Raw genomic sequence first — 120,144 nt, 5'->3', positions numbered from 1 at the left:
TGCATGGTAGCTTCCCTGGTTACGACTGAAAAACAATTCTGTAAAAGCTGAGGTCAGAATCTTTGTATTAGGTCTTTGTTGAATGTACATTATGTCATGTATGTATAGTAGAAATGTCAAGAAAATACGAGCCACATTTTCAGCATACAGCAGATATGGTGGATACATGCATTAGTACTATAAACTACCTGACTCATTTTGTTAATGTCAAGAACATCTATGCATGTAGCTGTTTGTAATTTTAAAAAGTATTGTATTCAGTACAAGCTACTATATATATATATATATATGTAAACTATATTTACGTCAGGCAAAAAAAAAAAAATGCCAGGCAAATTAGTTGACAGTGTGACTAGTTGTGCCAGTGCTTATAATTTGTAAATCGATAAGTGCCTGCAGGTTTGCAATTAGTCTGGCCACACTATAGACTATAGTGTTGCTCTTGGTTGGGATCAATGCATGGTTGAGGAATTTCAATTAAAAATAAACAAGATTTTTTTCTTTAGTTATAAGGAAGTGCTGACTGAAAGATATACATCTAACAATAATTATTATGATAATAATGATTGATTAGCTGTGAAATTATTTTGGTAGCACGTGTGCTTATTTTATTGTAATGCTGTACAGCTGCAATCCTAATCTGGCTTGTCATTATGACATTATACTACATGTATATCTGTGTACGCTCATGTACTAAATAAGTATATGGTGAGGCAGTTGTCCAGAGAGACTATGTAGGTTTAGAGTCGAGAAAACATACTAGTAGGTTTGCAATGTTCATCATCCCAATCTGGCTCTATGCATAAAGCATGCTCTGGTATACAAGTATAAACACCATAGTATGTGTGTGCCCAAGTAATACTGAGCACAATGTATAAATGTGACAGAATTTGGAAAATCAACCATATGGGCGCACATGAAATAATTAGAATTTTCACATTTAGTGAGTTGCTAATAAGACCATGGCACAGTTTTGAAAATATTTCTTGCAATTTAAGGTATTGAGAATGGTTACAAACATTAACAAGTGTATGTTCACTGTAAGATTTGTGATTTGATCATTAAATATTTTAGGTGTCAAATGTGCCCATATGGGTGATCTTCCAAAATTCGGTCACAAATGAAGTACACTGTAAATGACAAAAGTTTTGCATGATTTTAGTTTGGCGAATCAGTATGCAAAGCAGGTTGGCAGATAAAAATTTGGTGGCCAATTTATCACACAGCCAATAGTGAAAGCATAATAACTTCATTGGCAAATAGAATTTGGCAAATTTCCTTGATTTACCAAATTCACCAAACTTTAGTTCATGTAGAACAGTTGTCATTTATGGTTATTATAATATTGAAAAGCTTTCATTCCAGTACACATAATTACATGTTAACCTTCATAAATGCCATATACTGCTTGTAACACATATAATAAACATGCATCATTTAACTATATGCATAACAGATCGTGCTTGTATATTGATATAACTACATGTGTATCAGAAAACAAGACTAAATAAAGTTGCATGTCCATGCATTACAAAGTAAAGGGAACAGTAATGTTTGTCAGCTAAAGGATCAAATACTTTAATCACTGTTATCATCTGTCAGTGTGGCTGGCCCCTGGTTCTGTTGTTTATCATCTATCAAAAACCAAACTCTAAATGTTGTCACAACATAGTATACTAGTGTTTTACTAATTTTCTATTGCATATGACTGATGGGCACTTAAGTTAATAAAATCAACTCACATTGTGTATGGCAAAGCTGTTGGGTGATGTTTTGCTCCACCTGTTGGATAGCCATGACATCAGATTCATTTGTAAGGAATACTAGTGATGGAGAACTGGCAATTGCATTTAGCTCTTCAATTCTAATGTTTGTACCAATCCCCACAGCATAAACCTGGTAAATATTTTCTGCACGAAGTAGGTTAGCCTGTTTAATAGTTGCATCTCTATCAATGGATCTACCATCAGTCACAAATATAGCAATGTGAGGAAGTCCATCTCTCAGTCCCATCCTTCCATCTGTTGCACTTTGTCGTAGAAGTCTTATGGCGATATGTGTTCTAGTTGTCCCACGTCCTTGTGGAACAGTCTGAAGAGCTGGAATAAGTGTATCACTGCTTGTGTGCTCCAGTAGGTTAAATATGACCTCTGCATCCCTAGTGAATCTTATTAGTCCAACCAAACTTTGGTCCAAGCCAATATTAAGTGTTGAACTTATTCCAACAGTGAAGTTTCTTAATGCTGGCCACAAACCTTCACGTCTAATACTAAATGAACTATCCAGTAAGAAGACCAAATCTATTTCTCTGATTTCACATTCTGAAAATAAAGATGGTGCAACACTTACGTATATATGATGTATGTATGTATGTATGCACCGTACGTATGTATTATGTGGCTGGGCTTAATATTCTACAACAGACTGTTCACTGAACATGTTTGGTTGCTAGCTAGGACACAGTTTCACAAGCACCTCATGCAGAGATATCCACCACGATGTGTGCTTATGATTTCTACTTGATGAACCCCGCCATGACAATTAAGACAAATTGTAGCCTGTGGTATGATGTTTACTAGAATGAGATCTTCAGGCAGTGATGACTCCTACATGGCTAAAGCATAGCTAACTGATCAATGGTGACTGGTGAGGTGAATTAATAGTAAAACAACTCTAAACATAGCTAGCACACATACTAGCTAACAATGGAAACAATTTTGAATAGTTAGCTACTTGATGTAGATATGTAGCAGTACACTGATCACAGGTTACCAACACAGCTTGCAGCTAGCCACCTATCATAACCTGTTTTACAAGATTGAGTCAATCCATATTCCATGCATACTATAGTTAGGCTTGCTTGATGATGGAAGAATGGCAGAGCAGCCCTTATAGTTGTACTCCATGGAATTATGAGTCATGCAAGCTGCACTGAAATAGCATGATGCATGCAGTCAATAGCTGTAGTTGAAGTGCCAGGAACTAAACATTGGCTTCTATCCTTTCTCCAGTATCAAGTGTATATATATTGCTACATTCACTGCTCATGTTCTATTGCAAAGGCATGCAGTATTGTAATAAAGAGTAGTAATACACATGATTGCCTTGTAGCAGTTATCAGAGGAACCAGGTTTTTTCCTGTACAGTTAAAAAGGTTACCAGTTTTTCCACGGGCTGTCTTGGGGCTGAGAGTTTGGCTAGCTCTTGCTCTGTGTTTTTCTGATCCTTGTAATGATAGTTCAATGTAATACATGTTGGCAGTAATATAGCCAACTGCCTGTGGTAGCACAACCAAATAGTGATAAAGGGGAAGTACAATTGTACGTGTGTTGTATACATCAAGAGTCAAAGTAGTAGTATGGTGTGAGAGTTAGCATACTGTAGCATATCCCTTAATCTAGTTTGCAGGTAACTGCAAATATATAGGGAAGGAAAATTTTAGAAATAATATATATTTCATCCAGGATAGGACCATTGTTACAATGACTTTTCTCCTAAACTGATTTGGCTTCTTTTCTTGCTCTAGGATATACATCAGTATGGGCTCAGTGTATGCTACATATGGATTGCATAACTAATAAATAGCAGCTTGTTTTAGGGTTTCAACAAAGGAAGTACTTTTATGCCATTGTAAACCCTAGCCATTGGTTACACTGTTGTATTGAAATGTTAGCAACAGTATATAACTACAGGAATATTTAGAATCTCAGGGGCAGCGGAGAAGGGGGGGCAAAGGGGGCTGCAGCCCTTGTCCCCCCTAAAATTATCTGTAGCTGTGATGGAGAGCGCCTAGCTCAATAGCATCAATAATTCAAGATACTCTAATAGAGCAGTCACAGTATTCTTAGAGGAGCAGTGTAGCATGTAGTTATAAATAAAGGAGATACAGTCTAGTTGGTGAAGGGAAACTATTGCCAGCAGGTAGTGACCTATAAAGGTGTGTCCGCTGCCTCTGATCTAGATCATAGCTACTTGTATGTACTGCATTATCAGTAGACTACTATGGTATCTACTACTTCATGATGATCGGATTACAGTGGAATCTGTCTGAGCTGGTCACCTTCAGGCAGATTCATTTGAAGGTGGAGCCTTTCAGTCATCTGAAGATTCTGAACACCATGCAGGTGGACCAACGGTTATATTGTAGTGATTTATTAATTTTAGATCACACCTTGGCCACAAATAGTAGCATAAATAGTTCAATAATACACATATATAAAACTTGGCTATGCACAAAGTTGGACCTGTTACACACATACCTTCTGGACAACTGGTACAGTTTCCATTTGAAAAAATATATCCACTTGGACAGAAACATCCTTCAACACAACCACCAATACAGTCTACTGTCTCATCAATGTCACATCTCTGGGGACACACTTGTCCACATTGTTGATAAAGCATGCCTTCTGGACAACTAATGGCTGAATAAAAACATAATATCAATTATAGTGAACTTTAGCAAATTCTGTAAAAACTTACGACAGAAGAAATTCCTCCAGTTGGGAATAACAACTCCATTAGAAGCACATTCATCTGCATAGGTTGATAAGCTGTCACAGTAACATCCTTCTCTCTCTGTATCATTACAAGCACAATAATCAAACACACAAGCATCGATATAGCTTGTGGGGTCCACTACACTGTTGCACACACTGAATACACCTCTCATTAGTTCACTACATCGTGATTGTGCTGTAGACATGATGCTGTTGAGGCATCCTTCTGGTTCAGATGGTTCACAGGTTGATGTGTTATTGGAATAAAACCAGCTATCACCAAAGTTATTGATAGAAGTTGTTAAAGAACCATCTGGTAGTGTAAAGTCATCATTTCTATCATTGCTGTAGGTCCCACATAGTCCACACAACATTCCCTCCCATTCAGTGGATACTGTTATCCTAACTTTACGCCTACCATCCCAATGTACTGCTACTGGGTAAGGAAGTGTTAGTAAAACATAAGGATGTCCACCTGTCCTTAATACTTCAACACCACTTGATTGATATACTAGTCCATCACCATTGTTTAGCTGGACATCACCATTAATTGCAATTGTTCCACCACGTCTTCTTGTCAGATGAATTTCTAGTCCTTGACTTGGTACGATGATTCTCACTTCAGATGTCTCTGTTGCGTGTGCATTTGTGGGAACATTTGATCCAGTGATGATGAATTCACTGCTGTTGCATGGTTGTGTGAGGACATACTCACAGCCTCCTTGAAAGTCATATCTGAGATTGTCAAATGTATGGTAGTGAGGATCTCCATAAACACGACAGGTGGGACCATCAACAAAACACTTTTGTGATCTACAACTAAAACTATCCTCTAGACAAGTACAGACTGTAGAACAGTTGGGTTGTATCACATCTCCAACTTGATACCGAATTCCCTTGAAATCACAGGACAATCCTAATACAGTATAAAATGTATATGTGACTCTTCTTCATATATTATCTTCATATGCATGCACAGTGTACAGAACATTTGAGTGAAATGATTATCTCACTGTATACTGTATGCACATGTATAAGTGTTACTATAGCAATTCATAGTCTTGCCATAAATGACAAAAGTTTGGCATGACTTAAATTTGGTGAATCAGCACGTGAAACAGGTGGTTGATAATAGTTTGGCACATATACCACACAACCAATATAAAAAATATAAACTGGCTAATATTATTGGTCAACGAAGTTCATTAACTTACAGCAATTTATAAAGTTGATTACTTAATATTTTGCTTACCATCATTATCCACAATTACTAATCTGGATTGTGCAAGATTACCAGTATCAACACGAGTGGGTAATGAGCCGACATCAATTATTAGATTAAAATACTCTTCATTCTCTTCAGTGTCATCATCATTAATTGAAATATCAAAGGACACACTGGTCATTCCAGCAGGAAATGTAACAGCGTAAGCTCCAGAATTATAATCAACACCTGCTCCTGTAACAAGTTAGTGAATGTCATTACAAATTTACAATAGTACATCAAATGTCCCATTTACCAGTAGCTGATCCATTAGTGTTAATCACTTGTACAGTAATATCAGTTGATGATGGATTACTGAGAACTAGTACAGGTTGTGCTGGTCCATTGTTTTCATCAACACTGTACACTGACTGGTTGAAGCTTACTGTGACAACTATGGAAAGAACAAAAATACACAGTTGTACATACAACCTGAGAGACAACTCTAAAATGATAGATACACATATATTCCTTCATTCTATTCCCTGACTATGGAATAACTTCATTACTATAACACATGATCTCACTCTCATTATCAATGATAGTCACTACAGTTTGATCAGGATCCATAGCAGTTATACGATTTGGAAGAGATGATTGCTCAATAGTGAGATTAAACTTCTCTTCGCTCTCCAGGATGTTGTCATCATTTATCAGAACATCAAAGGACACAGTGGTCACTCCAGCAGGAAATGTGATATTGTATGGTCCAGAATCATAATCAACATCTCCTGTAGCATGTTTAATTTATCAATTACAAAAACAGTTACAAAACACTCACCGATAGCTGAGTTATCAGTGTTAAACACTTGTACAGTAATATCAGTTGATGATGGATTACTGAGAACTAGTACAGGTTGTGCTGGTCCATCATTCTCTTGAACACTGTATACTGACTGGTTGAAGCTTACTGTGACAACTATGGAAAGAAAACAAAAATAATACATATAGAGTTGGGGGTGACTAGTTACTTTGTACTAAGTTATGTAACTAGTTACTCTAAAAGTAACTAGCAATATAACTAGATACTTTGTAACTAGTAACTTGTAACTAGTTACAACTGCCCACTAAGTTACAATACTAAATAGTTACAATAGTTACATTGTAACTATATACGTTGTTACCTTTCAAAAGTAACTGTAACCAAGTTACATGGGATCAAAGTAACGAGTAACTAGTTACTTCTGAAGTAACTCTGATTTATACATATTATGTACAGTTGTACATATACAGCCTGAGAGACAACTCGTAAGTGATAGATACACACATATTCCTTCATTCTATTCCCTGACTATGGAATAACTTCATTACTATAACACATGATCTCACTCTCATTATCAATGATAGTCACTACAGTTTGATCGGGATCTGTAGCAGTTATACGATTTGGAAGAGAGGATTGTTCAATAGTGAGATTAAACTTCTCATCGCTCTCCAGGATGTTGTCATCATTTATCAGAATATCAAAGGACACAGTGGTCACTCCAGCAGGAAATGTGATATTGTATGGTCCAGAATCATAATCAACACCTCCTGTAACATGTTTAATTTATCAATTACATTGTTAAAACAGCTATAAAACACTCACCAATAGCCGAGTTATCAGTGTTAAATACTTGTACAGTAATATCAGTTGATGATGGATTACTGAGAACTAGTACAGGTTGTGCTGGTCCATCATTCTCTTGAATACTGTACACTGACTGGTTGAAGCTTACAAAAACTGAATCTATAATATGTACAAAAGCACATGCAGAAAATGGATTGCTTAAATATACATAATACTTATCATAATAGTAAAAATATTCTTACCCTTCAATGCCACCCAAAAAACAGCCTCAATTTTCCTTTAAAACAGCTTGACAGCATTAGTTAAGCATAACCACGCCCAAAAATGTCTTCAGCCAAACCTTTCCAACAATTTTTTTTGGAATATTTGAAAAGGCAATGGATACTGAACCAAAAGTTGGTTCAATAAGCCGTACCAGCTATTAAACTGTCAGTAAAACTTATACAAAAGGGGTTACTAAAATGAAAAAACACAAAACTCATCCAGGGCTCGAAATATGGACTACTGGTGTGGGTCGGTGTGCTAACCACTGTGCTACTGCTGCTAGCTACCCACCTCCCCTACTTTTCTATCTTATAAATGTGACTCAAGAAGTAGTCTAAGCTGTATAGTAAGAGGAAGTGTTACCTCAAGGTGAAGAAGAAACAAAAGTTGAACCCGACCCTAACCCTAATGCTAATACTATTTGTCACATGCCCTAAAGTTGAATACTTGGGGCAACTACTAGATGTGTGCCCTAAAGTTGAATACTTGGGGCTTACCAACCCTAACATACAATTAGTTGCTTGATACTTGTGTAGATGGGTAACCGTCAGTTATTTTGTGTTATCTGCAAAAAAAATAAAATAAAAAAATAATAATTATTATACAACCAAGTATAAGAATAATACGAAATGCGGTTAAAATTACGTCATTAATAATGAATGAATAAATAAATAAATAATAAATAATGTTTGAGAAAACTACGAGGCCTAGAGACATGAACTAAGCGGGGATAGATTCGCCTGTGAATGAAGGCACAACCGTATAATAAGTACGCCTGTTCGTGCTGATGACTTTACCGTACGTGTAATTCTATATAACGCCCGGCACCACGCCCTTGTTTAATTACAGATTGCTCGAACGAGAAGATTAGTAAACGTCCACGGAGAGGCCAGGCGCCACTTTACTGGTAAGCAACAACATTACAAGTATGTTTAAATTTTTGTAACTGTGTATTTTGTGTGCAGGATATGCGCTCCAGGCGTCATGCAGTGAACGACCAGCTGATCAGTGACCAGTTGGGATCGAGGTTGGGATACCAGCTGATGCGCTCATAAACAACCAGCTGGAACAGCAAGGTAATGAGTAATGTAATACTTGTACCGGTAGTTGTATTATAGGTCTACATCTTCATCCTTCATCTGGCTTGCTAGCGGCTGGAATTATTTTCATAATACCGGCACCTTCATCTGGCTTGCTGGCGGCTGGAATTATTTTCCACTCGGCTTAACTACTAGTCTACTGTGAGTCTGTAATAGCTAAACAAGAAGCCGATGCAGTGCTGCATATACTACTATGTGTAACTATCTCCTGTATGTTGTGCATGGCTGTATGCATAATATTATAGACTGTGATCACTGTGCCAATGCCACACCGCTGATATACAGGTACATCACCAGTGGCCTCTAGTTACAACAGAGTCTGTTGTGTCGTATTGGCTTGATTGGGATCAATTGCTAATTGTGCCTTCACCATATCCCTTATTCTGCCTCACTTCACTGCTGAGTCATCTTCAGAGACACGTCACACCTACAATATATAGTTACTTTCAATATAGCTAACTTAACTTGGTTTTTTGTGTAGGTTGTGTTTTAGTATTGTGGTTTTCTGATACCAGTTAAACTCCCTTGCCTGTGTACGTATGCATATGTATCATTTCCACAGGTACACGCACACTGCTCTGAGTGTTTCCTATGGCACTGTTTATACTTGCCCAATGGGTAGGTTGCAACGTTGGTGTATGTACTTGGTTGTATGTGACGCGGTCCTAGTAATAATAATAATAATAATAACTTTCAGTTCAGTAACTACTAGCTTTATAAAATTTCATATTTCTGCTACTTATGCCTTTAGCCAAGCATAACTTGACTATGGTTAATACTATGGGCTTGATTTCTTCACTGTAATTACTACATACAACATAATGTTGTGGTAGCATTATACATCTTACTTTTCAAAGTAACAGAAAAAAATAACAGCAAACTAATAATATAAATTTATAAAAACACAACTAGCTACTAAACCAACTTTCCAGTCATAACAATTCAATATATTTTAATGCATTCAGCTATAGTATGAAAATGTACTGTTTGTTATTAGAATTTAAAAAAAAAAATGAGTCTACAAAAGCCTGTTGATTTTAGCAACTTTTCTATGCTCACCTGTATAGTGCGTATATCATATAGGGGCGGGGAGGTGGGTGGGTGGGAGGGGCAGTGGGCCGCCCATGCACAAGAAGTGGTTGACAGTGAAAAAACAGTCTATAAGTATCATGCAACTGTTTAAATATATACGTTCTTTGATATTGTATATGCATTAGTTTGCCAGTAATAGTTATAAACAGTGAACAGAATGTAATGAATTGCCCACCCACGCACAATGTGCGCCTTCGTTAAAATGGCCTTGCTCAGAGACGATTAAATGTCTATGACATAGTTTTCTGTATAAATACTTTGGTTTGTTTATCATGCTGTAATATTGTGCTGCTGTGATATGCTATAATAATATTAATGCTTATATTATTTAATGATGTTTCTATTACTTTAGTGCACGGTGGGAGGTGGAAGCGTCCATGATGACGATTGGGCAATGTGCAAATAAGGTGAGTGTATGCTTTGTACAAAGAAGCCCACGTAGCTGTGCAGGGCTCATCTTCTGTACAGGCTCAGCTTCTGTATAGTCTTTTATTTATTTTTTCCCGAGGGGTAGCCAACGTCCACGCAAAACACCGAAATGGTGTACCAGAGCGGTTGCCAACGCCCACGCAAAGCACCCAAATGGTGTGTACAAGAGTCCCAATCTTTATGTATTTTAAAAGCATTTAGTGAGATTGCTAACTAGTAACTACCTGTACAGTTGTTGATCTACATCTTGTTCTAGCTATTCGTGATTGACCATTGTCTACTTTGTTAAACTCACTTTCTCCATTATTTTTATGTGATTTTGGATTTAGGATTTGGTTTCTAAAATATTTGTGTATTTCTGATTGGATTTCTCACATAGCGTACAAGAGTCCCAAGGCATTGGCTACCCCTTGCTTTTTACCAAAAGTCAGTTCATCTCTAGTTGACAAAAAAGTAGTCTGACCATCTGATTATGATATTAGGATCTAAATTAAATTCTTGATCACAGATACACATTTCCTTTGTTGCTATATGTGGTGGACCACAAAATTAACTAATGTAAACAACCCTTACCATACCTTGTAGTGTTTTATTTTTATGTGAATGTGTAATGTAGTGTAGTGTAGTGTAGTGTAGTGTAGTGTAGTGTAGTGTAGTGTAGTGTGTGTGTGTGTGTATGAGAGTGTGTGAGTGTGATTGTGTGCGTGTGTGTAGTGTGTGCATGATAAAGATTTTTTTAAATTCACCAATTAAAATGTGACCATTTTTTCCACAGGTTTACATGCTGGAGAACTGCAAGCAGCTAACTTGAAACTTTTATAATGACCATTTTTAAAAAATATTTATTTGATTACATGTACAAAATACAAAGTTGGATAACGTGATCAAAATAGTTTCACGTGTTATTAGCATGATGTACAAGGCCTATTGACCATTGAAAAGTTGATGAATTAAACATTCAAGAACAGAATGCTTCTCCATTGCAACTCGCCCACGCAATATAGCGCGCGCATCACTAATAATCAGTGCTCAGCCGGGATATGCGACTATTGGATTGAGATGGTGATTTTTATAAAATTATTTGTATCATGTAAAACGTTCGTCATGAACGGTATAACTAGCTGAAGTATTCAAGCAAGGAGCGATCTAGCCTTGTATAACTGGAATTTGTTTAAAAGTTCGCGCCTGGATTGTTGGGGTGAGCCAATATTTTCATTGCCAATGGTTTTATGTGTAATGTTAAACCCCCTACTTTGTACCATGAAAAAGGCCGTATTAAGCTGTTACATTTTACGTGAAAGTAGATTTTATGCTGGCTATTCCTGCTAGAACCGGGGAAAGGTTTAAAAGTTATCTGATGCTCCATGACAGAGCCTTCAAAACCTACTTCCAGTGTAGACGCTTGTATCTTGTGACTAAAAAAAATTTTTTTTAAAGTCGCTTAATTGTTGGATATGTAATAATGAGTAATTGATAGTCGGGGTGCATGTTAAATCTGACCGGTTCCGTTCTTTCCTTTGATGTGGTATACATGAGTGGTTCACCAGTAATTGCTATAAAATTGATGTACTGTTAATTTTTATTATTTTATGCATTCTTGGTTTTAGTGATCTTTTTTGTCTAAGTTTTACTGTCGGTTTAATAGCCAGTATGGTTTACTGAACCTACTTTTGGTTCAGTATCCATTGCCTTTTAAAAAATTCCATAGAAACTTGTTGGAAAGGTTTGGGGTCACTCTGAAGGCATTTTTGGGCTTGGTTATGCTTAACTAATGCTGCCAAGCTGTTTTAAAGGAAAATTGAAGCTGTATTTTGAGTGACATTGAACGGCAAGAAAACACATGACCCCTACTATACGCTACCCTCCATGATCTCTACTATACGGTACTACCATAAAATACATATATATTCTTAGCACATCACTCACTCTCATTATCAATGATGGTCACCACAGCTTGACTAGGATCACTAACAGTTACACGTCTTCGCAGAGATGATGGATCAATAGTGAGATTAAACACTTCGTCACTCTCTAATATATTATCATCTCTTATTGGAACGTCAAAGGACACATTAGTCACTCCAGCAGGAAATCTGACAATGTATGGTCCAGAAATATAATCAAAACCTCCTATGATACACAGTATATCTAGCAAAACACAAAATCTACACAATCATCTCTTACCAGTTGCTGATATTTGAGTGTCGATAATTTGAACAGTAATATCAGTTGATGACGGGTTACTGAGAACAAGTGTTGGCTGAGCCATTTCATCACCCTCTCCAACAGTGTACGTTGATAGATTGAAATGCACCGAAATGTCTACCAACAAAAAGCACACTGAAAGAAAACAGCTTTGTTATAAATATAGGTCCCCACAATATGTATAGTTCAGTTACATGTGTAGTGCACAAGTACAATAAGACATCCTTACCATCATTGTCTCTGATTATCACAGTAGTTCGAACAATATTCCCACGAGTAACATTCTTTGGTAATGAAGTGTGATTGATAACAAGATTAAACTTCTCCTTAATTTCTAGTACTCTGTCATCATTTATTGGAACATCAAATGGAACTCTAGTCACTCCAGCAGGAAACGTGACACTATAAGGTCCAGACGTGTAATCATCCCCTCCTATATTATTAGCATATAAGATCCTACTCTCGTATACTCCTGTAGAAGAGTGTATTGTGAAGTTATGATATAATGACATGCTTGCAACACTCGTATTTGCGAATGGTCTGGCAAGAAATTCCATGCATCTGCCGACACCCACAAATGCATGCTTGTTAGTTCGACTGCTAGCAACGTTACTACGCTTGCATTCAACTGCATATGTTCAACCATTAAGAGAAACAGGCGAATTCAGAAGTGTCACATCATAACTTCATGATATACCCTTCTACAGGTGTATATACTCTCCTCAGCATATATATTATGTAATAATTTATTGTGTGCATTACTCACCAATAGTGGATTTATCAACTGTAAATACTTCTATGGTAAAGTCAACAGATAATGGAGTATTAAGAACTAGTTTAGGCTGAACTGGACCATTGTCTTCATTAATTCTGTACGTTTGCCGGCTGAACTGGATAGTGATAACTACATAACAACAATTAGTAGGAATTATACATTAATTCCATTAGCTACATGATCAATTAGTGATGCCATGATATGTCGTATATCATGATAATCGGGATAGAAACATTTCATGATAATCATGATAGAGAAAAAAAGTATATCGTGATATAAAAACACAAACGATTTAGTGAATAGTGACTTGATATTCGCAAAATATGAGGATATTTCTCTGGCAACATGTGGTGACGCATAATAAACAGGGTCAACTTTTTCACATCATTGTTATAAGAATAATATATTGACTGAATAAACCTTGTCCTGTGAAAATATTAACATATTCAATTCATTTAATATATCGTAACTATATTGTGGATATTGTGATTATTGTGATATTAAACTTTTCATATCGTGGAACCACTATGACCAATGAGCACTTAATCTAATAATCAACTCACATTGTCTACGGCAAAGCTGTTGGATGATTTTTTGTTCAACCTGTTGGATAGCCGTGACATCAGATTCATTTGTAAAGAATACCAGTGATGGAGAACTGGCAATCGCATTTAGCTCTTTAATACTAATGTCTCTACCAATCCCTGCAGCATAAACTTGGTAAATATTCTCTCTATGAAGTAGTTTAGCCTGTTGAATAGTTGCATCTCTATCAATGGATCTACCATCAGTTACAAATATAGCAATGTGAGGGAGTCCATCTCTCAGTCCCATCCTTCCATCTGTTGCACTTTGTCGTAGAAGTCTTATGGCGATATGTGTTCTAGTTGTCCCACGTCCTTGTGGAATAGTCTGAAGAGCTGGAATAAGTGTATCACTGCTTGTGTGATCCTGTAGGTTGAATATGATTTCGGCATTCCTAGTGAATCTTATTAGTCCGACCAAGCTTTTCTCCAAGCCAATATTAAGTGTTGAACTTATTCCAACAGTAAAGTTTCTTAATGCTGGCCATAAACCTTCACGTCTAATACTAAATGAACTATCCAGTAAGAAAACCAAATCTATTTCTCTGATTTCACATTCTGAAGATAAAGATGGTGTGTGCAGTAACATGAAACACTTGTGCACACACATGAACGTACTTGGTACATACGTGCATAGTACGTATGTATGTATGTATGTATTTAGACCATAGTACGGCTCATTTACAGGTCTACTAAATCACTTAGTCACCTGACATGCTCACTTAGTCACCTGACATGCTCACTTAGTCACCTACACATGTTCACTTAGTCACCCGCTCTCAAGCAATTTTGTACATGATAAATAATTAAACACGAAAGGCACACTGCAGTACTTGATAGTACTGTATTACTATTCTTCTCCATGTTCTGCAAATAATTCTGGACAACTAGTAGACTAAGTGGCGTATCCACTGTAGTTCTAGTTGTTACTCTGGTTACCAGTCGAATAATTATTTTTGTGGGTGCTGTAAGGATATCAAGAAGAAATCATTCTGCTGTTCTGCATTGCTCTTTCACCCCAAACTCATGCTGTGGCTATAAAGGTACGTATTTTAAACCATAGTCTAAATAAGTTAGACACCGCAACCAATGGGAACTAAATATAACTAGCTAATTGGCGAATAAAGTTTAATGAAATTCCTTTATTAACCTAGCACTAGTCATGCCAACCTATCACATTCAACTTACCTTAAGTTATAAAGCAAAATCCTTAATAATTTTGCTTACCATCATTATCCAAAATTACTAATCTGGATTGTACAAGATTACCAGTATCAACACGAGTGGGTAATGAATTGACATCAATTATTAGATTAAAATACTCTTCATTCTCTTCAGTGTCATCATCATTAATTGAAATATCAAATGACACACTGGTCACTCCAGCAGGAAATGTGACATTGTAAGGTCCAGAATTATAATCAACACCTACTCCTGTAACATGTTAGTGAAATTTACAATAGTACATCAAATGTCCCATTTACCAGTAGCTGATCCATTAATGTTGAATACTTGTACAGTAATATCAGTTGATGATGGGTTACTGAGAACTAGTACAGGTTGTGCTGGTCCATCGTTTTCATCAACACTGTACACTGACTGGTTGAAACTTACTGTGACAACTATGGAAAGAACAAAAATACACAGTTGTACATACAACCAGAGAGACAACTCTAAAATGATAGATACACACATATTCCTTCATTCTATTCCCTGACTATGGAATAACTTCATTACTATAACACATGATCTCACTCTCATTATCTATGATAGTCACTACAGTTTGATCAGGATCCGTAACAGTTATACGATTTGGAAGAGAGGATTGTTCAATAGTGAGATTAAATCTCTCGTCACTCTCCAGAATGTTGTCATCATTTATCGGAACATCAAAGGACACAGTGGTCACTCCAGCAGGAAATGTGATATTGTATGGTCCAGAATCATAATCAACACCTCCTGTAGCATGTTTAATTTATCAATTACATTGTTACAACAGCTATAAAACACTCACCGATAGCCAAGTTATCAATGTTAAACACTTGTACAGTAATATCAGTTGATGATGGATTACTGAGAACTAGTATAGGTTGTGCTGGTCCATCATTCTCTTGAATACTGTACACTGACTGGTTGAAGCTTACAAAAACTGAATCTATAATAAAAGTTCATGCAGAAAATGCATTGTTTAAATTGTAATACTTATACATACGTACTACGTCCAAATTTTAATATACAAGTATAAGGAAAAATTAGAAATTTTATATTTGAGTAGGGATCATAAAGCAAGGAAGCAAGCAGCGTTGTAAGTGGGTCAGTACTGTTGACCCGTTTTACCCACTGACCTGAATAGTAATCCAGATGGGACCCGGATCTGACCTGCATGTGACCTGGTTTAATTAAAATAGAGGCATGCCCCAAGACTAGATTAAAAGTCCTCAAGTTCCACTAGTCAGCCCCATATTTCTTTAATACTATAGAAAGGATTGTCTGCAAGAAGTGAGTAGCTACGTATTCTCAAGTGGGTGTGGCTCCACATACGTATTATCAAGTGGGTGTGGCTCCATGTAAGTTTACATAACACAGATTTGGTGATGCCATGCATGCCCACAGAACACAGCTAATACAATTCCAAAAAGTGGGTGTGGCTCTACATACCACACACAGACAGCAAAACATATTCCTGAATGGTGGGTGTGGCTCCACGTAAGTTTCTTGAGTGTTTACAACTGCATTTCCACCAATACAATCGAGCTTGTTAACTTATCGTCACACGTGGTCTCATCCGGGTCAGACCCAGATATTCAGTGAAGTGGATAAGACCCACTTGACTCAGACAAAATGTGACCCAAATGACCCGGATAATCCGGATGACTCGTCCCACTTACAACATTGGAAACAAAGGAAGTCATCTATACCTGCAGTTACACTACAATGGCGGATCCAGGATGGGGCATTTGAAGCAAATGCCACCCCTTTGTGGAGTTGCTAGCCATGCACTTATACTTCCTTTGATTGAATACTAAACCTTATGTCGGGCCAAGATCTCATAAAAATATATGCCTATATTTATTGCAGACTCACCTGAAAGTAAAGTCAAAATGACCAACCAGAATCTTCATCCGCACTAAGCGCCTCTAAAACAATAATCATTTCCTGGTGTTTGAGACATCCTATAGCTTTTTAATCAGTTTTTAAGATTTCACAGCCATCTGCAAAGGCCAATCTGGCAAAATCATACTACTAAGAGGTGACTTCAAAAATACAGCAATTATCAAGAGAATCTATTCTCTTCCAGCAGCCTCCTACAACTTAGCCTGTTTGTGCCCCTCCCTTACCAGCTCCTGGATCCGCCCCTGCACTAGTGGACATTTAATTCCTACTTCAGTCCAAATATAGAGTAGCTATCGTATAGCCTAAATATTTCGAGGGCGGAAATTTTCACTGATTTTGCAGTTTTGGGGGTTATCAGTGAAAATTTTATCCTTGAAATATTTAGACCTCCATATAGTCTAATACATTTTGGGAAAATGCACAAAAAATTTATTTTTAGCAACATTGCTCAACGTCGAAATGTTTGCCCCTCGAAACATTTAGGGTATATGGTATAGCTGTAGGTCTAGATGACCTTCCTTGCTTTTCATTTCCATGATCCCTACTTAAATATAAAATTCTAATTTCTCCTTATATTTATATACATTTTTCTGTAACAATCATTGGTGATCCACACATACCGCATCAAATGAAAGAACAATATCAGTCAGACTTTCCCGACTATAAATTACTGGAAAATTAGTTGATAGCTAGTCGTTTCAAACGGTACGATTGTACCATTTAAGTAGGGATCGTGGTGAATTTTTTGCGCACCACCCAAAATTCCGCCTTTAAAAATCATCTTACAGACATTGTATGCGGTGAAAATCACCATTACGGAATAGTACTAGTCCATATAATACATAAAACAGCATTAAATACAACAAAACACTTACAGGTGGCCGGATATAAAATTAAAAAAAAATTTCCCAAACTCCAATTTTAGTATCACTGCCTCACTCACTGACCACAGTCGCAAACCTAGAGCCCAATGAAGCAGCGCACAGTCACCATTTTACGCTACAACAACAAACTCACCAGTGGGATGTGCCTTTTGGGAGTGTACGCCCTGTGTGCCTTGCCTTTTCTTTTATCTTCAATCAGGCTGCTTGTCTTCTTCTTCATCCAACGAAACCATATCGAGGCGTTAATCCTCTATATCAACACTTTCTTCAAGCAGCATAATAGATGCCACAAAATTATTTAAGGAGCTCAGAGTATGCTACTGTACGGAGGTACTGGTACTCCACGGTAGGTCACAAGATCACACCCATTCTTTATTCTACGTATATCGATCTATTGATCAAGACCACGCCCCTTTTATGCTAGCTGTATTTGTGACCACTCACCTTCAAGTTGGTAGGTTGATTTGAGATACTCTAGTCTAATAATCGATCGAAACCACAATTAGCACACCTTTTTGGGCAAGCACACATCTTTTGCAGGCTGACTCGAGATACTCTAATACAGCAGTCACCCTAATAGAACAGTCACATGTTTATAGCCAGCTGTATGTTTTAACAAAGAAACTAAACAACCTAGTATATTAAAAATTATGAATTTAAAAATGAAGTAGGGATCCAAGCGATAAAAAGTAGTGAAACAAGAGATGAACAATGGTAGTTATTACAACATAGCTCAGTGGGAAATCCCTACTTTGGCATGGTATAGCAATTATTTCGTGTTCAATGACAAAGTAGGGATTTCTCACTGAGCTATGCTGTAATAATTACCATTGTTCATCTCCTGTTTCACTACTTTTTATCACTTGGATCCTACTTCATTTTAAATTCATAATTTTTAATATACTAGTTGTATTCAGTTGTATTATTCACATGATTTGTTGTCATTTGTTGCCATTTCGTTTCATTTCCAACTTTGTTCCACCCCTTATACAGCATTACAAATGAAGAACAATGTAAAAAGCACCCCTGCAATTTGTGATTAAACACGCACCCTGCATGATTATCAATTGCCGGGATGGCTATTTTGCTTTTTCAGGTATGTTCTACCTGTTATACAGTGTTACAAATAAAGAACAGGTGTCTGCAATCAATCCACTCACTATGGAAAGCCACCATGTGTTACAACAAATCAACACCTTCAAGCAGTGGGGAAAGGAATAGGACACATAGGATGACAAAGGTAAGTCCATGATGTATGCACTGTAGCTGCTGCTGTGGTTAGCAAAAAGGCATGTCTTGGGCTGAAGCGGCGTCGAACAGTGAAGGCCACTGGCACTGGATGCCAGTAGACCTTCAGCATACACTAGATTTTAAGGACTACTAATGTTTATAATGCATGTATCTTGTTGTATGCTGTAAAGCAAATAATAAATAAATAAATCAAGCTCATGACATTTTCATACAGTACGATAGTACCGTATAACCTAAATATTTCGAGGGGCAAATATTTCAAGGTTGAGCAATGTTGCTAAAAGTAAAAATTCTGCGGATTTGCAAACACTCCCAAAATGTATTAGACTATGTGGAGGTCTAAATATTTCGAGGCTAAAATTTTTGCTGATAACACCCAAAACCGCGAAATCAGCGAAAATTTCCCCCCTCGAAATATTTAGCCTATACAGTAAGAAATCATATGGTTTAGTGGATTTTTGCACCTCAAAAAACAGCCTTGCAATAAGTTTTACCCAAAAAAACTACCTGGAATGCATTAGTACTGTTATACTGATGCTGTACCTTGGGTAAACGAAGCGAAAGTCAAATGTTTCGATGTACAGTGAGTTTTAAAAATTTCAAAATTCACCTACATTTCGTCTGCCAGCCTGCCTGCTGTAAGACCTGGTAGCGCTATAGTCTCGTGCCCAGACTGCTTTTTTTTCTTTTTGCGTGGGGGCGGAGAAAAAAAGAAAGAAAAAAAAAGAAGCTTTCTGGGCACGTGACTAGTAGCGCTAGGTGTACGGCTCCAATTTCAGACAGTCAAGGTAATGACGTCGGATTCATGAATCTGTTGTTCCGATTACATTCTGTCCACTGCACCATGCTGTTTGCTTTCATCATTCATCCGCTTCTTTGTTCTTCTCGAAGAATAATTAATAACTGCAGTGCTTAATCCAAACGCAGGGGCGTAGGGAGGGGGGGCTCCGGGGGGTTCAGGAACCCCCCCCTGTAAAATTTAGACTTCTGCAAGCAGGATCCTAACACACCATTTAGTGTGGCAGGACAAAATAAGTGAGCAATATAGTGTAATGGCACAGCACAACAATTGATAAAACTTACATTCATCTCTCAGGGAAGGATTTACAGAGGTAACATGAGCCCTCTTCAAAACTTGTTAAAAGACCGATATACTCTAATAGAGCAGTCAGGTATATACTCTAATAGAGCAGTCAGGTATACTCTAATAGAACATGCATGTAAATATCCATGTCCATATGAAGTTTTTCAGACATTCCAACATTAAATGCAAAACTTAGCATGACCTTATACTGCTATAGCTTTGGTATGCAGTGTTTAAAGATATAGAGCTCCAGTAATTTATCACTTGTGTTATGCGAAATGAATTCATGCTATGCATATTTGTATAGTTATATTGTTTTGATTGTCATTTGTATCAGTGGATTCATGGCCCCTATACCACAGTGAGATATAACCATCACTTACAGATTACTATATGTGTCTCTATGTGTTATGCTGTCTGTTTCCACTAGGTGACTTTATCTAGTACTACCTTCATCCCAGGGGCACTTAATGCATCATAATTAATGTACTTTTTGCATAAAATATAGCAATTTGCTGAGTTTTAATTTATTAAAATATTGAAAGTCTCTCAGCGGCTGGGGGCTGCGCCCCCAGACCCCTGCTTCTAGTAACTCAATGCTGGTGCTGGAACCCCCCTTCAAAAAATCCTGGCTACGCCCCTGAAACGTGATTTAACAAAGTGTAAATATGTGTGCGTAAGATGAGGGTGAACGGGTGTAGTACCCAAGGAGTAGTCTCTAGCATTTATTAACGCTGGATAGCCGTCTTTTTGTGAGGAAGCTAGCTAATAATGTCTTTGAGGGACGGATCTACTTCAGGATCCAGACTTCTAGAAGCAAGGGTTCCACTCTAAAATATTAAATGGTGGACTCTCCAGCCATGTTTTAGTGTAAAATCATCAACATTTAGGCCATTAGAAATGCAGCTGAAGCCTTAATGCACCAATCAATGTAATCCCCGACTACCACTAATACGGGCTGAGGTGGGGGAAGGTGGGGATTTGCAAAACTGAAAATTACAAGGACTCCCTAGGAGGGTATTTGTACGGCCATGTGGCGTTGGTCTAGTGATGAGTTAGTTCGAGCATAGATAGTGTATTCTCCGTACGGAGAATACACTATCTATGGTTCGAGTGGATTCTAGGATGAACGTAATAGCTAGTACCCGAGACACTCCTTCCTAAACTGAAAGTATTGTCTGAGTGAATTTCTTTAGTGAAGACAAATCCCCACTATGTCGGGGAAATTTAGCGATCAATTCCCCCACCATCCCCGACCTTTCCTCACCTTCAGCCTGTACCGTATAGCCTATATAAATATTTTGAGGGGGAAAATTTTTGCTGATTTCGCGGTTTTGGGTGTTATCAGCGAAAATTTTAGCTTCAAAATATTTAGACCTCCATATAGTCTAATACATTTTGGGAGTGTTTGCAAATCCGCGAAAAATTTATTTTTAGCAACATTGCCCAACCTCGAAATATTTGCCCCTCGAAATATTTAGGCTATTCGGTATTTTTAAAAGACAAGACGATAATTATTTTTAGAGGCGCTTATTGCATACAAAGGTAAAAAGATAGCTGCTTCAAGTGATATTTATACTATTAGGCAAAAAGAGTATAATATAGCTAGCTAGCTAGACAAAATAAAGTAAACAAACTAGTTATTTAAAAAATTAAAAATTTCAAAAGGAAGTAGGCGTTGACATACATGCTACAAAAAGTAAGGAGACAAGCTCAAAAGTGTTACAGCTGAAATGAGAAATTATCCAGCAGTAAAAAGTAAGGAAACAAGAGTAGATGACTACTTGCTAAAATGAGACATACTTTAATCCCTACTTTTGGCTAATTTGATGGTCTCATTTCAAGATGCTAGCCAAAAGTAGGCATTAAAGTGAGTCTCATTAATTTAGCAAGTAGTCGTCTACTCTTGTTTCCTTACTTTTTTACTGCTGGATCATTTCTCATTTCAGTCATAACACTTTTGAGCTTGTTTCCTTACTTTTTGTAGCATGTATATCAACCCCGGCCCTACTTCCTTTTGAAATTTTTAATTTTTTAAATAGCTATTATAGTTGAACTGAAGGAATCAGCTAGTCAGTTAGTAGAAAATTAAATCAAGAATTTAAAAAAATCCATAGAAACATGTTGGAAGGATTAGGAGTTGCTCTGAAGGCATTTTTGGAGCTTACTACTGCCAAACTGTTTAAAAAGGAAAAGTGAGGTTGCTTCTGGGCGATATTGAAGGGCAAGGAAACCTAAAACTCCATGATTCCTACTATAAGACACTACCGTATTGTATGATACATAATCTAAGTAATACATATCCTCAGCACACATCACTCACTCTCATTATCAATGATGGTCACCACAGCTTGACTAGGGTCAGTAACAGTTACATGTCTTGGCAGAGATGATGGATCAATAGTGAGATTAAATACTTCGTCACTTTCTAATATATTATCATCTCTTATCGGAACATCAAAGGACACATTAGTCACTCCAGCAGGAAATGTGACAATGTATGGTCCAGTATAATGAATACCTCCTATGATGTATGCTATACTTAGCACAACACAAAATCTACATAATCATCTCTCACCAGTTGCAGATATTTGGGTGTTGATAATTTGAACAGTAATATCAGTTGGTGATGGGTCACTGAGAACAAGTGTTGGCTGAGTCATTCCATCACCCTCTCCAACAGTGTATGTTGATAGATTGAAATGCACCGAAATGTCTACCAACAAAAAACACACTGAAAGAAAACAGCTTTGTTATAAATATAGGTCCCCACAATATGTGTAGTTCAGCTACATGTGTAGTGCACAAGTACAATAAGACATCTTTACCATCATTGTCTCTGATTATGACAGTAGTTTGATCAATCTTCCCACGAGTGACATTCCTTGGTAATGAAGTGAGATTGATAACAAGATTAAACTTCTCCTTAATTTCTAGTCCTCTGTCATCATTTATTGGAACATCAAATGAAACTGTAGTCACTCCAGCAGGAAACGTGACACTGTAAGGTCCAGATGTGTAATCATCCCCGCCTATATATGTTATTAGTATATAAGATCCTACTCTTGTATACTACTGTGAAAGGATGTATTGTGAAGTTATGATATAATGAAAAGATGTTCTGATTTGTGATGTATAAGAAGCCATTGAATTACAAGAACAGTTAGCACTTGCAACGCTCATATTCTCAAATGGCCTGGCAAGGAGTTGTTGACACCCACAAAGAAATGTTTGAGAAATGCTCAGTTTAACTGCTAGCAATGTTACTAGGCATGTGTTCAACTGATTAGAATGTTCAATCATTAAGAGAAACAGACGAACTCAAAAGCGTCACATCATAACTTTATGATACACCCTTCTACAGGGGTATATGAGTGCAGGATACTCTCCTCAGTATATGTATTATGAACTCTTGATAAGATGTATAATGCTACCACAGTAATATACTGTGTGTATTACTCACTAATAGCAGATTTATCAACTGTAAATACTTCTACGGTAAAGTCAACAGATAATGGAGTATTAAGAACTAGTGTAGGCTGAACTGGACCATTGTCTTCAATAATTCTGTATGTTGGCCGGCTGAACTGAATAGTGATAACTATATAACAACAATTAGTAAGAATTATGGATACATTCTATAATACATGACCAATGAGCACTTAATTTAATAATCAACTCACATTGTCTACGGCAAAGCTGTTGGGTGATTTTTTGTTCAACTTGTTGGATAGCCATGACATCAAATTCATTTGTAAAGAATACTAGTGATGGAGAACTGGCAATTGCATTTAGCTCTTTAATACTAATGTCTCTACCAATCCCTGCAGCATAAACTTGGTAAATATTCTCTCTATGAAGTAGTTTAGCCTGTTGAATAGTTGCATCTCTATCAATGGATCTACTATCAGTTACAAATATAGCAATGTGAGGGCGTCCTTCTCTCAGTCCCATCCTTCCATCTGTTGCACTTTGTCGTAGAAGTCTTAAGGCGACATTTGTTCTAATTATCCCATTCCCTTGTGGAACACTCTGAAGAGCTGGAATAAGGGTATCGTTACTTGTGTGCTCCTGTAGGTTAAATATGATTTCTGCCCTCCTTGTGAATCTTATTAGTCCAACCAAACTTTGGTCTAAGCCAATACGAAGTGTTGAACTTATTCTAACAGCAAAGTCTCTTAATGCTGGCCATAAACCTTCACTAAATGAACTATCCAGTAAGAAGACCAAGTCTACACCTTCAATTTTACATTCTGAAGATAAAGATGATGTGTGTAGTAATATGAAACACTTATATATACATGTACACACATCACATGTGTCTGTACGCATGTGTGTACATAGCTATGTACCTGTTGTGTATGTAGCTATAGGTATAACAAACCTGAACATTCCACAACAGTTGGACAAGGAGGTATTGTACATGTCACATTACTGGTCACTGAACATGTTTGGTTGCTAGCACATCCACCATTATCAACATCACAAGATGGATCACAGTTTGTTTCATTAGATGGTTCATGAAGTTTACATACTGATCCTCTTGGGCAGACAACTTCATGACATTCTGTGTGAAATAAATATACCACTGTTGTATTTTTCCTGTCATTGCAATCTAATTAGGCACGCGTACATTATGCTGGAATAATTTTTGGAATAATTGGTGGTAAAAAGAATCAGGAATAATTACAGAATAATAGGGTGATATTCAGGAATAATTAATTAGATTTCACACCACAGAAAAGTTCGTAAAGGAACATCCACAATCATTGCTAGCACAAAATCGAGCAAAAAGATCAACATACTCTAATAGAGCAGTCACTTACCCTAATAGAACAGTCAGATAAGTTAATTAGTTGTGACTGCTCTATTAGAGTATCTCGACCTTTGGTATAGTTTTTATGCTTGCAAGTGGTTATATTTTCAGCTGCAGAAGAATATCCATTTGACTTTTACAATTCCAGGAAGGGATATTTGGGAATAATTTTGGGAATAATAGGTGAACAAAAAAAGAATTCCCAGAAAGAATAATAGGTAATTTAAAAAGCATAATGTACTCAAGCCTAAATCTAATCCATACCCTATACCTAACAGATAACATACTAGTTGCCTAATCCCAGGGGCACTGTTCCTAACCCTGCAAGTGTGTTTCTTAACCATAGGGACAAATTCCTAATGTTTATATAACAAATGACCGGCTAATGCCGGTAAAGTATCCATTCTACTGTAGGTTGTAAACCAGTAGTCTGGAGCAATATCCACCTCAAAATAAATATTCAGTTGCACCATGACTGGTGATATTAACTTCGTAAATATACCATCATAGCTAATAGCTACCTGGTTGCATGCTTGCCACAGCAAACATCATCATTATAGATTTCTAAATAGTTACCTAAATGACTAGTGTAGCTATATTAGGCCATGAAAAATTAATTATATGTTTCTGGTTTCCTTCCTGATCACTTTTGCTGAATGAATCATGCAATCACCATACAAGTAATTTATAATTATTTTATCATCTGTTGAAAAGTTTTCATGTTTTGTAAACACTCTTTTCTTTAATATAAGATGCACTACAACTTAAGTTTATTTTCCCCTATAATTTCACTGTACTGCTACTGGTATGTCAAATGTAGTGTACCACATCAAAAAGTTGCAAAAAAATTCTTTTAGGGAGGAATTAGGACCAGATACATATAGCTACTTTGCATGGCCTTAACGCACCTTTCTAATTGGCAGGGTGCTTTATCAATTACAGTTTCGTATGTGCCTAATTTCAGTACCAAGAAAATGAAGCTGTCCTGAGTAGCCTTGAAGCATGATGTCTTCTGTGTAGTTTCGTCCTCAAAAACCCCATTAATGTTTTTGTTTATCAATTAGAGATTATAAGCCCCCTCTCGAAAAAAAGGGGCGCTTATAATTTCTTATCGATTAGCGCCACCCCTGGCGAGGACAATAGTCATGCTATGATATTTATCAGTGGTGTATCTAGACTTTCCCTATTGGTAGGGCACAGCTAGGGTACTGTATATATATCTAATCAAAAACAGCCAAGCTGTAAAAAAGGTGCGGCCCCCATAAAGGCCATGGTGAAAAAAGATGTGAAATCCAAGGTGGCGGCCACGAAATGGCTGTGATGGTAGGTTAATGATTACATTTTAATAACAACAATTCAGGTGAATTTGGTGCCAAGACCAAGCGGCACAAAATTCACCTGAATTGCCGTTATTAAAATGTAACCATTAACCTACCATCACAGCCATTTCTTGGCCGCCACCTTGGATTTCACATCTTTTTTCACCATGGCCTTTATGGGGGCCACACTTTTTTTTACAGCTTGGCTGTTTTTGATTAGATATCACTTTTTTTTGTATTTGTATACTGCAAAGCCGGCCTATGGCTGGCTTTGGGGCTTTTTTAACCCACGTGTTTTTTTTCTTTACCACAGGAAGAAGAAAAGAACTTAAAGAAGATTTGTAATACTTCAATTATTTTTGATTTTATTAGTAATTATACAAATTATATACATATATTTATTACATGCTCATTATTCCCCACAGGATTTTTTTTGCAGCTGATCTCTCTACTGGGTGACTTGAAACGTAGCTGAACTATATACAGGATGGTTTCTTTGTAGCTGAACTCTCTGTAACAGGTGATTTGTTTGCAGCTAAACTCTCTACATGGTGGTGTCTTTATAGCCGAACTCTCTACATGATGGTTTCTTTGTAGCTGAACTCTCTATAAGGTGACTTCGTCTAGCTGAACTCTCTACAGGGTGATTTCTTTGTAGCTGAACTCTCTGCAGGGTGATTTGTTTGCAGCTGAACTCTCTACATGATGGTTTCTTTGTAGCTGAACTCTCTACAAGGTGACTTCGTCCAGTTGATCTCTCTACGCGGTGATTTGTTTCTAGCTGAACTCTCTACAGGTGAATTGTTTGCAGCTAAACTCTCTACATGGTGGTTTCTTTGTAGCTGAACTCTCTACAAGGTAACTTCTTCTCTACAGGGTGATTTGTTGTAGTTGAATTCTCTACAAGGTGGTTTGTATGAGGCTGAACTCTCTACATGGCGGTTTCTTTGTAGCTGAACTCTCTACAGAGTGATTTGTTTGCAGCTGAACTCTCTACATGATGGTTTCTTTGTAACTGAACACTCTACAAGGTGACTTCTTCTAGCTAATCTTTCTACAGGGTGAATTGTTGTAGCTGAACTATCTACAAGGTAACTTCTTCTAGCTGATCTCTATACAGGGTGATTTGTTTGTAGTTGAATTCTGTACAGGTGGTTTCTTTGTAGCTGAACTCTGTACATGATGGTTTCTTTGTAGCTAAACTCTTTACAAGGTGACTTCTTCTAGCTGAACTCTCTACGGGGTAATTTCTTTGTAGCTGAACTCTCTATATGATGGTTTCTTTGTAAATGAACTCTCTACAAGGTGAATTCTTCTACCTGATCTCTCTACAGGGTGATTTGTTTGTAACTGAACTCTGTACAAGTGCGTTTTTGTGGGTGATCTCACTGCAGGTTGATTTGTTTGTAGCTGAACTCACTAAAGGGTGATTTTGCTTGTAGCTGAACTCCTTGCATTGTATCTAGTTTCTAGCTGATCTCTCTACAGGATGATTTGTTTGTAGCTGATCTCTCTACAAGTTGATTTGTGTGTAGCTGATCTCTCTGCAGGTTGATTAATTTGCAGCCGATCTCTCTACAAGGTAATTTGTTTGTAGCTGAACTGTCTATAAAGTGATTTATTTGTAGCTGATCTCTCTGCAGGTTGATTTGTTTTAGCTGAACTCTCTACAGGGTGATTTACTTGTAGCTGAACTCCTTACATTGTGACTAGTTTCTAGCTGATCTCTCTACAGGGTGATTTGTTTGTAGCTGATCTCTCTACAAGTTGATTTGTGTGTAGCTGATCTTTCTACTGGTTGATTTGTTTGTAGCCGATCTCTCTACAGGGTAATTTGTTTGTAGCTGAACTCTGTACAAGGTGCTTTTTTGTAGGTGATCTCGCTGCAGGTTGATTTGTTTGTAGCTGAACTCACTAAAGGGTGATTTGCTTGTAGCTGAACTCCTTACATTGTGTCCAGTTTTTAGCTGATCTCTCTACAGAGTGATTTGTTTGTAGCTGAACTCTCTATAAGGTGATTTATGTGTAGCTGAACTCCTTACATTGTGTGTAGTTTCTAGCTGATCTCTCTACAGGGTGATTTGTTTGTAATTGATCTCTCTACAAGTTGATTTGTGTGTAGCTGATCTCTCTGCAGGTTGATTTGTTTGTAGCCGATCTCTCTATAGGGTAATTTGTTTGTAGCTGAACTCTCTATAAGGTGATTTGTTTGTAGTTGATCTCTCTGCAGGTTGATTTGTTTTAGCTGAACTCTCTACAGGCTGATTTGTTTGTAGCCAATCTCTCTACAGGGTAATTTGTTTGTAGCTGAACTCTCTACAAGTTGATTTGTGTGTAGCTGATCTCTCTGCAGGTTGATTTGCTTGTAGCCGATCTCTCTACAGGGCAATTTGTTTGTAGCTGATCTCTCTACAGGGTGATTTTTTTTGTAGCTGACCTCTCTTCAGGGTGATTTGTTTCTAGCTGATCTCTCTACAGGGTGATTTTTTGTAGCTGACCTCTCTTCAGGGTGATTTGTTTCTACCTGATTGCTCTACAGGTTGGTTTGTTTGTAGATGAACTCTCTACAGGGTAATTTGCTTGTAGCTGAACTCCTTACTTTGTGTCTAGTTTGTAGCTGATCTCTCTACAGGGTGATTTGTTTGTAGCTGCTGAACTCCTTACATTGTGTGTAGTTTCTAGCTGATCTCTCTACAGGGTGATTTGTTTGTAGCTGATCTCTCTACAAGTTGATTTGTGTGTATATAGCTGATCTCTCTGCAGGTTGATTTGTTTGTAGCTGATCTCTCTACAGGTAATCTGTTTGTAGCTGAACTCTCTATAAGGTGATTTGTTTGTAGCTGATCTCTCTGCAGGTTGATTTGTTTTAGCTGAACTCTCTACAGGGTGATTGCTTGTAGCTGAACTCCTTACATTGTGTCTAGTTTCTAGCTGATGTCTCTACAGGGTGATTTTTTGTAGCTGAACTCTCTTCAGGGTGATTTGTTTCTAGCTGATCTCTCTACAGGTAGATTTGTGTTGATTTGTTCATTGCTGATCGCTCTAAAGGTAATTGATTTGTTGCAGTTGAACACCCTGCAAAGTGTTTTGTTTGTAGCTGATCACTCTAAAGGGTAATTTGTTTGTAGCTGAACTCTCTCCACAGTGACTTGTGTGTAGCTGAAGTCTGTGTAACTGAATTCTCTAGAGAGTGACTTAATTGTAGCTGAATTCTCTACACAGTGCATGACTTGTTTATAGCTGAACTTTCTTCAGTGTGACTTGTAATGTTCTGAATCTCTATAGTGGTGTATTTGCTTAACTCTCCACATAGTGACTGTCTTCTTGCTGAACTGTCTATAAGATTAACTGTTTGCAGCTGAACTCCCTACACAATAACTTGTGATGTAATAAAATTCTATAATGGAGTAAATAAATTAGCCGAATGCTCTATTAGGGTGACTGTTCTATTAGAGTATCTCGATCTCGCATTTGCTACACGGAGTTGGCTTTCGAATCATAACTCAGTGGTTTGTAATCCGATTCTTCTGTACTACTGCAAGGACTTTCTATGAAGATTATTCCAGCTATACACCGATTTTCAGCTCATTGCTCTAATCGGTTTGCCTAGTAGGCGTGAAAACTAATACTTTTTTATTCATAAAAATCGATCGCGTAATTGTGACACAGGTTGGGTTTTGTGTCATATCTCCGTGGTCTTTATCTCGATTCCTTTCAAACCACCAAAAGGCACTCCTACGATGGTTACTCCATCTACATAGCAATTTTCAACTCATTCCATGAAGCGGTTTACCCTGTAGGCGTGACAACAAATCGATCTTGTTTTACGCGAATAATCGGTCATAACTCCTGAACCATTCATCGGATTTGTACCAAATTTGATGCTAGGATTCACCTTTGGACTCCCTTTCTGTGTGCCAAATTTCAAGGCGATCGGAGTACGCGTTTGCTTGTTATAGCGATTTTTGCAAGTGTGTGAAAAGACGAAGAAGAAAAAACGAAGAAAAAAAACGAAATATTGGCAGCTCGTATCTCGGAAATGGCTGGAGCGATTTCCTTCAAATTTGGAATGTAGACTCCCTTGGCTGGCGGGAAACTGTGTAGCAAATTTGGTTCCAATCAGATAAGTGATCACCGAGATACAAAGGTGTGAAAATGACGTTTTCGTTCTTCCTGTCAATATACTCACGGTGTGGCGCGCCGGCTTCTTTGGCGAAAAAATTTGAATTTCATCTGCTACAAAACGGCATCTGAGGCCATTTCAGCTACAAAAAACATGATTTTAGATTTTTCATGAAGTAGATTTATAGCTATATTTCACCTGTTCAGATTGTACAGTAACACTAAAAACAAGACAACACTACACCTATACCTGATGAAATCTTACAAGGATCTATAGATGTGAACTACAAGAACACTAGGAAGACACGTCCTTATCAATATCACCAACAAGTGATTTAATCACGTGCTCAATCGATGGTAGAATCGTCGTAATTTATTGGCTTCGTGCATAGATTCTAGAGGCGCGTAACTAGAATCTATGCTTCATGACAGCTCGATACTAATTTGGTGAGTAATTTAGTATATAATAACTAATTTCACTTGTTATATAATGCAATGATCCATGAAAAGTTGGTGATTGTGGGTTTAGTAATATTCAGTTTGGCATAGCTAGGCCCTACAAAGCCCTGCCGTAGATATGTCACTGATATTAATAAGATCAGTACGAGATCCTTCGCCATTGGTCACTCCTACATGGCGCATTGCTATCGAAACTAGGTGACCAGTGTGTTATTTTTATTTTTTTTTTTATTTAATGCTTTATGGTGAAAAGTGACACCAAAGGTCTGATGTTTATTTTGTAGTTTTGCGGTAGATACTAGATCGGATAGTGTAACGACCTGACGATCAATTAATAAGTTATTGTGTCAGTACCTAGCTAGGTAACTGATTGATGCCATCCGTTGTATAATCACCAGCTTCCATTGTACATTATCAATTCTCTCGTCAATTCTGCAAACAGGGGCGTATCCAGGATTTTTAAAAGGATTTCAATGGTAGTGAGTTATATCAAGAGTTAATCCACTATTATTAACTCTTGGTTATATGCATAGATATTGGGGTCTGCACGGCAAAAAATACTTTCTTATAATGAGAGATAGCATGCTTATTAATAGTGAATATGTTCTTAAGTGCAAACATAACTTATTATTTTAAGTGGTGTCAGGCTAAAATAAGATTATGTGCTTTCTAAAATTTAGTATGCTTTATTTACCATAAGTTTAAGCGCTTAATTTAAACTTTAAAATTTATGATTAAGGCCCCTATTTGGTAATTATTAGTTTCTCATCCACCGCCCGCATCCTTCTTAGGCCACCCGCATGGTAAGCCATTATTTACTCTGTGCAAGCTCAGAAGAACAGGTGATACCAAACCATCAGGGCGTGCGCCTGGTTTACTGATGTGTGTGTGTACCTATCTTTTTTATTTTTATTATTTTTAGGTAGATATAAAGAAAATAAGATTAGAACATACAAATAAACAGTTAAACAATTCAATCAAAAACTGAGTCTCTGATTGCACCAAGGCCACAGGAGTACTTTTGATGTAACAACCTTGTGAAGATCGTGCTCCTCTAATGCATTGGATTGCTGAACGCAGTAAACAAAATGGCAATCTACATCTAATCCATCCTAGTACTGTGGCATAAGGGTCATTCCATTTGTCAGACAATAAACTCGCCAATCACTTGTAAAAAACACTGGCTTCATGGCCCATTCCCCCGGAAGCAGAGAACACTAGAGGGGTAAAAGAACTGTGTTCTACTTCACGGATTCGCAACTCATAAGCTCTCTTTGTTATTTTGTGTTTCCTGTAACATGACTGAATGGTGGTTCCACTGTTGGATGGTGCAAGTGGGTTAAAAACTCTGATGTCCGTATAACATTTTTCATAACGACCACCTCAAAATCCATTCATGGAAATGTCCAAGCGTGCGCCATCCTGAGTGTTGGCTGTCTTCTGTTGAAACCTTCATCTAGAGGCTGCAGATGAAGCTCAACCTCCACATCATGGCACACTTCAGATAATAATTCAGCTGTGATATCCCTCACTTCGTTGTGGCGTATTGAAGGGAATCCACCCTTTGGACAAGATAGGGCATGATCAACAGAAAAGTTGGTACCACACGCACAGTGGGAAGGTGTACGAGAGGACATCCAGCCATACCTCAAAGCAAGGGAATCTTGAAAGGCAGTCTTGTGTAGGGAGAAACCATGTTCCTGCACAGGTAGGGCAGTAAGCCAGCTAGAAGCACCCTTTTCCTGTGCTAAAGTAACAGCCCTCTGAAGAGTGGGAGTAAGCTTAGAGAACAGTTCCTTAGAAAGAGTGGACAAATTGATAGTCTTGGATTGTTTAATTTCAAGCTTACGGGAGTACAGACTACAACGAGTATCGGCAGTATAGCTGAAATTCTGTCATAATGTGTACCTATCTACCTATCTATGTTTGTCTGTACGCACCCACGTGAGCAAAATCGTTTAATAACGGTAAAAGCAGCTTTTACGTAAGAATTAAAAGTGAAATTAAGTCTGTAGTAAACTTCTGCACAGGTGAACTTTGCTCTGAGGTAGTTTCTTTTCGGCGGACTGAAATACGGGTGTGGTGACTTTCCTCAGACTACCTTCCCCTTGAGGTTTTCAGGCATTTAGCAACTGAAAAACAACGGTGCAGGCCTCGTATACTACCAGGAATAGCCTATCGCTTCGAGTTGAAAGGGGGTGTATCCCTTATGTACGCAAACGAAAATGAAGAGCAGCTTTGAGGCTTTGTCGAGAGAATTTGTGGGAAAAAATACATTAGTCACACTATAAAACAGTTTAGAAGATAGCTACACTTAGGGAGAGATTTTCTACAACTTCATGAGCATGATTATTCCATCCTGTTGACTGCTAGGAAGCAACTCTCTTCTTTGCCAACTACTAGGTCTCTCTATGTGAGAGCTAAGAATCAACTGCTCATTGAAGTCAAGTCCACCTCTGAGGATCATCTTCAAACACTTTCTGTCCAGTCCAAATTTGCAGACTCTGCTGAACTTGAGACCTCCTGTAGAACCTGGCACCGATTATTGTCCAGTCTCCATCCTGGCCAATTGTCATTTCTTTTACGGGCAGCTTCTGACACGTTACCAACTGTGATGAATTTGCAGCGGTGGAAAATTCAGTGCAGTGCAAAATGTATTCTTTGTGATTCTTCGCATCCCACCACTGCTCATGTCTTAAGTGGCTGTCCAACTGCATTATCTCAGGATAGGTACACTTATCGACATGACTTGGTACTTCAGTCTTTGGTCACCTACTTTGTCAAAATGTTTACCAATTTGCCATTTATTCGTGTCTATGCTGACCTTCCCAATTTGCGAGCCAGTGAGTCACCTTTGTCTACTATTCCAACAAGGGTGATGGTGACCCCTTTTAGACCGGACATTGTTATACACAATACCATCGCTTCCGGTTTGTTGTTATTTGAACTGACATGTCCATTAGACGGTACCCACCATCTTAGAGAAGCTAGATCTCGTAAGCAAGATAAAATTGAGTACCACCAAATACTATCGAAACTAGATCGGCTAGATATTACCAACTATTATGAGACCCTTGAGATCAGTGTGCTAGGGCATTACCATCAATATTCTGTTACCAACACTTACAATGCACTCCGTTTTGTTGACCAAATCCTCAGTGAGACAACTACTAGATGATGCCTCAAAGGTGTGTGTTGCAGCATCCCAGAGAATTTTTATGGCGAGAGATTGCAGGGAGTGGCTGTGTCCAACCTAGTACTTGTGTAATTATTGTAGTCCTAATTTTTACTTGTGTGTTATACATGTAGTTACTGTATAGCCTTATATATCTGTAGGTCATTTTTTTTCCACCCTTTCCATGCCCACACTGGGTTCATTTGTAAACCAGTATTTTGTGGTCGCATGAAACCGAGGTTTTTTTTGTGGATTTGTATGTCTTCTCATTATTTATTAATAATGGTCTCAATCAATCATTCTGTGCGTAATATGTTGGTAAAAGCGGTTTGTTTAACAAACGCTTTCCTTAGCAGTGCATAGCAACATAATTGAGCGAATTACGGATATTTCATGAATTACGAAATACAAGAATTAGCTAATTGTTAGTGATATAACCCATAGTGTACTAGCTTTCAATATCTCAGGTGGCTGCAGTACTGCAGGGGGGACGTCATCGCAACGTCCGGCTTGGTTACCCACAATCGATGTTAGAAACCTGGCCTTTATAAGTATTACAGCTGTCTTATGAGACTCTCCCCACCTACTAGGTGAGTGGTACATAACAGTTATACAATGTGCACTCGTGCTCTGCCTGTATAAACGCACTTGCCTTCGGGCCTGACGGCCCTCAGGCTCGTGCATTTATATCAGGCAGAGCACTCGTGGCCGTTGTATAACTATATAATATATAGTTGGTTAATTCATAGTAGCATATACTGTCTATAGTTAATTCCAGCTAGCTGCATGGCGCCTGGTTTTTAGAAGTAACACAACATCAACTTGTTTACATTGAAACTAGATGGCGTTTTAAAAATTAGCGCTACAGTGCACTATGTATAGTCGTTTTCCTTGGCAAATTATTGCAGTGGATTCTGTTTTTCAACAGTCAACTGAAATCCCGCTATGATTAAGTTGATAGAGCATGATTGCAGCTAAAAACCAATCAGTGTAAATTTGTGCGAGGAAAGAAAGACGATCTGGACAAGGTCTGTAAATTAGTGTATAAATACTATAATGACCTAATGGTAATGCTCTCCCGCCCGTATTATAATAATTAGAAAGACTGGATGAGAAACTAATAATCACCAAATAGGGGCCTAAAATAAGATTAAATATACCACTTTGACACCTCAGATCAAAGGAAACCACAGGGTTATATATCATATATTGCCCTGACCACAGGGTAATATCTAGGGCAATATCATGATATAGCCCTGACCACTACTGCCTTTGATGCTGAGGCAGCTACAAAGCATCAGTTCCCTTTGATTATTTATATAGAGATGCTTAAAGGTTTGCATTGTGGGTTTGAATTAGAGCTGCTTAAAGTTTTGCATTGTGGGTTTGAGTTAAACATGTTGATATAGTTAGGAGCATTGTTGTGAAGTAGTGAGTCAGCATTGCATAGTTCAGTTACTAGGCATCACTAAATAACCGTTTTTGCAATGTGGGGATTGTTTTTCTATAGAGTATATTTCAACTGCATGAAAAGATGCCTCAAACATTCACAACCTATATGTCTAAGTGTTTATTTTAGCACCTTAGATAACTTTATTCATCCACAAAGTGGTTATTTGGTTTAAAATGGTATCACTACAACCAGTGAAACCCACAATCATTTTTTTTGTGCCCACAATTTAAACCCACAATCGATTTTTGCAAACCTCTGTATAAAAGTAATGTGGTGAATGCAGGTTTGTCTGCGGCCCTCGGGCTTGGGCATATATATCATGCAAATCTCGGGCTTGGGCATATATATCAGGCAAATCCCTTGTAAAAATAAACTTTCATAACTAGTGAGGTGGGTTAACTGAAAATTGCATAACAATTGTGCATTTAGTGATAAAAGCACCAAATTTGGCACAGAGGTAGAGGATCACTTACAAACAAATCTGGATATTGGTCCATTGCAGACCATGCCCCCCTGATAGGTTCCGCTCACTCACTCGCACCAACAAAATATTAATGTTTAATTACACAATAAACAAAGAAAATGACAAGCTGAACACAACTCTCTGCCATATTATAACAGAATTACACTAATTTCATCTATTTGGTATAACAGACATGGCCAAAATGCACTCTGTGTGTAGTATATCTGCTGAGAACACTGTTGTGACAGTATAGCTATGAACGACTACATTATTAGACTCTCATCAGTTGTGAACTCATTTGATGTTTATGCAATCATGTAGATGCTCTCATATATACTTTAATTCATTGAAGAAGTGTTAAAGGTAGGAAAACATACTGTACACACTAGGAAATATATGACCAGATTTGCGAAAGGCATCTTTTTCATGCAAGTATCATGTTTACTAAGCCCATAACCAGGATTCTTAGCAGGACCCTTTTCTTTTCAGTGTATAGTGCATGTTTCTGAAACACATTTTACATAGAAAGCATGCAAAGGCTAATGAGTGTGGGGAAATGCTCTATAGAAAGTTTTTTTTACACTTTAATGACTAAATATTTTAATTCAGCAATTTTTGTTGAATTGTTAATTAAAGTTGAGAATAACTGACTATAATATCGAATATTTCATTGCTCTGTTACAGTACTAGTGCAATGTACTAGTAAATTTTAACAGAGGGCGGTTTGTCCGAGGTCATCAAATCCCCTCTAAATATTGGCCTGTAGCAGTGAAGATTAACCCACTGGAAAATCCTGAAAAAGGTTTACCTTTCCCAAACATATGCATTTGACCAGTTATCTTTAAGTGCTCGTGCAAGGTTGATGGTATTATTGTCACTATACAACTCACAGGCTTGGGTGTGGGCCTTCGCCAGGCCGATATTTTCCTCAAAATTAATGCCATTAAAATACCTCTCTTCTGAGCTCTTACATTGGTAAACGGATCTGAAGACACTATAGTGACTGTGGTAGTGAATAAGGGACCAAAATATTAATAAATTTTATACGGTCAGAACTGTTTCCTTGTATACATTATGTTCGCCAGATATACCTGTTTCACATCAAATTTAATGTAGTTAGTTACCAGCACAAACAATGATGTCATCCACCATGCACGTGCAGCCAAAATCGATCATAACTGACCTATATTTTGGGAGCTAAATCTTTTTGGGAGTTTCCAGTGAGTTGTCAGAAAGAATCTGTTCTCCTCCCTGCTAGTCTTAGTTAGTAAGCATTATACTATTTTTTGAAGGTCCCAATCTTAAAGATACATATTAAGACACAAACCCTGCAGCAGTATCCATTGTCCAACTGTTCAAATTTATTTCGTGACACTGATTCCAGGTTTTTTTGGGTGTGGTCAGCATGGAATACCTGAAATGCACTGCCAGAGCTTACAACTGCACTGTTACTATTGTATCATACACCAAATGATCCAATGGAAAATGGTGTACACATATTCAGAGGTTTTATCATCCTGTTGAAAGGTTTCTCACAAGACATATGCTGTATTGCTATCATTGTTTTACTACTTTTATCTCTTGGATTCCTACTTCCATTGTTACATTTTAGAGCTGTTGTACTTTTTAAAAAAACTGAAATGTGCCATTTTGTTCATATTATTCTTAATAATACAAATATATACACAAAACATTGGAATTTTCAACTGGAGTTGAAAATTCCAATATTTTGTGTACTTGTTTGTTTACATTTTTGTAAAATAAAATTATTGTGACTGATGAACCCACGCATACTGCATCAAAAGAAAGAAATGGCACTGTGCTCCTCCAGCTATCAATTATCATCTGAAAAGTGAAGTATCCATTATGCTTTGTTGTCAGCTATGTTCAACACGTTACACAGCATTACGAATCAAGAACTGTTCGAAAAGCACCTATGCAATCAAAGTATATAGCCACAATGAAAAATATGGAAAATTTCTGTTACAAAGGGAAACCACCTTGCACTACCGCCAAATCGACACCTTTTGCTATCAGCAAAGATGAATGGGACACAAAAAAGGACACTGGTAAGTCCCAGAAGAGGTTGTTCTTGTGAGCTATACACTTAATTGCATTATTTGATTTGGTATTTCACGTGATCCTCAATAGCCGCAATACAAAACTGAAAAACTGTGGGGATCGCTGGGGATTGTTAGATATTCAGATCATGCTTCAAGGCAATTTATTTGTTTTGCAATTAGTGCTTGAATTCTGGGTGAAATTAATAAGTTGTGGTTTGGTGTACACTACTTCACCAGTCTTCACATACGTATTCTATTAACGAAACATGAGAGTATTCAGTGAGATCACGATGTATTAACTTTATCAACAAAATGGATTTGGACAATTTGTTTTAGTGGCACTTAAAGTGCATCCAACCTCCTCTGGGTAAGTCCACGAAGAATGCATTGTACATATATTGTGGTATGCTGAAAGGCACAGTCCGGCTGAAGCAACATTGAACAGTGAATAAATCAAGCCTGTAGTCTTAGCTGTTATCGAATTATGCTTGTCAGAAGGCATCAGTTACTCAATCAGTCAATCACTCAGTTGGACAGTCACTCAGTCAGTCAGTAGAAAATTCCATTTAATAACTTAAAATTCCATAGCAACTTGTTGAAAGTGTTCTGGGTTGATCTGAAGGTTTAGTTTTACCTAACTAATACTACCTCCTCATCGTCATCAGGAAAAGTGAGGCTTGTTTGGGTGATGTTTTTTTCATGTATCATGCCAAAACCTACACAGTACTACCGTACTGTATGATTAATTACACTGATCTACAGGAGAATGTATTCACTTTTTGGGGATAAAAACTATAATAGCTTTTCTTCTTATGTCTTTCTTCATGTCCATGGCCTATTTTTAATGCATATTGCAATGATAACATCCATTCTCAAGCAAATTTGTTTCTTGTAGGTTCACTTTGCCATTGATATTCGATTTGACTTAGTCTCTGCATGGGAAACCAGCAATGTGTTGATAAGTATCCAATGTCAACATATTTATTTGAAAACCCTATATCATTACCTACAGTATCATACCAGAGTAGCAATGTTGTTGTGTACCACTGTGTACCTGACTTATTGTGATCACAGAGCTATGTACATGAGTACACATGTACTAGAAGCCATACCCAGATGTACATTGCTGACTATTGCATGCTATACACTGCCTAATGTTGGATATATCAAAGCTGTATATAGTCATTATTGTCAACTTCTGCAAAGAAGGGTAACGCAAAAGGCTAGACAGCCTGCACAAGGTGGTCCCCAACACAGAACATACATACACACATAGTTGGACAAAAACAAATACAAAAACAGAAGTAATAATATATATAGCTATTAACAATCACAGCTAAAGCTTATACTTAAAACTGCCTGCAGTTGGTTGAGACAAAACTGCCAATGGTTACGAGTTCCATTATAGTGATGCAGCCACAAAAAAAGGAGTGCCTAAATGCATTAATTGCGGATTTGCGAAAAGGGGTCTTCCACACACATCCAATTCTATGAACTTGGGAGACCATAACTTAGTGTTCTAATACCGTACGCAAGGAAATTTTGACGTCAAAAAAATTTGACGAATTCAGACTTCAGCAGATTTGACGAATAAAATGTTGACGAAAATGAAGAAATTGTAGGCAAAACCTGTACTTTTGCTGACTATTGCATGCTATACACTGCCTAATGTTGGATAGGCAGTGTTTTACCTAACTAACATTTAACGAATTTAAATTTGACGAATTAAACCGATTCGTCAAATTCGTCAACTTTTTTGACATCAAAACTTCCTTGTGTACGGTACCATATAAATCTGAAATTTTCTCCATCCATTAACCTATGTTGGTACTCACTGCTGACAAAAGTTTCAGTCATTAGCATTTTCTGATCTAAAGTTATGAACTGTCAAAGTTGGTAAATTGGATGTGTGTGGAAGAAGACCCCTTTTTGCAAATCCGGTCACATTTATTGTTGATAGGTTTAAAGTCAAAGAATGTAACCTTGTGGATAATGTATTAAAGTGAAAATATTTTGAAAAATCAGTGGCCATTGTCTTGTGAAAGGTGGAGTACAGAGTCCAGATAGATATATGGTTTTGACGTACTTTGAGTGAGGGCCATCCCAGATTTGGACCATGCATTTATTAGTAGATGAATCCCAAAAACTTTTAATCCAGTGAGCAGCTCTATATTGCACTGACTCCAGCATAATATCATGTGTTGTGTATGGAGCTCATACAAGTTACAAAGTACACTGAGGAAACAATAAACTGGTGTATGTTAATTCTGATAATATTAGCTGAACACTTAATGTACATGATGACTGACTTGATTAGTACTGTGTAATAATATCAAGCACCACCAGCACTTCTTATTATCATGTTAGCTAGCCATGAATTGATTTAAACCAGTGTCAAAATAAACTTAAAAATTAAAATATGGGATTGCTGAAAAACAAAAGAAAACAAGCCATTATCTTAAACACACATGCACAGATCTCTATTTGGTCACAAATAAATGTTTATACAGAGGCATTCTTAGTATTTATCTGCTCCTGATTTATGGAAACTAATGATTTTTTCCCTTAATGATTTTTACACTAGTCAATTGTGAAAAGTAAATTAATTATTAGGGCTTGTATCAACTGGTTAGAAGCCATCAGCCAATACATTGTGAAGAAGCCATGCTACATCATGAAGTGACAATAGTCTATTAATTGCACACACCTTTTCATGCCATATAGGTAAACAACATCTGTTCATTGTCTTCGCTTTTGTATAAATGTTTTAAGAACATGCTACCTTCACCAGCAGCTGATCCTTCAAGGCCATGACGCCTCTTACCTACAAGCTGTTGAGTAGGGGTGAAGGGGTGGGGACTATTAAAAAGGTCAAGACAGAAAAGATGTGTACAAAGGGTTTGCTTGGAAAAGAAATCCCATGCCACTAGCTTGATTTTAACCCTGACTTACCCACAACAACTGCACATAAGACAAATGCTGTTCCAGCTGAACAGTTTACTACTAACAATTATCAACTGTAAAAACTGTTTAATAAAGGCATGAATGGCACAGGTGTTTATATGTGGTTGTCATGTGGTTCGGTATGCCAACCACACCTATGCCATTCAATCTCAATGGTTTCAGGAAACCCCTTTGGATTTTACACAATACTTGAAGCATTAAGAAATCGAAACTTCAGATTTCCAAAATCTGGAATCAATCATGGGGCAAGGCGGATTTTAAACTTTTATCTTAGTTTCTCACATGATAGCAGCACTTATAAGATTGTTCTGAATTATGATTTTGGTAAAAAGATTGAGTACTCCAAAAAAACAAGCAGTTGGGAAATATAAATTACTCTAATATAACAGCAACTTAGCTGTAGTGGAACCTCTTTTCAAAATTCTTGCATATGCTCCTGCATTAAGCATGTTGTATACTATAAACAATGGCTTTTAGAAGTTTTGTTTAAAAGGGATACAATTCTTAGATGGCGAACACTTTGTTTGATGCTAAAACACGCTGATATGTGTAGCTAGTGGTCAGGGAGATAATCTCATTGTATGCCAAAGGAATCCATGACAGTCAAATAGATGGACAGCTTTTCAACTTCATTGAACTATGTTCATCTCCCTTATAAGGGATCATTAAATGCTATCAACATGTAGACCAAACATTACAACCAACAACCCTCCTAAGTGTGATAGTTACTGTATTTGGCTTTAATCACAACCACTAAGCCATCAAAGTGCTATGCACTTTTTGGCCTGGCAGCCGTCAACCTTGACTTTGTGAGATACTGGCCCAGCATTTACACAGTATTAATGTATATGCTCCTGTGTGTTGATATAAAAAACTATAGTACGTTCATGTTGAGCTGAATCCTCAAAAACATTTAATAACTCAAGGATGCAATTACACACAATCTTGAAATTTGGCTCATTTGTAGTACTGCTTGAACTACTAAAAATATTTCAAAATCTTTTTGTTCAAATGTTTGACATAATATTTACGGCCAATCAAGATTTTCACAATACATTTCCTATGAGGAAGCCATATAAGCACAGTGTCCATTACAGCCCTTTCCCGAACTTGTAATGGAACCAAACCATACGTGTCTGTTGTTGACACCTTTGCTGTTACCAATAATCATCGGTTGGTTGAAATGTTAACTCTGTTGAGAAAAAATCCACTTTTAATTTTTAGCTGTTTTTCAGGATTCAGCTCAACGTGAACATACTATAGATGGTTATAAAGTAGACTTGCCCCTTCAATGCTATGCATATGTATATGCACTAAAATACCTCTTAACCTGCTAAGTTAGCAATGACAACCATTAATTTTTGAATAGCTACTTAACTATATAGTAATCATGAGACATCAGCTAAGTATAGCTTTTGGCCATCTATTGGTTAGCTGTAAGATTGGGTCTATCAAGTTAGGCATGAGATCAATGATGGAAGCATGGCAGAATGGCCCGTTCATGCAGTAACACTCCTCAATTATGAGCTTGCAAGAACTGTCTATGCTGCATGTACTAAGCAGAATGCAAGTGCCCAGTAGGAGCTAAGCATTGCCTTCCATCTTTCTCAAATATCAGATAAATACATACATTCACACTCATTATGCTCACCTTCTATCACAAGGGCCTGGCTAAGACACAGTGTTGTCAAGAAGAGCAGCAATAGCTTTGTAGTAGTCATGCTGAGTAACATTGTAAAATACTAATGCTTTGTGTGGAGCTTGCAACTGGAGAATTTATAGTTGTTATGGAATTTCCATAAACATCCAGTAATTTGATGCCCATTGTGTGCATTGATGGCTTCAAATATATTACATTACATGCCTTTCAACCATGCACATAGCCATGACTGTACAGTAGTTGTACAGCCATATATACATTTAGTAGCTTGTTACAGGGAACACAGCTATTGGAACTGTTAATTCTACCAAGTAAACTCAGAAACAAGCCACCAAGTAACTCTTATATACAATGTACATAGCTATAAGCATTCGGACAATGCTGTGAGTATTGGTTAAATGCAGAAACCGGATCTCCAATTCAACCCAGTCATGCACAATCGATCTCGAGCTGACTACCTTCTATATGCACTTCACCTGCTGCTCTCCAACCAGCTGTAACTCTGACATTCAAAATAATTTCCACACCTTCCCTCCTGACTACGGCAGTACCAGAATGTAACATGATTTATGTATTCAACAGAGCAGTCCACACATCAGAACTCAAGTTTTCTATCTACCTAGGAGTACCATACCTCTGATTATCACGAATGTTACCTGAAATTTCAATCAAATATTGAACGTTCCATGAACAAAATAATGTGTTAAATTGTTAACTCCTTTCCCACACATTTACAAACGTGTCACTTACTAGTGCAACACAAGAACCTTCTCTTGGGTTCATACCCAAGTAAAGCAAACCACAAATGATATTCAGAACACAATTCCACATGACACCAAATGTGCCTATGTGGCTTTCGCCAGTGTCTGTAGCTCTGATAAATAACAAATACTACTCAGGGGTCACTGTGAGGAGGGGCCAACTAACATAGTTTTGAAAATGATTGACCCCTCACCCCCATCCTCACCACACACACACACACACACACACACACACACACACACACACACACACACACACACACACACGCACACACACACACACGCACACACACACACACCACACACACACTCACATACATGCACAAAGCAAAGCCTTCAGCTGCCATGTTAACACTGTCACACCTACCCAGTGAACCAGCACTGGGGCACCTGTGTGCTACAGAGTCAGCGCAAGAAAATCCTCCTGGGGCAGGGCTAGTAATGTGCAGGAGGCTGTACCATGTCCCACAGGTGAAGGTGTGGCACCCAAAGTCCCACCTGAACCTTCACCTTCTGTGTGAGACATGGACAGTTGGCATTTGCTTCCCCAGTTAATATCAGGTACCCATTGATGTTACAGCTGGGTGAGCTGCTTTCCCAGTTGGCACCAGGCCACCAGGTCCCCATTTAAACAGCTGGATAGTGCTGGAGCAATGTAAGTAAAATTTCTTGCACAAGGAAACAACAACAACAACACCAATTTGGCGTAACCGAGCAGAGCATTTCAATTACCAGGCTGATGCTCTAAACACTTGGCTATGCTGCCTCGCACGCACACGCACATATGTGGTATAGGATCATATCACAGATTAATTTTTTTTACACATTGTAGCCATAGCTACAGAGTATGGAAGGTAATCCGTGCCAAAAATGAACTTATAAATAAAAGCATATTATAAAACCAGGAAAGCGGCGCGAAGCGCCGCTTTACCGTTTATCAACCATATCCCAACAAAACACGAACTGGCCGCTTATAAATCTATGTAACGCGCTCCAGGTGTTTCTTTACACACCTGTCTACAGCTCTTGAAAAAGTGAAGGGATTTCCAAGAATGCGAAGAATTAATGGCCTGCAGCTCAGCAGACTCCATGAGATCCCAAGATACAGCCCGAGACGCACTTTCCGAGAAGTTTACAAAGTGAGTGAAGGTGGTGAAGCTTCAGTATGTCCTGGCCAAAATGTAGGGCCAGGTGAATTTTTGCTTTGGGCGGGATCAAATTTGACGGGGGGGGGGCTGTTTTTTTGTTTTTTTTTGTAACCGTTAGGCGACTAAGACTTGGATGGGTTTTGTTATAGGTGCTTTGTTTGCATATATGCTGACATAAGGTCTGTTGTGCAAATGTATTGGTACCTGCCCTATGTTCTCCACATTAACAAAATTAATAGTGCCCTAGCCCAGCATTCATGTATGTGGCATGCATTGTAAATCAATTCAGTACATGGTCTTCCACACATATTATATTGAAAGTTCTCCCATTAAGGAAGTTACATCTGCCAAATATCTAGGGGTCACCATTGACGATTTTGCCTTAATGATTTTTCAAGTCGCTCTAGTGTTACTAGCATGCTAAGCACACTCAACTTACCTCCTTTACAACAAAGAAGAGAGAGATCTAAACTTGTAATGACGTATATAATTATTATTGATCTTGTTGATATTCCCAAAGATTACTTTACTCCTAATGATTCACGATTAAGAAAAGGATACTACAAGCAACTGATGACAAAAATTGACTCATAGAAATTTTCCTTTCCCCCTCAGTGATTAAACTTTGGAACCCCCTCCCTACATAGTTAATTCTCCTTCCCTGGATAGTTTTTGTAATAACTTAAGTGATTATATCTGTGCATTATAATCATTTGGGATTTCTCCACAGTACTTATACAACCAAGTACTAAGAATAATAAGAAATGTAGTCGAGATTACGTCATAAATAATAATGTAATGTTTGAGAAAATTATGAGGCCTGGAGACATAAACTAACCGGGGATAGATTCGCCTGTGAATGAAGGCACGACCATATAATAATTATGCCTGTTCATGCTGATGACTTTAATGTACATGTAATTCTGTGATATGTACAGGAAGTGTAGTGTAGTGTAGTGTGATATGTGCAGTAAGTGTAGTGTAGTGTAGTGTGATATGTGCAGTAAGTGTAGTGTAGTGTGATACGTACAGTAAGTGTAGTGTAGTGTAGTGTGATATGTACAGTAAGTGTAGTGTAGTGTGATATGTGCAGTAAGTGTAGTGTAGTGTAGTGTGATATGTGCAGTAAGTGTAGTGTAGTGTAGTGTGATATGTGCAGTAAGTGTAGTGTAGTGTAGTGTGATATGTGCAGTAAGTGTAGTGTAGTGTGATACGTACAGTAAGTGTAGTGTAGTGTAATGTGATATGTACAGTAAGTGTAGTGTAGTGTGATATGTGCAGTAAGTGTAGTGTAGTGTAGTGTGATATGTACAGTAAGTGTAGTGTAGTGTGATATGTGCAGTAAGTGTAGTGTAGTGTAGTGTGATATGTACAGGAAGTGTAGTGTAGTGTGATATGTGCAGTAAGTGTAGTGTAGTGTAGTGTGATATGTACAGTAAGTGTAGTGTAGTGTGATATGTGCAGTAAGTGTAGTGTAGTGTAGTGTGATATGTACAGTAAGTGTAGTGTAGTGTGATATGTGCAGTAAGTGTAGTGTAGTGTAGTGTGATATGTACAGTAAGTGTAGTGTAGTGTGATATGTGCAGTAAGTGTAGTGTAGTGTAGTGTGATATGTACAGGAAGTGTAGTGTAGTGTGATATGTGCAGTAAGTGTAGTGTAGTGTAGTGTGATATGTACAGTAAGTGTAGTGTAGTGTGATACGTACAGTAAGTGTAGTGTAGTGTGATATGTACAGTAAGTGTAGTGTAGTGTGATACGTACAGTAAGTGTAGTGTAGTGTGATACGTACAGTAAGTGTAGTGTACTGTGATATGTACAGTAAGTGTAGTGTAGTGTGATACGTACAGTAAGTGTAGTGTAGTGTGATACGTACAGTAAGTGTAGTGTAATGTGATACGTACAGTAAGTGTAGTGTAATGTGATACGTACAGTAAGTGTAGTGTAGTGTGATACGTACAGTAAGTGTAGTGTAGTGTGATACGTACAGTAAGTGTAGTGTAGTGTGATACGTACAGTAAGTGTAGTGTAGTGTGATACGTACAGTAAGTGTAGTGTAGTGTGATACGTACAGTAAGTGTAGTGTAGTGTGATACGTACAGTAAGTGTAGTGTAGTGTGATACGTACAGTAAGTGTAGTGTAGTGTAGTGTAGTGTGATACGTACAGTAAGTGTAGTGTAGTGTGATACGTACAGTAAGTGTAGTGTAATGTGATATGTACAGTAAGTGTAGTGTAGTGTGATACGTACAGTAAGTGTAGTGTAGTGTGATATGTGCAGTAAGTGTAGTGTAGTGTAGTGTGATATGTACAGGAAGTGTAGTGTAGTGTGATATGTGCAGTAAGTGTAGTGTAGTGTAGTGTGATATGTACAGTAAGTGTAGTGTAGTGTGATACGTACAGTAAGTGTAGTGTAGTGTGATATGTACAGTAAGTGTAGTGTAGTGTGATACGTACAGTAAGTGTAGTGTAGTGTGATACGTACAGTAAGTGTAGTGTACTGTGATATGTACAGTAAGTGTAGTGTAGTGTGATACGTACAGTAAGTGTAGTGTAGTGTGATACGTACAGTAAGTGTAGTGTAATGTGATACGTACAGTAAGTGTAGTGTAATGTGATACGTACAGTAAGTGTAGTGTAGTGTGATACGTACAGTAAGTGTAGTGTAGTGTGATACGTACAGTAAGTGTAGTGTAGTGTGATACGTACAGTAAGTGTAGTGTAGTGTGATACGTACAGTAAGTGTAGTGTAGTGTGATACGTACAGTAAGTGTAGTGTAGTGTGATACGTACAGTAAGTGTAGTGTAGTGTGATACGTACAGTAAGTGTAGTGTAGTGTAGTGTGATACGTACAGTAAGTGTAGTGTAGTGTGATACGTACAGTAAGTGTAGTGTAATGTGATATGTACAGTAAGTGTAGTGTAGTGTGATACGTACAGTAAGTGTAGTGTAGTGTGATACGTACAGTAAGTGTAGTGTAATGTGATACGTACAGTAAGTGTAGTGTAGTGTGATACGTACAGTAAGTGTAGTGTAGTGTGATACGTACATAAGTGTAGTGTAGTGTGATACGTACAGTAAGTGTAGTGTAGTGTGATACGTACAGTAAGTGTAGTGTAGTGTGATACGTACAGTAAGTGTAGTGTAGTGTGATACGTACAGTAAGTGTAGTGTAGTGTGATACGTACAGTAAGTGTAGTGTAGTGTGATACATACAGTAAGTGTAGTGTAGTGTGATACGTACAGTATGATAGCAGGTCTCCTCATGTTCATGTTTACATACTTAGTCACGACACCAGATATTTACGTTACCTCTGGTATTTTGTAGTACACAGGTTTTAGGTTTATTTTATTTAGTGCCCGTGTTTTAGTGTAATGCTCTGTGTAGTTTACTGCTCTATCTAGTGTACGTGTGCACGTGTGTGGTGTAATGCAATGTAATGTGTATGTGTGTGTAGTGTAGGTTTATGTGCGTTAATCGGATGGCTGCAGGTTCGAGGCTGCCTAATCCAGTCATGGATTTTTTCTCCTTTCTCCACCTTTTCAAACACACTTTGTGTAACAACTTTAAACAGGCTGTAAGACCAGGTGTCCTACAGACTTTCAGCACTAGTGCTGTAAAGCCTCAATAAATAAATAAAAATGTGTTATTAAAGTGGTTACCAGCTGACGAGTCCTGCCACTTAAAATAATAAGGATGAAAAGTCTTTCAGTAAGACTTCCTGGTTGAGGACAGTATCCCTCAAGGATAGGACTGTAAGTTAACTACATCCATTTAAATGGAGTTATGTATCGAACTCATCTTTCAGCGATTATGGCAATCATACATGCTGAGATGGCTGAGTCTGTCTGTGATCACATGATCTTCAGTAGCATTCGTTCTTCTACCCATCCCACTTAGGAGGAGCTACATTTCTACCTTCTAACTATATCACCTGACTGCAGACAATCCAGTGACAACTACCATACAGTGGTTACATGCCAAATGGGATAATTAATTTTATAAAATGTATTTGTGAATAGCTACACATTCCTTGTAACTGGCATATTATAGTACTGTTGTCATTTCCTACAGGTTGGCAGCATCAAACAAGACCTATTTACGATGTACTAACAACAATACTGTGTCAAACAAATGCTCAAATTACTGCACACCATGATAAACCATTACATCACTCCATAATGCAGACCACACTGAAGATGGCACCCCTCTCACTAGGGTCCATATCCAATACTGTTCAGTAGCAGCTTGGACAGTCACAATAGTTTCTAACAGCTTGGAGTGTCACCATGGTAATGGTTTAAATGATTTCAATGGTAACAGTTTCGACAACATCCAGGACTATTAAGAGATGGTAACCTTGACAACCTGTGACTTCAGTGACGTGTCAGTATCTGACATCCTCAATGAAGTGCAAGTGTCACTAGATGATATTAATAGTACCTACCACCCTAGTACACAGTCTGGTCCCACTTCACAGCCACAGCAGCCAATTCATCCAGTAAGGTGTTGCATGATCCCTTGGTGTTACGCAGAAATTTCCCACAGATCACCAGACAAGGAGGCAGCAATCAGAAGTATTGTAGTCAAGTTGAACACATGGTTCCAGCTAATGATGTGAAGACACCACGTGAACTGGTTACTATGGTAAACATTGTAGTTTTGTACATGTACATATTTTTGTATTTCATATTTGAATTTACAGTTTTATGTATTCTACACATTATATAACAAGTTTGACATTTTATTCTAACACTATCACACCTTATGTAGTCGTATATTCTAGTAAAATGAATATTTAATAAACATGAAGGTATAAGTATTATAAAGTATCACTAAAAATTCAGTAGATGAACACATGTAGACCAGCTTCTTTACAACAAATGTGAATAATTCCCTTAATTGCCATTCTAGCATTACAAAGGTTGGCCTATGTGCACACTTTAAATCATAAAAACGTGATAAATTTACTATGCTCAATGTCTAATTATAGTATCTTAGGAGAAAAACTGTATCTTCTGGTAGCTTTCATGTACTAGACCCTATTTTATGAATAAGCAATTGCAAATGGTGTGAGCAACACTGTGCATTAAATAGAATACACCCAGACCACTAACAGGAGTATATATAAGGCCACCATCTACTTACCTTGATTATCATTGCAATTGGTTAAGAGACTGCAGACTGCTTGACTAAAAATGCACTGCACTGATATTGCATGAGCATACTTGACATAATATACCTGATTTGATGTCATACCGCAGAACGTATGCCAAAAATACATGAAAAAGATACATGTGGAACCTCCTTCCAGTTTTAAGGCAGTTCTTCCCACAGTTGTCCATACAAATTTTACGAAAGTCCACAACCATTTTATGGCTGTGACATCATTGTGAATGAGGTACATAATCTGCAATCAACAAGAAGATACATTGTTGCATATGCAACGTGTAACTATCTCCTGTATGTGTATGCATAATATTGTAGACTAGCTGTGATCACTATGCGAACTAGTGGCATGCCACACCACTGATTTATTGGCACATCACATGTGGCATGGCCTCTAGTTACAAGAGTCTATTGTGCCATATTGGGATCATTTGCCAGTTGTGTCACTTCATTGTTGACTCATCTTCAGAGACATGTCACACCTACAATATAAACAAATCAATTAATACCACTATAGCCGACTTTTTTTGTGCAAGTTGTATTAATTATTTTTGTATACCAATTAAACTCCCTTGCCTCATGCCTGTGTACATATGCATGCATATCATTTCTACTGGTACATACACAATGCTCTGAGTGCTGGATATAGCACTGTTTATACACGCCCAATGGGTAGCTATAGGTTGCAAAGTTGGTGCATGTACCTGGTTCAATGTTTTGTACATTTTTACTGTACTTCACCTGGCTTGCTAGCTGGAATTATTTTCTGCGGTTGTCAATGGTCTGTGATCTATAAGATGCATTGTTGCATATACAATAATGTGCAACTATCTACGTACTATATGTCATGTAATATGTATGCATAATATTATAGACTGTAATTACTGTGCCAATGCAACACTGCTGGCACATACCAGTGGCCTCTAGCTATAACACAGTTTATTGTGATTGTTCATGACTGGTGTCTTTTTGTTTTACAAGTGTTTCCAGGTGTCACAGTGAGTCCCAAGCTGCTGCATGCGCAGGACAGCTTCATCCTTCACCTGGATTACTAATAAAAGGATTTTCCATCATCATTGTTGCCAATAATACGTTGTTGCATACACTACTGCATCTCCAGTATGTCATCTATGGCTCAGAATGTTGTGTATGCACATAGTGCGTACACATCAGCTACACCACTGATGTACTGCCACATAGCTACCAGTTGCCTTTAGTCTGTGCCATATTAGGGTCACATGCTGATTGTACTGGCCTTCATCACCTTATCGTGCAGTGGCCTTACTTTTTGATCGAATCACCTTCAGAGACATCTCACACCTACTATATAAATAAATCAGTTAATGCCACTATATATAGTTTGCTCGTTTTTTTTTGTGCAAGCTACATTTTAGCATAGTGATTTTCTGACGTTAGTTAAACTCTTTCCTGTGTATGCATGCGTATCATTTCTGCAAGCACAGTCACTGCTGGCTATGACATTGTTTATACATACCCTATGGGTAGGTTGTCATGTTGGTATATGTACTTGGTTGTATGGGACCTGGGTCCTAGAAACAAACAATAATAACTTGATTTTTGTAACTGAATTTGTGTTGTATGAATCTGTCAAACTATGGTGACACCAAAACTCAACAAGGATTTTCTATCCCATGTCCACAATATGCACAAACCCCAACTTCAGTGAGTCTGTGCTAAACAAGAGTATAAATTAATGTGAAATGGGTTTTCTGAATGCTTTTCAATTTAATTAATGCACCCATGATCATAGCGAGTACATCCTCCAAGTATCATTGCAAAGCATTTCTCATGGATAGCTACAAATTTTGCAATACAATAAACTGCTGTAAAGTATGGCCCAAACTTTACTATCAGTTGTACATGCTTCTAAACACCTGAGCAAGTCACTAATTCTTGACATACCTGGATATTTCTGAAACTTCTGTCACATGTACACTAAATGGAGTTGTTGATCTTTTACAGATTGTTCAACCATTGAAGGCATATGTGGTCCAGATAAAATACTTGGTCACTTTTAAAAAGAATTTGCTAATGAGATTGTTAGTGGGATAGTTGTAGTTTAAATCCAACTCATTACAGTACATGCCGGGAGAGTATTCAAAAAAAAAATATATATCCTGGTAAGTAGTTCTAGCTTGTAATTGAAGAAACCTTTGGTTATGTCCACAAGTTGGCATAGTTCTCAATGTAAATATGGGTGGCTCAACAGGTGTGCTCACTATTTTATAACAATTCATTTATACTCCCTCTTCACTTCAAGTGTTGGTAGAATAAGATCCTTTAGCATCTCACTAACACTACTCTACTATAGTGATTACAGATGAACCATGCAGGCTGATTGATGCTACACTATATATATTTCAATCTTGTTTACCAGTGCTGATGTATATGGAGACAAGTAATCCCTATGACAAGGGATTACATAATCAATTGCAAGTATATTGTGAGAGGTAGTGAGTGAGGTTTAGATAAAAGTAATGCAATGTTTACAAGGGTTCTGGGACACATTTGTCTTGTATATAATATTATGTACATGAATCACAACAGTGAGATGAAATGTGCATACTGTTCTTCATTAAAGCTGTAAAACTAATTTTTACTTGTAACCTCAAACTCTCAATAGCATAGCCATGATTGAAGTAGACTTAACTACAGAAGTTCTGTTTCAAAATGTAAAGCAAGGCATATACAAATTATGGCAAACTTTACAAAACAGTCTTTACAATCTAAAATTGATTATGTTCCATTTTAGATTTTCTATTTCTAAAGATAGAAAATGGAAAATCTATTTCTGTGTTTTATCAATGACATTCCTGAAGGCATTACTAGCCTGTATGTTGATGACATATGCATGCATCTTATCCTATCCATAGGTGGCGGAAATAAAACCCCCCTTGGAATGATATGCCGAAAGTATCCTCCTTGGAATGAGGCTAAAAACCATGATAAAGATCGAGATACTCTAATAGAGCAGTCACTCTAATAAGGCAGTCACAGTATCAGACCAGTGAGTAGTGAGCTATGTAAGGATTTTTATGCAGTTTATTAGCTATAAATGTGTAGCTGGTGAGGTGGGCAGCTATTGTCAGCTGGCTGTGACCTTACCAAACCAGAGACAATGTATGTAGTCCATCAGTTCATTTATCCACCCCTGGTCAGCCCTCCCCCCCCCCCCCCCCCCCCCCATATCAACTACTTCCTCTGCCACTGATCCTATCTGCTTTAGTTATGTGGAATCTCACTTTAAAAAACTGATATGTGATTAAATACCTTGGTGTTCATATTGACAATTAGCAATAGTAAACATTGTTCAGTCTACCAAATGCTAATTACACCTATTGTCAGTAGTCTGGTCTGCTCTGCACCCTTGAGAATCTAAATGGATGAAAACAATCTCAACACCTGTAAAAAAATTTTTTTTTTTGCCATGTGGTGAGATTTGTCTAATTTTCATTGCTAGCTTCAACCACAACAACTATACACTGTTTCATACTTTTACACTATTTTTTACTTGTTTTACAACGAAGATACACAATAGTTGTTACAACAATGGAGTACACAACAGTTACAACAATATAGACAACAGTAGTTTAACGGGTTTTAAAATGATTAAGATACTTTAACAACAATATTGTAACAATATAGACAACAGTAGTTTAACGGGTTTTAAAATGATTAAGATACTTTAACAACAATATTTTGAGTAGTTTCACAGCAGTAGATATTATAGTAGTTCAACTAGTTTTACAACAATGTGTTACGTGATTGTAAACCGAGTGTTGGACTTGTCGTTCACTAGTATATTCAATTCCTCTTTCAGTAGAATAATTGGATTTATGTGAGTTGACACCGTTAGAATCCTGTTGCATGTGTTCACTGAGACACTCGCCTTGTCAGGGTTATCAGTAAACTCTATGTAAATAGTATTATCCTCATCTAAACTCATGCTCCCCGTACAATAGAGTAGAAAATTCAGCAATCCTAGCAAGGAATGAAATGTTATAGTGAAATATACCTTCAACAGTGCTTAATTTAACTCTTAAACCCACACATAACTTTTGGGGAATATGTGTTTACGTAACTTAAGTTTTTGCTCATGGTTTACTGTAAGGGTAAAACCCAAGATACCATTATAATCCTTATTACAACACAAGTAGAATGATGTAAATTGTATAGCCACAGTTTGAAAATTACAGTGGTTTGTTTAAGGCACACATACTTTTTACCTTTCTGATTCAGTTTGGTATTTAAGAGGGGTGTAGGTTACCTATCTCCTATATTTTAGAGGCTAGAAAGCACTATCACAGTGATGAAGCTGTATTTTATGAAGGAGACTACCAAGGATGGATTCATAGAAATGTGCAGGAATGACTTCTTCCATATTTAACAAATTGAGTGAGTCCAACTCATTCCTCATGTTTGTAACAAATGTTGTAAGAACTCAAATGCTAAGGGATGGCCAACAGTTTTCAGCCATTCCGTGAGCGTACAAACCATATGCTAGGAGGGAAGGGGGTCAGTAGAATCGCATGTACGCTTCTTTAAAAATTCAAACTTTGCTTATGTCATTCGAACAGAGTAGATTATAACGGTCGGCCATCAGATAGTCAGGGGGTATTTGTTAATATTTGAAGGCTACTTTATATATTTTGCCAATTCTTGTTTCTCTTTAGATTTGTCAATTTTAGATGTATATCTACCAATTCCAAGTTGTCTCCAAAGTTTTATATGGCTTCTTCGGTCTTTATCCATGCTATCAATTTTCACATAAACGTACATTTAAAATTTCCGATTATATGTACCACAATTAGACTGTGCTGTTCAATACATGTTACCTTTCATATTTCAGGTTACTATTGATACGAAATGCATTAAGTACCATAGAAGTGGAAAGTGAGTGGGGGGTACCCCCAATTGGCTAGCCCTGTAATCAATCACTGATGTTCAGATGATCTGATTGTACAACCACTTATGTTTTTTCAGAATCAGACAATCAATACAACAATTTATATGCATTTATCTGCTTACATACTGTACTTCTAAGTAGTAAATTAAAACCACGATCGTAATAAGCGCCTCTAGAATTATTTCTCGTAGTATTAAATGTGGATAACTTATAGAGAATGGACTGATGGAGTCAAACTACAGAAGTGAGTGTAGACTGCTGGATTTGATAGCATGCTTGCTTGCTGTCAACAATTCTGTTTTAGAGTGTTGGTTTATAAAAATTCTCCTGGGGGGAATCCCCAACTCCCCCTACCTCTAGTTTGGCATACTTTGCATGCTCAGCTCCCCCAACCATGAGGTGCTTGCTATGCCAATGAGTACACTGCATTTGGTGATGCTTAACTTAAAGATTTCGCAGATTGGACCGTTAAAATTTCAGTTTGTTCATTTTAAAAGGACAAATATTACTTCTGGCATTATGCAAATTAGAATTTCCAGACATACAAACATGATGGCATTTCACTTTGCAACTTTTGTTTTCTTCCAGATTGAAAACCAGTTCCGGTAATAACAAGAGCTAAACATGGAAGAAAGATGTATGATTTGTGACAAGACTGGTGGTGGGTCTTTTTCAGAAGCAAGTTCCACATCATTTGCAACAATCCTTAAATATTTAGAAGACTGGTCAAACCTGGGCAAACACATGAATGATTTCAGAAGAGTAAAGGACTTGAAATTTACCAAGGAGGTAATACGCAAGTACCACAAAGAGTGTTGCAAAGGCCTTTGTAACAAAACGCATTTAAGCAAGGCCCAAGAAAACATGAAAAAGACATAGTTTCAGCAATAGCTAAAAGCAAACGTGGAAGATCAAGTGATGAGCCATCTTCCTCAAAATTCAGGAAAACATTGTGTGTGTTCTGCCAACTAACCAGTATAGAGATTACGCACAGTGTTTCTTCTCCAGACATGGGACAGAAATTTCTAAATATAAAGAAAACAACTAAAAGTGATGATGTGCGTGCTAGGTTTGCTTTTCTGTACAATCCAAAGGATGCATTTGCACAAAGTATGAAGTATCACAGAAGCTGCTTAAGAAAAGAGACTCGAGCATCAGAAACTGTGGATTATTCTCCCTCAGAAGAAGAAAATATTGGCAAGGCTATTTGTGACATTGAAATAGTCCACATAGTAAAGTCCGAAATCATAGCCAACTGTGAATCCGAGTTCCCTTAAACTGACATGAATTCCATCCAAGATTCATACAGGTCTCTTCTTACAGAAAATAATGTGGCGTTCGACCCTGACACCAATTTTAAACCACACATAAAAGGCATTTTACTAGAGTCCATACCAGACATAGAATTTGCAAAACGGGGACCGAAACCAGAAATAGTGTTCTTGTCAAAAACAAAAGAAACATTAATGGCCAAGTTTTATGAAGATTCTGAACTTGATGAGGATATGGAATCTTTGTTTAAGGCATCTCAAATCATTCGTAAAGAGATATCAAGATTGGAGGACTGGAATTTTACAGGTTCCTTTGATGATTTTACAACACCTATGAAACTGCAGCAGTTGATGAGGTGGATAATCAGCGGTCCCCATACTGTTCTTAACGTAAATAGGGAGTTGCTAATAGAAAAATCCTCCAGAAACCTTGCTCAGCACATTGTTTCTTCATTTAGGTCAAGGCGGCAGGTGGCTTATGAGACAAAGACAGTTAGCAAATTTCAGAAGAGCAAGAAAACATCATTGACTCTTGGCTTAGGACTTACAACATATCAGACTAACAGGTCCAGGTCTGACATGGAAACCTTGAATGATTTGCAGCTTGCAGTAACATATGAAGATATACTAAAGACCACACCAAGAACAGCAATTGTAATCATGGAAGACATGAAAGAAAATTCACAAGGTATTCACATTCCTCCTTTTGTAAAGCAAGGGATTAGACCTTTGTTTGCCATTGATAACATTGACTTGGGAAGTGATGCAGGTTCTTTGCACGGAGCTGACTTACTTATTGCACAGAAGGATGAAGATGGAATTCCTATTCTTGGAAAGGATCTAAAACTTAATTTGAATATTCAAGACAAAGCTTTTAGACAATCACTAGGAATTACTTACTATGATTGTAATACAACAGAGAATCCCGTTGTATCTCACCCAACCTACAAACTGGATACACTGAGAGGCACATCATCTTCCTTTGTACAGGGTGGTGTCATCTGGCTACTTCTGTCTAGCTTGCAAGTATCACGGGTGACTGGTATAGGTGACACTAGTGCAGGTTCACAAGGGTTAGACTTGAATCAGGAGGATGTCGACCTGGCTTCAACGAATTTCTTCCATGAAGAATCAAGCATAGCTAAAAGTACCCCAGATGGTTCATTGCTTGGGGCTGGTACTTCAGATTCAACTGGTTCTCATGGTGCTAGTGACATTACACCCTTGCCATCACCAGACACGAGGAGTCAAAAGTCACCAACATGGTCCACATTCAATTTCTTGGTAAGTGAAAAAACTGCAAAGTGGAATGTTGGCATTGCCGTTCCCCTATTTACAAGAAGTCCCACTGAATGGCCAATGCTCTTCACAATTTTGAAGCAAGCTCAAAGAATCAATTGTCTCACAGTTGGAGAAGGAATTAGACCAGTCATAACTTTAGATGGTGATTTATATGACCGTGCAGTGAAGCTGAAGGATTACAAAAGTAACTGGTGCATCAGACTAGGGGCTCTCCATATCACTATGGCAGTGCTCAAGTGTTTGGGGAAGTACATAGAAGGGAGTGGCTTGGAATTAGCATGGGAAGAATCAGGTCTTTATGGATCGGCCACAGTACGACAGATATTGGATGGTCGCCACATATACAGATGCATTGAAGCTCACACAGTCACACTTGTTGCAGTGTTTACCCTCTATGTGGAAGCAATCTTTTCACATAAAGAAAGGGCAGAGTATGAGAACCAACTGAGTCAAATGTTGGATGCCTTTGCATTGTATTCAGAAGGAAAGACAGATGGCAAGGCTGAGAAATTTAAGTCAGAAGTGGTTGAAGTCAGAAAAGCTTTATCAGATAAGCATGTATTTGAACGTTTAGATGAGTGGAAACAGAGTGGCAAGGGCATCCAGAAATTTCTCACAAACTACATGGATCAGGTGCAGGTGCTACTGCTGTTCATTGCTGCAACACGAACATGCAACTGGAAGCTACACTTGGCTAAAATGGAAGAACTGTTGCCTTATTTCCATGCTCATGACCAGTACAACTATGGAAGATGGGGCCCATTATATGTAGCAGATATGTTGGAGCTGCAGACAACAGATCATGTGACATGGAAGTTTTTAGATGAAGGCAATTTTGCTATCTCGAAACACAATATTCCATTCAGTGCTATCGATCCAGACCATGGTATTGAACAAGAGCACAAGAAGATGAAGATCAAAGGAGGTTTCATTGGCATCACAGGTGATGAGCATGCTTTGGAGAAATATTTTATTATAGCTCCCACACTTGCCAGATTTGCACAAGAATTCAAGGATTATGCTGGAATTGAAATGAGACAACCTAGTTCTCTTCACCATGAGGTATTTGGAGAAAAGGGTAGTAGGATGATAGCAAATGCTGCAAAGATCATGAAGGTTGTAACCAGACAAGGAAATCCATTTCTAAAGGATGACATGTACAATCTAGTAACATTTGCTGTAGTCCCAAGCAATGTGGCCAGTAACATTGAAAACCGTGACAGGCTAGGAAGACAAGCTTTAGAAAAGTTTGTTTCTACAAGAATGACAGAGAAGACTGTTAAATTCTGGGACTCTCAAAAAAAGAACAACTGGTGCTACTTTAAAAACGTTGGTGCTACAGTACAGACAAAAGTCAATGACAAGTTCACTTCAATCAAACAAGAAAGAAAGCTTCTTTCCCAGTTACTTGTTGTGGCCAAGAGCAGGTCAAGCTTTGCAATTAAGGATGCAATAGGAGATTTTGAATTTAGTGTAGCCCCTCCTTCAAACTTCAGTCCAGATGGGTCAATGATAATGCTCTCAGGCAAATCACAAGTGGCATCCTTGATCCTCAATATGCCCCTTCCAGAAAGCACATCCACATCCAGCCTGCAAGGGGGAAGTCCTTTGGTGCTCATTATTGATGCCATGTGTATAGTAAACATGGTACCAAAAACACCTGACTTGCTTAAAGCTGTGCACTTTGCCAACAAGTTTGTTGATATTGTGGTAGGAATGGGTTCAGTGTATGATGAGCTGCGAGTTGTTTTTGATCAGTATATCCCTGGCTCCTTGAAGGAAACAACACGTGACAAGAGAATTCTAAAGGTGACATCAATCCGATACCACGTGAATGATGACACTGAAATCAAAAACCTCAAGACATTTCTTTCACATATTGAGACAAAAGCAGAACTCACCAAGTACCTATCAGACAAGCTTATGACATACTATAAAGACCGAGGCCAAAAGCTGATTGTCATGCATCACACAACGATTGAAGCTAACGTTCCTCTGTCTGTGGCTGTCTGTATGCCAGAGATGGAAGCTGGTGGGCACAATCTTGAAGAAGGGGATCAGCTTGTACTTTTAAATGCATTTGATGTGATGTACAAGAACCCAAATGCTACCCTGGATGTGTTTTCTGTGGATACAGATGTCTTCGTACTTCTTACAGGTCACTGCATAAAGCTTCCCAGGTCCACCACTCTCATCAGAAAGAAAGGTGAAAGAATATCGATTTATGAGACCTACAAGAAGCTTGGACATAAGCGAACTGAAGCACTAATAGGCTGGTATGCCTTCAAAGGGACAGAGATAATACTGGGTCATTTGCTGGCAAGGGTGTAGCAAGTCACTTCAAAGCTTTTACGGAAGCTGATGATCAAATTCTGGGAGCTTTTTCCAAATTTGGACTCACAGATGAAATGTGACCGGGCCTGCGATAATAGGGCATGTGGGCACATGATTTTTGCCTACTTTTTCACACTTTCATCACTCATAACTTTTTGTACCATTATGCTATGGTATTGCAACTTTTAGCTCTTAGTTAGCATTTAATTGGCATCATGATGCAAGTTACAGAATGCAAAATGACTATTTCAGTACTGAGATATGATCTGTAGAGTCATGGGGTGTAGTTTGTGCCCACATGCCCTGTTTTCGCAGGCCTGGTCACAAATGCCGAATGGAATACTTGACCAAATGGAGCGATATCTATGTCTGCTGTATGGACGAAGTAACAAGAACTTATGTTCTGTGCGAGAGCTTAGATGGACACTGTTTGCCCAAAAAAGTAAGGAAGGTGCACGGTTGCCTCCAACCTTGGGAACACTAGTTCCTCATACATGGAGAGCATATCATATGGCACTGGTATGGAAGGCTTCCCAGAAACCCTGTCTGAAACTTCCTTCACCCACATGCTACTACTGGCAGTTAGAGGATGACAGACTGAAACCATGCAGTCTACTGTATCAAGGCTTCAGCTCCTGAAGCTCTGCTAGCACTCAGGAAGTGTAACTGCAAGACATACTGCACTAGAAAGTCCTGTGGCTGTTTAAAAAATCAGTTGCCTTGTTCAGATCTGTGCGGGTGTGGAGATGAATGCCAAAACAGTGCTCATGATAGGCCAGAGGATACAGATGAGGCACTCTAAGATAAATATAAAGATGATAATTATTCACACATTTCAGACTTAATGATTTTAATGATTTTCCCATCACTTATATTAGGATTGGTTTTTAGTATTGTATGCTTAGAAATCGATAGTGTGTTTGTTATCTAATACTAATGCTTTCAAGTCTTAGGGTGTGAAATTCAGATTTTATGATGTGGTCAAGCTTGTTTTTAACCTTGGTCTTAGTAATGACAGAGAGAAACTTGATTTATTGTCATATGAAATATTACATATCTGATGTGGATTTACCATGTATCACTTATGTGGCGGTTTCAGTGCATTTAATGCTCGGTTTTAATTTTTTTAAATCCAATACTGAAAATGGTCTTTAAAACTTTGGAGACAAGGTGAATTTTGTTCATTGGAATGTTAATAAAGAAAAAGTACTGAAAAAATAGAGTTGGCAAAATTTATAAAGTAGATTACATTTGCTGACTGACTAAGAAATTTACTGAATGCAGTACATGTGTTTAATATGCACTACTCAAAAGCATCAAAATGATAAGATCCCTAAAAGACAAAACAAACACCATACATGAATTTTGCAATATTAAAAAGTATCCGTGTGTTAGTTCTGTTATACAATACATCCATGTGTCAACATTTATACAGTACGCTTTGGGCTGGGGGGGGGGGGGGGGGGGGGAGGTTTAGAAAAAGAGTACTCTTTGTACACTTGCAAAAAGGCTGAAAATTGTGGACTATCCCTAACATTGCTTCACTCAAAAAAAAATCCCTGAAGGTTTTTGGTTTTCCTTAAAAATAATTAGCCTAAACTCAATAACTTCAATCCCATTTATTTGTGTATTCTCAATAATATGCATACCTTTTTCATCACAGCTATCCAAATAGATGCCGATTATATGTAATATTCTTTGTTTAATGGAATCTTCTCCAGGTGGAGTCAATGTTTTTATTGCTTCCTTTACCCTTGCTGATGACACTGGTTCACCAATAAACAAAGGTTCAAATACTTTGGGGTTGGAACACATTACACGCTTCATCTTGAAGGAGTCCAAACCTTCCATTATGGCATCTAGGTAAGCTTTTCTTTTAACTAATCCATCATATATCAGCATGATTTCGCAGATTTCTTCTTCGTAGCTTAACTAAAACATGGAATTATAACTAGTGGTACAAATGCTAGACTATGAGACTTACTCTAAAAGGGATATCTCTTCCTCCACTTTCTATCAGGTAGTCTTCCATCTCTTGAGAATCAACAAGTTGATTTAATTCCTTATTAGAACTACTTATCTGTACAAATATAATAGTAATCAGTGAAGGAACAAATGAATGCTTGCACATAGTTACCTAATAACACCACAGTGGAACTGGTTTGTGCTAATTTTTACCAAAAAAAGGCCACCTCTACAAATCATCAACTTTGTAGTACACATTGGCAAATAATTTTATGCTGTGTTAACACCAGGCAGATCTATTTTTCTTTCAAATATAGGCTGATTACTAGTTTAATTAAGGCTTGGTTAGCACATGGAAGATCCACTGAAGTGTAACACACATGTAGTGCAAGTTACACGCACCTCTTTTACATAATATGATACTTTTTCAGAAGCATCATCCAATTCCAAATTTATAATGGCTGTATTTAGATCTCCACACATGTAACAGTACATTACACGTGACAAAGGAAAGCCTATGGTGCTCATTATTATGCTGTGGCCAATCATAGTTCCAATAGTCTTGAGAATTCCAGAGGATAAGGAGGACACTGTACACACTGGTCTTACATGGGAACCATCGCCCTCAAAGAAATCCATGTGTCCACTTGACAACTTCTGGTACACGCGAGAGAAAAAATCTCTTCTAATGCCTCCAACACCAATGCCTGGAGCAGCCAACATTTCTATTACGATTCCTTTCCTAATATTAAGCCTGGGGCTTTTATAAAACTGCAATGCCGCAGATACATTATCTTCAATCGTGTTGTTCACGTAAATTTTAGGCAAATACCCTGTGTCATCAAACTCCATCGTTGTTTTCATCATTTCCAATACAGCATGTAAGGTTCCATGATTGTCAATTAAACAATTAAAGGTTGTAGCAAAATTCATGTTAGAAAGCTCATAGATGGATGCTACATACTCTGGGTTAAGTTCTGGGGCTGCAGCTCTAAGTTGACCAAGGTCACTTGTGATCAAATCTGTAGAATTATTGATGCATTAAAATAAACAGTTAATAATTTTACATAATGCAAATGGATAATTCTGTAACTAAGGGACTTCCTGTGGCGTAGCCAGGAAAAAAATTTACCAAGGCAAAGTTTATACATTGGCGTAATTGAGAGAGTCAGCTTCTGACTCATCTGATTCACAAACACTTTCACGTTTCAGGTATGTTCAACAGCCAATTAAGTTTGGGTGGTACAGCATTTGTAGGTTGATTCTCTGGTTGGATGGACAAAACTATTTCAGAGCATTTTTCTACATGTCAAAAGTACTGAATGCTCCAGCTTAGTTAATGTTACAGTATACCATGCTTCAATTACTAGACTAACCCAATACAAAAACTTGACTTGCTCCAGAGATATTTTGAGTGGTCCGGCCATCCATGGACTACAAAGGAGGTCATAGTCATGCACACTATACTTTTATAGATATTTAAGTTAAAGATTATCTCTTTCATGTGATGCTCAACTGCACATCAAGCTAGGGAATATGGGGGCATGCTCCCTCAAGAAAAATTTTGAAATATATATTATGATGACAACCTTTTTGATATAAATTCAAGTAGCTGAAAAGTGGGTCCAGCCTTTGCCAGACCTTGTCACCATGGCAGCGGCGGAGGAAGTAGTTGATATGAGGGGGGCTGGGCTGACCCAGACTTATTTCTGTAGTTTGGTAAGGTGAGACCAAAAAAAAAAAAAAAATAAAAAAAAAATAAAAAAAAAATAAAGAAAAAGGAAGGTCACAACCAACTGACAAGAGCTTTTCACCTCACCAGCTACCATTTCTAGCTGATAAACTACATAAAAATCCTTTCATAGCTCGCTACACACTGACTACTTTATTAGAGTGACTGCTCTATTAGAGTATCTCGATCTTTATCACGGTTTTCAGCCCCACTCCAAGAAAGATAATTTCGGTGTGATATCATTCTGAGGGGGGGCTTTAGCCCCCTAGCCCCCCCCTTTCCGCCGCCTATGCACCATGGGCTCTGGCCCTGCTTAGTACTACATCCATATAGATTCTATTATGTGTGATACAGTACTGAATGCTGTTGTTGTAACGTTTGAGTAGAAAATTCAGGGCGCCACTGAAAACTCAGGCCTACTGAGCCTGAATTGAACATTTTTACCAAGGCAGCTGACTTCATGTAGCACTTGGAGATTTGATTTTTAACTTCTGATACATTACGCACACATATGCATACTTTAAGTAGGTAAGCCATACCTGGAGTTATTCTTGTTGTAAAGGTGTTCCCACTCCCACCACTTTCTGTAGCTACAAGCAATACAGAAAAATCCATGGACTCCAAGTAGATCAAGTAGGAGAACCTATACCTGTATTCACTGTTGTCGTGGAAGTGGAACTCCCACTATTTCCTGAATACCATTCGCAGATTCCCTAATACATAGTATGTGGCCTTGGTAATTAATCTTAGTGTATATTATTATTATTATTATTTATTACAGGTAATTTATAAGGCTAAACAGCCTGTTACACCTGATCAACAGGTAAAAAAAGTACAAGTAGACTAATTACATACATTTATACATAGTGTTAGATGAATATTGGTCAATAAATTTCTTAAAATCATCAACTGATGCTGCACATGCTACTTCTTGGGGTAAATTATTCCATGGTTCAACAACTCTTCTTGTAAAAAAATATTTCCTGGCATCTGTTCTTGAAAAATATTTAAATAGCTTAAATTTATGACCTCTGGTATGGGTAATGGGTGAAAAAGTAAAAAAATCAGAATGGTCTATATCATACTTATCATGTAGCATATTGTAGACAGCAATCATGTCACCTCTATAATGTCTATAATGTAATGATGGCAAGTTAAGTACTTTCAATCGTTCCTCGTAGTCAAGATTTCTTATAGATTTGATCATTCTAGTTGCTTTCCGTTGGATTTTTTCTAATTTTTGGATGTCTGTTTTATAGTAAGGTCCCCAAACCAAGTTACCATATTCTAAAATAGGACGTACTATTGATTTGTATAAACATATAAATGAATCTACAGAAATATCCGAAAAGGTCTGTTTAATAAGGCCAAGAAGTCTATTAGCCTTATTAACCACTGCCGAACACTGACTATGAAACTTGAGATTGCAATCAATCAACACCCCCAAATCCTTTTCCTCATTTACTTTAACAATGTCCATCCCATCCATCTTATAACAATATCTTGGATTAAACTGACCTATATGTAGTATTTTACATTTAGAAATGTTGAAAGGCAACTGCCACATTACTGACCATTCAATGCAAGCATTAATATCATCTTGCAGGGAGGATATTGGGTTAGCACGACTAATGCTGGAATATATTTTTGTGTCATCTGCAAATAAAAGAACTTTATTCCTTAATAATGATGGCAGATCATTGATGAAAATTGCAAAGAAGAGAGGACCCAAGACTGATCCTTGAGGTATTCCACTTATTACATCACTCCAACCAGACATTGAACCATTCACAGAAACTCTTTGTCTGCGTCCTTTCAAAAAGTCTTGTATCCAATTAAACAGATCACCTCTCAAACCATATGCATAAATCTTTTTGAGCAACCTTTCATGAGGAACAAAGTCAAAAGCCTTCTTAAAGTCAAGGTACAAAACATCTACTGAATTACCACTGTCCAAAGTCTCTGTCCAATCATCAAGTGCACACAGTAACTGTGTCATACAAGACTTGCGAGGGAGGAATCCGTGTTGACATGGTGACATCAAATTGTTGTTAAACAAATGCTCTAACATTCCCTCACGAATAGTAGATTCGAAAACTTTGGAAACAACAGATGTTAAACTTACAGGACGGTAATTACAGGGTGAAGATTTGTTTCCTTTCTTGAAAATTGGGATAGTATAGCCACATCATCCAAACGCGTAGGAATGATTTTCAGAGTGGAGGGCCAAAGATAGCCATAACCAGTCAACCATAAACTGATCAACGTCCCATTGATACGGCTCCTTTGTACCCAATTCATACATGCGTTTATATAAAGGTGTTGTGGGGTATGTTGTAACTAGCTAATAGTACTACACCTATACTGCATAGTTATCTCTTCACTCCCCATCCTGCTAACGGTTGCTATGCTCCTCTACACCTACTGATGCACGTACAGTATTTATTACGTGAAAAATCATGTTCAGGTGAAGGTCTTCTCTTTATGTGAGCTTTACATACTTCACACTACAAGGATTACAGCATTGATAGTTGTTATCCGCAAACTGAAACATCGTTGCCTTTAAGGAACTACAAGCTGGGATGTCTGCTGTAGCCAAACTGAGTGTAGATCACATAAATGCCACACCACGTTCACGGTTGGCCACTTTCATTTTCAGCATACTTGTTCGTTTCTCTTGATAAATCTTCACCACCAAGTCCTAGTTTAATCGTCGGTAGTCACCAAATCCCATACACTCACACACTACAGTGAGACTGCCCTCTTAGACTTAGATCTGTTACCACCCTCAATTAGAGTTAAATCTTTCCCACATCATATAATGACGGATGTGGCACTCTTTCTACTGTTTAAACTTCTCACTGCACGGGATCCAGGAAATACTTTGAACAACAGATATCAATGCAAGCATGAAAGAAGTAAAATTACAGGCGCTTTTGTATAGTATATTGAATGGCTTGACAGCTGTGGTGGACTGATGATGCCACACCCCAGAGTGCTTTTGCGTGGTGGTTGTATGGCTTCTCATATGGAGGTATGTATTTCTTTGTGTATATATAACTGTCTGAATGACTACTAGTACTTGGTCCAAAAAGTGGGGGTTGGACAAAACATGCTTTGAAAATAGTGTGAGGGCCATGCCCCCCCCCCACAAGTCCCAATAGATATTATCCATTGAGTATAAAGGCAGTGCCCACCAGCGTTGAAACCGGGTCGGGTCATCCGGGTCACATTTTCTCCGGGTCATCCGGGTCTGACCCGGTTTACAATTTATCCGGGTCTGACCCGGATTGGATCATGTGAGAAACGAAATTGTTCGTTTGACAATGTGGAAACTTCTAAACGCTATCGTGTAGCTCTTTTGTGAGCCACGCCCACTTATTGCATTACCAACATACGCGAGGGTAGCTATTGTCAGTAGGTGAAGACCTTTTTTTTTTTTTTTTCTTTTCTTTTTTTTTTTGATCTTCAACCTACAGATAGGCTGAAGCTGCAATATTTACTCAACACGAATTGAACGCTCAAAATGTAGACTCGTTCGCTCGCTCGAGACTAGCCGAAACACGTCTCGGCTTTAATTAATCCGGGTCACATCCGGGTCACATCCGGGTCAGTGGGTCATCCGGGTCAGCAGTAGTGACCCGGTTTCAACGTTGGTGCCCACACAGAAAGTTATATACACATGGGAGGGTATTTGCAGTGCACAATGGGATGCTGCTTTTATAAAACATCCAAATGCTTTGATGTCTAGTTTTTGGCTCTTGGGGTTATAGGACCAGGAGATCTAAGGCTAACCACCAACCAACACATCACACCCAGTTACTATATAGACAGAACAGGCATTGCCAACATGAGTCCACCAGTCCAGTGAAACCTGTATATACACCTTGGGACTGACCAAAAGTATCCTGATTATCAAGGTGTCCTGGTTTTCCAAATCTGCTTACATGCTAAGGGATATTTTGGGACCATTACCAAGTGTCCAGATTATGCAGGTGTCCTGATTAGCAGGTTCCACTACAACACACAATACCAGAGATTCATCAATTTTAAAATTCCTTACATATTGCAAATTAAGGGGTAGTTGGAAAAGGCGGATACGGTCGGACGCGGACATTTTCAAAAAGCACTTTTACATTTATGCAGTATCTGCTTTTACATTTATGTAAGTTATTTTTCATACCTAATGCTGTTTTTACAGCAGTCTTCGCTTCGAGACCCAGGCGTCGATCCTTTCATAGCGCTTATCCATTTATAAGCGCACGTGCGAAGGACTAGACCAGCACTCCACAGCATGCCAAAGACCATAATGGTGTTGTACACATGTTCTAAAGTCTAATACAGAGTTATATAGTTGTAGAGATTAGCTTGTATGCCCCATGCAACTTAGCTTAGCAGGCCAAATCCACAATCTTACGCCTTTTAGTATAAGGCGCAGGCGCTTATACCAAGTGTTGAGGATTTCAAGGACCTGGCCTACGAGATTAAGTTGGAACATGCTAGATTAATCTCTGTGACTCTGAATTAGATTTCTAGAGCACGTATACAACACTATAATGGTCTTTAGAGTGCTAGTCTATCCTTCGCACGTGCGCTTATAAATGGATAAGCGCTATGAAAAGATCGACGCCTGGGTCTGGAGGCGAAGACTACTGTAAAAACAGCGTTAGGTATGAAAAATAACTGTTATATAAATGTAAAAGTCCTTTTTGAAAATGTCCGTGTCCGCGTCCGCGTCCGACCGTATCCGTCTTTTCCAACTACCCCACATTAAGTTGTTTACTAAAACTACCCAGTGCATGGGAGGTGGGTTGTCACACTCCAAATAGCCTACAAGAAAGAGGTGGGACCTAGCAACCTTAACATCTTTGTGGTGGTCCTTGTTTATGTGTATAGCAACTGGTGGTATTGACTTAGTCTGGCGCCGCCCGCCCCTTCGCAAAAAGTAAGGGTCTGGTGAAATACAAATACCTAATCATTTCAAAAGGAATTCAATTAGACAGCGTACGTATTGCTTGTTACGTCAGATGATTGCACTTCAATTCGAACAAAAGCATTGTGTTGCCAAGGCGATTTCTGTGTGAACGTCATTGGCATGCACTAATTGGCTAGCGCCAAATCTGGGCGCTAGAAATGATTTAGTATCTGTATTTCACCAGACCCTTACTTTATGCGAAGGGGCGGGTGGCACCAGACTAGTATTGATTGTCAACAGTCTCTGGCTTTCAACCATGCATGCACATGCACTAATGGATACTGGCATGGGCAGATAGCTAAATAAAGATTTAACATCTGCTGTTTACTGATAATAAAGGGCTATGATAGCTAATTGATTTGATCTGAGCTTTTAAAAAAGTTTTGAATATGAAATGATATGAAATTTTTATTTAGCTATCTGCTAATGTCAGTATCCATTAGAGCATATGCATGCATGGTTGAAAGCCAGAGACTGTTGACAATCAACACCACCAGTTGCTATACACACAAACAAACAAGGACCACCACAAAGTTAACATATACAACACAGAACATACCATAATTCCACATGCTTTAGGAGTTGAGTCAAAGGAAACAACTCGTCACAATTATTGCAATATTCTGATGGCTCAATGTTGCTCTACATGTATGGAAAACAGCATAAACTTATAGGTAATGTCTTCTTGAGCTAACTGAAAATTTAATGTTCAAATTAATGGATTACTTCAATACTCAGCCATTGCCATGATAACAATTACAGGATTGTTATAGTAACATCAAATGATTCACATAAATTATTTACGTCCTTTTAAGTTACTTGTGACAGTCTTCACACACATTTAGCTAGCATGAGTATTTTGTAACAATTTAGCAAAAACATTGTGTATACAATTATGTGACAAGAGTATATAGTTAGCTAACTATATGTGTACACAGATTATAATCACCTGCTGTTGATTATCCATTGAATTAGTAATAGCCGAGGTAATATTTGACTGTAAAGGTCTTACGTAGAGTCGCGAAGACTTGAGTATATCTTTTAAGTATCTAGTTGTGAAGCCACCCCTGGGCGACTCAATCAGCACCAACTCATGTGCCACTTTACTTGGTCTTAGTAGTGTGTACCCGCCTGTATGTTCCAGAATCAGAAATGTTTCCTTAAGTTTTTGTCTATGTAAAACGCGTCTCCTTCAATGTCAAATAGAATTTCTTTCAAAATTAAGCCTACAGCACCCATCATCATCAACTCCTCGTAACTTGGTATTTTTGCTGCATCCATCTTTCGCAGGACCATAGTGTCTTTCTTCCACACAAAGGTTTTAGCAATCATTTTAGCAGAACCTTTTCCTTTAGTACCGCGGCGACTGGCCGCGTAGTGGTCAGGGTTATAAGTAGCCGCCACACTAGGAACGTAACCTCCAGCCGAGGTGCCAGTACAAGATCCTGCAGTGCAACTGAGAGATGTGCCGCTGAATAATTTTTTTTTTGCTTAAGATAAGCGTTGCCAGGTGGCCTCTGCTGCCCATATACCATCAGTTGCGCAGGGGCTGATCGCACCCCTGCTACTGAAGCACGCGGCAAGTAGTGACCAGTAGTGGCACTAGCTATAGGGAGGGATGTTGGGGTCACTGTGTAACGAGACACTGGGGATGCCTCACACTGGGGATGCCTCACACTGGGGATGCCTCACACTGGGGATGCCTCCGGCATTGGCCAACCACGATAATCAGTAGAAGCAGAGGTAGAAGCACCAGCTGTATCCGAGAACGAGTGATTGCCATCTATGTTGCCATCTTCAGCGTCACCTCGAGCGTCACACCGCAGGTCGCCTCCATGGCCACTAGCTTCCAGTGCATATAACGCTTTACGCAGTACGTCGGACGCTGACTCTCTGGAATTCATGATATAGCTTAGAACTATGAACGATGGACTCTTCCAATTGTAAAAGACTCGGTAAAAGAAATTACAACAAACAAATGCGGTTTGCAGCAATATGATTGGCTGTTCGTGACATTCATGACAACATTATGTCAGCTTCTAGTCACGTGATACATAATGCAGACATACATGAAGGGGTCGCACGTGAGCCAGAAAGCTCCAAGTTGAAATGTGCGATTAGTGTACTCTGTAAGCTCTATATTGTCTGTATTTTTGCTGTTAATACATTGAGTGCTTGCTGGTGAGCCTAGTTTACTTTGAGAACAACGAAGGGGGTCGCGGCGAGATGCACGACTAGTCTAGGCAAGTGCCTGAGAAGCTACTCATTGCAGTGGGACTGATGATTCAGCATTTCCAATAGAACTAGAGTGCAAAGCTACAGTTAGTGTACATGTATACAGTTACTCTTTGGTTTCAATTTATTGTTGTGTATCAGAAAAATAGAATGTCATATTAGAAATGCATGCACCTACTCCCATGCGGGCAAGGACGAATAATACAAGGGGATATGACCCAACCGTAAGTCTAATTCCTGTACAGTGAGGCAAAATTGTAGGTCTACCCCCTTCCTTTCTCCATTCAGTATCTCAATCCTTTGTTACATTAATTCCACAGAACATAAATCTTTATCTAATCCCCTAATTATTCCCCTTTTTCCTGAATGGAGAAAAACTTTGATAGATGCATTACACCCTCTGTATAACATCAGGATTACTGTATATGAAGCATTGACAAGCCTCCAGAATTGAAGTGAAACTTCATTGGCAGTTTCAGCCTGTTGCTATTAGTGTGGAACATAGGAGTCTACATGTTGGTCTACTCCCTGTCTTTCCTATACACAGGATGTACAGGCTTAAAAGACTCAAGAGGGTTTGGCTTGTACAATGGCAAGTACATGTACAGAGTAATGCTTTTGTCATTCTTATTGAATAATACTATTATGATAGAGTGACTGATTGTGGTTCGTCAATAACTGTGATGATGAATACATTGTGGTGTGTAAGATAGTGAGTAAGCTAGGCCTTTTATAAATGAAATTGATTATTACGATTGGTGGCTGATGTGCTAATTTGGAAGGCTTGTACATTCTTAAGAAACCACCAGATGATCTTACCAACACTTAACTTCTCCACTACAAGGATGGGGTTATGAAATTGTTTATGAAGCAGGTAGTAGCTAACTGAAACAATCACATGCCCACAACATGGATCAAGAGGGTGGCTACTTAAGTTGCTCTCAATAAGGTCTGGTATATCATTGGCTGCATTTAGGGGGGGTGCTTTGGGGGCTGAAGCACCCTCTCCAAAATTTTACCATGTGCTAGCTAGAAAGATAGTAGAAGCTACAGTATACAGGTGCAGTTGTATCTAAAGCATGAAAACATGGAAAGAGTAAAAGAAGAGCTAAATCTCTTCTAGGAATCAAACATTGAAATACTCTAATAGAACAGTCAACTACTCTAATAGAACATTCATCATTAAGAACAAAGACCAACTCCCATGCACTTTGAACTTATACTGCGGCATTTATGTTGTGCCCTTTATATGAAAGCTAGTTGCCACTGCTAGAAAATAATGATGTCACTTGGTTCACAATTGCTTATTTGATAAGGTTCAGTCAATATTATTGCCAAATTCAATCCCAAAAAGCTAAATTTGCAAAAAAATTCCTGTGAGGGCATGCTCCAAGACCTCTTAGATAAATGCCCCTAGCTTAGCACCCCCCTTGGAAAATCCTAGATATGCCCCTGCTTGGGGTACTCCACTCTTGATGACAATCCAATCATACAGACAACCATCGACTACCACTCTTTGAAAACAGTTTGTAAGAAAATTTGGTAGCCATAAAGATAGATCTCCACTATTACCCAAGTTTAACGATTAGTAAATCTACAATGTGGGACATAGTCAAGTGCTCTACTATAATACGCATATGTATATAGAATATATTACATCATGACACCATATCCCTAATTCCTTTTCAGTATTAGTATTAATTATTGTAACAGGTAAAGAAGGCTCGTAAAGCCTGATCTTTACAAAAAAAGTAACTTATTATTACAGAGCAAAAACTATAAATACAATTGTACAGCAAACCAACTAATTGATGAATTTCATAACAAAAGTTGCCCCTAGCAACCTGAATTTTACAATGTTTAGGGGTAAATGTCTATAGTAACAACTCCAAATTTTAAAAGAATAGCATATATATAGGTCATGAGATATAACATTTTAAAGTTTGTTGTTTTTCCATACATTGTCTATGAGATGGGGCAATCACATAAATAATGTGTGGGAAAACAACAAATTCAATTAATATCATTTCTCATTAGCTATTTGTAGGTGTGAATCTCACAATTAACTTCTCCAAATTTTAGACTATATAGATCATAAGATATGACATTTTGAAAATTTTTCATACATTATCCATGTGATTGCCCAAAAGGGGAAACTGTTACCCCTTCCCATGGGAAAACTGCAAACTTTAAAATGTCATATCTCGATCATGACCTATACCGGTATATACTATCCTTTTAAACACTGATGCTCCGTGACCTCATTATTAAGGCTACCTTTTTATGGTGACCATGTCAAAGAGGTCACAGGAGAGCTTCATAACCTCATGAGACCATGCACCTCAGTAATAAAGCTACTTTTTGGTTGCATCATTATGAGTGTGTCTATTGATTGAGTTTACTACATATAATTTTTCCACTAAAATATAGCTGCGTAAGCAAATTCCCTCCTTATAGGGATGTACATGCATACATAGTATTAGTATGTCACTATGGCTTCCATGAATACAAACTGCTACAAAACGTAAACAGACACTATTTCCAAACTGATCAAAAGAGCACTATGTTGAAGACGCTTGGTATAAACCTCAGTAATATCTCTAATTAGGCATGTACAAATTGTGGCATGATTACTAATATCTGTCTACAATAACGATCAAAAATTGTGTGCATGTGTGTGTTATGTGTGTATGTATGTCATGTAGTTTGCTTAATAGTCAACTAAATTAGGTATATCATACACCAAATAATTATTGTTCAATTATTTTTACACAGGATGAAGAGGAATATGGCATAGTCTTAGACTGGGAAAGTCCTCATGTGCATGCTTGACAACGATGATGTAAACTTAGTACAAGTTCCCCGTATTTCTTGCCCACTATCTGATGAAGCCTACTATCTGTTACTTTCCTTGATAAATCCACTTGCTGAGTCTGAGGTGTATGCTGAGGATTTGTATGTCAGAGTTCTACAATTTGTTACAATGTACCAAATTGTGTAGTTATAGGTATTATGTGTACTGCATGGTTGTTCTGAAATCATTAAGTTAAAAACACTATTGATGTTATGGCATGCCAAGCATGATACTTTAAAGTGCTAATATCTAATTATAAAGTCAACCAACTCTCCGCTGCATGTGATGTTCGTAATATACATTTGTACATGCTGGAGTAGCTATTAAGGAATTTGTATAATATTATATTGTAACAATGAAATCTGTAGCTCTCTGCTGTAGGAGATAAGAAATAAAGTTTATTGAAATCACCTTATAGCCCTATGTAACCTGTACCAATTAAAGCACTTTAATGGCTGCTTTAACAGATACCTGCTCTTTACTTGTGGCTGCAAAAGAATTCAGCTATATATATGTGCATATTTGGAAAACACTATAATTATTGTTACCCTCCAGGCACAAAATTACATAGAAACTTTTTGAAAAGCTGATGCTTGATTATGTATGGAGTTCGACAGTATGATGAATCAGCACTGTAATTTTTTATTGGCAACTATGTGTCTATAGATACTGTGCTTTAAGTAAAGTACTAACAGTAGCTTTACTGATATAATCTAACTAGGACACTTAATTTTGTAAAATATAGTTGCAAAATACTTGTGCTGTATAATTCAAAATACACATACTGTGCGTGTACTCATAGTGTGTCAGTAGACAGTACAATGGACTTTTGTTTCAGTATATAGAATACATTTTGAATGGGTATTAAACATTTCAGAGCCAAGTTTAAAGCTTAGCATTCTACAAAGTTAAGTATACTGAAATAGTGTAATTAGCCATATAGCAATAGAAAGTTTTTCACATAAAGCATGGACACATACCAGTCACAATATATTACTCTACATAACATATCAGTCCTACACCGTACAGCTATGGCAGGTACCAGTGCTAAGATAAAAATACCTTCACAAGATACATAGCATTTATGTTTCAGTCACGTTTTGCCATTAAAAATATCTTATAGGCACGCAGTGTAGATAAAATTATCTATATGTATATATACATTTGTTAGTATTGAACACAGTTACAAGCCACTTTGGCTTGAACAAGAGATTCTACCCCACCATGCAGTCTCCAATTACCTTGAGTACAGTCACCTAAATAAATTACGTAATCCACCAAGAGTTATAACAAAATAATCTTTTCTGGCCAATTCCATTGTATCAACTTTGCAATTGCATATAATAGTTGGTCTAAAGTAATTACTGGTACTTGAGCAGAATTTAATCCCTGTACAGCTTGTTGAATGACATCCATGGAATGCCTTATCATCACTACTGACTTGGAATCCTCATTGAATAATGGCTGCATACACCATGGTTCTTCAGTTTGAAACATAGCTACCAACTATGTTCATATTCAAGAATGGTTAATCTCAACATGACGCATCCTGCAACTGCTATATTGCAATCCACAAAACCAAGTGAGTATATATTTTCATTGGCAATTGACCAGGCTCACGAGCAACACAATGCTGCTGTACAAAGTGTGACAGTGGAGCTATTGGTCTTACATAAAATTCTGAAGCTCTCAGATGCTGGATGGTGGCTGGTCCAGAGATGGTAAGAATAACTACAGAATTTGAAATATGCATTGAAAAGGTACATGACATTGCATCATGATGTTGCATGCTTCACAAAGTTTGCCTTTACGAGATGGTCACCGATCTAGATAACTAGAAGCCATTATGGACAACTTTTCCAGTAGTCAGCAGTTCATCCAAGGAGCTACTGAGTTGTGGATGCAAGAAAAGGTGCAGAAGACAGTTCAAGTGCATAAAAACAGCTCTACAATGTACTGCCCTGTGCCAGTGTGGTGGAGATTGCAATGATAACCTACGTTATCACTTGAAGAATGGTACCATTTTGTTTAGTATGATAATTGAACATGGAACAGTAAGCATAATGTTTGAACAGAACAAGATACAGATCCAATCCAAACGTTAAATTGCTCCTTGTAGTGTGCCCTTCAATTCAATACCCACACTGATTGCAATTGTTTACAATTTCTAAACATCATACTGTATTAATTAATGTGCAAAAATCAAAGTTGCATGGAGGTGGCTTCACTGCTAAACACTTACTAAATGAAGCACTGTAATTCTTTCATGCTTGTACATAACCCTAAATTTGTGCACAAATCTGCCTAACAATTTATAGTGGTTAGCTGTGCAATGTTGAGGGCAACTTGTTCAGTTAAACATCATTGCAAAACCATAAACTTCAGCCAATTTTCTGCAGGTTTGCAATATTAATATTATTTGTAGTGGCTTGCCATATGGCTAATTGTGCATCTTGATAACCAACTGCAGCGACATTACATAATTTGAAGACAAGCACTATGAAGACTTTGTGCATAGAATGTATACGTAAACTTCACATGCACGAACCCTACGTGCGCAATCATTTTGTTTTCTTAAATATGGTGATCCTCTGAACCTGTCACACAATTGTTCTGGCACTACCATTGATATATTCCATAGCTGTAATAGTGGGTATAAAGAGCCTGATGGATATTGTTGACTTGCATGATATGCAGCCCAAGATATGTTGCTATCCTGAATCTTGATTGATATTCAGAAATTTTCTTTGACTTGACTAAGCCTCTTATTAAAAACAACATTCTAATGCAGTTAGCTTTTGATTGTAATAACTTCACCCAAATCTTTTGTAGTGCCTGATTAAAATCTTGGTACTGAAATCACTTTGATAAAAGTGGTCAGCTTTGGGAAATGAAACATCCATTTTCGATTCTACCAATGGCTGAACATTGGTGTATGATGCTGGGAGCTCCAACGGTGCCTTTGTTCTGGATGACTGATCAATCATACAACCCTGTTTGTGGGACACAAGTTTCATTTTCAAAGATAGCATGTTGGAATAGTGAAAAGAATCTTTGAACTATGGTTGTGGTCAATGTTGTCAATTGCTGCTGTAATAGAGACTCCTTCATGTAAATTCATAGTACAGGCATGCCACATTTTCAGAATGATATTGCCCACATTCATTGCTATTGATATTTCCCATTACATGGTCATATGAAGTGGACAATCCCAGTTTAAATAGTGACTCTGTTAGATCACACTCCTGTGTTCTTGCATGCATAAACAATCCCACTTCAATTGGAAGTGGAGTCTGCTCTGATAAATACTCGTACTCTTTGCAAACAGAAGTGTTATAATTATTGCATGTGACAACTGTGTTGGACTTAATGTTGGGCTATTGTGAATCATATCTGCTAGTGTCAGTAAATAGACTTGATTTGGCAGTCATGATCAAAATGAGTCAGTAAACTTTGCTTACATTTCTAAGATATTTCTTTGAACAATCTGGGCTGCTCTTGCCAGACATATAGCATCATTGTCAAAGTCCAACTCACATGCTTTAAGCAGAGCTGGACCCAGATCATCATCAAAAGTAAGGAACACATCTCGTCTTTTCTTGTTGGCTTCATGCTCTGGAAATTGAGCTAAAATGCTATTTTTGAGGTCAGCACTGTGAGTATGACTATTTAGTTGAACACCAAGTTGCTCTAATCTAGACAAATAAAGTTTGATAGCTTAAAAACTGGAGCCACATTAGCACTCACTCTTATATCATCAATGTATGCCACCAATTCTGCCAAGGCAATGCCAAGATTAAAATTATCACTTTGATCACAATTATCTTTAACATCTAATGCAGCTGCTCTGTTGTAAAGTGACGCCAAACATTTAGGATGATATTTAACTTCCAATGCAATCATGTCTCCAGCACTCAACTTAGCTGATGAAAGACATTCATCTTGAAGATCGTGTGCATATTTTCGCACACATGAGTCCAGGTTGTAGCTTTATGGAGTGATTCAGATCTACTTTTAAAGCAAAAAAGCAGATGCTTTTGCTATCAGTATGCTTTGGTGCGTGTACTTTCTGCAAGGAACAATCTCAAGCTCAGGTTCATCTGCTATAGAGCATTTTTTCTGCTTTCTTTAGCTTTGTTGCACTGAATGTATTGTAGCATGATTTGTGCCACATAACCTGATTATATATTATTGCTGCTTGACTGCTTCCATGCCATTTCCTTCATCCAAATGGTCTAAATCTACAGGCGTTATTAAAAAATAGGTATGGCTATGCGCTGCAGTAAAACAAGCATAGCTTACACAGCACTGTGACAAAGTTGTAGCTGTTTATAAACATTGCAAAAAGTTCTTTCATGCTTTGGCTTTTCAAGAGATTTATGGTTATCATAACAAACAAAAATCAATACATAAGTTATCTAGCTACTTGATTGCCACATGTTCTGCCTGCTATACTGTGAAATAGGCTACAGAATGATGTGTAGTATGATTATTTGAAAATTAGTCCTGAAAGTGCCTGTTGGTAATAGCTACCTCTAAACGTATCTGCCAGTTGTATGCAGCCATTCAGTGTATGTTGTATATATAGTGAATATACCATACTTGATAAATTAAAGATTAAAACTTAATTATTGCCACTTACTGTATACAAACCTGTTAATACCAGCTGTTTAGCCATGGAAGCAATTGTAAGGTGCAGGAAGATCCATTAAAACTTAAAAGTGGTCAGACGTTGGGAATTTGAACCTGATACTACAGGGCTAGTGAGTTACTTTGGTTACTAGTGACAGAAGGAAAAATGGTAATCTAGCCAGCATGAAAACTTTTAGTAGACAAAGAAACCTGGAAATTATATATTGAGTACTGTGGCTGCTCTATTAGAATTCTTGGCTGCTCTATTAAAGTATTTCAATCTTTTCAACTCAGTGCCCTTAACTTTTTCCAAGTCACATATACTTAAGCTAATGCCTGTAATAATAATACTAGTCCACACAAATTGGAACTCTAAATTATACATGCAGGCAAGTGACCAGAACCTAAGATATGACTTGGTGTGGCCTAATTCATAAACTATCAATCATGATATGCGCTTCATAGGAAATGAATGTCACTTGTCCAATTTGAAATTTGTTGCTTCCCTTTTGACCATCAATTTTAAAATCTTTATAAAGCACAATGTTTTCTGATATTGAGTCAAGTCATACACCTATCAAGGCTTTACAAACGAACAAGGCACAATTAGTGTAGTGGTTGGCTATGCAAATAGACATTGAACCTATGTATCATAATTATTACAATTTGTTGACTGCAATCTTCACCATAAGCATGTCAAGCTGTGAAAAATGGTGCAGCCTTAAAAAGCCTGGGTGAAAAAGTTGTGAAATCAAAGGTGGCGGCCAAGAAATGGCTGCAATGATGTTAATGCTAAAAAACTTTAATATGTACAGCCATTGTTAATAAATTTTAGCATCAACATCGTTACAGCCATTTCTTGGTTGCCACCTTTGATTTCACAACTTTTTCACCCAGGCTTTTTAAGGCTGCACCATTTTTTCACAGCTTGGCTGTTTTTGTGTGGATATTATTATGTCCACAGACCTTTAATGCAGCCCTTTGCCTGCATTAAAAAGCATGTAAATAAGTAAATAATTGCTTATGATGTCATCTTCTATTTGTGATGTTGTAATAAGTAATTCTTTGTATTCTTTACACAATATTTAAGGATAATTCTGAAATCCTGGTAATATGTGTCAGCATATGACGGGTACTACTCCATTGTATAGTAGCTTGTGTTGCACTGCCCCACTAGCTATATGACACAACTATATTCTGCTGTATGGTAACTTGTGTTACAGATGAGACCTGTTATATTCTGCGGTATAGTATCCTGTGTATCACAATGTCACACTGTATGACATATGATGCATGCTGCCATGCATGTATAATATAAACTAAAAGTATTTTCAGTAACCTATATAGGTATGTATGTTTTAATTACCTAAAACTATAGCTAAAAGTTATATAACTGAAGAAAAACAGAGTAATTTCCATTGCTAAATCTAAAAAGGAAGACTAAACTATAACATAACTAAAATCAAAACATTGCTATACACTATAACTAAAACTAAAAGGTTTAAGTAAAGAAACAAAGAAAATAGCTATAGCTAAAACTGAAACAACAAAGAGAATATAACCATAACTAAATCTTAGTAGAGCGGCTAAGCAAAAATATCATTCACTTTTTGATATAAGCACCAAACTTGGTATAACATTTGCTTAATTCATACTATTTCATATTAGATACAGTGCCATTAAAATTACAAATCATATTGCACTCAAAGAATCTGACAAGTAAAATCAATAGAAAATGTATTGGGGAAGCTATAAACATGCTCAATAGTAAATATACTGAAACTTTGCATTTGAATAGATGAACAAGGGATGGTCATATCCAAAAGCTGATCAAGGGAGGTGTCATCCAGGTTATTAGCTTGCAATGTTAAGAAGCACAGAGAGTCATGGTATGCATATATCAAGCCAAAGGTGGCCTGGATGGCTAAGTTAATGCTGTTTGGTATAAATAAACCTGTATATTATAGGAACATGTGTGTGTACAGTATCTTTGTAAAAGGTGAGTCTCATTTTACCAATACCAGTAATCTATTTACAAAAAATTAATGGTATTTCATAAGTACTAATATATGCAGTGGCTAAGATATTAGATGGTAACATCAATATTATATTTGATCATTAATACGATTCTAAATATACATATATGAGTTCGCAGCTTGTCATGACATTGGAATGAAGCTATATATCACCCATGTAACATTCACATTGTTCAATCAAACATTCTACTTAAAGAATAAGTTATTTTGTAGAAAGCTAGCTTGAATGTCAAGACTACATGGTTACACAAGCTGTGAACCATATATCATGTATATTAAGAAACTATCATATATTCTAAAGACAAATACCACTTTTATATAAAAGATATATACCAATTTAAAGCTACATGCTATGGCTTAATTCGCATCTCAAATTACATTTCACCATGCAGGTAATATAGCTATGTGAGAATTTCATACTTTTATCTGCTGTGCTGCTATTACATTGTCATACCATATACTGCATCTGTGTATGTCTTATCTACACACTATGCATGCATTGTATATTGCTGTGTTGTACTGTATTGTGCTCTCACAAAATAATTAAGTATAGTGCATGTAACAGAGTCCATTACACCATAGCCATGTTGCACTAGGGGGCACCATAACAAGTACAGTAAATAGTGTTATTTTAATATGACATTTAGTTAATAGTTTTAGCCATGCAATTCCGTCAATAAATTTTAATCTTTCTTGTTTTGTGGCTAAGCAACAAATTTTGGTCACTTTGTGATAAAAACACCAAATTTTCTGTGGAAGTTGAGTAAGGTAAGGGTTGAGGGGTTAAATTAATAATCAATCAATCAGTAATCATCATAAAGCCAGTAATTGTGGCATGGTGAGGTAATCATTGCGGCTGCACAAAACACTTGCATATATAATTATAGTGTGGAATCTTCTTACTACAAGTTACCTCAATTTAGTTAGGCAGATTTGTGAAAAATCATGGGTTTTTACGTACAAACATGAAAGTTGGTAGGATCATATAGCAAGTATTTTTAGAAGTGGAGCCACCTCCAACTTTGATCTTTTGTGACCTTTTCACATTAAAGAATAATAATTATTTGTTAATTCGTTTGTTAAGATGTCTTAAAATTGATATTGGTTTCACCCATTTTATGCTCAAAACAGTGTGACCTTTGTCTATATATCACCCAAACAACACTCAATTTGTTCAAACTAAGTGCCAAATTGAACATCTTTATCCAAGAAACAACAAGTTCATAGCATATTCAATGGTAATTTTTACCAGCAACAAATTTATACAAATCCAACCACATAAACAGTTACATCCTTCATCTGCATTCTTTGTTTGCCATTCAATTTTGTAGCTAACCATGAGTACTGCAGATAACATGTGCAACCAAAAGTGGAGAGATATCCAGGGGTGTGGCATGGGCGTATGTGCCCTCCTCTAAACAAACCTCATGATTGCATGTTCTATCAACAATTTAAACTACAGTGGGGTTTCTGTAATACTAGCAGGACTTCATTTTAAAAAAAGGGAGGGATGTTCACCCGGCCTTTTGACAAACTTCTTAAATTCTAAATCAATATCTCAGTGAAACTTGTATGCTATTTTTTATTGCTCTGGAAAATGCTTATTTGAATTTGTTCACCTTATATAGCTAGCATATAAATTTGCAAACATGGAACATGTTTTGGTAACCTATAGAACTGTGAAACACAAATTGTGTAGTTGGATAAGCCCTCAGACTCCCCCACATCTTGGGTGTGTCTCTCTAAAGGCAAATAGTCAAGGGTATACAAGATGTAGGTAGTTCAGGATCATAGACTCAAACAGTGAATAAGGGACCAACATGTTAATAAATTTACTTATTTCCTTTCATAAATTATGTTTGCCAGATATACCTGTTTTGCATCAAATGTAGCTAGTTACCAGCCAAAACAATGATGTCAAATTGATCATAACCGGCCATATATTTTGGAAAGCTAAATCTTTTTAAGGTTTTCAGAAATAATCTTTTTCCACTTCTGCTAGCCTTAGTAAGCATGATACTTGAAGGTCCCAATCTTAAAGACCAATGTTAAGACACAACCTTGCAATCCATTGCCTATCTGTTCAAATTCAGATTGTGGCACTGATTCCAGGTTTTTTGGGTGTGGCCAGCATGGAACACCTGCAATGCACTGCCAGAGCTCACAACTGCACTGTTACTATTGTATCATACACCAAATGATCCAATGGAATATGGTACACACATTATTCAGACGTTTGTCATATGCATCCTGCTGTATGACAGGACTAGTAAATGCGCAGACATTAACAATTCACAATGGGAACTGCAGATCTCACCAACCAAGGCTGCTTTAGAACAGAGGGAGCTATTTGTCAAGGAGGCTACGTATGGGGTAGTCACTGTTACAGGGACTTGTATGGCAGTGAAACAGATATGTAGGGACCCGCCGATTATGCTCATAATTTTACCTATTATGCTATGCTGCACTGCTCAAAAATTCACCTATTATGCTTAAATTAATGCTCAATATTTACCTATTATGCTCGATTATGCTCAATGTTCATGCCTTAGTTCATATGCTTTGCTACTAGTTTAACACTGTATAGAAAAAAAAGGAGTGGCTGGAGCATAAATAATAAATTCTTGCTGCATATAAGAGACAAGATCGATATACTCTAATAAAACAGTCAGTTTGATGATTGTCCTATTAGAGTTACTGACTGCTCTATTAGAGTATATCGATCTTATTTGCAATTGTCATTTTTCCAGCAAGAATTTATACTATCGTACAAATATTTAACCTATTATGCTGGCATTATGCTCAATGCTTTTATGTACCTATTATGCTCAAAATTATGCCAGCATAATCGGCGGGTCCCTACAGATATGGTATTAGTATATAAACTACAGAACCTATATGTAAGTAATTGTAAACTATAGAACTCATGTACAAGGTTTATCATATTATTTGTTTTGCTTTTTCACAGTTTTAGTGGTATATCTAAAAATGGGTGGGGCTTCCAATGACCTTATTAACCAGATAGCTATGTTTATCACTGTAATATACATGCAATTGTTTTCTTACAGTCTAATTAACACACTACTGTAAAGTTTACCTTGACCATATGTACATAATATATATAGGGGATAGCAATTATGGTTTAAATAGATATTTCCTAGTATGTTTCCCTACCTTTAACACTTCTAAAATTAAGTAAATGAGAGCATCTACATGATTGCATAAAACATCAATGAGTTTATAACTGATGAGAGTCTAATATTGTAGTCATTCATACGGAGTTATACATGGAAGAATGTTCTCAATATAAATGCTACACATGCACAGAGTGCATTTTGCATCTGCTATACGAAAATAGGTAAATTACTGTAATTCTATATCATATGCAGTGTTGGGCAAGTTACTTTATAAAAGTAACCAGTTACATAATATTATTACTTGCAACTGAACTATTTTAGTTGCAGTTACATATTACCTATAAAATAATGTAACTATAATAATATTACATATTATATTACTTTGTGTCCACAGCCTTATCAAAAGGGGCATGGTCTGCATTGGCCCAATATCCAGATTTGTTTGTAAGGTGATCTGTACCAAATTTGGTACCACTAAATGCACAATTGTTAGGCCAGCATTTGTTAATACCTTGTTTCCTGTCACCTACATTGGTAATTATTATGGCATTTATAAATAAATATATGCGTCCAGCATTTGTCTATGAAGTTAGCATACCTCAGCACATAAATATGATTGTTTATTGGAGTTTCACAAGCAAAGCCAATCATTTCACAGGTTGTTTGACCAAGAGTTTATAATACAAGTAAGGGAGAGAGCATCTACATCCAGAGTCAAGTAACACAGCTTGTTCACAGAATAAAGCCTTGACCCATCAACACTAATAAGCACCAATCAACAGTCCTGTATTACCAGAAGTATTAATTTGATCAAAAGTAAACTTCACTGAGCTTAACACAATGATTTTGTACAGGCTATATTGGAAGCTGGATACTCTCTCCTTACTTACATTATGAACTCTTGGTTTGACCCTACGGATGGTCCATTTCTCTTCACTGAGGCAGCCAGCTGGCTATCTCATGCTTGTTTTGCAGTGTTTTCAAAAATAATAAAATTATAGTTAATAATAACCGCCCACCAGCACTAGTTGAATGTTCTTTCGGGACAGGAGACAAGGAATTAATAAATGTTGGCCTTATGTATTTTACAGATTTTAGATGATGTGAAAGGTCAAAGCTTATTTTTGCCTCTCTGCCTGAAGACGATTGTAAATGCACAGTGCCACTCCCCTGATGGCTATACCGCCTGGCAGACTGTTAGAGCGTTAATCGGGTGGTTGTGCGAAGTTGCCCAAATCCAGTCATGGATTTTTCTTTCTCCCTTTTCCACCTTTTCAAACACACTTTCTGTAACAACTTTAAACAGACTGTAGGTAGTCTTGCGTAGCCAGACCCTTTTCTTTCTTATGTGTGGGGGTGGGGAAAGAAAAGGGTCGGGTGAACATAGTATAGCATTGTCGTTGGGCTATCCCAAGATTGTAGGGATTCTACTGCGCAGCTTCCGGATTGTTGATTGGCACGAATGACGTAATTTGTTAACATTAGCATCCTGTTACCATAGCTACTACTGAAATATCTATGGTAACAGGATGCAAATGCAGCAGATCACGTCATTTGTACCCACAAACAATCCAGAAGCTGCACAGTAAAATCCCCACAATCTGGGGATAGCCTAACGACGATGTTCACCCATAGATTATATAATCTATGGTTCACCAGACTCTTTTCTTTCCCGCCCCCACACAAAAGAAAGAAAAGGGTCTGGCTACGCGAGACTAGGCTGTAGGACCAGGTGTCAGACCTTCAGTACTTAAATAAACTAATATCCATTTGGTTCCAAATGGGATACTAGTCACTCTCTAGAGTTCCTTGGATACACATACATGAAATTGACAAGGAGAAAACATGCTGACCGCCTGGCAGACTCCTGTAAGCATTCGAGTGTTAATCGGATCAGTGGCTGCAGGTTTGAGGCTGCCCAGGTCCAGTCATGAATGTTTTTCTCCTTTCTCCACCAAAGAGCCGAGAGCATATTAAATGGTCTATCCAACATTTTTTTTTGGCTCGATTTTTGTACTGGATATTAGTTCAGTTAAACTTATAAGCTATATCCCTGTAGGGCTCACTCTAGGGACCTTCAAAGAGCGTCCTTGTATGTCTCAGTCATCACTCACACTCTAAAACCGGCCGAGCTGAAAACATCTCGAGCAGCGGCTTCTTGAATTTCACAGTGGGCTCTGAGAACCAACACTGCCATTTATTTATTTATTTATTTATTTATTATTAATACTGTGCAGACCTCCATTAGGGAGTATAAAGCACAGATACATGCAAGAAAACAAAATGTACAACATTTTAGACTATATAGCTGGATTAATACATAAATAGTCTACAATCCTTTTCTGAAAGTCATCTACATTGGTTGCTTCAATTGCAGTAGCTGGGAGGCTGTTCCATATTTTGATAGTGGCAGGGAAAAAAGAGTGCAAATAAATGTTTAAGTGGGCTGATACCTGTCTGAATCTGTAAGAGTGCCCTCTTGTACATGTGGTTATTGGCATAGGAAGGTGGTAACTGGAAATGGATGTTTCATTATGTAATATTTTAAAAAGTATGATAACCCGTGAAATTTCTCGCCTACACTCCAAAGATGTCCATCCAAGTGAGTTTAACATCCCTGTGACACTAGACATAAAACCATAATCACCAGTCACAAATCTTGCGGCTCTACGCTGCACCGACTCAACTAAGTTTATGTTTTTATTTGTAAAAGGTGACCACACAACACTAGAATATTCAACAACTGGTCTCACCATAGATATATAGCAGGCTTCTTTCACCCTAGCTGGGCAAGAACTAATGTTTCTTTGTAAAAAACCCCTAACTTGGTTTGCTTTATTAACAATTTTCTTAATATGTTCATTAAATGTTAAATACTCATCCAGAATAACTCCCAAATACTTTGCATTAGGCACTGATCTCACCTCCTCACCATCCATATGATAACAATACCTTGAGGGGTTTTGTTTGTAAAATTTGCCATCTTGAGTACTAGCTGGGCCACTCAATTAGGATTCTTGAATCGTAAGCCGGTTTCACATCTAAAATACAAGGCATGCATTATCCAGATTTATTTTATTTAAGTGGCCTCCGGTCTTGTTGGGACATGGTCGAGAAACGGTAAAGCGGCGCTTTGCGCCGCATTCCTGGTTTTACAAATATGCTTTTATTTATTAAGTTCATTTTTGGCACGGATTACCTTCCATAACAGAGTACACATCTCAATAGTGGATGAGAATGTAGTTTCTAGGTTTACATGACATACTTTTTAGGATATCATCGATGTTAACTACCATGTGGGGGACCAACTAACATGGTTTTGAAAAAAACTGACTCCCCTCCCACACCCTCCATCCACACACACATGGGGACACACACACATGCTAGCTGCACACTTTTACATGTACAACACGCACGTAAACCAACTGACCACACACACACACACACACACACACACACACACACACACACACACACACACACACACACACACACACACACACACACACACACACACACACACACACACACACAGAGGATTGCAACTCTCACCTGAGGGGACCCCTATCTTGCCCTGGTCTCTACCATGCAGTCATGGACAGGAGGCTGTTGTTAGCCACATTGCTAACATCAGCCATTCTAAAGAATGGACCGAAAAAAGCAACACAACCAAATACCAACACATAGAAAGCCCACAGTGTGTTTCCAGGCACACAATGCACACACAGACATACATGCATGGTATTGGATCATATTTCTGATCATAATAAAATGTTTATACTTTGTATCCAGATTTTCCTCTTGTACAAATCTCAATAGTGGATAATTGAATATTGTTAGGTAGTTTCTTGACATCATCAAGCTTAAGGATATCATGTTAACACAGAAACTACACACATAAATATTTGTAATGAGATTAGCAGCTACATAAAATATCAACATTTCTTAAGCTAGCTAGCAGAATAATCCTGTAAAGTTGGTCTAACACATAGAGCTATCCTTGGAGGACATTCTTTTTTCAGTACATCTATGATGAGGGCCAGGGTATGTGCCCATTTGTTGATGTATGAAAACGTTCTGTACCATTTTTGCTGTGCATAAGTTTTCTTGGCTAGGCACAGTGAATGAGTATGCATATGTAGCATCTTGGAAGGGGAAGTTGTGTGATGGAAAGTTCTCTTCTGCAACTTGTGCTGAGTACAGCTGGAAGGAATTGCAGCTGAGGATTCTATTGGTTGGGGGCTACACTTCTCAAAGATTGTCCACGATGTATTACTAGGCACAGAGTTGTATACCTTCTTCAAATCAACAAACTACAAAAACAAGCCATCACCATACTCCCAGATCTTTCACCATCAGTTGTGTGGCAGCAAATATCATATTAGCACATCCTCTACCTTTACAGAAGCCACACTGAGTATCAGGAGCAACCCTTCAAATGTTCCTAGTCAATCCTTGTGAAGACTTTCCCCACTACGTACATCAAGCAAGCTAATGCCACACTAATTATTGCATAATCAAATTTTCTTTGGTACTGGTTACCTTCATTCCAAGCATCTTTTATTGATGCAAGCAGCCTATCTTGTAGTACAGGACCACCAAACAAAATCATGTCTGGCACAACACCAGACACCTGCCTTCCTCATTTTCAGCTAAGACAAGAAAACCCTTAGCTCCTCCATGGTAGGACGATTATCAAAGTGAAGCAATGGTGGCAGGCTAGGCATAGCAACATAGCATCCTCATCATGTATGCCCTGAATATCCCTAAAAATTCTCATACCAGTGATCTATAACTTCATCTGGTCCCTTTAATCAGTCCACCATCAGCCTTCAAAACTGCAGCAGTACTGCAACCAGAGTATAAGTTTGCTGCAACCTATGAATGATGCCCCACTTAGCTATGTGTTCTAGCTGCCTCAGCCCCTTATCGATCCAATTCTCCATAGCCTTGACCACACCATTCACTGCAATTTCCTGAAAGTCATTCCGTGTTAAGTTCTGTTAAGCACTGTTATTCTCATCAATTAAGGGCTTTGGCTGAGATTAACTCTCTTCAAACCATTCAGGATTTGAATGATACCCCACACAAACCACTTGGCAAGCAAGACTAAGACAGAGGGTCCCTGTAATATCACTACACTATAATACAGGTAGTCACAATGTTTGTAGGTCTTTTTAATACTTTAGCATCACCTACACCAGTTATGACAAGGTAGCATTCCGATTCCATTGGTATTGTGATAACCAAAAGCAAATATATTTAAAATTTATTTTTATAGGCACCAGCTTATTATTATGCTATGCTGTAATGCTCGAAATTTTTGCCATAAATTATGTTCAACATTAAGTCTCAGTTACTATGTTAAGTATTGCAAAATTCACCAAAATCAACAGGTTTGTGAAATAATTAATATAATTATATAACTACTCTATTGATTCAACAGTCATGTCAAATAGCACTCTGTTAGAGTTACTGACTGTTCTATAAGAGTATGTATATCTATTTGTGACAAGTTTCACAGGTATAGCATAAATATAGTCTGCCTATGATACTAGTGTTATGCTTAAAGTTTTGGGCTCCTATGCTCAAATTTTACCCGCAAAAACGTTGGGTGCCTATTAATTTTATCAGAACTGCACACATGATTCGATTTGTGTAACTATTATACCCACTAAACACATATGTGTACATGTATTACTGGCATATGGTTTGTGTAGTAGAACCACTGGGTGAGTTGGAGATGAGCCAAAAGTCTGTACTGATCTAGAGGATGGTTTTAGCTGTAGATCACAATTATGTTTTGTTGATGGTCCCACCTGTCGTGTTTATGGAGATCCTCACTACCATACATTTGAAATGCACACACAACAGATGATGATTGCAATACATAGTGCTTTAAAAAGGAGTTGGAGAAGCGATAGCTACAATCCAACTGCTCTACAGTCTATAGTCTAGGGAATAGCTTCAGTTGTAGATCACAACCATGCTCAGCTCCTGCCATGTTTATGAAGATCACTAGTATACATTTGACATTAGACTATGTGATGATGTTATTGGACTATGTGTGGTTATATGTAATAACTGCTTAACAATTAAGATGCTGAGTGGTTAAGTGTTATGAGATTATAAATACTGTTAGGGTGTTAAGTGAATATTAACCATGATTAAGTATGTGATAAACTGACAATGTATGTAGTGTTAATGCATGAGGTAAACTTAATTGTATTAATCAAACTTCATAATGTATACAACTCAATAAGTACAATGGATCATGTGAGCACTTACATTTATTGCAGAGAGGTACAAAGAATTTGGAATGTAGTACGTAATTTTTGATATGATGTATACAAATTGAAGTGCAAGAAGCTAATTCATAGTCAAAGTGAATTCAGTGATGGACAAATAGCAGCGAGAGCTCAAAATGCTCTTTTTATGTATACTTGAAAGGAATCACTTTATAAAGTATTCCAGGAAGTCTATATAACTAGCCCATATTGCAGTACTGCATCAGTCCAAATTATGTGGGTAGTTTGTTCCATATTCTTCCATTTGAAGATCTCTATGTAAACCTACATCCACTCTAATGCAATAATACAAACCTTGTTTGGAGCTCACATTTTGGAATTTACATGTATGTTATGGTCCCAGTACAGAACACGGTGGGACTCCAGACATCACAGATTGTGGATGATACTGATGTCTCATAAAGCACACTGCATAGGCCATTTTGGTATCAGTTACTAAAGTGTTGATTAATTAATTTCCGTACCAGGAAAAATTATTGTGGGGAATCAGGGATGCAGAGAAATTTTGAAAAAAATGGGTTTTGTTAAGTGACTGATCCATTATAGCTGTTAAGTGCTGTATTAGAGTATCTTGATCAAATCGCTGTTTAGAATAATATCATGAAGCATAGGCGGATCTAGGAGACACTGCTAGGGGGGGCTAAGGAGGAGGGGGGCAAGAAGTTATAAGAAAAATCTACTAATAGGAGAAGAATGGAACTCTACCACACAAGTTATATTCATTTACATAACTTTGCCTGGTATAGCTGGATGAGTTGTTGGATATCTTCTGAGAAAATTTTTAAAATTAGGCCTCCTGGGTTTGAATTTGGTAGCATTCTCATAACTATTTAGCTAACAAAATTAGGGCTCAAACAAATAGTGGTTTTTACTGTTCGAATATTCTTTATTCACAACTACCGAATATTCGAATATTCTTTATCAGCATTGATATGGATGAAATATCAATAACCCTGCAGTTGTACAAGATGTCTCTTTAATACAATACAGAATCAACATGATTCGATCACTTATGTCATAGATATGCTTATGTAGGATAAAGAATTTCCATGTATTCTACCGCTGATATTATATATTTCCGTTGAAACGAATATTCGAATACCAGAAGTGGTATTCGAATAATCGAATATTCTCCGAATATTCAAATAATAGAATACTCGTTTGAGCCCTAAACAAAATCCATGCTTTACAAAGCATATAAAATTAATTAGATAAACCTGTTTGATGGTAAAGTGTACTAAACATAAATATAAGGTATAGCATTATAATAATGTACAATAATTGTCAGTTAATGACATGACTGTTCTATTAGAGTAGAGTCTCGATCTTTAGCATAAAATCTGATTTGAATTTTGTCTGATTTTCTTCAGTGTACAGTTTATAATTGTAAAGTGTATTCATAACTGCTGTATTCTATTTGCCTGTTGGCTTTCTGTACTTCTGAATACAGTGTGAATGCATGATTCCAGTTCTGGTGCCAATATAGTATATAGTCCTCTATGTCCAAGGGGGCAAGAGAGGGGCTGGGGGCAAAGCCCCCCCTGGCTCTCCCTCAGATCTGCCTATGTCATGAAATGACATTGGCTGATAAGATTATGGTGCAAGATGTGTTCTGTTTCATAATGAGTTCCTTTACTTAAGATTCTGTTCAAAATAATGTGATCCAAAAGGTGGTGTATCTTAGATCCCAAAGAAAACCATTTACCATCTTCTGCTGATCCTGCTACCAGCTGCTTCTCTAAAATAGAACCATTGCTTCTAACATACAACCAGATCTTGAGGTCAACTTGATCAAGTAGCATTACACTTGTGCCATGCTTCACATTTTCACAGCAACTTGTGCTATCTTTATAATGAAGTGAGGAATGACCACTCATTAATGTTAATATAACTGACACAACCATGGTTAAGCCTACTGTAAACATGCATTATATATTATTACAGCAGTTTATGATTATTTCAAAAAGCACATAATATCCACCAGTATTATTACAACAATAGCCTAAATGAGCCTACTACAAGTGTTTGTGTTACAATACAACATTAATAGCCTAAATGATCAAGTGTTTGTGGAAATAATTTCAAGTGATGAATATGTTTTATGATTATGAACACGTTTTCATGATTATTAGTTTATTTCTAACGCTTGTCCATTCCAAACAACTTAAAGCAGAGAGACACAACCTTTGATACCGGTAGTTCCAAAAACACAAAAGTCACACCAGACCAAGCAAAACTTGTCACCACAATAAACACACACAATATAGCATAGATGTAGTCAGTTAAGATCACAGTGGACTGAAATGTGCCGTACATAATGGATATAATAATGATGTGACACAGATATACACCAAATGTCATTTTGGCCAGTGGTTCCCATACAGGCCATGAGAGGTAACTATTAACTACTCCACCATATCCAGTGTTACAGATGTAAATTATAATGGATAGTCCGATACTCCAAGCTGGTCCATTGAACATCAGGTACATTATGGTCTGAGATTTACTGAACTCATCGTCATTGTAAGCACCAAACATTGTAGTTGTACACAAAACTGTTGCTGCTACCCACAAGACAATATATATCAGAAACTTTAACCACTTGTTGATGGACAGGTTAGTTATCCAGTACTTTTTGTAAAAGATGTATCCCAAAAGTATACCAATTAGGTACGTGTTAACTCTGTAGTGAGGCTTCATATACAAATCTGTGGTCTGGTCTATATTTTCTGGATGAGCAACCACGTTAGCATAGTAGTCATCACTCACTCCAGCTTGTACTCCGATAACAGTAGTAGCTCCTATCATTACAAGTGATATGACCATCAATCCTATATACCAATAGCGGTAGAGCAGTAGTATTATAATAGGAGATAAGATGTACAACTGCATATCAACAAATAGGTACCAGCTAACTCCAAAACAGATGTCATTAGCATCATTAACATTACCAAGATAAAGTAGGTTATACCACCAGTTGTCTTTGCAGGGTACAAGAAAAGAAAAGCTCCACAATGGTCCTTGTGCAAAATGATAAACCAAGTTTATGCTAATAATTGTGTAGAGGTAGAGGAGTGGCGAAATACGGAAATATCGATGTAAATAAAAGTACAAATATCGGAACTTTTTATTTTTTTCTATATCCTTGAATGTCAAATATGATGATAAAAATGCACTCAGTAAAAAGAAACTCTCTACAGCTAATGATGCATTTGAAATGGGTTGAAGCAGAAATCTGGCTAACAATTCATTGGCATACCAAGGATTTTGAATAAGGCCATGGTAAACAGGAAAAAAGGCTGAAACATGTTCCATAACAATTAAAGTTATTGCATGAAACCTTATCCCACTTAATGCTTTAATAGCCGATGGTGACTGTTTCATGGACACAAGGACAGGAACGGTGTTGTACAGGGAAAATGCTAAAATGAAGTCCTTCACAGTTGGTCTATCACCTTTTTGTTCCTGTTTGGGTATCAACGGATCTTTTTCATTTATGAGACCATTTTCATTACCACTTGTTTGTATGCTTCCATTTTGTATACTTCCATTATATTTCCTGAGTATTTGAGGTGATTTCAACAAATCTGTTGGCAGCAGCCACAAAATGATATCTACCATAGTTCCCACCATCACCATGACAACTATTACTCCACATGCTATAAGAACTAAAATGGTACTCACATCATAATCTTCATCAGTTTGAGGACAAAAAGTTGCTGACTTGTCATCACTGTTAATACTTACAGAGATGGTATTGTTCCCTGTGCTAAATGGATTACCGATCACTGTTATTACACTAGTGATATCCATCTCTGATAAGATTCTAGCAAATTCTTGTGAGGAACAAGCTGAGGGATAACATACTCCAACTTGAATAGGAATTGGTGCTTGTATTGTAGAAAGGTTCATTTGCATTGCATAAATACAATAATCAGTTTCACCAAAATCAGTATCCTTTAGGTTAATACACTCATCATAGTATCCAAGATAAGATGTGTGGCCCTCTAATATACCATGACTTGGTTTACCCCATGAATCCCAGTATCGTAACATTAATGGGGATTGAGTTGATTCCAACATGAACAACTTGTGAAGTGCTTTACTACAACTGGTACTGATATTGATATCATCATACGACAAATCAAACTGGTAGGAAGATTCAGCTGGTTCCTCAACATCATACAATGCAGTAACACATGGTAGAATAACAAGTATGAATAGCAGTGGTGTAGTCATCTTGTTCTATCACCAGTAAATAAAATCATCATATCATACAGTATGGTAGTACTGTATAGTAGGGATCATGAAGGTTTGCACTTTCCCACAAATATACTGAGCAGTATCCAGTTCATAATACCTTCTTGGAGCCTTGGCAGTATTGATCTAAGCCCAAAAGTATTTTGAGTAGCATCCAGTGGAATTTTCTACTGTATGATGATTTACATGCCACTGGTGAGTTTGTTAATATGGTGGTTATATGATGTATTGTTTAGCCTCTAGCTTTGCTACTTTGGTCAAGCAGGTAGACAGACCAAAATTTGCTTTGGGGCATTTTAAAAAATTGGTGTTTGTTCTGAAAAGGTTTTAATGCTACATCTGGAATTAGTAACACTAACACTGTGTTCACACGAGCACGCTTACTTGGTTTGGTTCGACTCGGCTTGGAACGGTCCCAAAAAGCGCCAGGTTCACACAACTTACTATAGTTCGGTTCGGTTTGGAAATTATAAGCGCGTATTATAAATCATTTGCAAAAATCATTGTGCATCACGTTACAATGGACCCGTTCCTGTGTTGCTATATCCTTGTGTGGCTCAGAACATTGTCTGCAAGACGACAGGCAATGAAAACAAGGCGTCGTTGTCTTCAAGAAGCGCGAAGACGAATCGATGCTCTTCGCAAGCGAGCGAAGAAACGCAGTGCTCTAATAGCACTCGCTATCACCCTGCAGTCTTCACCACCAGTGGAACGACGGTACTGGGTTGTTCCTACAAGGTACTACAGTAATGCAATGTCACCAACTTGAAACTTGATTTTTGATGATATGTGTGTAGAAGTAATAATTATTTTCTGTATGTGTGCCCAGTGTGTAATTTTGTTTCAAAGAGATTGTACACCAACACTGTTCACAATATATAATTATATAAATTTACATACATAATATGGCTAGGTCTGACACATGGTGGAATAATGTGGTAATGAGATCTTTTACTCACCAAGACTGGCTACAAAATTTCAGAATGTGTAAAGAAACCTTTCTTTATATTTGTGACCGCTTATCAACAGAGTTGGAGAGAAGTGACACAGTTATGCGGAGATCACTGACAGTACAAAGGAGAGTGGCGGTCTGTCTGTGGTGTCTGGCTACTCCAATAGAATATCGTACCATAGCTCATTTGTTTGGCATTGGTTGATCAACTGTTTGTGAAATTGTACATGAAACATGCAGAGCTATTGTGAAGGTGCTTATGAAGGAGTATATAAAGTTCCCATCTGGTGATGACTTGGATCGTGTGGTGGATGATTTTAAAACTAAATGGGGAGTACCACAATGCTTTGGCACTGTTGATGGGTGCCACATCCCAATTTGTGCTCCAAGTGAACAACACACTGACTATTATAACCGGAAAGGCTGGTATTCAATGATTGTTCAGGGACTTGTTAATGCTAACTATCGCTTTCGGGATATCTGCATAGGCTGGCCTGGAAGCGTCCATGATGCTAGAGTTTTTGCACATTCTAATTTATACCAAAAAATTACACATGGAAACTTAATTCCAAATAAATCAGTACTTATTTCTGGAGTGAATGTTCCACTGTACATGATAGGGGATTCTGCATATCCTATGAAGTCATGGCTCATGAAACCATTTGCACACAATTCTGACTTGACTGCACACCAGCGGAACTATAATTACAGGATATGCAGAGCCAGAATAGTGGTTGAAAATGCATTTGGATGCCTCAAAGCACGATGGCGTCGTGTACTAAAGAGGAATGACTTGAACACGGATAATATTCCCCACGTAATTGCTGCGACATGTGTACTCCACAATATATGTGAGGTTCACCATGAGCACTTCAATGATGCTTGGCTCCACGTTAGCGAAGGTGAGTATGACCAACCTCCAACTGCGACAACCAGAGACACCTCAGCTGGGTCACCACATATCATAAGAAATGCGCTAGTTAGTTATTTCCAAAGTAACTAGCGTTGCACATACACATATATATTTGTTGTCAACACTCACCAACATGTGCATGTACAAACATTATGAATCATGATACCTAACAAAGTCATCACTACTGTTTGGTATGTTCACCTACAAGCCATCTTGAGTGGCGTCTGGATCATAGCCATCATACCCATAAGTAGAATGCATGGGGTATGATGGAGCAACAGGTGGCAACATACCACGACTGTTGCGAGTCAACATGTTCATCATTTGGAGCTGAAACTCTCTCTCCTCCCTTCTCAATTGCGCATCCATCTCTATCTGTTTCTCTTCCAGCCTGGCTCTCTTCATCTCAAGCTCCATAAACATCTTATCACTCTTTTCTTGCATTCCAATAAATTTATCCATCATTTCTCCTGCCTTATCTACCTTTCCCTTCTTTCGTTTTCTGCTTGTTGCTTTCTCAATCGCCGTTCCATCACTCCCTTCTGTTTGCTCCTGAGAAGTGGTTGCTACATCACCACTAGCATCAGTGACATCGGTGCTGGTTGGACTGGGAACAGTGTTGTCGGAACTATCCAGATTAGTAGGAGTGGCTCCCATTTCAGGTTGCGTCTGCTCGTCATCTTGAGTATCCTGCACTTGGGAATCCTCTAGAGTGTCAACCACTACAGCAGGCTGTGTGGATGGCTTGTGCCCTAGCACAGTGTCCATGGCATCGAAGTAATCCCATTCAGGATACCTTCCCTCCCCTGTCTGCTTTCTCTTGTCACTGATTTTCTTGTGTTCTGCCTTAAGTTTCTTTAATTTCTCCCGGCACTGTTTATAAGTGCGATTGTAGCCAGCTGCAGATAGCTCACGCGATATTTTGGTGTAAACTTGACGGTTTCTTTTGCATCCTTCTAACTGGGCCTGTATGTTTTCTTCGCTCCATATGCTAATCAGCTTGAAGGCCTCCTCTTTGCTCCAGTATGCCATCAGGAGTGGCAGTCGCTAAATCAAAGTGCGTTAACAAAGAAGAATACTTGCGCACGTGTGAAACAGCTGGTGTCTTGAACCCTCTTTGTGGCACGGTTCGCTGTTCATACAGCACTGAACGAACCAAACCGAACCGTGCGAAAGCGAGTAGCCTGGTTTGTGTAGCCAGGCTAGTTTGGTTTGGAACGGTTTGGTATTTCCCCTGTTCACACGCCAATTTTTAACGAACCGATCCAAGCCAAACCAAGCCGAACCAGGTAAGCGTGCTCATGTGAACGAGGTATAAGGCTCTTCTGTAAAGGTACTTTTCGTCACATAAGATATTTTTATGATGGTTTTTAGGGTGGGCATGCATCAGGATCCTTACAACACAGTACTACCATACTGTATCATACAGTACAGTATAGTAGGGATCAGGAAGGTATGCACTTTTTTCACAATATATACGGTACCGCTCAAACGTAACGTCGCACTTGCTCGCACTGCTTGATTGCGAGTGATTAAAAACTGGCTAATTAAAGGGTGTGGCACCTGTTTCCTTCACTAGTATTCAACTCGTTTTGTATGGGATGAAAACTCGTGAAGGAAACAGGTGCCACGCCCTTTAATTAGCGAGTTGTTTAATCACTCGCCATGAGCAAGTACGACGTTACGTTTGAGCAGTACTGTATATATTAACCAGAACTAGTAATACTATTAAGCAGGGGCAGTGGAGAGCACCAAAGAATGAGGGGGGGTGGGTGGGTAATTTTTGTAATAAAAGTTATGGAAGCACACAACAGTCGAGCTTGGGAGCATGCCCTTAACCTTTATAAACTCCGAGATGGCGTTTCACTGCTGTGTTTTTACTGGTAAACCAAGTAGTAGCTTTTAAAGGAGATAAAATATGACTGTTCCATTAGAGTGGTTGATTGCTGTACTAGATGATATCATAACAGGGAAAAGGCCAAAGCCTACAATAATACCTGGTCATTACATTTAATGCTCTCCCTCCCCCCCTTTCTACTGTGTATGCATACTGATGCCTACCTATTTGGGGAGTCTGAAGGTATTCCCCCAGGAAAATATTTGACCCTGAGGTAGTATTTTGGACTATTTTTAGCAGGTGAACTAGGTAGCTAGTTGCAGTTATATTTAAGAGATAAATGTAACTGCTCTATTAGGGCAGCTGACTGTTCTATTAGAGTATATGACTTGCTCTGTAGAATATCACAAATATTAAGGTATGGGGAAGCAGGGGAGACATCATGGTCATTGAAGAAATCTGATTTTCGTATTATACTGAATGATTCGTGTGAAACAAAATATTTGCAAATGGTCTATCCTTTCTCATTCACAAGGAAACTTTCATGAAGGAATTTAGGAAACACGCATGCACATATATACCCAGTCAGTTATGGGAGTACACTAGCCATGTTGTAGTGAATTGGTTGAACCCCTATTCTCTTGGTTTCCTTCCACTGGAACTTACTGACGTTTGCACCACTGTTTGAACCATGTAGCATGATGTGCAGCAGTTTAGACAACTTTAGTCTCCTGCAGTATAATGATCAAAGCCGGTTACGATCAAAGTAATTCCCCACACGATCGTTGCATGATTCTAACACTGCTTTAAACCTCAGTATAATTATTCTCACTTGCTGTATGAATACTGAATTAAGGCATTAACTCTTGTAAGGAGGGGTGGAGTTTCTGTACAAATAGCTAAAACTATATGCCCAATAAAGGAACTCAAAGGTTTTCAGGGGGGATTTTTTACAATAGACATGATGGGTATACAAGAAAATATTTGCGAATACCAGAACTTAAATTATTCCTAATATACAGTATTTGATATAGTACCTCCATTTTTTTGTTAGTACATTCCTGAGCACTAATGATAGCATTTACATATATTCTCTTCCTTTTGAAGTGAGGTATGAAAGTGGTACACAGTAATAAAATACTTCATCACTGGAGATGATTTACAGTACAAGTATACACATGATTAGCACATTGTATTAATTTGAATATTATCGATTGATTCTTCATGATTACTCACACTACTCAAATACATTAGAATCAGTGGCATAGCAACAAAATGTTGAGCAATGGGGTTAGCTAAGAAGTGGTGAAACAATTTGCAGTATGCAACGCACTCAGCATGTGAAACATGCTCTATCTTTGGGGGTCTGGAGGCAGGTACTCACTAGTAATTACTCTTCTGAAATAACGGATTTTACTTGAAAATGCGCCTGAATAAACATTTATTTGGCTACATGAGACCGCTCTATTAGAGTTGCTGACTGTATCTTGACTTAAAAGTGGAGAGGCTAAGCCATAGCCTCCCCCCCCCCTGCTAGGCCAATCTATAGGATCATAATATTAAAGTGCACGTGTGGTGCAAACTTAAAGCTTGGCAACAATACAGTATTTAAGGAATTTTGTGCTACCATATGCAATCGCAGAGCATTTAACCCTTATAGTGTCAATATAAAAAAAATATGCACAGAGAAGGTATTATGGCTAAGCAACAACTTAATAGTTTTGGCAACAAAACTGTTATATACTCACAGACATTAATAGTAAAGCAGTTATCTTATTTCATGGTCTTCTTCATCTGATTCAGTTGAAAATTTGTCCTTGATAGACAAATATTGTTATTAGTTTACATAAACACTCTACTCATGAAGATAATCACAGAGTGACTAATTTTGTGTGATTTGCTGGATGTGACATTGTTTGAACAGCGCCACCCACAGTGGACCATATCAATGTGTAGATCAACAAATCAACTTTACATGTTACCAGAATTTACAGACTAGAGTTCGCAATAGGCTTGAGCCAATTATGCTTTGAAAATAGCCTGTTTTGAGCAGTATTAAAAATTAAGCATATTATGCTCAAAATTATACTTTCAAAATCAAAATTATATCTGACTGTGTTATTAGAGTATTTGAGTACCATATTTATTTGTTAAACGTTGTGGTGTAATAACCTTACTTCATAAAATCGATGCAGCGACTATTCAATTTGACCATAACTTGATGCTCAAAATGATGTTGAAGCCTTTATTTCAAAATCAATTGTTACACCACTCAAGTGAGGCTACTATTGAAGGTGCGGCTTTAACCAAGTTAATACGGTATTCTCAGACTGATGTATTAGAGTGACTGCTCTATTAGAGTATCACAATCTTATTTCCATGACATGTGAATAATCAGCCAAGAAACAATATAACATACTTTTTATATGGTGTGATCAAATTGTCCTATTGTGCTTGATGCTTTTACTAGCCTACTACACTTGAAATTATGCCAGCATAATTGGTACAAGCCTAGGTCACAAGCCTCAAGGATACCCTCTTCTTTGTGAATTACACCTGATCTAACACAAGCATGACAGAATCTATGTGGAGCTAGAGATCTGGGGCATGCTACCAAGTAAATTTAACCCTCAAATTAACACCACACAAAACTTTATTAAATATTTGAACTTTATCTGCATTTAAAGGCGAGTTTTAGTGATTGCAACATTTTCCCCCATCTTTGATCTGCGATCTGTCCGATCAATGAACAACTTTTATAATCTTTTCTGTACACTTCTCAGGCTGCTAACAGTTAGTCTGTAAAACATACTTGGAGAAGTATTTACTAGTACTGTCTGAATTACACAAATTAAAGATTTCAAGTTTGAGTTAAATAAACTGATTCTGCCTGCAAAGGTTTAACTGGACTGACAGTCATTGGGAGTATAGTATGCACATTACAAGACTCCATGATGGTCCCTCTATTGCTACAGAGAGATATATACACTTTGGGTAGACCCACTATGAAATGCTCTTCCACTGGACAGACTGCCATCTGTTCACAATACAACATGTTGCTAATAAACAGGTTTAACACCTGCCAAAAACAAGCCTTAACACTTGGCATAAACAAGTTGTACACCTTACATAATTATTATGTACCACTAGGGTTGTGATGTGTATGGCCAACCTGTAAAGTAGTGATGTGCGATATATCGAAAAAATATCGATTTCGCAATAATTTTGTCGATATCGTATCGATTTTCGATACTGCTTTAGCAGATTTCGATATTTATCGAAAAGGTAATATTTTTCGATAATTATCGAAATATCAAAAAATATTTCGATAAATCTACAGCATTTAGTGTGTGATTGCACAATCACGCTAGAAATGAAGGTTAGTTCTGTACTATCTAGCCACTTTGAAAACTTGTCTACCAGTTTCCTAGGCTTATTATTAGTTTTATGCAATAGATTGTGTGTAAATTGTATTTCAAGCATATTTATAATATCGGCCGCCCACGCAATTACACCACCCACACAATTAAAAATTATCGAAAATCGTATCGAAATTTCTATATTTAACCCAATATCGTATCGATAACATATCGAAATAAAAATCCTGATATCGCACACCACTACTGTAAAGTTCCCATTGCTCTCATGGCTATTTTGTCCACGTCACATTTTGTAATTGTGATGATTGCCATTGAGCATCATAACTAGGTAATACACTTGTGCATAAACCTCACACAAACCTGGTGAAGAAAATGTACTCAGATAATGTTTAGATTTAGCAGATAAAATAGAATATAAAGAATTTTCTCTTGTTATAAAGTTGGCGGTAACTCCATCAGGTCTTAATGCTAGCTACCATGCATCAGTATAAAACAATTATTCATCAAATGGCAGTGTCAAGTGCCATCAACAGGTAGGCTATTAAGCCTGATTGTTTCCATTGTGAATGATGTAATCACAACACCCACATACATAACACAAAGTTAACACATGCATGCATGGTCATCAATCTGCCAAGTACCAAACAAGAATTCCAAGCAAGGTGAAATAGTTTAGAATACTTACTTCACTGTCTGACAAAAGTAGTACACATTAGTAGCTATATCTTGTACTTTGCATGGGAGGATCAAAGCGATGCCGCATAGTGTATTGTTAAAACAGTACTTATTAGCTGCATAATATGAGTCATACAGAACAGTTATGCAGCTATTTGTTAGAGTTAAAGCACCGCCGTGCGTGTGTACGGAAAATACAGTACGAGGGGGTGTGTCGAGAGGCCAATACAGCACGAGGCAAAGCGGAGTGCTGTATTTGCCTCGAGACACCTCCCGAGTACTGTATTTTTCGTACACACAAGCAAGGCAGTGCTTTAAGTGTTATATTGTACTTCCTGGTCGTCTGGCTCGAAGCGATTTTCTCTAGTACTCAAACCACTGTGATTTTTGGTGATAAGGATATCAGTAAGTGTTTAACTAATCTATTTCTAGTCGTAGAACGAACTAATAGGATCAGTTTGGCTAGTTTTAGCGATTTACAATGTCACGCACATGATCAATCATGCTGTCTTAGTGGAGTCGTGTTTAAAAAGCTTCGTGATCAGATGATCAGTAAGTGTTTATACAATCTATTCCTAGCCGTAGAACGAACTCGTAGGATTAGTTTGGCTGGTTTTAGCGATCTACAGTGTGTTGTTTACGTAACATTCCTTAAATAAATTCTCTGTACTGTATTTGCCCAAGTGTACTATATTTGCCCAATTAGCTGCATAACTGTACTGTATGACTCATACAGTACAGTTATGCAGTTGATTAGTACTGTATGGAGAATACAATACGCGGCATCGCTTTGATCCTCCCACGCAAAGTACAACATGGGAAAATACAGTACAGTTATGTGGAGAATTTATTTACGGAATGTTATGAAAACAACACACTGTAAATCACTAAAACCAGCCAGAAGTGTATAAACAGTGGAATGGACTACTGGAATGGTGGAATGGAATTTTTAAAAATTCAATATCATTTTTTACATCCAAATAAGTATCCTTAAGTATGCAAATAAATAGGATTCCCCATTGGAGCCAGCTCATTTAGAATACTTTTCCTCACCACAACACTTGTATATCACTTATAACTCAGTACTTTATTACTTGTCTGAAACTAACTGTCTTAATGAAGGCTCGGGTCAGTGTACAACGTGGCACTGCCATAATGAAATTTGGCTTAAAATTTCTCATTGTAAATGCTTACAAGACAGTCCCGTTCCAAAGATTTTCGCTTAGGCTCTTAGGTTAGTGGTAAACACCTCGTACAGGCTCTGCCTTCTGTGTTCGCCTCGCCCTCCAGTGCTTAACTGGTAAAGTTGATAATAAATAAATGAATACTTCATTATACAGTGAATGTACTTTACAATGCATACATGTAATCAGCTAGCTAGCTAACTTTTTATCATTTGGGAACAAGGGTTAATTAAGTCAGGAGTCTTCTTGGTATTCCCATAAACTGCTATTGTGCATGTTCACAACTGACTTTACAGTACATTACATTGATAAACTTTGTCTATGGTGAGGTGAATTATGCTAAAGAGCTGACTTCAAGGGAAATCCTATTTATTTGCTTACTTAAGGGGAGGGGTTGTACTTATTTGGATGTAAAAACTGATATTGAACTTTAAAAAATTCCATTCCACCATTCCAGTAGTCGATTCCACTGTTTATACACTCCCAAATCGGCCAAACTAATTCTACCAGTTCATTCTATGGCTAGAAATAGACTGCATAAACACTTACTGATCGTCTCATCACGAAGCTATTTAAACACGACTCCACTAAGACAGCACAATTGATCACATCCGTGACATTGTAATTTAAATCGCTAAAACTAACCTAACTAATCCTATTAGTTCATTCTACTACTAGAAATAGATTATATAAACACTTACTGATATCCTGATCGCTGAAAATCACAGTGATTTGAGTACTAGAGAAAATCACTCTGAGCCAGACGACCAGGAAGTACAATATAACGCTTAAAGCACCGCCTATGCCTGTGTGTACGAAAAATACAGCACTCAGGGGGTGTCTCAAGGCAAATACAGCACTCGGCTTTGCCTCGTGCTGTATTAGCCTCTCGACATGCCCCTTCGTGCTGTATTTCCATACATACATGCGGCGGTGCTTTAACTATAACATATAGTCCTCAAAATTTAATTGTATTCGATATGAATGAATCTCAGACTGATCAAAAAGGGAAAGGCTACTCAAAGGCGACTTGTATTTGCTCTTCGAGCCCATCTCTGTGGACTCTTTATTACACATTTGCTTTCGAAAAACTGTTTAAAACTGCATTTATGTACCTAGCTAGCTACATACACTGCTGTTTACACACTAAGATATTACTACATGAATAATACATAGAAGCTAAACTAAACAACGATGGATTAACTTAGCCTCCAGTCCCAATATCGGTTTCTCTTTTCACTCTTCTGCCTCACACAGTGCTTTATAGGCAAAATATTCATCAGTGACAACTCTAGCCCCAGCATTGACTCCCTTTTAACTCTTCTGTCTTCTCTACTTGCTGAGCACTTTAGCATACCAACATTGAGAAAGCTTGAATAAACAATGATACTCCTTAGTCAGTCCATGGTCAGTCCTGCCTCCAGTAAGACGGGCACCACAACCTTGGCTTTTGTCCATATTTCATCAGTCTATACCATTAGACATCTAATAAAACAATATTTTATATCTATACTGTTGTCCACTGAGTGATTTCACCAAATTGCAGCACTTGTTTGATTCTCAACCCACGCTCAAATATTAAAATGTTAACACGTGATGCTGGGCATTACATAGAAGTTAACTAAATTGAAGGAGGAATCTTGGCAAACTCAAGTATACGTGATTTTTAGATGATTCTACTATGGAATGTATTCCAAGATGCTCCAAAATGATAGCAAGTGTATATTTTGTGTATTAATTACGAGCGTGCCTGGGCAGGCGCTGCTATTACCAGGCTCACTACCCAGGCACCAGTGATGACTGACCGGGCCTGTCCCCGTGCAGGCCTGGGTGTAGCTATGCCCGTTAACCAGTATGTGTTCACTACTACTTGACGAAGTGACTCATGACCACATTATCATTACAATCCACCTGGGTATGTACGATACCTGCACAAGTTGTCGTGTACTTATTCTTAACTGCTTCTTATCTTGTTCAGTCTAGCAGTGAAGGTTTTAAATCATTGAAATAAGAACGAGAAATTATAGTGCTGACATCTTGAATTATTTATTCACAGGGTATCCACTTCCACTTTTCACAGACGAATATTATATTAAAGTATTATTAATGGGGTCGAATACATTGTGTCATGCTAAAGCATTTTTCAACAATCCCCAAATGTGTTACTTCATATACAAATATGAATGTTCAATAAGGTCAAGACATTTTGACTCAACTAGTGACCTTACCATGCAGTGACCTGATTAGACGGTTTCACTGGAAAATACTTTATCACCCCATGCACACACTAACACACACATACCCATACACACACTAACACACACACTACACAATGCTGCTATAGGCCAAGCAAACTTGTTTACTTGGTTCTTATCCACAAGGTTGGTGCTTTCATGTTGGCTGGATGCCATTTTCATTGTTCATTCATATACACAGCAGTAACAATTTCAATATCAATACATACACTTTGATTATGTGAACCAACACTAGTTTCAGTGGTCATAGGGTAATTTCCAGGATGCTGATTTCAAATTAGTTGGCAGTTTTGATGCATGAAATCAAAGTTTATTTCAATTACACAAACTAGCTATACCTGAATCCTGCGATGCACTTTCATAACAGTGATTCTATCATGCAGAGAACAGTGTAACCCTCTACTAACTAATTTGTATTAATTAGTAATAATTTGTAGCAGATTTTGAATTTTCCTAATATGGTGTTACAACTGTTACAAGTCAAGGTAGGGTAGATGTTTCAGCTAGTAACAATATACTCATAGCAACAAGTATCCAGTACACATAGAAGTGTTTATTAAATGGTTGTTTGTCACTGCCTACTTGGTCAGAAATTTTGCCCTAACAGGGCACATAGCTTAATATGGTCAAGAGTGTTACCATTCAATACCACTTCAACTAGATGTGTTTTACAAGCTATATGGAGTTGCGTTGACGTAAATAATAAATTCAGATTTGGCTGTGAACATGTAGCTACAAGGAAACAAGACACGTCACAAACTTATGACAATGAGTTCATGCTATACCAAGATACTGTACTATGCGTGGGAGGATCAAAGCAATGCCATGTACTATATCATCCATACAATACTTATTAGCTGCATAATTGTACTGTATGAGTCAGTTATGCAGCTAATTGGGCAAATACAGTACAGTTATGCAGAGAATTTAAGGAATGTTACGAAAACACATTGTAAATCACTAAAATCAGCCAAACTAAACCTACCAGTTCGTTCTACCTCTAGAAATAGATTATATAAACACTTACTGATATCCTGATCACAGAAAATCACAGCGGTTTGAGTTTTAGAGAAAATCGTTCTGAGCCACATGACCAGGAAGTACAATATAACTCTTAAAGCACCGCCTATGCTTGTGTGTATGAAAAATATAGCACTCAGGGGGTGTCTCGAGGCAAATAGCACTTGGCTTTTCCTTGTGCTGTATTAGCCTCTTGACATGCCCCCTCGTGCTGTATCTTTGTACACACATGTGACGGTGCTTGAACTATAACTTATAGCATTAGAGTGGGCAAACATAAATTGTGACTGGATTTCATATAACAAGGCTTCCACACACACAAAATCAAACTTACGATTTTACCAGAAATGGATTGGTGGTCTAATACACTATCATATTTCACACTGTACTTCCTTCAGCACTGGCAAGTCTGATTTCTGTAGCAGCTTTCTTCCGACCCTGTCAAAGCCACGAGTGGGAGATTGGTGCCATTGAATGGCCAAAGCCACGAGTGGGAGTTTAGCCAGTGTGGAGTAATTTGAGGGCCATGGAGGGCAATGGAGAGCCCAAACTTGGCCCTCAAATTACTCCAATTCCAATTCCAATTCAAATTACTCCAATTCCAATACTCCAATTACTCCAATTCCAATCGTCTTCTTACTTCATTTTATACCCCTATAATGTACCACTCTGCGTGGGCAGTTCAAAGGCACCGCCTGTGCCATAGTTTGTATATTGCACTGCTGCAGACCGCAGCGAGTGCATTATAACTTATAACGCACTGGTTGCGGTTTTGTAGACCACAACGAGTGCATTATAAGTTATAATGCACTCGTTGTGATCTATAAAACCGCAAGACCACAACCGTTTTAGACCGCAACCGTTTTATAGACCGCAACCGTTTTATAGACCGCAACCGTTTTATAGACCATTGTGGTCTATAAAACCGCAATGCTGCACAAGACCGCAGTGCAATATACAGATATTGCACTGGCTGCGGTTTTGTGCAGCATAGCACAAGTGCCGGTGGCGAAGACCACTACGACACCTCACCTAATAGGTGGAAAGACACTTCATAGATCACTCGAATTCTTTTATAGCCTGACATGTAAAGGTCGATTGTGGGCCATAACGTCACCAATACGTATAATGTACAAGCACCCAATGGCGATCGAAAAAGCCAACGCGGGTGGCCACAACTCTAGTCTACATATATATAAACGTACTTATACACCTTACTAGTCTGGTGCCATCTTAACCTGTAGTCCACTTCAACAATGACTCAATAAAACAAATATATTCTAAATAATACTAACCTTTACGTTCGATTGTGGTAACCAGTTTTGTCATGCCACCAGATTCGAGTTTAGCCAGTGTGAATAGTAAGAATTATAGACTAGTATCGTTTAGTAGTTAGGTTTTGTTTACTTAAACCGTCTATTTAGCTGCTTTTTTCGCTCGATAGAATCATTATGGCAATTAGTCTGGTGCTTAGTCTGTATGGCATGCTGAGCACTACATGATGAGAGTCAAACAGCGAATGCAGGTTAGTGATATAACCCATAGCGTACTAGCTTACAACATCTCAGGTGGCTGCAGTACTGCAGGGGGAACGTCATCGCAACGTTCGGCTTGGTTACCCACAATCGATGTTAGAAACCTGGCCTTTATAAGTGTTACAGCTGTCGTGTGAGCCTCTCCCCACCTATTAGGTGAGTGGTACATAACAGTTATACAACGTGCACTCGTGCTCTGCCTGTATAAACGCACTTGCGTTTATATCAGGCAGAGCACTCGTGGCCGTTGTATAACTATATATTAAGACCACCGTCCACCCCCACCACCCTATTACTACCACCTGTGATATTATTACCCGCTCGAAAAAAGCTTCCCAAAACAGGACAAATTTTGGGTATCAGAAATGTATACACCCACTCAGTGATAGCTAGTGAACAGATGAACAATTGGTGCAAATTTTGTTTGCACAGCTGTAGGCACTGGGAAGTTATTACACAATGATTCCTTGAAATCGCCATATCTCCTAACAAAGCTTTGTGCGTCGAAGCCTTGTTTTGTCAAATTCAGTCACAATTTAATTGTAACTGCTGTTATGAAGTGTGCACTTGGTCATTTTGCTCATTCACACACAAAAGGTACACTTATTGATACTTTCAACTTTCAATAGGCTCAAAATTCTTAACAACATTGTCAGACATTTTGAGTTATAACCTGCTAGCAACAAAAGATGTTGAGAAAATATTTCAGACCATATTTCTTTATAGAGCTATAGGAATGTGAAATATGCATAACAGTCTGAAATTGTTAATAGAAGAAAATCACAGCAGCAGTGACTGTCTACTACTACAAAAGTCAGTTAAAGTCTGTCAAAAGCCATCACTTTATTGCCTTAGTCCAGCAGCAAGCAACATTTTCTCTAGGCATGGGCATATGACCAATCACCACAGCATAAAGTATGTGATCATGTAACTACAACATGTAACAATAGTTGGTATTGTGTTTACTTGAGAAACAGTTGTAGCAAAGAGGTGAACATGTCTTCACCCCCAATGGATTTGTACATGTTTTCATGTTCTAAACATGTCTGTGCACCTGACTTTTTGTGAGAAACAAGTTTAATTGAATACACAGAAGGTATTAAATTAATACAACACAGCTACAGTTGTATGATAGCCGTTTGCCAAGGAAATATCACTAGCAGCATGCTATGGTCTAACACATATAAAGATCTTGATGCACAATTATCGTTTGCAGCAAGAAGAAACTCAGGCTACAACAAATATATGTCTGAAGTTTGTCAGATAAGGAATGTCAATCGTTTACAATTTGTAAAAGGTGGCTAGTAGTGATAGGTCCTATTCCATTGGCAGTAGTGTTAAGTGACAGATTAAATTTAAATGTATGAGATACTAAAGCCTTCTCGTATCAAAGCAATTTTTTGATAAACCGCACTGAAATTCCGGCCAGCTCATGTTAGCTAACAAAAAAAACTCCCAGCAACAGTAACGGTTCAAACCAGCAGCCAACAGCAGGAAAACCAAGCGGTAGCAAGCCTTTTCTTTCTCAATCTCGACCCAAACAGACTGGCTACGCTAGGCGGCAGTGGCACGAAAACTAATGATGCGGGGTGGCACTGAATTTGCTTGTAAAAATGAAACCAAACCAAACTTCAATAAAAAAAGCTCACCTTCGATTCGACCTTGACTGAGGCGTTGCGCTCTTTTACCGGCACGTCCTCCGGTTCAGTAGCTCAGGCTGTATTCCAATGCAGTGGGAAGCACACTGGCCTAATTCAGTGTATGTCTCTGAAGCAGTGAAGGTCCTCCAGGAGTGCTCAAGTATAGACAGACTACACACAACACTTCGATGGAAAACGAATTCAGAACTCGTTAGAAAATTGAAAATTTAGCAGCTGGCGTCAAAGGTTACATCACGGCTCACGTGTAGGAGCGCCCCCACACAGAAAAGCTCAGACATAATTATACTCTAATAGAGCAGTCAATTACTCTAATAGAGCAATCAGCTAATGAGATGGTAAAAGCAAATCCCTTACATGGACACATAGCTATTAGCTACAGTGTGCATGGCAAGGAAACTACAACTGTGTTGTGACAGAGCAACTGGGCAACGTCACTGGCACTCAGAACATGGACAGTCATTGAATGCGAAGAATCACAAAAAACACATTTGCACCACACTCATTGAACAGTTGGAGAGTGTTGGAGGAGCTTTTACTCACAAGATTAAAGAATGGAATCACTTATACCTATGGTTCAGTGCTGGACTAAGTCTATATAACACAGTAAAAACTAACTAGTGGAGGTCACTACTAAACGTAGTGAACGTCACTACTAATGTCTGCCACAATACTCACTATTTTTGTGTAGTGACGTTCACTACTAATTTTGTAGTGAGGGTCACTACAAAAAGGTAGTGAATGTCACTACACAAAAATAGTGAGTATTGTGCGGGCAGAAATTAGTAGTGAAATTCATTACAATTTTTTTACAGTGAATAGTCCACTAATATTAACAGTGGATTAAATACTATAGAGGAGATAGGGTGTCTCCCTGATAAACACCTTGTTGAAATGGTACTGCGGCAGTTCCCAAGACTTGCTTGTGACAAAAAGAGATGTATTTTGCTGCCAAAATGGCTGAATATAGTTAGTTGAAAAGCCTTTTTTTAACTTGTCACAACATCCTGCATAATAACAGAAAGTTAGTGAACATGTTAAAACATATCTGGCAGGCCAGATACACATGCAGAGTATATATAGTCATAATAATAATGATGGTTACATAAATGATGGTTAGATGGAAGGTGGTAAAATAATACCGTGCATACTCAGAGCTGGCTGTATGTGCAGTGTTTCACAGTACACTCCACCAGACGAGGTGTAATATTCTCAGCATTAAACAGTGTGGGATCACAATCAGGTATAGAGATACTCACATACCCAATCTGACAAATGAATCACACATTACTGTACCAGTTTCCATGAAGTTACAAGTAAATGATGGATAAGGGTTATTAGAAGGCTATAGAGTATCTAGTTCACATGCATATTCTCAGGTAATTTTCCCTCATGGCTGCTAGGGATGCATGGGTGATAGTGAATGTCGAAAAGATAGTAAAGTACTGTTCACGATATACAATAGTATAATGATAGTGAAAATCTACTTATTACCTTCACAGAGATATGCAAGGAAAGATGTACTTATGGATATGTTTTTGACTCAGAGACTAAAAATGGCTGCACACTTCCCTGCACAATATTCACTTAATGATGATAGCACTTCAATGCTTTGTTGCACCCCAAAAAGTGTGCTTAAAGAGCCTTTATTGATGACAAAAGAGTGGCAAAAGAGCCTTTTTAGTGACAAAAATAATTAATTAGGGCCTTTTCGGGGCATTTATAGGTGCCTAAATTTGGTGATATTTTCACTGACCTACCATATATATATATATATATATAAGTTAAGATTTATGTGATTTGCAAAACTTATGGGCCAACAAGTCTCCTCCAGCAACATTTTCAACTGCTATCATCATATGTGACCGGATTTGCGAAAAGGTACCTTTTTCACACACAAAATTTGACCCATTTTTTGAACTTTGAAGCGTCATAACTTTTTAATTATAGCATACCATTGCCTGAAAGTTTTCACACGTGTGGCTATGGTATCTGGCTGCAATTTGATACCAAGTGTAAGTTAATCAGTGTAAGGATTCAAATGTTACATTATTTTGTTTGCTGGTATGTAAAATGTGTGGAAAAGGTACCTTTTCGCAAATCCGGTCACATATTAACATGATGTTGCAACACTGCTACCTCAACTGTTGCACTGCTTGAGTTGACATGCTCTTTAGATTTTGACCATCATCTCTAGCTCCATTAGCAGAGCAAAGGATTTTCGCAACTGTTATAGAGATCGATTAATATTTAAACCTGCCCTCATTGTATTATAGAAAGTTGAGGATGGATATGATTATGACATATAAGATATTGCACAGACTTGTGGATGTACCAATTGATGAGTTTTTCAATACAACACCTGCTGTACAAGATCAAATGGACTGCAGTTACTGAAACCTCATGTGAAAACAAATAATGATGAAATATAGTATTGTTGCAAGAGTAATAAATGATTGGTCAGCATGTCTCTGTTAAGAATGTATTGACCCAATTCCATTTACCCATCTGTGCAACAGACTATACTAGACACCACTGAAAATTGCATTTTCAGCCTCTCAGAGGATTCGATGTTTGTGGTGTGGAAATGTGTTATCTCCAGATGTGAACCAAACTATACTGTATAAATTAGTTAGTATATATATTTTGTAATTCATTCACTGCCATGCCCCCGTGGATGCTTATTTAACACTGCTCTGTGGTTGCATGTGGCCAAGGATCAAATCCACCCATTATGAACATTTTCTCATTGTTTCAATGATAGTATCCTCTAGTCACATACAAAACTAACACACAAACATCAACTTTAAACAGGCTGTAGGACCAGGTGTCCTACAGACCTTCAGTACTTGTGCTATAAAATCTTAATAAATTAATAAATAATGAAAGATGCAACAAGGTTATAATTAAATGTACTATTCACAATCACTCATTTCAAGAACTTCACTGAACGGGTATATATATAGCTAATGGGAATATTACACAAAGAGAAAACCTAATTGTAGTCCATAGTGAGACCCGATCATGACTCAACCCTGAAACTAAGTTTCAATTTCATATCAGTATATGGATCACATGGTAGTAGATACACTAAAAGACAAAGTGCTTGTATAGTTATGCATTGTTAATCATGAAGATAGATATGATAGCTACAGCAATGTAGAATTTTTTCTTAATATTCTAGAATATTCCAGCTGAGGTTAGCTGGTTTACTGACTCAGCATGATGATTTTAGTTGGACTGTTTCTGAAAGTAATGTAATGATCCCGGACTCCAGATGTCACGGATTGTGGTTACATAGTATGGCTTGAAATACAAAACTTTCAACACTGTGTACCAATAGCTAGAAGATATATAATCGCATTCTATGCAGTAAAAATCACATCAAGCACTTCTGTAGGGTGAAACCGATCCACTATACATGACTTGCAACTACTTTTGCAAATGGTGGACGAGGAAGTAGCTATTTTGTTGTCAATAATGTTCATTTTCTGGTCACTTTTAAACTGATAGAATGAAACAAGTTGTGCATCAGTGGAACAGGTTAATGAGATTGGATAACTGAGGACAATCTCCTTTTTCGTAAAGGAAATCATGCAGGAGAACACTCTACGATCTGCACCAGGGAAACTTGGTAGATTTATTAAAGAGTGATGGAGCAGCTTGTATTATCATTAGTGGCTACCTATATCTGGTGACTCTGGTCTACAAGAGGTTCTATCAGTGGTTCCTCCATTATCCAAATTCATTGCATCCTAGGTGTGTTTGGATAACAGATAAATGAGAGCTACCTTAATAGAACAGACACTTTAGGCAAAATACTCTAATAGAACAGTCACTTCTACAGGTTGGATAATAGAATGTTTGGATAATTGATGGCCGGATAAAATGGGGGGACCACTGTGTATTTGAAATTTTAGACAAAAGTTGGCTATAACCAAGTGGATGGACATCAACAGAGAGTAGTGGATAGTTGCTGTATTCACATCATGATTATATACCTTAATATATAGGACAAAATTTGACACAGGAAATTTTTCCAATTTCTGTTTATTAGGTAATCCAAAGGCTGCAGCACAAGTTGCTGTCAGACCTTCATGCTGGTCACTATATAGCATTAATAATTGAATAAATGCTTTTAAAATATACAGAGGGATGCAAACTACAATGAAAATCATAATTGATCAAAATAGTCAAAAGTTTCTCTGTGCTTTTGGACTATAATAAGGTATATTGAGTCATAGTAATAAGAAAACATGCATTGTAAAACTGTAGTGCTACATGTCAAAGTGAGAAAGTATATACCCATTATATAGTTTTATTATATAGTTTATCATTCACTCTGCTGGTAGCTAGCTATCTCACAGAGTTTGGTTTACAGGAAATTTCTTTCTTTAGAAGACTGCTTATAATTATGATCAGTTTGATGTTTGATGCATACAACTTCACATAGTTCTATAAACTTCTACTCTATAGTTTCTTAGTTTGTAAGTAATACACTTGTTCAAATGAGCTATGCATGCATGGGACTCACTAAATTTCCAGTTCTCCAACTCAAAGCTAGTGTAGTCAGGCCAAACCTTTTATAGATAATAATGCCCAGCTAAGCTCTTGAAAGAATTTTTATAGGGTCGATTTTAGTGTAAAATGGTAAATGTTTTATAATTAGTGCATGCATGCATGCTTAGAAAATTTCACTCAGATTTGCACTAAATAGAAGTACAATTTATTATTCTTTTGTATCATACATATACCGGTAACAAAATATAAAAATACAAGTACAGGTGATTGTTAAGTTCTAATGTATGCTAAAGGTCCACTGGCATCCATTTCCAGTGGCCAGGAGTATGTAGTTGTATACAATTATTATGATCAGATAGTAACTTATAAATCATCTTAGTAAGGGATACAGGTGATCAAAGCTGGGGGCTTATCACAATTATTACAGGAACACATTTGTTTTTGATTTGGTGGAAAATAGCATCCGTGTTGTGCTTACAGCTTCAGAAATGACATAATATATTTTAATTCACAGAAGTTATAGTTGCTAAATGTTTCATTTGATCAAGTAGCTGTATCATACAGTAACACACTAAATACAGTTTTTATAAGTAACCCATTCTCGTGTTTTTCTAAACTGTGAATCAATTTTGGCTGGCCTTATGGTAAGTGCTCACATATAGAGGTGTACCAATAATAAGATCAGCTATTGGTTATTGACTATATCTTATTTTTGAATATCGGATGGGTAGCATGAGTAAGCAAGCAGCAGATACAGAAGTATTTAATGGGCATGCATCTGTGCAATAACAATATCTTAAGGATGCCTGCTTATGTCAACTGTTGATTAAAGTTTCACATTATCGATTCATTTTATAGCTAACAGAAGCCAAATGATTAGTAGCTAAGTATTGCGAGCAGAGTTGTTGTTTTGCCGGCATGTTACATTGCTCGCTCATTAAATTCCCTCACCACTGAATAGTGTGAAAACTGTAATGAATCTTGACATTGGCTTATCCACTAAAAATTAGCTTCCTTTTCAGTGAGCTTTTACAGAGGTGATGCTATAGAAGCAAAATCCTTAATAAATCGTCTATAATAGCAAGGAACTGTTGGATTTCATTGACCAATGTAGGTATTGGCCACTCTCTCACTTGGATGGGTCTGGTGAAATTCTCTCTGCACTCACATAACATGTCATTAATGCCACTAGTGAAGTGGGGGTTATGGGCATAATGCCTGAATCATGTGAGAGTGTTTGGATGGTGGAGACTAAACCACTCAAAAAACCACAGGTCATGCTATTGCTATACCTAAGGATGGGAATATTCCCATTTACATGTTGAATATGGATTGCCACCAGTCATGATGTAAGGGCACCCATATTGCATGTGCAGAGGCCATTGACAACGTTAGGGAGATATCATACTTGTACAGAGCAGCAACAGGAGGAGGTGTTGAACAATATTCTTAGTGCATTGCCTGAAGCCTAGCTTAGTGGCTATCAGCTTAAGCAATTTTAGTTATGTCTTTTTCCCACATATTTGCTCTCAAACCTGATCACCTTGGCAGAACTACTGTTTTAAAGCACAGAATTGAGACTAGTGGAACCCCTATTCAGCAAGGTGTGAGAAGGTTACCCCTATCCAAGAGTCAAGAGAGATGAAGTTAAGAAACAGTTATTAACCTCTATAAATCTTATATTCAGTCTGTGTTGGAATATGGTAATGTTGTCTGGGGACCCCAGTATATCCTTGATCAGCGAAATATTATAGAGAAAGTGCATAGAAGAGCAACCACAACCTTCAGGATGCATATGATGACCACCTTGTTGAATTAAACTTTCCATCACTAAAATACCGGAGGCGTCGTGGGGGTATGATAATGATTTATCAACTTCTATATAATAATCTTAACGTAGATTCATCAGAATTATTAACCATCAATAGTTTATCAATAACTAGTGGTCAGAATTACAAACTATTAAACCACAATTATCTGCAAGAGTCATTTTTTACTGTGAGAGCCATTAATGATTGGAATAACCTACCTTATCATGTAATTAAAGCACCCTCATTGAATGACTTTAAAAATTACTTGACTGTAGCTGGTCTACTTTTTTGTATGATTACTTATTAGTTAACTCTTATTGTATAACCTGTTACCTAGCTTGTAGAGAGTTCAGCTAGAAACAAGTCACCCTGTAGAGAGATCAGCTAGAAACAAGTCACCCTGTAGAGAGTTCAGCTAGAAGAAGTTACATTGTAGAGAGTTCAGCTACAAAGAAACTACCATGTAGAGAGTTCAGCTGCAAACAAATTGCCCTGTAGAGACAAACAAATCACCCTGTAGAAAGATCAGCTAGAAGAAGTTACCTTGTAGAGAGTTCAGCTACAAACAAATCACCCTGTAGAGAGTTCAGCTAGAAACAAGTCACCCTGTAGAGAGATCAGCTAGAAACAAGTCACCCTGTAGAGAGTTCAGCTAGAAGAAGTTACATTGTAGAGAGTTCAGCTACAAAAAAACTACCATGTAGAGAGTTCAGCTGCAAACAAATCGCCCTGTAGAGAATTCAGCTACAAACAAATCACCCTGTAGAAAGATCAGCTAGAAGAAGTTACCTTGTAGAGAGTTCAGCTACAAACAAATTACCCAGTAGAGAGTTCAGCTAGGAACAAGTCACCCTGTAGTGTAGAGAGATCAGCTAGAAACAAGTCACCCTGTAGAGAGTTCAGCTAGAAGAAGTTACATTGTAGAGAGTTCAGTTACAAAGAAACTACCATGTAGAGAGTTCAGCTGCAAACAAATCGCCCTATAGAGAATTCAGCTACAAACAAATCACCCTGTAGAAAGATCAGCTAGAAGAAGTTACCTTGTAGAGAGTTCAGCTACAAACAAATCACCCTGTAGAGAGTTCAGCTAGAAACAAGTCACCCTGTAGAGAGATCAGCTAGAAACAAGCCACCCGTAGAGAGTTCAGCTAGAAGAAGTTACATTGTAGCAGTTTAGCTGCAAACAAATCGCCCTGTAGAGAATTCAGCTACAAACAAATCACCCTGTAGAAAGATCAGCTAGAAGAAGTCACCTTGTAGAAAGTTCAGCTACAAACAAATCACCCTGTAGAGAGTTCAGCTACAAACAAGCCATCCGGTAGAGAGATCAGCTAGAAGGATCACCTTGCAGAGAGGTTAGCTACAAAGAAATCACCCTGCTTCATCTTTTCTTCCTGTAGTAAAGAAAAAATGACAGGTTAAAAAGCCCTAAAGCCGGCCATAGGCCGGCTTTATGGCCGGCTTTGGGGTATACAAATACAAAAAGTAGTGAAATCTAATCCAAAACAGCTAAGCAGTGAAAGGCGAGCAGATACATTCCAAACAAATCTCACGTCCTATTGGCTGTTTTCACGTGCAGATATCAAAAGAATGTGATAATTTACTGTAGCTAGCTACGTAATTGGCCAAGAATTTTTTCGCCAGTGTATACGTGTAGCTAGACCTGCCCGCAGCTACCCTCGCGAAACCGACCGGACGGCTAGGCCTGAGTGCGCATCCCACCACCACCGCCGGAACATTTAGCTACGTATACGTAGCTACAGCTAAACGGGAGGACAACGTAAGGTGCAGGTGAGCTATTTTATTGAAGTATAATTGATTTTTTTACTGTCCGGCGTTTGCATCAGTGTTCGAATCCCGTACCGGCGTGCGTGAATGTGTATCGTCGAGCGTAGTGGTTAACTATTTGATCACGCTAACCACGGGTTAGTGTGATGGCATAACCATGCCAGGCTAACTATGGTTATCGTGATAAAATAACCCCTACACTCGATGCTACGCATGCAGTCACGCACGCCAGTACGGGATCCGAACACTGATGCAAAAGACAGTACAAGCAAACTTCACCGTCCGTTGCATCACGTGACTTGTACTGGCTACCTCGAAGGAGTGAAAAGAGGAAAGGGGCTTGCTACGGCTTAATTGAATTTCTGCTAAAAGCTACTTAATTACGAATGCATAACAGGGGCGTCAGAATAGGTGCGACCAGTGAGGCCAGAGCCTCACCGGCACTTTTTGGCTTTAAAAATTTAGCTGAAAGACAGGTTAGATAAACGTTGTTTCTGTCCTTTGTTGCCATTAAATTGTTGCCATTAAATTGATGCCAAGTAATTACTTTTAGTAACGTTTTGGCTTCATCAAATTCACCCGTCAGAACAGCTCAGAGAACAGCTTCATGTACCGTACGCAAGGAAATGTTGACGTCAAAAAAAATTTGACGAATCAGTACGAATTGTCAATAGTCTATTTAATTCGTCAAACTTTAACTGATTAAGCGCCTCTGTACTTTGTGCTGTGCAAAAGCACGTACCGTACGCAAGGAAATTTTGACGTAAGAAAAATTTGACGAATTCAGACTTCAGCAGATTTGACGAATAAAATGTTGACGAAAATCAATAAATTGTAGGCAAAACCTGTACTTTTAAAAATTTCCTTTCGTACGGTAAAACCAGTCTTTAGTAAATACATTTTGAAGGCGCTTAGGCAAGTCCAAACATTTCGTCAACTTTTAATTCGTCAAATCTGCACAATTGTGAATTCGTCAAATGTTTTTGAGGTCAAAATTTCCTTGCGTACGGTAGACTTTGTCCGTAGTAAGCGCCTCTGAAAATAATTACCGTTATACTGGCTCAGTTTGTCTTTGTTTCTCTTTGTAGCTGCTTTGGATACATTCCTTACTGTTTGTTGATAGACTCAAGGTTAAGAGTTAAACAGTATATTATGGATTGGTCAGCCTCCGGTTTTGTCATTGAACACCTGCAGCTGTCAGGTAGCTATTTAGCACCTTGCACACAGTACTACAGCCCAATGAGTGCCTCCAAACAGCATCTCTATAAAATGTGCAATTTTAAAATTTTCCTGGGAGCATGCCTCCTTCCCCCTCCAGACTGAGCCTTACCCCTTTCACTTTTATTTATTTAGTATTTAATTAATAATTAATTAATTTATTGATTAGCAAAACCCTTAGGGGTAACACGCTAAAGTACAATTACATTATTATTATTAAGTAAATAAGTACAACCTAAATGTGTCTGTGTCAATCTCATGAAGATCAGGATAGAGTAAGGAATTCCATTCAGTGGTCGTCTTGGGGAAAAAGGAGTTTCAATAGATTTATGTTCTTGATTGGTAGTGAGAAAATTTTAATTGATGGTTAGCTCTAGTGTTTGGAAAGGATGGAGACGGCAAGTAGTGGTGCGGAACAATAAGTAGATTATTTACTAATTTAAATAAACTGAGGATTAGTCTATTATTTTTGCGTCGATCTTGTAGAGTTTGCCAATTTAACTGATGAAGGATTGCGGTAATACTGTCGTGGTGGTCTCTTCACCATGGGTTGTTTGCGACAAACCGTGCAGCTCTGCGTTGGATCATTTCAAGTTGGTTGATTGCATTGTGATGATAAGGGTCCCAGATGGAGGAACAGTAATCAAGCATTTTTATTTTGACGCCCCTAAATAATAGCTATATATACTTTTATGCTGAGAAGAGATTGACCGGCCACATTCTTTTATAGCTACGCCATGCATATAGCTATAATTTATTATATGGCTAGCATCTCATACAGTAGTGCAGAAGGACCCGTGGATTGACTAGATACTAGCTGAATTAGCTACAAAGCTAAATATTACCAAACAATTCAGAATGCAGTTTTCTTTCACTGCTCTAGCTATTTACCAACTTTAAAAAGGTGCTGGATGGTGTTTGTTTTGTATTGTCTTGGTTTATTGTTTTTGTTTCAGTTTTTTTTTGTTTTTTTAAAAATTTCTACTGATTCTGTTGGCTGCATTCAGCCACAAATGCGTCGTACAGCAAGAAAAAATAGTGATGAGGATGAGGGAAAGGATAAGAAAATAATTATGTTATCTTTGGAGAAACTAATTAAGTTTATGTGGCCTTACCGTACAGAAAGCACATCATCGCATCAGCCCTGCATGCAATTGCTCATCAATTACAATGCAGCAAAAAGTGTAAGTGATAGTTTTGGACAATGGCTTCAGTTTAATTAGCTGTCCTATAGCTAGCTAGCTAGCAAAAGACCAAACAATAGATAGCCTTGCTGTTGCTGTTGTGTGTGTGTATGTGTGTGTGTGTGTGTGTGTGTGTGTGTGCGTGCGTGCATGTATGTGCACTGTGTGTGTACGTGTGCGCGTGTGTTTGTGATGTGCTGAGGTGTGCATGTGTAGGCTGAAGTGAAGGAGAAAACTCCTTTACATGTCTAATTAATTCACTGTATAATTGCATGATTGTGGTGAGCTTAGCCTAATCAAGTCCCACACTAGCCGGAGTTTTGTACAGTCATTATGCACATATACAATTATGAGAAAGATTAATTTCCATATTTGGTTGATATGGTGGCTGGAGTCACAAAGAATCAGGAATTGAATTTACTAATGCTCCAAGTTTGGAAGGTACGATCGTTTATGTCACATTGATTGCTTGAGTGATGCTCTCATGGACAGAGAAGAGAGACTGCTTAGCTGGTTGCAATAGAGATAACTCAATTCCTAAACTTCATTCGGACTTGTA

General features: G+C 37.8%; 4 protein-coding genes and 1 long non-coding RNA gene across 7 annotated transcripts; 1 reads left to right on the top strand and 4 right to left on the bottom strand.

Annotated features, from left to right (window-relative positions):
- Window positions 1-1,393: 1,393 nt before the first annotated feature.
- LOC136238018 (uncharacterized) lies at window positions 1,394-42,684 on the bottom strand. 2 transcript variants are annotated; one of them, XM_066028327.1, is made up of 26 exons: window positions 42,601-42,684; window positions 24,500-24,682; window positions 23,799-24,368; window positions 23,579-23,716; window positions 22,944-23,147; window positions 22,694-22,831; window positions 22,439-22,639; window positions 15,797-15,937; window positions 15,538-15,741; window positions 15,267-15,404; window positions 15,010-15,216; window positions 13,762-14,340; window positions 13,190-13,327; window positions 12,653-12,856; window positions 12,403-12,540; window positions 12,145-12,348; window positions 7,352-7,492; window positions 7,093-7,296; window positions 6,545-6,682; window positions 6,291-6,494; window positions 6,020-6,157; window positions 5,752-5,958; window positions 4,483-5,415; window positions 4,260-4,424; window positions 1,743-2,321; window positions 1,394-1,634 (listed from the first exon to the last, which is right to left on the bottom strand). In XM_066028327.1, the coding sequence occupies exons 1-26, from the start codon at window positions 42,680-42,682 to the stop codon at window positions 1,579-1,581; spliced, it is 6,234 nt and encodes a 2,077-aa protein (XP_065884399.1). In that variant the 5' UTR covers window positions 42,683-42,684; the 3' UTR covers window positions 1,394-1,578. The 2 variants fall into 2 exon arrangements, with proteins under 2 accessions (XP_065884399.1, XP_065884400.1); XM_066028328.1 differs by lacking the exons at window positions 15,010-15,216; window positions 15,267-15,404.
- LOC136238019 (uncharacterized) lies at window positions 8,229-11,108 on the top strand. Of its 2 annotated transcripts, XR_010692714.1 has the most exons (5): window positions 8,229-8,504; window positions 8,563-8,673; window positions 9,260-9,315; window positions 10,142-10,196; window positions 10,994-11,108. It is a non-coding gene; the product is annotated as an uncharacterized lncRNA (long non-coding RNA). The 2 variants fall into 2 exon arrangements; XR_010692715.1 differs by lacking the exon at window positions 9,260-9,315.
- Window positions 42,685-53,161: 10,477 nt separating the features above from the next.
- Window positions 53,162-77,184, bottom strand: LOC136239159 (uncharacterized). Its single transcript, XM_066029894.1, has 14 exons — window positions 77,029-77,184; window positions 76,963-76,976; window positions 76,743-76,916; window positions 69,885-70,085; window positions 69,423-69,648; window positions 68,752-68,834; window positions 65,738-65,817; window positions 64,980-65,314; window positions 63,867-63,930; window positions 63,757-63,807; window positions 61,888-62,507; window positions 61,505-61,600; window positions 61,170-61,452; window positions 53,162-53,688 (listed from the first exon to the last, which is right to left on the bottom strand). The coding sequence occupies exons 1-14, from the start codon at window positions 77,182-77,184 to the stop codon at window positions 53,465-53,467; spliced, it is 2,607 nt and encodes an 868-aa protein (XP_065885966.1). The 3' UTR covers window positions 53,162-53,464.
- A 14,098-nt stretch (window positions 77,185-91,282) lies between these two features.
- LOC136239134 (nose resistant to fluoxetine protein 6-like) lies at window positions 91,283-109,261 on the bottom strand. Its single transcript, XM_066029874.1, has 2 exons — window positions 109,055-109,261; window positions 91,283-93,639 (listed from the first exon to the last, which is right to left on the bottom strand). Exon 2 carries the CDS (start codon window positions 93,631-93,633, stop codon window positions 91,534-91,536), a length of 2,100 nt encoding a protein of 699 aa, XP_065885946.1. The 5' UTR covers window positions 93,634-93,639; window positions 109,055-109,261; the 3' UTR covers window positions 91,283-91,533.
- LOC136237628 (uncharacterized) lies at window positions 95,721-96,551 on the bottom strand. Its single transcript, XM_066027845.1, has one exon. The coding sequence runs from the start codon at window positions 96,549-96,551 to the stop codon at window positions 95,721-95,723; it is 831 nt and encodes a 276-aa protein (XP_065883917.1).
- Window positions 109,262-120,144: the final 10,883 nt, after the last annotated feature.

Source organism: Dysidea avara, chromosome 11, assembly GCF_963678975.1.
Source record: "Dysidea avara chromosome 11, odDysAvar1.4, whole genome shotgun sequence".
Classification (NCBI taxonomy): domain Eukaryota; kingdom Metazoa; phylum Porifera; class Demospongiae; order Dictyoceratida; family Dysideidae; genus Dysidea; species Dysidea avara.
Note: the sequence above shows the minus strand (reverse complement) of the source record. Positions and strands in the feature narration are given on the sequence as shown.

Excerpts from the sequence above, each read along its gene's own strand:
- LOC136239159 (XM_066029894.1), bottom strand. The coding sequence starts at position 77,184 with ATGATTGCATTGGAAGTTAAATATCATCCTAAATGTTTGGCGTCACTT. Across the intron at positions 63,808-63,866 it reads CACGACAACAGTGAATACAG|CTACAGAAAGTGGTGGGAGT; the intron begins GTATAGGTTCTC and ends TATTGCTTGTAG. Across the intron at positions 53,689-61,169 it reads GGATAGCTGTGATGAAAAAG|GATTGCTGAATTTTCTACTC; the intron begins GTATGCATATTA and ends ATTCCTTGCTAG.
- LOC136237628 (XM_066027845.1), bottom strand. The coding sequence starts at position 96,551 with ATGGCATACTGGAGCAAAGAGGAGGCCTTCAAGCTGATTAGCATATGG.
- LOC136238018 (XM_066028327.1), bottom strand. The coding sequence starts at position 42,682 with ATGTTACTCAGCATGACTACTACAAAGCTATTGCTGCTCTTCTTGACA. Across the intron at positions 5,959-6,019 it reads CACTAATGGATCAGCTACTG|GAGCAGGTGTTGATTATAAT; the intron begins GTAAATGGGACA and ends AACTTGTTACAG. Across the intron at positions 1,635-1,742 it reads ACAGCTTTGCCATACACAAT|ATGATAAACAACAGAACCAG; the intron begins GTGAGTTGATTT and ends GGTTTTTGATAG.
- LOC136239134 (XM_066029874.1), bottom strand. The coding sequence starts at position 93,633 with ATGACTACACCACTGCTATTCATACTTGTTATTCTACCATGTGTTACT.